The sequence below is a fragment of the Haliotis rubra genome, unplaced genomic scaffold, assembly GCF_003918875.1.
Source record: "Haliotis rubra isolate DU_JTF1 unplaced genomic scaffold, ASM391887v1 Scf266, whole genome shotgun sequence".
Taxonomy (NCBI): domain Eukaryota; kingdom Metazoa; phylum Mollusca; class Gastropoda; order Lepetellida; family Haliotidae; genus Haliotis; species Haliotis rubra.
In genome coordinates this window covers 698,896-819,106 of record NW_025766736.1, presented here as the reverse complement: position 1 = coordinate 819,106, position 120,211 = coordinate 698,896, and the positions used below count along the sequence as shown (strand labels likewise).

At 41.1% G+C, this 120,211-nt stretch overlaps 1 protein-coding gene across 1 annotated transcript; it reads left to right on the top strand.

The window, feature by feature from the left end:
* The first annotated feature begins 2,294 nt into the window (after window positions 1–2,294).
* On the top strand, window positions 2,295–88,309 carry LOC124280377 (transcription initiation factor TFIID subunit 1-like). The gene is given in 47 exon segments (XM_046716285.1): window positions 2,295–2,382; window positions 3,955–4,032; window positions 5,078–5,217; window positions 6,670–6,799; window positions 8,754–8,879; window positions 10,685–10,890; window positions 10,892–10,969; window positions 11,482–11,775; window positions 12,273–12,452; window positions 13,596–13,809; window positions 14,848–14,922; window positions 15,376–15,476; window positions 16,022–16,144; window positions 17,119–17,193; window positions 24,437–24,550; window positions 33,283–33,390; window positions 33,393–33,458; window positions 41,539–41,712; window positions 42,705–42,895; window positions 43,677–43,791; window positions 44,366–44,470; window positions 44,472–44,508; window positions 45,853–45,983; window positions 46,704–46,784; window positions 47,190–47,459; window positions 48,684–48,768; window positions 49,707–49,815; window positions 50,999–51,122; window positions 52,642–52,782; window positions 53,637–53,773; window positions 54,816–54,875; window positions 55,698–55,794; window positions 57,326–57,531; window positions 58,759–58,867; window positions 59,667–59,765; window positions 60,138–60,230; window positions 60,708–60,792; window positions 62,191–62,258; window positions 62,964–63,083; window positions 65,656–65,748; window positions 74,129–74,281; window positions 75,901–76,024; window positions 76,880–76,986; window positions 80,744–80,845; window positions 82,347–82,443; window positions 83,587–83,708; window positions 84,313–88,309. Coding segments are annotated over 45 exon segments (5,682 nt in total). The 5' UTR covers window positions 2,295–2,382; window positions 3,955–4,032; window positions 5,078–5,097; the 3' UTR covers window positions 84,550–88,309.
* Window positions 88,310–120,211: the final 31,902 nt, after the last annotated feature.

Below are 120,211 nucleotides of genomic sequence, written 5' to 3'. Positions count from 1 at the left end.
TCCCTGAACTCGTTCCTTTCATGGCGGCTCATGGCCCAGGTCTACAGTTCCAGCATGATAATGCTCGGCCGCATACCGCGATGTTGACACGAAATTTCCTTCAAAACGCTGGAATCAACGTCATGGACTGGCCATCGAGGTCCCCTGACCTTAATCCAATAGAGCACGTTTGGGATGCACTTGGGAGAAGGCTTCGTGGTCTTAGGAACCAACCTCAGAATTTGCAGGAACTTGGCGCTGCCTTGCAAGAGCAATGGCGCAGAATCCCCAACTAACCACGTGTTCACAAGCATCAGGCAGTCGATGAGGAGACGGTGTTTGGCAGTGGTGAATGCGCGGGGCGGCTATACACGATATTGAACTGAGAAATTTCGCATTTTTATTCTTGTGACTTGACATTCTGTATACCCATGTTTTGGAACGGCGGTGTAGCCTAATGGAACTGATTATGGCACTGTCAGTGTATCGAGTACATCACACAGATCCCAGCAATGAAATAATAACAATTTAACCATCTTACCATCTCTTGTTCTTTTATAGGGCCCTGAAGAAAGAATGTGAAGTTTCTTTTTTGACTCAGTATATTACTAGTATGTAAATACTACGGAGAGGGTGTTCTAAGTTGTATAACTTGTACCCAATCCTTTTCTCGTAAATAAAATATGTTTAAAACAAAAAACATGCATCAACCAGGTCAGCGCGCGAGCCTGATCACCCGATCATGTCAGTCGCCTCTTATGACAAGCATGGGTTACTGAAGATAAGTTCTAACCCTTATTTCCACGGGTTGGGAGCCCAGAGACTTTCTTCATTTTCAGAAACTGTGGTAATCTAGACTTGTCATATATTCGACACTATCATACACTATCATGACCTGTATTGGGTATTTTTGTTTCAGGGTCTGGAGGACAAATTACAGATGTTCTTCAACTTCTTCAAGTCCTGTTCGATCTGGACGGGGGATTATGTTGTTATACCGTATTACTTTGGCCACCTATATTCTGGCATCGTAACGTGACTAAGATAAGATTGCCAGTAAGGTAACTTTAGATGATGTTGTTATACCGTATTACTTTGGCCACCTATATTCTGGCATCGTAACGTGACTAAGATAAGATTGCCAGTAAGGTAACTTTAGATGACCAGCAGTCTATCACTGGACAGTACAATGCCAATGGGCAGTCCACGGGCAATGGGCATCACGTCAGCAAAATCAGTTTCAGACTGCGACGTTGAGTCAGAATTGCAGTATCCCTGGCTTGCGTCCGATCAGAGCACGGACCGTGGGGAATCGATTACGCGACCACAGCGTCCAGTTGTACATGTATGTCCACTTATGCTGCCACGTCATCGATTGGACGCCTGGTAAGGCAAAGACGACGCGGCGTTGACGTTACGATTCGCTAACACATGCAACCCGTTAAGGTCCATGTCAGAATTGATCTTCAGTAACCAATGCCTGTCGTAAGAGGCGACTAACGGGATCGGTTGGTCAGGCTTGCTGACCTGGTTGACACATGTCATCGGTTTCCAGTTGCGCAGATCGATGCTCATGCTGTTGATCACTGGATTGTCTGGTCCAGACTCGATTATTTACAGACCGCCGCCATATAGCTGGAATATTGCTGAGTGCGGCGTAAAACTAAACTCACTCACTCACTCGCTAACACATGCAAAGATGCTAAGTCAGTTTGAACAATGGTTGTCCGATTACAATATTTTGCCGATAGCCCCCAACAAATCTATGACCAATAAATATATTTCTTTCTTTTGTTGTTGTGACAATCCCCACCCCTATATATTATATTAAGAGACAAAATTAATACTTATATGCTATCTGAAAATATTTTAGCATAGTGCCCACTCGCCAAAAGCTGTGGTTCAATTTTGGCAACCCTATATTTTACTTTGTCATTCTTCCATGACCTCCCAAATCCTTAACCTCGCGTAAATGGGAAAGGCCTTTGGTTAAATATGTTCACCACACCTGCCTTCTCGAATGAAGTTACAAATGGCCCAATTTGAGTGGACTCTGTGAAATTCACGCAAACCTCAGAGCTTCCTACTCAAGAGGTGAAAAAAGCGCAGGGGCGCAGGGGACGCAGGGGTCCATTATCATTTTGTCGTGGGAGCGTAGACATAAGTAATAAATGCGTGAATCTCAAGCCAAACGAGTGACTGTTGGCAGGTATGCAACCAAGCCGCTGGCTGTCTTCTTTCGCGATGAGCGTAAGGGGAGATAACTAACCATTGGCTATCACCGCTAGGTGGCACTGAAGCAAGTCCCGCTAATATGGCGGAACACTAAGAAGTGCAGGAGTATGGCTCCGTCGAAATAGTGTTGTTGTTCAAAATCAGAAGAGCTATTTTGGAGACTTTTATGTATGCATTGACCTACATATATCAACAATTCACCGCTTTGTTTTAATTTTTTCATATGACATTGGGAAAACTGATTTTGAGACAGTTTTGCTGTCCCACTGTAACTGGACGCAAATATGATGAGCCAAGCAGCTTGAGCTCTGACCGGCGGCGGATTTCAAAACACAGATACTTGTCAAGTTGTGTTCAGAGTAACTATAAAGTAACAGCAACATGTTATCGGTGTCTAGATGACAATATCACAATACTGTTAGAATAAGTATATAGACACAAGACTTTTAGACAGTAAAGTTCTATTTTGTTGTTTATAAGTTCTCATGTTGATGAGTTAATTTTTCCAGAATCTCTTCTCTAAGCTGTCTTATTTCAAAAACATCATTTTGTGGTGCATCTGGGAAGCATAGGCCGGTAAAACCTTACACGCACTTCATCAATGTACATCATATAACATATTATTTCAAGGAAAATATTCTTGACTTGTGTCGATGTTAAGTCAAGCTCACAAACGTTAGTAAATCATCCCTCCAGCATTTAGTGACTTCGTTGGTTATTAAGAATCTGCTGCATTATATACAGTATATTTACTACTCTACTTTATTTACCACGCCACAGAAATCTTTCATGTCAAGTGTATGTTTAGATATAATGACATATTTGATGTTTAATTTGTTCCAAAGTTTAGTATAATTCATGAGAATTGAAAAATATAGCCCTTTCATGAATGCTTCGAATGATGAAAGGAATGGGAGTTATTAAGATCCCCAAATACCAATTGGGTCATTTATGTAATACAAATCAAATGTGATCTGAAATCACAGCACCCTACCCATGTTCAACACACTCACACACTTTTTGACATGTGTGCAGAGGCCCAGATAAGTTGTGTATCCGGGTAAAATATGCATAGAAAATTTCCAATTACGCATTGAAAAAATAATTGTGTACCAATTACGCATTTAAAATGTTAGATACGCAAAAAGTTTAAAACAAATGCGTACGGAATATATTTATACAAATCGCTTGCGTAATGAAAAAGGCATCGATTGCTATCAAGTTGTACTGTTAGTATAGGACAAATGTTGTATTGTCAGTATAGGATGAGTGATTTTTTATGAAATCATTTCCATTATATTTAAGTTGGTTTTGATTAGGTATGACATAAGGCAGAACATACCTGCTTAGTAAACTTACTCAATGACATATACTTAAGTGAGTAAATTGACTGAAATACGCACATATTTGAAAGCAGTGGGTAACGGAAAATGAAATACCCACTCAACATTCATAATACCCACTCCCCAAAATACAGTGGGTACAGTACCCACATGAGCTAAATCTTATCTGGAGCTCTGTGTGTGTGTACCACATCTATAGCAAGTTTTACTTTTAACTTATCAGTCAAGTTTAATCTGTTACTTAAATGAAAAGGAAGGTAGCACATGATATAGCAAAGATAGCATCTGGTTAAGTTCTTATAAAATATTGTCTTTACAAGATATTGTTTCTGCAATCCTAATGATGCAGGAAGAACACGTCTTTGGTTTTCCATAATTTTTCTAAACTCTCTTTCAGGACAGTTGTGCAGAATAATGTGATGGTCACTCGATTGTGAATTATGTGGGTCTTCTCACAGCAGTGAGGCAAGTAAAGGTATGTTTTGCTAAATACACTGCAAGAGGATTAAAGTCTTTGATTTTAATCAGATGTTGGCCCTGTCACCTTAGTAACCACCAGAGTGATCAGATAATCTTTGGTGTCTCCATTCCTAGTTTTTGTAACCTTTCGTTTACAGCTGAAGACGGGTGGTGGGGTAGCCTAGTGGTTATAGCGTTCACTCGTCACACCAAGACCTGGGTTTGATTTCTCACATGGGTACAACAGAGATGCCACCCACTCCGATTTTGGAGGAGTTACTCCGATTTTCAAATACAAAATCCACTCTCAGATTTGTCTATAAAAACTCCGCTTATTTTAGAAAATACAAATATGTTTATAAATTTAGAATGTTTGAAAGAAATTTAGTAAATAGCCATTTGAATATGTTTATTTGAGTTCAGTATCATCTGGTTAAGTATGCCCATAAATTGCATATTTCCAGGATAAATCTAAAGATTTTCATAGGGGACGCCCCTCAGACCCCCACCGTCAAAAGGGGCCCGAGCCCCCTCTCACACTCACTCCCAACTCGCACCTTCAGGGCTCGGGAATTGCTTTTAGCAAGGCTTGACTCCGCCTTCATTTGATTCAGTGTTTACATCTCTGGTACAATGTGTGAAGACCATTCCTGGTGTCCCCAACCATGACATAGTTGGAATATTGCTAAAAGCGGCATAAAACTTAACTCACTCACTCCCTACAGCTGAAGATAAAGCGTTGCTTGTAAGATAATGGGGTCCTCTGTTGATTTGCAATCAACTCTTGATGTTAATGGAAGTGTAAATGCTGATACTGAATGATCCAACTTCCAGGTTAGAATTGGTCTTCAGCAATGAGATAAGACATTGAGGATCTCTGCCTTTGGATGCATGTCATTGTGTTCAAATTGTGCAGTTGGATGCTCACAATGTCCATTGTAAATCAATGTTTTGTATTGTGAGTTTCATATAAAAATATATATATATTGTTACACCACTATTTGGCGTTAAATGTAAAACAAATTTTTCCTTTCAAAGTTGAAATGTGATATATATTTCAGGATCAGCAAGGGAGATAACTATGGACAGCGAGGAAGAACATGATGGGGACCAGCACAATGCTGCTGTCACCTCCCTAACTGGCTTCCTGTTCGGCAACATTGATGAGAAGGGGGAGCTGGAAGAGGACTTCCTTGATGAGGTACACCTTCTTGATATTCATTATCCTTGTGGGGCGGTTTGGTCGCGAAGTGGTTAAAATGGTTGCTTGTCACGCTGAAGACCTGGGTTCGATTCCCCACATGGGTACAATGTGTGAAGCCCAGTTCTGGTGTCCCCCGACATGATATTGCTGGAATTTTGCTTAAGGTGGCGTAAAACTAAACTCAATCATTGTTTTTGTCATGTACTCAAACAGGGCAACAGATAAGGGGCGTACAGGCGTAATGTAGTACGACATAATATAACATTTCAAGCGTATCATGTTAGCACATAAATACCTTTGTAAGTCTTACATATATAAAGTTTCATAGCTGAAAAGTTGTTTAATATTAAAAATAACAAACCACATCACCAACTCGCTCCCACAAAAACAGGTCAGTACTCCTTCAAAATTCTCAGTACACCTCCACTTGCAATATGAGGTGTAAGTACACCCGCACCCCCAAAAGTTATCTGTAGCCCTGCTCAAAGCTTGTGGACTGATGCTTGTTAGAATTGGTCTTTGCAACCCATACTTGTAAGAAGTTACCTGTGAAAATCTGGGTTACAATTGTTCTTCAGCAACCCATGCTAGTCGTAAAAGGCGACTAACGGGATCGGGTGGTCAGGCTCATTGACTTGGTTGACACATGTCATCGTATCCCAATTGTGTAGATTGATGCTCATACTGTTGATCACCGTATTGTCTGGTCCAGACTGGATTATTTACAGACCGTCGCCATATAGCTGGAATATTGCTGAGTGTGGCGTAAAACTAAACTCACTCACTGTGTAAGAAGTGACTGATGAGACAAGGTGGTCAGGTTCGATGATTGATGTAAATCATAGCCCAGTTGTATAGATTGATACTCATGATATAAATCTCTGGTTTGTAAGGTCCAGACTTGATAATTGACTGTGCTGTCATATATCTGGACTATTAGTGCTTGTTTCCTTAAACAGCAAACAAACTAAGTCCTAGAAGAGGACATGTGCTGTGTAAAGTTATCAGTAAGTGCACCAAGCTGAATAATGTCGCTGTAGCAACTGTTTTCATGTAGAGAGCTCATGGTAGTATGAAGGCTAGGATTCTTGCATGTTTTAAGAAAAAAGTTCCTTGAGAAATTGTTATGAAAGTTAAAGCTATTAGTCAATGATTTGGGTCACTAGTCGAAAGCCTGTATCTAGCAAAGTTTGGTTGATCTGGTAAGATCAGCTATTAAGATGCCACATGATAACATTCAAATCTACTAAAGAAGGTGCTAGTAACCAGCATCCCATTTCACCCGATGAAGTAGCAGGTAGTAGCTCTGAAATGTCATGGTACTGAATAAAAGAAATTGTTTTCCATAAAAATGTGTCATTTGTTCATGTTCTTCCAACTTCTAAATACCTTTGCAGAGTTTCAGTGCTGTATGTACAGTGTGTCTGTATATATTTTCTTGCTTCTCAGGAATCCAAGAGACACATTGGATCCCTCAGTACCCTGGGAGGAATTGGGTCAATGGTGAAGGAGCTGACTCAGGATGCTAGTGTTGCCATGGACACTGCTGCAGGCGGCAGCAGCGACGACAGTGGATCAGGTGGGTCTCCCTTCTACAGAACAGAGTGCATCCAATCTTTTGTTCTGACATGGCTGACGATGTTTTTCTGCAAGTTCAATTGAGTTGTTCTTGTTTCTGATGGAAATTATGGAGAAATCGATCCCCATTGCTTAGATCCTGTCTTCAGAGTTAATAATGTTGGCATAAAGGGGATACCTGCTGTGACATGCTGCAATCTGAATCCTTCTAGTGGTGTCATCCTCCCATTTTGTACAACAACCTCTGTGGAGGTACATCCTCTTGAATATCCATCTGCCCATGGGATATTCTTGGAAAGTCTACCTGATTTAATTTTCACCATGTTTTTCCCTTCGATCAGACTGTTAGCTCTAAGTCCTTGTGACCATTTCTCAGCCATTTTGTTTCAAATGTAATGAAATTTGTACAGTCAGTTTTGATGATCACCTCATATGTTTTGTTTTTGTGATATTTTGACTTTTTCTTCAATCCCCACAGGGCACAATGTGTTAAACCACTGATGTTGCTGGAATATCTCTCCAAAACCAGTCAGTCAGTCTATGATATGTAAACATCAAATCTCATGCCTTGATATGTAAACATCATCTCATCAGAAAAACATGACCTATGAAGCTGGACCTCAACAAGCTTGTTCCCATCAGTAATGACACACCAAGATTGAATCTGATTTAAAAATGGCTACCACAGCAGCCATATTGATAGAACTGTGATGACACCTGTGATCTGAATTTTTTGTATGAAATGTATATTGACCATTATGATCACGCTAAAATAGCCATCCTTACTCACATTAGTAAAGGCAGTATTTTTCCAGAAAATATTTGAATATCAGTACTGAGCATGTCTTGTTATGTGTCTAGCACTGTTGACCCTTTGACATTTTGCACTGTAGACTGTCTCACCAGAAATTACGACACTGACATTACAAGATTTTGGTTTGACTTTAGAAAACTGCACGAATTAGAACCTATACACAAATTAGCTTCCTTTTGTGAACTGGGTAATTTCAGCAATTTAAAACCTTGAAATTGATACGTATCTGTAGGGAAGTAACCCTCAACTGTTCATTTCTTATTTCTTTCACTTGACACTTTTTAGAAATGTCTATACCTAATGACCATTTTATCCCTAATATTTTGAAGATATTTTTTTTAAACGAATAAATTCCATATATGAGACTACATGTGTCTTGACTAGTGTTGGGAATTGGTTAAAATCTCATAATTGATGATTGGTCCATTACAACCGATCAATCATCGAAAAAACATGTAGTTCTTTGGGTATTTTTTCGCAAATTCCACAAAATACATTTGCACATTTCACATATTTAAGGGGGCGGTGGGGTAGCCTAGTGGTTAAAGAGCTGGCTCGTCACGTCGAAGACCCGAGTTTGAATCCCCACATGGGTACAATGTGTGAAGCCCATTTCTGGTGTCCCCTGCCGTGATGTTGCTGGAATATTGCTAAAAACGGCGTAAAACCAAACTCAGTCAGTCAGTCAGTCACATATTTAAAGTATAACTAGTATGTAAGGACCATAAATTTCCTGGAGTCCTTAAGATAGCTTCAATCTTGACTTGGAACAAGCTCGTAGTGCTTATGAAATGTAAATTTAATAACACAGACAAAACCAACCTTGTGAAAAATAGTGTTGATGCAAACAAGTGTTCAAAATTGTTTGTGTTCGATTATGAGAAAACGTGTTCGATTGTTTGGTCATTTAGTCACTGCGATCAATTATTCCAATTAATCAGAACACCACTAGTCTTGACCTAAGAATCAGATGGTCATTACAGATTGGTAAGAGACTATTTCAAGACTATTCACTAGATAAATGTCGAATGAATGTGATCAGATAACAGGGTTTGATTTGATCGCACATGTCAAAAGTTCCTTTGTGTTATGTTGATATTTGAGCCATCTTTGCCATCATGTTACCATGTTTTGTTGACAGAGGACTATTTTCAAAAGGCTCCAAATGCTGTTGACTTCTCCGACATCAATGAGACTGCTGAAGACTCATATGAAGATAGTGGGGCCCGGATGCGAGAGGCGATGGGGTCTTTCCACATGAGACATGGTAATATGTTACTGTTGCTTCCTTGTTGAACTAGACCGCCTCCGTGGTGTAGTGGTTAGAGCGTCCGCGCGGAGTGCGGAAGGTCGCGGGTTCGTTCCCCGACCGCGTCATACCAAAAGACGTTAAAATATGGTACTTGTTGGTCCCTGCCTGGCGCTCGGCATTAATGGGTACAACAAGGACTGGTCGGCTCGGAGTCAGTATAATGAGTCTGAGTGGGGTATTCATGCTTCACTGCGGCATGGTATCTCAGTGGGCTAGCACTATAAAACCAGCTTCAGTCTGGGCTAGTACAAGCAGCCGCACATACACATACACACGCATGCACGTCGTCATATGAGCAAAATATTCTCAAGCACGACGTTAAACCCAATTTCACCTCACCTCCTTGTTGAGCTAAAGGGGTGGTGGGGTAGCCTAGTGGTTAAAGCATTCCAGGGTTCGAAATACCCCCTATTTTAGCATGCAATGGCACGGTAAATATTGAAATGGCACGGATAAAAAATGTCCTCGGTGCCCTTATGGTATGCCTAATTTTTTAGAGACATAACTTACCTTTAGTCATTTAATCCCCAAAACAAAACACTTACGCAAATAACAAACAAGCAAAAACATTTATTGACTTTATCGCCCAGGATATCACTGGAATTATGATGGATGATGTAAAGAAATCTGGTTGCTTTTCCATTTAGAGTGATGAGTACTGATAGTTCAGTTATTGAACAGGACATTAAGTTTGTTAGATATATTGAACAAGTAAACCTGTAACTTAGCTATTAAAGATGTTGGGAAAGCAGAACAAATGAAGCTTAAGAAAGCCATCTTAAACAGAAGACAGGTTACATTTGTTGTTTACTAACAATAAATTTCAAATGATCATCATCATTGCTACTGTCATTTATTCTAAAACAGGTTGGCACACTTGATTTCTGAAAGGCACATTTAAAATATTTGCCTGGTGCCCTAAGGCATACCTCAGAAAAAAAGTATTTCTATCCCTGCATTCATGGTGGTGCAATTTGCTGTTCAGAGGTGCATCTTTTGAGCATGCCAGTAACCTGTGATTGTGGGTTTGAATCCCAGTTCGCTCAGATGATGATTGGGGTGGTGGTGTAGCCTTGTGGTTAAAGCGTTTGTTCATCATGCCGAAGACCCGGGTTCGATTCCCCACAGGGGTACAATGTGTGATGCCCATTTCTGGTGTTTCCCACCGTGATATTGCTGGAATATTGTTACATGCGGTGTAAAACCAACCTCACTCACGCACTTGTTGAACTAAAGCTGATTTTTTGTTTGAAACTCTGCAGGTATTCACCTGTGTCAAATAGTGAGTGAGTGAGTTTAGTTTTACGCTGCATTCAGCAATATTCCAGCGATATTGTGGCGGTCTGTAAATAATCGAGTCTGGACCAGACAATCTAGTGATCAACATCATGAGCATTGATCTGCGCAATTGGGAACCGATGACATGTGTCAACCAAGCCAGCGAGCCTGACCACCTGATCCCGTTAGTCGTGTCAAATACTAATATAAGTGTCGTCAGATTCATTATTGCAGGTTCTCAAATGTTATTGCCGGTTCCAAGGAATGGAATTTGGACATTATTTCCTTGAAAGTAAATTACTGCCTTTTATTACCTATTTCATGGCTGATCCTGTGAAGAATATTATGTGGGGAAGATTATTATTATCCTAACTGCAGTATAAAAGAAATGTCTCAACATTCTCGACCCTGGTAACATTCTTACATTGATTTACAGTAGAAATCTCTCACATATCATCTCCTGTTGTTATTTGTGTTGACAGACAGTAAAGATGAAGATTATGATGACACCGAGTGTGACAGGAAGCTGATGCCACCACCGTCATGGCTGCCAGGCCATGGTATGTCCGGCCAACCAGATGGACTGCATCATGACCCAACTCATCTGTCGCCAGTCAAGTCCACTCACAGTCCGGACAAGAGTTCTCCCAAGTCCGACTCTCTGTCACCAGGCTCCAAGCTGAAGACCCCCCCTGGCAGACATGTTGCCTCCACAACTGTCTGAGGTGGATGTGACCACTATCTTCCCTGAGTTTAGGCCTGGCAAGGTACTACACTTACAGTTGTTACTTCATATGCTTTTGGGACGGAGGGGTAGCCTCATGGTTAAAGTGTTTGGTCGTCACGCCGAAGATCCAGGTTCGATTCCCTACATGGGTACAATATGTGAAGCCTATTTCTGGTGTCCTCCACCATGATATTGCTGGAATATTGCTAAAATCCTAAACTCACGCACGCAGGCAGGCACGCAGGCAGGCACCCACCCACCCTAAACAGGAGGTTAGCTCCACAATAACTGGTAGTAACCAATTTTCTTGGACTGTTGTTCATGCTATTGACCAAAGGTTTGCTTGGCGAAGATATTTCAAACAAATGCATTAAGTGAGAAATGCCATAATAAGGACAAAATCTCAGCCACTTGTTCAGGGTGCTATTTTGGTCAGGTTTTAAAGGTTGTATTCAAGTTTCAGATAATCCTGCAGTGATAAGTTCCTTGTATGTACAGTAACATTTTGATAATGTATATACAAATCAAGACAAAACTTGTGCTTGTGTGCAGGTGTTGCGGTTCTCTAGGCTGTTCAAGCCCGTGCACACACCCCATGTCTGGAAAAGGAAGAGGAAGAAACGGGAGGAAGACTCTAAAGAGTCTAAGGATGACCAGAAAGGGGATGAGGATCAGAAGGATGAGAGAGAGGAAGATCCCTACCACCAGCCAGATGGAGGACACGCTGATGGACATATGGACAGACCAGTGTTCAGGGACAGGGTGTTTGAGGATGATGAGGATGTCGTAATCACACCCAACTTTGGTCGCGAAGCCAAGTCTGAGGAGGTTGAGTCTGATGATGAGGTATGTAGGAGATGCACACTGCTTTGTGTTTGAATAATGTGGCTTTTGTATCTGATTTGTTTGTTTCTAGAACCTTGAATACGCAATGCCATTTAGAAAGTGCTCAATGTAACACATGCTATATTTTGGACTACGCTTTCTCACTAAAGTAAAGGGGGCGGTGGTGTAGTCTAGTGTTTAAAGCGTTCGCTTGTGACACCGAAGACCCAGGTTCGATTTCCCACATGGGTACAATGTGTGAAACCCATTTCTGGTGTCCCCGCCATGATGTTGCTTGAATATTGCTAAAAGCGGCCTAAAACTAAATTCACTCACTCACTAAAGTACAGATTCTAGTACTTTTAGTTGGGTTGAGTCCTATCCGGGATTTGAAACTGGAAAAGTTTGCAGTGTTTTCTTTTCAAAACTATATTCTTAGTAATTTTCTTGAAGATTTGTGCATTTTAGAAATGAAAATATGTTTTTGCCAAAAGACCATATGGCATGTGTTTCTGCAGGAGAAGATGCTTAAGCCCATGGAACAGATCATATCTAAGTCTACCCAGGATGGAACCACAGACTTTGAGCAGAAGATGGAGGTGGCGCCATGGCGGTATGGCCCCGCCCAGCTGTGGTATGATCGTCTCGAAGTAGATGAAACAGGAGACGGATTTGACTATGGATTTAAGATGAAACAGGTGACTTTTCTTCAGGACGTTGTTGGTTGTCCTTGTCTGTCATCTGGTGTATGTTTTGTCAACTGTTGTGTATCTTCTGATTAGCAATCATATGGGTTACATATTTACAGTTGTAATCTCCAATCTTAAGGCTTCTTTTAAAACTTACTGCATAAAATTATTGGAGTTTCTTTTTTGTTTGTTTTCTTCTGTAGTTTTTCAACCTAGCAATCCTCAAATCATTAAAAGGGGAGGTGGTGTAGCCTAGTGGGTAAAGCATTTGCATTTCCGCACGTAATAATTTTTACCTTATCAGCTGGCACACAGGCTTGACCTGTTTGATCATGTGGTCATGGCTTCCTACCTCAGATAAGGGACTGTTCATAATATATGGCTAGGTGGGGTGATGATGATTTTTATGGAGAAGCATGTGACCCTCTCCCCTTCCCATAATTTCTAAGTATAATTATGTACAAAAATTTCCGGCCCCCCCTAGTACGTGTGTACAAAATTGCTGACCCCCAGATTCCAAAACCAAAGTTGGTGACCCCCCTTAAAATCATCATCCCCCACCCCCTACCCCACCATAAATTATGAACGGTCCCTAAGTATAAAGACCGCCTCCGTGGTGTAGTGGTTAGAGCGTCCGCCCGGAGTGCGGAAGGTCGCGGGTTTGATCCCCGACCGCGTCATACCAAAAGACGTTAAAATATGGTACTTGTTGGTCCCTGCCTGGCGCTCGGCATTAGTGGGTACAACAGGACTGGTCGGCTCGGAGTCAGTATAATGTGTCTGAGTGGGGTATTCATGCTTCACTGCGGCATGGTATCTCAGTGGGCTAGCACTATAAAACCAGCTTCAGTCTGGGCTAGTACAAGCAGCCGCACATACACATACACACGCATGCACGTCGTCATATGAGCAAAATATTCTCAAGCACGACGTTAAACCCAATTCCACCACCACCACCACCACCCTAAGTATAAGGTTTCGAATCCAATCACGTGCCTCAGACATTTTATGTGTGCTTCAATGAGAATCTTTGATATTTATTCTGAATATGGACGGATACACAGATCAGAGAAGAAATGGGATAGGCTTAACTTCTATGAAATCCTGTTTCATCAGCTGATTGTGTGACTTATGCTACTGTGAAATTTGCAGCCTGACGAAGAGCCAGAGAAAGAGATGGATCCGCTAGAAATCTTCTCCCAGGAGACATTCCTGATGGTGACGCAGGTCCACTGGGAGGATGACATCATCTGGAACGGCGATGACTGCCGCCAGAAAGTGTTACAGTCTCACAAGGCTAGGGCTGCAGCTGCTGGCTGGATACCCAGCACCAACAACAGAACTGCTGGACAGTTCATCCAACAAGGTATGTGTTGCCGTGTTAGAAGTAACTGTCATTCATGAGTATGCAAATATGGTCTGCTGAAGAGCTCCTATCTTCCGAAAGAGAAATGTCACCAGTCTTACTGATTATTAAGGCTGTAACGATTCACTCACATATTCGGTGAATCGAACCGAAGCCCTTCATGAATTCAATTCGTTATTCGTGGTCACCAGAACCGAAGATTAACGAATATTTCCGATTTTTTTAAGGGAGCATGTTTTACTTGAACCCTTGTGTACTTTTGGAAAGTGAGATATGCAAGGATTGAATATGTACTAGCAATGCAGTAGCGCAAGTCATGTTAGTGTGCCAAGGCCGCACATTGTACTGTCGACTATAACTATTACATACCAAATTTGAGTGTCAATAGATCACTGGTTATTGCTGTGACAAATCAAAACTGTCAATATGGGCGTTCCATATTGTGCATCAATCACTTAACTACAATATTGTATTCGTGAATAATTATTTGTATTCGTGAATAATTATTCGTATTCGTTACCCAATATTCATGATACGTATCATATTCACCACATAGTGTATTCGTTGCAGCCTTACTGATTATGACTGATTTTTAAGTTTGTGTTTATTGCCATGTCAGCAATTTCTCAGATACGCTTACGTAAAGCCTATAATGAAACAGGTGACAGACTTTTAACACTTTAGTGAAGCCCATGAGCCCCTGCATGTTGGTGTCAGATCAAGGATCATGATAATGATGAATTTGGATTTCAAACAACTAATGGATCCTAGTTCAGCGAAGGGACATAACTCTGAGTGGCAGAACTTTAGACCAATAGAACACCTGTACCCCATATTGAACAGAATGGTGGTCTGTCCTCTAGTATTCTGAAAGTCATATTATTATGATTATCCTTGCAAGAAGCATGATTACTGCTAATGATTGTGATAGAAAGTACTTCATTATGCTTGATTTCTTTAATCAGATAATGTAGGTACATAAAAGTTTAAGTATATAAAAAACACAGTAAACTTGGATTTGCTCATCTTGATTTTCAGCTCGGGGTTTAAATACTTCTTTAATTCAGAAGCCAGGTGCAAGTGTTTCAACCAAATTGTTCCCAGGACAGAAAGGTAACATTGTTTTCATTTTGAGTTGTACCTGATCCCAGATATTTTGGCTTTTACTTGAATCCATATGTGCTGTTGTACACAACAGATTTGATTACCTACAGCGTCATCACTTAGGTGGAAAACAACAAAAAAAAAATCAGTTGATGATGTACTTTTGGATCCTTCATCCAAAGTATTTCATATAATTGTCTTGTTGATATTAACCTTTTCCTGTACATGTAGGGGGTGGTGGGGTAGCCTAGTGGTTAAAGTGTTCGCCTGTGAAGCTGAAGACCCAGGTTTGATTCCCCACATGGGTACAATGTGTGAAGCCCATTTCTGGTGTCCCCTGCCATGATGTTGCTGGAATATTGCTAAAAGCAGTGTAAAACCAAACTCACTCACTCAATCGCTGTACATAAAGCATGTTAATTATAAGTGGAATTGCCTCCTCAATACTCTCCATGTTTACAGAAGGTGAAAATGGAGACAACACCTGGTATTCCATCTTCCCTATTGAGAATGAGAGTCTAGTCTACTCTAACTGGGAGGATGATATCATCTGGGACGCTGAGGTGAGATCTGACAGAGTAGATGTGGAAATACCTCCCTACTTACATTTGTCTTGATTGAGATGTTTAGGAGGAATGGGTTTCAGTACCTTAGGGGTAACTTGAGAAGCAATGTAATTAGAGGATCTAATGGTCATTATGGCTGCTGTGGATGGATGGATGATAAGTGATATTGTGGATAAGTGTCATTCTTTCAGTCACTGGATTACCTGATCCAGCCTTATCTGTGCAAATGATTTGATGTAGTTGTTGACTCATGCTGTCATCAATATTATTCATTCACTGTGGTGACAAAGCATCATTTCTCAACATGGACAAACTGGGCAGTTTACTCGACCAGTTGTTACATCACAATGTACAACAGTCCACAGTAGTTTTGATCTACATAATCTGCAACAATTTGTTATGCCATTTATAAGAATATATATTCCTTCATGTTATATGCGTATCTTCATGTTATATGCGTATCTTCATGTTATATGCGTATCTTCATGTTATTTGCGTATCTTCATGTTATATGCGTATCTTCAAGTACATGTTCATTTCAGTGCATGGACAAAATCCCAACTCCTCCAGTGCTGACCCTTGACCCCAATGATGAGAACATAATTCTGGAGATCCCAGCAGACAGAGACTCAACGACTGAAAGCGAGCCTGCTAAGAAAGAGAAGGTTTGGAGCTATCTCTTTCAGCCTGGTGTGGGACGGTGGGGTAGCCTAGTGGTTAAAGTGTTCGCTCATCATGGCGAAGACCCAGGTTCGATTCCTCACATGGGTACAATGTGTGAAACCGATTTCTGGTGTTCCCCGCCGTGATATTGCTGGAATATTGCTAAAAGCGGCGTAATACGAAACTCACTCACTCAGCCTGGTGTTTATATATTTGTGACGCATGGGGCTTCTTGGTTAGAACTTGTCCCCAGCAAACTTGCTCTGGTTCGATCCCTGGATGTTAAAATAGGGTACTTGTTGTTGCGCCTGATACTTGGCAATATAGGGACAAAACAAGGACAACTCAGAGTCAGGATTCTGGGTATCCATGTTAATTTGCAGCTTGGTTCTCAGTTGGATTTCATAGTCAAACTGTCATTAGTACAGCTTTTACAAGCAACCACATACACTTGTATTAACTGCACCATAGGCAATGCTCAGTATAAGGCCAAAGTTATGAATGCAGTGTTCACCTCACTGTAAGAGATGCCTGAATGGATTGGGTTGTCATCGCTGATCCATCAGATATAAATTACTCGAAATTAAGACATGAATATTCACTGTTACAAGGCTAAATGAAAACTACCATATTGATGCAGCTTTCTGACAGACTGTTAAGCTATTCCCTTTGTGTGCTAAGTGGATGGGGCTGTCAGTCTTTGTGACATTCTCCATTGTTTGTCATAGTAACCTGGTGCTTTTGAACATTGCTGATAATATCAACCACTTTTTGGTCAGATTTAGAATACTGCTTAGTTTGACTGTAAACAACAAAAGACGTTAAAATATGGTACTTGTTGGTCCTGCCTGGCATGGCGCCGCATTAATGGGTACAACAAGGACTGGTCGGCTCGGAGTCAGTATAATGTGCATGTTCGCTTTTTTTTATAATAATATAACTGTTATTTATGTGATACATTGTGTGGCATTTCCAGGCAGAGACGAAGAAGTCCAAGATTTTGTTGGGTAAAGCTGGCATCATTAAAGAGGAACCAGAGGAGAAGGAGGAGGTGAGGAGATTTGGCATCCGCATGATAATGTTTATAGGTAACTTATAGGATTAACTCTGCGAAAACAGAGGTCAGTGTAATTGTGGAAATTACCATTGTTTTACATATGTACTGTTAGCCTCAAAGGAGCCACTAATTTAGTTTGTTATAACTGTATTTCTTTATTCACATTTCAACTGAAATTCGCTATATCTAAGAGTTTATTATTAACATAGAATTCAGTTACCTGTGGCGTGGGTGGATGGATTGCAGTGAAGTGTTTGCTCATCACTTAGAAGCCCGTGATGAATTCCAAACACTGTGTGAAGCCTTTAATATCGCTAGAACTCCCAACACATATGGACCGCCATAAAACCAGCTTAAGTCTGGGCTAGTACAAGCAGCCACACATACACATACAAACGCATGCACATCGTCATATGAGCGACATATTCTCAAGCACGACGTTTAACCCAATTTCACCTCACCTCCAACACATACGCTCACTCATTCATGCACACTCTCACACGATTATCCCTCGATCACTCACTTGGTTAGCTATGAGACACAAATGATGTCATCAAATGATTGAGCAGGTCAACAGTATTCGAGATGTGTTTTAAGATTAGAGGTCATCTCACAGTAGAATCAATTCCTATTCCTTTTATTTTTCCTTATCCTGACTCATGCTAAATGCTTATCTCCATCTCCTTGCGAATGATAGTTGAACACTTGAAATCCCTTCTAAAAAGCGGACATAAAATCACCACTCATCCATGAGTTATCTCCCTTGCCCCTTTGGCGCCCTTTTGGTCACCTGACCGGCCATGTTTTGTCACTCTCTCCTTCTTCGCCCTTGAGGATGGTTGTGAGAGCACCTGGGTCCCTATACGGCACATATCCATTTCTATTTTGGACCTTACATCAAAATTATTGCTGTATACAGCTTTTAAGATTGTATTCTACTATATGGTTTAAAATTTGATCTAAATTATACGTTGTTTGACATGTTTTTTCATCGTCTTTACATTTGATGAAAACTTCGTTGTAGGTACCGACTGTCCCACATTTATTATGTCCTGATTGCACTACCTCATGTTCTTCCAGCTCTCAGCTGTAAACATTGTCTGGATTTAACCACTTTTGAATTTAATGACTACCTTTTTTCCATTCAGAGATGTGCAAAGAACTGGGTAAGAAGGTATTCACAATTCATGTCTAAATCTAGTGATTGCGTTGATAATCGTGTGTTAACTACTGCTGTCGATGTTCATAATTCCAGTGAATTGCCGAGCGTTTTACTGGGCAGGTCGCTGTGCCAGTGATGAACCCTGGAGCTAATAAGAGATCATCGTCAACGGAACTGACCTCTTCGCAGATGAAGAAGACTAGATCTTCAATGAAGAAGAAGAAAGCTTCGCTGAAGTCTCTACACACCCTAAGACTTTTTTGCCGGATTGTACCTCCGGAAGAAGGCTCTACACAGCTCTCATACCTGAAGTCACAGTCGCTAAAGACGAAGATCCTTTTCTGCCAAGATTGGACAGCGCAGATTGACAGAAGACCTTCTATCACAGAATGCATCGGTTACAGACAAGATGTCCAACGATGATTTCGACACAATCACATCCCTGCAGCAGTCATCGACCGGATCTCCCAAGTCAACCTTCAGATAGAGAAAGATCTCAGCTCAGCCGCATTTGATAAGGCTATTAAATTCCAGAACCCAGCATATCCCGCATCGCTCAATGCCAGGAAATGTCCAACGATGATTTTACATCACATGGAACCCTTCCTGAAGGCACCTTTGAGAGATTGATGAGGACTACAAGATCATCAACGAAACTCCGCTATAGGAATTACAAGATATGAGACAACAAGATTAGCACAACTAGATGACAATAAGTTACTAGACGCACTACTTCTTTCAGACTAGCCAGATCTAGGGCTATCAACGACACTCATCTCAAGTTCAAGAACTCCACCGGATTTAAGATGACCAGAGGATATATTCTGCGCTACTGACTCAGAAAAAGGACAACCAATTTATGTAGGAGCATCTAGCATCCACATCAGTGGGCCTGACTCCTGAGGAGACCAGGATTATTGTCAGAGTGCACCTGGAGTGAGCGGTTCACCAAGTCCTTATACAGAGCCCCATGGTCAGCATCATCCATCTTCGGAGGAGGGATTGAAGAAGTCGCCAAAGAGGTTCAGGGTTTTACATGACGCGTGATTCCTGCGTATTTGACGCTAACAATTTTGTAAAAGACTCTCAAAATATTATCATACAAGTCAAGCTTGACGCAAGTTTTATGAGTTACCCTCACAATTCAGTTCAGAGTCAATAAAATCGATCTGATAAGCAAACAATGATAGTTTTCGTGAGGTCTTCATTAATTTAGATATTTCTTTCAATTCATGTTAATAACTGTATGTTAAAGTGAATAAATCACAAGCCTGATAATTTGTTCAGTATACTCGAGTTTGTTATGACTGAACTGAACTGAACTGTGAAAAATATACTGTTTATTAACTAACATATGAATGAGAATACAACACAAAACAATAAAATCTTTGCCTTCTGATATACACACATAAATATTACGCTAAAATTGTAATGACCCAAATATTGAAAATGACTCCCAAAAGTAAATACTGTGGGTCCCCATGACTCTCTTTTTTCAAAGTCTGTGTAAAACCCTGGAGGTTACACACGAATCAAAAAGAGGTCATGATGATAAAGTCCATAGATACCTTGGCAAATGTGATTCGCTAGACGTCCCAGCGTTACTCCAACAAATCCAAGTTTGCAGGAGTCCAGAGAGCCAGAGAAAAGAAGTATTCCAGCTCAAGAGCAGGAAGAGGTTCTTTTTCGTCGCCCAACCGGAGTCCCCAGAAGTAACCCCGGAAGAGGCCGAGCACCCAGGGGTGCCAGGGGAACCAAGCGCTGAAGGACAGGTTTGGAACGACTGGAGTCTTCCACCCCCAGCCGTTCCTGTACAACCTTCGACAGTGGGTGGACGTCTTCAACGGTACTGGGGGAATACTACAGGACGACTACGTATTCCAGATGCTACGCAGAGGGTACAAGATACAGTTGGAAACCACCCGCCGCTTACAAGCAACCCGATTGCCTTCAGATACACAGCCGATCGGACAGAGAGACTGGACGACGCAATCGAGACTCTACTTGACAAAGATGCAGTAGAAGAGATAAATCAAGATCTCATCACGCCCGGTTTTTACTCCCCAATTTTCCAGGTACCGAAGAAGAATTCCAAGGAGAAGTTTCAGCTCATCTACAACATGAGGAAGTTCAACCAGGAGTACCTTCGCAGACCAGCAAAATTCAAGATGATACATCTTCCTCAGCTCCGACATCTCGTTCGTCCATCAGACTACCTTGCCAGCATAGATCTACAAGATGCTTACTTCTACACATCCTGATACATCCAGACTCAAGGAAATACCTAAGATTCCTTTTCAACGGACATCACTTCCAGTGGAAGGTTCTACCGTTTGGAATATCGTCGGCCCCCTGGTTGTTTACTTGAGTGACCAAGCCCATCTACATCGTCGAGGTCTACGCAGTGCTTTTTACCTGGATGAAGGAATTCAAGCTCATCAAGATCCCAGTCAACTCAGACTGCAACTAGACTTCACCATCAGGCTTCCCACTCAGTTAGGATGGCTGGTAAATCTCCTCAAGTCGGAACTGGAGCCGAAACAGGATCTTCAATTTCTAGGAATACCACTCATCACGCTTGTGAATCCCATAGTCGCCCCAGAGGATCGTTGGGTCAAGATACAACATATGATATCCCAAGCAATGCTCTCTCCGTTGACACTACATGCTTGGCATGCTCGGTCTACTCACCTCAGCTCAAGACATGACTCGCAGAAGGAGACTACAACTGCGTCCACTACAAATATTTGTGAACGCCCATCTCGACAGTCTGGATCTGCTGATTCTACCGGAGAGCCTGAAACCATACCTCCTATGGTGGACTCGGAAGTCGAATGTTTGCGGAGGAACCTTTTTGTCAAAGCCGGTTTGCAACACTCATCTGTACGTAGATGCATCGATACAAGGATGGGGTCCCCACCTCGACAACGGCGGCAGCAGGGAAGTGGTCAAGTCAGGATCAGAGTCTGCACATCAACCTGTTGGATATAAAAGCAGTGATCAACACTTTACAACACTGGTGCAGCTGCACTAAAGAACGAAGGCTCATGGTCCACACGGACAACTCCACAGTAGCGCTCTTCTACATCAACAAACAAGATCAACAAGTCTGCTACAACTCAGCTTTCTCCTGTTCAGCATCGCCGATTTTACCTGAACATCTACAGGAAGGCATGTCACATTCCAGGAGCAAAGAATGTCATAGCAGACGCTCTATCTCGCCCACTACAACCATCCCCGACGGAATGGTGTTACACCCAGAAGCCGCTCTGGTTCGGCCATACAGACAATAGGATCTCCCCTGATAGACCTGTTTGCAACAAAGTTCAACAAACAACTACCAACATTCACTCACCGATTCCGATCCTCAGGCATGGGCAACAGATGCTTTAAGCATCTCATGGAAGGACTAAACGCGCGCTTCCACCTCCAGCACTACTACCACAAGTAATACAGAAAATCAAGCTGATGACAACACTGCAACTGATTTTGGTCGCGCCCTATTGACCAGCGAGGGTATGGTTTCCCGTCCTCATACAAGAACTCGGCAGTCCAACCCTGAAACTACCAGAGTGGTCGAACCTGCTCGGCCCATCCACACACCAAGCAAGCTCACGGGAATCCGGCATTGTTCCAGCTACACGCGTGGAGCGTATCAAAGCTTGCCTGAAGACTAGAGGGTACTCCGCCAGAGCAGCGAAAGCAGTAACACTAGCTCGACGCAGATCAACTCACAACTTGTACGACGTTGCATTTGAACAGTATGCAACGAGGAAAGGCTTTACAGCGGTTAAAGCAACCCATCCTCAAGTGGCGGAATACCTGTGTCATCTGCGAAAGGTTCAACACTCTCAATGTACCTGGCTGCTCTCAGCACAGTTATCACCATGAAGACGGGTGTCCAGCTGACCAAAGTACCAGAGATACTGGCACTACTACGCTCGTTCAAGTTGGAAGACCAACAAAAGAAATTCAAGGCTCCTGCCTGGGATCTCAACATAGTTCTACAACATCTCACTAGTGATTCCTACGAGCTTCTAGAATGGACATCCAAAGAAGTACTGACTCAGAAAACGCTGTTCCTGATCGCCCTAGCAACAGCAGCACGGATGTCAGAAATACATGCTCTGGACTTTGAACGAACACGATTTGAATCAAGACATCGTGACTTCGTACATCTAGGACTGAGATGGGATTTTATTGCCAAGAACCAACTGCCCGGCCAGCCTGACAAACAGTTCCACATCCCAGCACTCTCTACAGTCCTTCAGCCACAGGATACACAGGATCTATCGTTATGCCCTGTCAGAGCACTAAAAGTCTACCTACAAAGGACAAAAACAAGGAGACGAAAATTCAAGTGCCTATTCATCCCCTTATCCACTGAGACTTCAAGGAAGTCTCAAGGACAACAATATCGATATGGATGAGAGCCGTTATACTAAGGGCCTACAAAGCAGCAGGACTTGACCCTCCATGAGCCTCCAATCCCCACGAAGTCAGAGCCCTGGCGTCTACACTTGCTCTGCATGGAAACTGCTCTATTACAACAATAATGGAGGGCTGCTTTTGGAAATCGGACACAGTGTTTGCCAACCACTACCTCAGAGACATTGCCACCAAAGGCGTCTCAGGCATTCACCAGTTTGGGCCACTTGTTGTAGCACAACAACTAACGGTTCCATAAAGGCGTTGAGGAAAATCTCACCCTTTTATCACGTGACTTGTGAAAACCAACGCTCTGGAGAGCAAATGGTTCAAGTCCATGCACACGTCTAGGACAGGCTAGCATGAGTGATAGACCCTGTACTTGTATAGGACATATGGAGTTGCAATAGTTAACTAATGGAACATTAGTATATCTAAAAATCCATACGAAAATGTCAGGAGAAGTTTCGGGAAGAAATCTGACAAGTTGTGGTTCCCCCCAGACTCCTCAGTTAAAGTTGAAAATACAGAATCATCAGCAGTGCCGTCATAAGTTCCCATGGGGGGTAATACAGGACGTAAATCAACAGCCAGAGAATCCAGAAGGGGCCTGACCCACCACCGATTCCGACGGATTCTGCAAGCATTTAGCATGAGTCAGGATAAGGAAAAATATGTAAAAACTTTCCGATTGAAGTTGATATTTTATACTTATCCTGACTCATGAGGTCAGCCCTTCCAACCTCCCCGCTTATGGCACTCTGGCTTTCCCTGTAAATCCGGGTGTCGGGCATACATACAGAGAGATGGACAAAACATGGCCAGTCAGGTGACCAAAAGGGCGCCAAAGGGCCAAGGGAGATAACTCATGGGTGAGTGGTGATTTTACATCCGCTCTTTAGAAGGGAACTTCAAGCCGATTTCAAGTGTTCCACTATCATTCGCAAGGAGAAGGAGACAAGTATTTAGCATGAGTCAGGATAAGTATAACATATCAATTTTAGTCAGAAAATTACATTATCTGGAACTGAGTACCTCAAATGAAACAACTTCAAATCTTACAACCCAGTAAAATTATTTCCATTCCATCATGACAGAAAGAATGCTTTAAAGAGGTAGTATTTACATGTTGCCATAAAATAAACTTTGATATTTCAAATATAAAAACAAGTACCCTTGACACAACGTTAACCAGTATTTGAATTAATTTTGAAAAGTCACTGGCCAGGAGGGCTAAGTAAAAATGTTGCTAGCCCACATCACACTTCACTGGCCCTGGAAAATATCAATATCAAAATACACATTGGTCAGAAACTCTGCTAACTTGCTACCCACCAAAAAGATATCTTACACAAAATGCACATGAACAGGAATGACCTCAGTCAAGTGTTGCATGATGGCTGGATATGCTTTGCATCAATATGATGAAACCTTTGCGGACTGACTTTTAACACCTTAATAATTGACTTCATCATGTTCATGTGCATTAAATAAAGAACAAATTATCTGAGATTTTCAGCTAGCCAGTCGGAATAGGTTAACAATGTATTCACAATCAGGTAGCATTTGGCTATCTGGCAAATAGCTATTTCGAACGCTGAACACAAGCCAGTGTTGCCGCTTCAAGTGTGTTTCCTTGTGAATCAGGAGGAGCAGACAATCCAACGCAAGGATCCATTCAACTTGTCTAATGATGAGTACTACAACCCGAAGGTGATGGACAACTCTCTCCGATCTACCCTGGGCAGCAGTCTCATACAGGTCAGTGGACAAAGTTGTAGCATTCACGTTTGTATTCTGTAGATCTGTGTGCAATGGTTCATTTGGAAAAGGTCAATGTACATGTTCTTCTATGGGTCAGTGAGTGCATTGATTTCATTCAGGTCAGTGTAATCCTTGATTTAACCAGTAAAGGGTCAGGTGCAGAGTTGTCTCGTTGTAAAGTAATATATGTTATATGAAATTGAGTGGTTTTGTCCACTGGTAATTGTCTCTTATGAACTCTTATAGTAGGTCAAGTAGTAATAAAATTTTACCCCATTGTTCGAAAATATTCAATGTTATGTTAAGTGCTGTCTGACCAGTGGTCTGGTTTTAGAAATTCTGCCTTTCACAGGGGCACTGGGGTAGCCCAGTGGTTAAAGCGTTCACTTTTCACGCTAAAGACCTGTGTTCGATTCTCCACATCGGTACAATGTGTGAAGCCCATTTCTAGTTTCCCCTGATGTGATATTGCTGGAATATTGCTAAAAGTGGTGTAAAACCATACTCACTCACTGGTTTCTACATAACATGGTGTATTGTTGGGGAGCAATTTTGAATCAAACAGCATGATATTCACACAGCAACAACCAAACATTCAAAGTTGTTGTTGTTGTAAAGACGTTTTACTGTTTGACTAACCCATATTGTGATGGTTTCAGCACTCCACACCTGGGGTAGAGCTGCGGCAACCCTTCTTCCCCACCTATCTGAATGCCAACAAGATGCGCTGCTTCCACCGAACGCGCAGCTGAAGCGGTATTCTCATGGCGCCCTCAGCGAGGCAGGTTTCCATCCTGTACATCCTCTACTAAAGCAGATCAGGAGAAAGGCCAAGGTATGGCTCTGAACTTGTTATCATAGAATATTACTTCCTTCGTTCAGGAGATGATATATTTTCTATCGGTGGTGGAATTAGAATGAGTGAGGGAAATATTTGAGTCTGGCCGTTTCTGCTGATGGTTCTTGATACCAACAATTCATGCTGAAGCAAGTCATCAAGCTTGATTATACAAACTATTTGTCGCTTCTAACAACTAATAATGGTTGCTCTTAACCTCTAATTCCAGACCCGTGAAGCTCCGGTTAGATATTGATCTTCAGTAACCCATACTTGTCGTAAGAGGCTTAATTAACGGGATCGGGTGGTCAGGCTCGCTGACATTGGTTGACACATGTCATTGGTTCCCATTTACAGCGCAGATCAGTGCTCAAGCTGAACTTGTTGATCACTGGACTGTCTGGTCCAGACTCGACATTTACAGACCTCCGTTAATATATAGCAGTGGAATATTGTTGAGTGCAGTGTAAAACTGAACTCACTCACTCTTTTAAAGGAACACACAACAGTTCATATGATTAAAGTATATACATTAGATGGAATATACAGCAAGGACTGGTCGGCTCGAGTCAGTATAATGTGTCTGAATGGGTATTTCTGCTTCACTGTGGCATGGTATCTGAGTGGGCTAGCACTATAAAACCAGCTTAAGTCTGGGCTAGTACAAGCAGCTGCACATACACATACACGCCATCATATGAGCTAAATATTCTCAAGCACGACGTTAAACCCAATTTCACCTCACCTTGTTTATCCTCCTCCGCCATGTGAGGATGGTTGTGAGAGCACCTGAGTCCCTATAAAGGCACATATCCTTTTCTATTTTGGACCTTACATAAAATTATTGCTGTATGCAGCTTTTAAGATTGTATTCTACTATATGGTTTAAAGGTGATCCTAAATTATCGTTGTTTGACATGTTTTTCATCGTCTTTACATTTGATGGAAACTTGTGTTACGTTAGCAAATTACCCAGGCTATGCGGCTGACCCACATTATTATGTCCTGATTGCGCTCTACCCTCCTATGAAACGCTTCCAGCTCTGCGCTGTAAACATTGCTTCTAGTTTAACCACTTTTGGATTTGGTAACTACCTTTCTTCCCATTTCAGAGACGTGCAAAGAACTGCCCAGGTAAGAATGCTTATTCACAAGTCATGCCTATTCATCCGATTGATTGCTGTGAAATGGCCATGTGTTGTTAGCTACTGCCGATATGTAGCTGTGCCAGTGATGAACCCTGGGCTAATAAGAGATCATGCGTCAGCGGGGCTAACCTCTTAAGCGGGCAGAAGGGACTAGATCTTCAGCGCTTGAAGAGAACTACTACCCTAAGACTTAGATTTGAAGTCTCTACCTCTCATGAAGGCGAGATCCTTTTCTGCGAGAGTTGTACCTCGGAAGAAGCAGGCGTGTGCCAGTGATCCCACCACATCCTCATACCTGAAGTCACGATGCCGTCAGCAAGAGAGCGAAGCCTGCTTCTACAGCTACATGAGCTTGACTTATCAGGCGCAGCCATTGACAGAAGACCTTCTATCAGCGATGAATGACGCCGGGTACCAGAGATAGTAGCAGCGTCAACTCTTAACAAGTGCAGTGTTAATGTTAGAAGAGCGCCTCATCGTTGTCAGAAGCATCATCATCCCTGCAGCAGTCTCTTCAGACGCCAGGCACTCCACATCTTACAGAGGGGAGACTACGTCTAAGAATCAACCTTCATGAAGGCCTGAAGAAGATCTCAAGACTCCAGTCAGGATACCACGATCATTGGGATGCTCGTTCACCTGAAGCGCAGTTGGTCATACAGATCTTCACGCACTCCGCGTCGTCGTGGGAGGCCGGGAGATGTCTAAATCCGATCATGGAAGTTAACCTCATGGATTGCTAATGGCCTGGACCTAGCATCACCTTCAAGGACACGGACGACTGAAGCGTTTACATACAAGATGTCCAGCGATGATTTGAGCACCTCACATTTCCGCCCTATAGAGCCGATCTCCCAAGTACCAGGGACAGCCTCAGCTCAGCCTTTGATAAAGGCTATTAAGTTCCCAGAACCAGCATATCCCGGCGTTCCAGCCAGGAAATTCCCCTTACATCACATGGAACCCTTCCTGGAAGGCACCAGAGATTGATGAGGACTACAAGATCATCAGCGACTTCGCTATAGGAATTACAAGATAGGGACAAGAAGTTAGCACAACTGGATCACGACTACTAGGCGTACCTTCTTAGGACTAGCCAGATCTAGGGCTATCAATGAAGCACTCATCTCGAAGTTCAAGAACTCCACCGGCCGAAGATGACCAGATGATACAGGGTTTTACATGACGCATGATTCCTGCGTATTTGACGTAACAATTTTGTAAAGACTCTCAAAATATTATCATACAAGTCAAGCTTGACGCAAGTTTTATGAGTTACCCTCACAATTCAGTTCAGAGTCAATAAAATCGATCTGATAAGCAAACAATGATAGTTTTCGTGAGGTCTTCATTAATTTAGATATTTCTTTCAATTCATGTTAATAACTGTATGTTAAAGTGAATAAATCACAAGCCTGATAATTTGTTCAGTATACTCGAGTTTGTTATGACTGAACTGAACTGTGAAAAATATACTGTTTATTAACTAACATATGAATGAGAATACAACACAAAACAATAAAATCTTTGCCTTTTGATATACACACATAAATATTACGCTAAAATTTTAATGACTCCCAAATATTGAAAATGACTCCCAAAAGTAAATACTGTGGGTCCCCATGACTCTCTAGATCTGTTTTCAAAGTCTGTGTAAAACCCTGCCTGTACAACCTTCGACAGTGGGTGGGCGTCTTCAACGGTACTGGGGAATACTACAGGGCGACTCACATTATTCCAGATACCCTACGCAGAGGTACAAGATACAGTTGGAAACCACCCGCCCGGCTTACAAGCAACCCGCTGGCCTTCAGATACGCAGCCGACCAGACAGAGAAACTGGATGACGCAATCAAGACTCTACTCGACAAAGATGCAGTAGAAGAGATAAGTCAAGATCTCATCACGCCCGGTGTTTACTCCCTAATTTTCCTGGTACCGAAGAAGAATTCCAAGGAGAAGTTTCGGCTCATCTACAACATAAGGAAGTTCAACCAGGAGTACCTTCGCAGACTAGCAAAATTCAAGATGATACATCTTCCTCAGCTCCAACATCTCGTTCGTCCATCAGACTACTGCGCCAGCATAGATCTGCAAGATGCTTACCTACACATCCTGATACATCCAGACTCAAGGAAATACCTAAGATTCCTTTTCAACGGACATCACTTCCAGTGGAAGGTTCTACCGTTTGGAATATCGTCGGCCCCCTGGTTGTTTACTTGAGTGACCAAGCCCATCTACATCGTCGAGGTCTACGCAGTGCTTTTTACCTGGATGAAGGAATTCAAGCTCATCAAGATCCCAGTCAACTCAGACTGCAACTAGACTTCACCATCAGGCTTCTCACTCAGTTAGGATGGCTGGTAAATCTCAAGTCGGAACTGGAGCCGAAACAGGATCTTCAATTTCTAGGAATACGACTCATCACGCCGGTGAATCGCATAGTCGCCCCAGAGGATCGTTGGGTCAAGATACAACATATGATATCTCAAGCAATGCTCTCTCCGTTGACACTACATGCTTGGCATGCTCGGTCTACTCACCTCAGCTCAAGACATGACTTGCAGAAGGAGACTACAACTGCGCCCACTACAAATATTTGTGAACGCCCATCTCGACAGTCTGGATCTGCTGATTCTACCGGAGAGCCTGAAACCATACCTCCTATGGTGGACTCGGAAGTCGAATGTTTGCGGAGGAACCTTTTTGTCAAAGCCGGTTTGCAACACTCATCTGTACGTAGATGCATCGATACAAGGATGGGGTCCCCACCTCGACAACGAAGTGGCAGCAGGGAAGTTGTCGAGTCAGGATCAGAGTCTGCACATCAACCTGTTGGATATAAAAGCAGTGATCAACACTTTACAACACTGGTGCAGCGTACTAAAGAACGCGCAAGGCTCATGGTCCACACGGACAACTCCACAGTAGCGTTCTACATCAACAAACAAGATCAACAAGTCTGCTACAACTCAGCTTTCTCCTGTTCAGCATCGTCGACGACCTGAACATCTACAGGAAGGCATGTCACATTCCAGGAGCAAAGAATGTCATAGCAGACGTCCTATCTCGTCCACTACAACCATCCGCGACGGAATGGGTGTTACACCCAGAAGCGTTCTGGTTCGTCATACAGACAATAGGATCTCCCCTGATAGACCTGTTTGCAACAAAGTTCAACAAACAACTACCAACATTCGACTCACCGATTCCGGATCCTCAGGCATGGGCAACAGATGCTTTAAGCATCTCATGGGAAGGACTAAACGCTTATGCGTTTCCACCTCCAGCACTACTACCACAAGTAATACAGAAAATCAAGCAGATGACAACGCTGCAACTGATTTTGGTCCGCCCTATTGACCAGCGGTATGGTTTCCCGTCCTCATACAAGAACTCGGAAGTCCAACCCTGAAACTACCAGAGTGGTCGAACCTGCTCGTCCATCCACACACCAAGCAAGCTCACGGGAATCCGGCATTGTTCCAGCTACACGCGTGGAGCGTATCAAAGCTTGCCTGAAGACTAGAGGGTACTCCGCCAGAGCAGCGAAAGCAGTAACACTAGCTTCGGCCTTGATCAACTCACAACTTATGCGGCGTTGCAGAGATTTGAACGGTATGCAGCGAGGAAGGCTTTACAGCGGTAAAGCAACCCATCCTCAAGTGGCGGAATACCTGTGTCATCTGCGACAGACGAGACCTTAAAAGGTTCAACACTCTCAATGTACCTGGCTGCTCTCAGCACAGTTATCACCATGAAGGCGGGTGTCAAGCTGACCAAAGTACCAGAGATACTGGCACTACTACGGCATTTCGTTCAAGTTGGAAGAAGACCAACAAAGAAATTCAAGGCTCCTGCCTGGGATCTCAACATAGTTCTACAACATCTCACCAGTGATTCCCTCACGAGCCTTCTAGAATGGACATCCTTTGAACTACTGACTCAGAAAGCGCTGTTCCTGATAAGCCCTAGCAACAGCAGCACGGATGTCAGAAATACATGCTCTGGACTTTGAACGAACACGATTTGAATCAAGACATCGTGACTTCGTACATCTAGGACTGAGATGGGATTTTATTGCCAAGAACCAACTGCCCGGCCAGCCTGACAAACAGTTCCACATCCCAGCACTCTCTACAGTCCTTCAGCCACAGGATACACAGGATCTATCGTTATGCCCTGTCAGAGCACTAAAAGTCTACCTACAAAGGACAAAAACAAGGAGACGAAAATTCAAGTGCCTATTCATCCCCTTATCCACTGAGACGCCCAAGGAAGTCTCAAGGACAACAATATCGATATGGATGAGAGCCGTTATACTAAGGGCCTACAAAGCAGCAGGACTTGAGCCTCCATGAGCCTCCAATCCCCACGAAGTCAGAGCCCTGGCGTCTACACTTGCTCTGCATGGAAACTGCTCGATTACAACAATAATGGAGGGCTGCTTTTGGAAATCGGACACAGTGTTTGCCAACCACTACCTCAGAGACATTGCCACCGAAGGCGTCTCAGGCATTCACCAGTTTGGGCCACTTGTTGTAGCACAACAACTAACGGTTCCATAAAGGCGCTGAGGAAAATCTCACCCTTTTATCACGTGACTTGTGAAAACCAACGCTCTGGAGAGCAAATGGTTCAAGTCCATGCACACGTCTAGGACAGGCTAGCATGAGTGATAGACCCTGTACTCTGTATAGGACATATGGAGTTGCAATAGTTAACTAATGGAACATTAGTATATCTAAAATCCATACGAAAATGTATAGGAGAAGTTTGAGGAAGAAATCCTGACAAGTTGTGGTTCCCCAGACTCCTCAGTTAAAGTTGAAAATACAGAATCATCAGCAGTGCGTCATAAGTTCCCATGGGGGGTAATACAGGGCGTAAATCAACAGCCAGAGAATCCAGAAGGGGCCTGACCCACCACCGATTCCGGCCCAGTTCTGCAAGCATTTAGCATGAGTCAGGATAAGGAAAATATGTAAAACTTTCGATTGAAGTTGATATTTTATACTTATCCTGACTCATGAGGTCAGCCCTCCCAACCTCCCCTCTTATGGCACTCTGGCTTTCCCTGTAAATCCGAGATTGTCGGGCATACATACAGAGAGATGGACAAAACATGGCCAGTCAGGTGACCAAAAGAGCCAAAGGGCCAAAGGAGATAACTCATGGGTGAGTGGTGATTTTACATCCGCTCTTTAGAAGGGAACTTCAAGCGATTTCAAGTGTTCCACTATCATTCGCAAGGAGAAGGAGACAAGTATTTAGCATGAGTCAGGATAAGTATAACATATCAATTTTAGTCAGAAAATTACATTATCTGGAACTGAGTACCTCAAATGAAACAACTTCAAATCTTACAACCCAGTAAAATTATTTCCATTCCATCATGACAGAAAGAATGCTTTAAAGAGGTAGTATTTACATGTTGCCATAAAATAAACTTTGATTATTTCAAATATAAAACAAGTACCCTTGACACAAGCGTTAACCAGTATTTGAATTAATTTTGAAAAGTCACTGGCCAGGAGGGCTAAGTAAAAATGTTGCTAGCCCACATCACACTTCACTGGCCCTGGAAAATATCAATATCAAAATACACATTGGTCAGAAACTCTGCTAACTTGCTACCCACCAAAAAGATATCTTACACAAAATGCACATGAACAGGAATGACCTCAGTCAAGTGTTGCATGATGGCTGGATATGCTTTGCATCAATATGATGAAACCTTTGCGGACTGACTTTTAACACCTTAATAATTGACTTCATCATGTTCATGTGCATTAAATAAAGAACAAATTATCTCAGATGTGCATTTCAGCTAAATTATATGAGTCAGCTAGCGGAATAGGTTAACAATGTATTCACAATCAGGTAGCATTTGGCTATCTGGCAAATAGCTATTTCGAACGCTGAACACAAGCCAGTGTTGCCGCTTTAAGTGTGTTTCCTTGTGAATCAGGAGGAGCAGACAATCCAGCGCAAGGATCCATTCAACTTGTCAAATGATGAGTACTACAACCCGAAGGTGATGGACAACTCTCTCCGATCTACCCTGGGCAGCAGTCTCATACAGGTCAGTGGACAAAGTTGTAGCATTCACGTCTGTATTCTGTAGATCTGTGTGCAATGGTTCATTTGGAAAAGGTCAATGTACATGTTCTTCTATGGGTCAGTGAGTGCATTGATTTCATTCAGGTCAGTGTAATCCTTGATTTAACCAGTAAAGGGTCAGGTGCAGAGTTGTCTCGTTGTAAAGTAATATATGTTATATGAAATTGAGTGGTTTTGTCCACTGGTAATTGTCTCTTATGAACTCTTATAGTAGGTCAAGTAGTAATAAAATTTTACCCCATTGTTCGAAAATATTCAATGTTATGTTAAGTGCTGTCTGACCAGTGGTCTGGTTTTAGAAATTCTGCCTTTCACACAGGGGCAGCCCAGTGGTTAAAGCGTTCACTTTTCACGCTAAAGACCTGTGTTCGATTCTCCACATCGGTACAATGTGTGAAGCCCATTTCTGGTTTCCCCTGATGTGATATTGCTGGAATATTGCTAAAAGTGGTGTAAAACCATACTCACTCACTGGTTTCTACATACATGGTGTATTGTTGGGGAGCAATTTTGAATCAAACAGCATGATATTCACACAGCAACAACCAAACATTCAAAGTTGTTGTTGTTGTAAAGAAGTTTTACTGCTTGACTAACCTATATTGTGATTGTTTCAGCACTCCACACCTGGAGTAGAGCTGCGGCAACCCTTCTTCCCCACCTATCTGAATGCCAACAAGATGCGCTGCTTCCACCGACCGCAGCTGAAGCGGTATTCTCATGGCGCCCTCAGCGAGAGGCAGGTTTCCATCCTGTACATCCTCTACTAAAGCAGATCAGGAGAAAGGCCAAGGTATGGCTCTGAACTTGTTATCATAGAATATTACTTCCTTTGTGCAGGAGATGATATATTTTCTATCGGTGGTGGAATGAGAATGAGTGACTGAAATATTTGAGTCTGGACGTTTCTGCTGATTGTTCTTGATACCAACAATTCATGCTGAAGCAAGTCATCAAGCTTGATTATACAAACTATTTGTCGCCTCTAACAACTAATAATGGTTGCTCTTAACCTCTAATTCCAGACCCGTGAAGCTCCGGGTTAGGATATTGATCTTCAGTAACCCATACTTGTCGTAAGAGGCGACTAACGGGATCGGGTGGTCAGGCTCACTGACTTGGTTGACACATGTCATTGGTTCCCATTTGCGCAGATCACTGCTCATGCTGTTGCTAACTGGATTGTCTGGTCCAGACTCGATTATTTACAGACCGCCGTTATATAGCTGGAATATTGCTGAGTGCGGCGTAAAACTGAACTCACTCTTTTTAAAGGAACACACAACAGTTCATATGATTAAAGTATATACATTAGATGGAATATACAGACCAACTACATTGAAAGCACAAATTAATAGTATACTGTGCTCAATCACTGAAGATGTTAATATCACCACATGTGGAATTTACAGTCAGTTCTGATCTTTTGGGATATTTTAGGAGTCCTGCTTTTAGATATGAAAACACTTTGACACTTTATCCTGTGTACTTTACACAGTAGGCGGCCTGTCAGTATGATATCTGTGGACTGCCGGGACAGCCTAACAGGAAGGGCATGTCACTATCCCCAGATACTCAGATGTCAAGAGTCCAAATTCACGGGCAGCATGTCAGGGTCGATTTCTGTCGATCAGCGGGACAGCCTTACAGGGGGTATCACCTACCCCAGAATCTGGATATTAAAAGCACACCATGTACTTGGTGACTTTACACATACACTATACGCTTAACATACACATATATTTCACATACACAAGATATGTCTACAGGGCTGTACTGACACTTGATACACAGCACTGGCACATGACTGATTAATATCGTCATTACACCAGTACATTACCTTTGTAACATTATTTACCGCCTCCGTGGTGTAGTGGTTAGAGCGTCTGCCCGGAGAGCGGAAGGTCGCGGGTTCGATCCCCGACTCGCCATACCAAAAGACGTTAAAATATTGTACTTGTTGGTCCCTGCTTGGCACTCGGCATTAATGGGTACAACAAGGACTGGTCGGCTCGGAGTCAGTATAATGTGTCTGAATGGGGTATTTCTGCTTCACTGTGGCATGGTATCTGAGTGGGCTAGCACTATAAAACCAGCTTAAGTCTGGGCTAGTACAAGCAGCTGCACATACACATACACGTCATCATATGAGCGAAATATTCTCAAGCACGACGTTAAACCCAATTTCACCTCACCTTTGTTACATTATAAAATTATATCAATTTGATAACAATTCCATCATTACCAACCTCACCAATAATAAGAAATATATTTAACCTGAGATAAGATTACATATTTTAAGGTGAAATGCCATTTAATCCCAATGTATATATAAACAATTCATTGACATATTCTAACTAAACATAACATAGAATTATAATACTCAGACCAGCCTGACATGCACATACACTTTCCAACTGGTTGCAAACTCACAAATTTCAAATCAGTCCTTATATACCCCCAAGCTATAATACCCGACTTGATTGATCCTAAGCTTACTTCCCAGATACAAACATACAACAGTCTCTCATACTGCACACCTCCAACACACACAATCACTCCCTGCTTACATCACTGCTCTGGTTTGCACGTCCTCACTCCAAACCTATCACACCTCAAATATAAAATATAACATACATTATATTAATTGTGATCTTGACAATAAACAATCCTATTGCTGTTAATGACAGCCGATTAGTCTTTATCAGCAGGACCTGTGAAGGTCCGGGTTAGAATATTGATTTTCAGTAACCCATGCTTTTCGTAACAGGCGACTAACGGGATTGGGTGGACTTGGTGGACACATGTCCTCGGTTCCCAATTGCGCAGATTGCTGCTCATGCTGTTGATCACTGGATTGTCTGGTCCAGACTTGAATATTTACAGACAGCCGCCATATAGCTAGAATATTGCTGCGTGCAGTGTAAAACTAAACTCACTCACTCGCTCACTCTCTCACACTATCAGCAGACTGAGAGGGATATTCATGATCACTTTCACTACTTCCAGAAAGGTTCACATTATTCGAAATTCACAAATTTCATTTCTTTTCTACTTCGTACCGTGAAAAGTTGATACTATTACAAGTGACCCCTGAACTTTGATGAAATGTTGAAAGATAATTGTACTCATTGTGTTGCCCAGGTAACTGATTAATGAGTTTGAAAACAGAGCTGTGTACATTTTTGCTTCCGGTAATTGATTCTTTTGATACACATGATAGAAGACTTATTCATTACCAAAAAATTGTACCACTTTTGGTGGTAAATGTTACATGCACTAGGTGCAACCTGACAATAATGGTTGCCACATGAATACGTGCAAACACCTAGTTGCGGGTACAGCAACGTGCAGTGAACTTGGACAAAGTATTGTGACTATGTGTCCCAGTCCACCCAGCTGTGAATGGGTACCTCGTAAGGATGGGAAAGCCACATTAACTCGGTGCGCCTAGTGGCTGCAAGAGTTGTATACTCCCCAGGGAGTTGAGATTGATAACTCGATGTGCTGTTGAGACTGACATCCAATGATAGAGGGAACAAAATACCAGCGCCTTTAGCATGCACTATTCTTTTTCAGAAGAAGTCCTCCTTGGGGTACATATAAGCATTAAAATGTCCATTTTAAATCCTATGACAGTTGTAACTATATGTTTCAATAAAATATTTACAAAACAGAAACCTTGTTTTATCTTGTGAGACCACCCCTACAGGGCCTCACCGGAACCCCTACAGCCGATAGCAGGTAACTGTTGCCGTCTACCTCGTACGTCACTTTTCATGCTGTCGTTCTGTTGAATAGACGTGTGTGGTGTTCGTTTCGAGTTTGCTCTCCTACCGATACGATGAGTGTAAAAGAGTCTCAATCTGTATGTATGGTTCCTTTCTTTACGCACGGGCGTTAGATGGACGTCATATGTTGATATTCTCATTCATCTTTGCCATTGGGTTCTCTGTTTTCCAGCCTTGTGGCAGGCAAAATGGCGGACCGCGCAATTGTGGTTTCCTTGCTACATGTTCTTGTTCATATATTATGTTTGCATATTATATGGTAGGCTTGCCTAAATTCTCTCTCTTTTCAGCGAATTTGTGGTAAGTCGTTGTTGAGTAATTTTGATAGTGTTCGTTTCGTATCACTCCACTTTACTCACTAGTATGTACACGCAGGTGTGGCTAGACTTCTTTTCTGCTTTGCATTGTATGTTTAGTATTTAAATGGCTGTAGCTTGTAGCATTTAAATATCGCCCATGCGTTTTATTAATTGTTATTTATGTTTGCTGCATCACAGTTCCTGCTAGTAACACTGGCATGGCTCTGTTTGTTGCAGTTTAAGCCCTGTGCGTTGTGCCGTGCACACTACCGCCACAGGATGTACATAAGGTGTGCCTCCGGTGTTTACCCGAGGACGCTCACGACGATCAAGGATGTTCATAATAAGCGCCCTTGCGTCAATATTCCTGTTACGTATGTTGTGTTATGTTACGCATACACATTTCATACGCTTATACACGACGTGGCTCATAGTGGCTGAGGTTGTGTTTGTTTTGTTTTGTTTTTTTGCCTGGGTTTCTGCGCCTCACGTGCATTCTTTCAGGCACACAGATTTTATGGTTTCCAGACTCCGAGAGGAGATTGGTACCCGGTCTACGGGTAGAGATTACAACGGCACATCTTTTAGGGGAGGTCCTGACCCGAGCTCCGGCTCCGGGAAGGGTCCAACCTCCTGGGATGATCGGACCCGAGCATCGGCTCCGAGGACGCTCTGAACCTGGGGACTAGCACCGACCCGGGCTTCGGCCCCTGTAGTGCGCAGATCCCTGGCGCCAGTAGCTCAGGTCTCGGCCTGATGTCTATCAACGCCCAGGGCAGGAGGCTGTTGAGTGTGACGGAGCTACCGAGCTGCCGATCACCTCGACGCTCCGAGGTCTGCCCGTGTACACCAGGGGAACCCAGCATTCCCAGGCTACTCCCATGTGTCTCGGGACCAGGGTTCGGACTAGCACCAACCTGGGCTTCGGCCCCGGTACGGAGCAGATCCCCGGCGCTGTTAGCTCAGGTCTCAGCCTGATGTCTATCGACGCCTTGACCAAGAAGCTATCAAGTGTCCCGGTCACCTCGACGCTCCGAGGTCTGTCTGAGTGCTTTGGATACCCTGATTTATCAGGCTACTGCCATGTGCCTCGGAACCGGGGTTCAGGCTCGTACAGTGGACAAGTCGATTTCGGCTTCGGCTCTTTTTGCTACTTTGAACTTAACACTGAGTAGGTTAGTTCCTGAGGCAAGTGCGAGATAGAATCGCGGCTGTGTTGCCTCAGGTGTTGTCCGTGTCGAATACCCGAACTGTTAGAGTTCGCCTCCCGGAGGGAAGCCTGCTTCCAGCAAGGCATCCGGGACAAGGCCTCACACTCTACCGTCAGTCTGCCGTTGTTTCCCCTTAACAGCTTGACGAGCTGTATGCTCCACTCGGCGCATACATGGAAAGGGGAAAGGGGAAAGAGTGCCGGTGATTTTTCATCGACGACTCTGGGCGGCATCTAACAGAGGTCACAATCATCTGGCTAAGGACTGCATTGTAGCTGTGCCAGCCAAATGATGAGTGCGGTTATGGGCCTATGGCGCCTGGGACTATTTCGAGGAATACAGATGTCTGTTGAGCTTCTCGTTAATCCCTTAGGTGCCCAGGCACCGGCAAACATTATGTTGCCGACTGCAGGGGTTTACTGTCTTCTGCTACAAACCCCGGTAGAAATGTTACACGCCAGTGTCGGCTTCACGATTGACGGCGAAAATACTCAGTGCCGAGATCCAGTCTCTGCTGGGCAAGGCAACCATCGAGGTGGTTTCCAATGGTCAGAAAATGTCGGGTTTGACTCCATTTATTTCCTTGTTGCCATTAAGAACGGAATGTTCAGACCCATTCTCATCTGAGAGCTGAACGAGTTAATAGAGGTACTGTCCTTCAAGATGGAGACACCGCGCTCGGTGATCTCATCTGTCGAGACAGGGGATTGAGGCGCATGTCAATCGACCTCGAGGTCACGTACCTCCTTGTCTATTGCACCCTGATTTCAAGATTTACCTTCGGTTCTTCTTTGACGGGACGTGCTACCAGTTTCGTGTGCTCCCCTTAGGCTACATTATGGCGCTAAGGGTGTTCACCAAATGGACGTTTATCACAGCCCAGATAGCCAGATCGCAGCTAGTGCCGGTGTTGCCACCCGTAACTAGGTGACTGGCTCATCAGGGTTTTAGAATAACAGTTCAGTCTGGGCACCTCACGATCAGTGTTGGTCACTCTTACGAAACGCCGGGATTCGAATTACCTTTTCGGCCAGACATTCTCTCTCACGGGGCAACACACCTGAATCCTCGGATTCTCTGGGTGGCGTGGCCTCTGTCAGGTCTAACCCCCAGACACGCAGAATTCCTACAGCCGTTGCAGACACAATTCTGGCTTCGAGGCAGGATTCGACACCCGTTCAGTGTGTTGATCGGTGGGGCGCGCTGGTGTGCAGATAGGGGGATTTCAGAATCCCTATGCTGCGGATTTAGTTCGGATATTGGAGTTACTATAACCTCGTTTTTGTTGAGAGCCTTATGACTTGCACCATTCCCGGGGACTCCATGGCTATTTCCACGTTTCACACCTCGTTTGATGGTTCTCTGCCTAGGCAGCACCCTCTCGTACAGCGCTCCGTAGCATGAACAGGGTTCGACCGCCTTGGCGGCGACCGAGCCCACCTTGAAATTGCCAATTATTCTCAATTGGCTATCTGGCCCTGACTTTTCAAGTATATCGTCTCTTTCACTTCACTTATTGACGTGGAAGACGGCTTTATTTGTGGTGGTGAGCTCTGGTAGAAGGGTCAGGTACATCCATGCGATACCCACTGACCCGACACTGACAGTATTTATACTGATCATGTCCGTATTCGCCTCCAGGATACCTACCACTCTCAGTTCGATATAGCTTTCCACGTGACTGCTCATATCAAACTTCCACCCCTTACCCAGCCTTCCACACCGGGGACCAATCTTTCAATTGCTCAACCCTTGGAGTGACTATAACGAACGAACAAAAGGGATCCGTATAGGTACCCATGTGTTCTGTTTGGTGGCGGGAAGACTGGGGAGTCTGCTAGCAAGCGGACTTTATCTCGTTGGCTTGTTTCAGTAATTGTTCGGTTACAATGCTAAGGTTTACCTTCCCCCGAGGGGTTGAAGGCAGACTGGGTAGGGCAGATGCCGCTTTGTTGACAATACACAGCGGCACTGCTCAATGAAGAGATCGGTTCTGTTGCTCTTTGGAGCTGGCAGAACGCCTTCATTCGCCATTACTGACTTGACACGCATTCTAAGGATTGTGCATGGTTTCGTCTTTCGGTTCTCTCCAGTGGAGAGTGTCCTGCCACCCTGACCAAGTTAGTAACTGGTCATTGGTATCGGTTCTGTGTTCAATGTCGATATGGTTCATATCACTACATCATATAAGCCTTACCACCCTTTCGGGTTGGGTCGGGTTTGGGGGTACATATGTCCCTTATGTCCTCTTCACTTAAAGGCAAGAGAGGGCGGGGCCGGTTTTGAACGCTATAACCAGTTATATGCTATTAACCCGTCATGCGACGGAATTGGGTACAAACCCCCTACGGGTCACTGTTTGGTATGCCTCTCTTCGAGCCGCATGTCATGTGACCAGGTTAGTGTAATAGTGAACCAACACATGTTCAGCTACGCTTTTCATTATTCAGGGGATTTTTATACGCTAACAGTTTTTCCCTCTTCCCGAGACTTCGGTATTTGGGAGTCTGTGTTAATCAGCACTTTGGGTGATGGTGATTTACACTTACCCTCCTCACGACGAGAACGTTTGGTGGGGGTGTTTTATCCTGCTTTTCACTCGTACAATGCATGGCGTTTGTACTCGTTCGATTTCCTCAGAATGTTTTTAGCGAGGCTTATAATTTCTCTTGGTTTTATCGAGGTCCCGGCAAGCCCTGTTCCAAACAGGAGGGGTGCATTCGAGCATTAGTTTGCAGTACTTATTAGCTTGACTCCTGGGTTATTGGCTTTTGAGCGTTTTTTACGCTTTCCCTTCCCTCATACCTCTTGGCACGCTTCTCTGGTTCGGGCTATTAAGGTTGGGAGTTGTTTCGGCATGTCCCCATTCATTCCTTTCCATTGTAATGGTTGGGGGTGGGGTTTTATGTCATAATTGATTTGAGCCAATGACGTATTAGCTTGGACTCTCTCTTTCCCGTCCTAGCCACGCCCCCGCCTGATTGACATCAGCGGTCAGGTGGCTCGGTAAGTGTGTTTTTTCTATTTCCGTATCGGTTGTAGATTTCACTCCACCACGGGTTTAGTTGTTGCCAGACAGAATGCCACTCCCGTCTCAAATATCTTTGGGAGTCTGTCTTATGCTTATATGTACCCCAAGGAGGACTTCTTCTGAAAAAGAATTATACAAACCTGTAGAGGTTATGAATTCTTTGAAGAAAGTCCTCCTTGGGGTACAGCCACCCGCCTCCCCTCATTCTGTCTGATACGTTCAGCATGAAAAGTGAGGTACGAGGTAGACGGCGAGAGTTACCTGCTCTTGGCTGTCTCACAAGACAAAACGAGTTGTTTTTTTTGTAAATATTTTCAAAGAATTCATAACCTCTACAGGTTTGTATAAGTTGCGTGGATATGTGCGCTATATAAATATCCTATAATAAAATATCCTGTAATAATAATAAAAGTTCCCTGAATTACCAATATTTTACTTGCACTATTACATCCTGCATAGAGTGAAATGTTTCCCAGGCTGTTTCAAAGTTTGGGGTTGTTTGTTGCCGCTTATGCACATGCATTGATTCGTTTGTCCTCAGATTCGAGAACAAGAGCGTGCAGCATTTGGGGGTGGAGAGATGTTTTTCATGAGAACCAATGCTGACCTGACTGGCATGGATGGAGACTTGATTCTGGCAGAGTATGCTGAGGAATACACTCCCCTGATGATGCAAGTTGGCATGGCAACCAAAATAAAGAATTACTACAAAAGGGTGAGATCTATGTTTTGGGAATAAAAAGAATAAAGATGGTTATCCAGTCCTGTTCTCTCCATCAAAGTGATAAATACAGGACTGGTGAGTAGTATGTGTCAGAGTGGGGTATCCACAAAGTCTGGACTGGTTCAAACAGCCACATTCATATGTGCATGCACACCATTTTAGAGGACAGTAATCTCAGAGCTACAGATAACGTTTTGGGTCATTGAGTTATGTACTCGCTTGTGTTTATTTCAATTGGGTATCCTAATTTTCCTTAGAGTAACCAAATAAATTATACCTCCTCACTCAAACTCAGTTGGGTATTTTGCCATTTTCCATTAATTGTAAAAATATAATAAAGTTTAAATGTTGGTTTACATGTTTGTAATTTGTTTTGATCTGTAATATAAGAACTGATAATAAAGACTGCAAACTGCCAAATTCATGTGTTGAAATAGAACCTCTCAATATACGTCAGTTATTTCATCTATCCACCAGTATGCAAGCTAACATATGACATTTTTGTGGGTATGCTTGTAAAATCAAAGTTATTGAGTATTTACAAAAATTCAAGTGTACTTGTACATAATAGATGTAATAGGAATTGGGTTTTCACATAAATATTTGCGTAATTTACTCAGATACGCAGCTTATCTGTACCACTGAATCTTGTACACCACATCAAATCCAATTTCACCTCACCTCACCTCAGCTCAGCTCACCTCACCTCACCTCACCTCAAAACCACCCCATCCCAACCAACCCGCCCCGCCTCGTCCTGCCCCATCTCACCTTGCCTCACCTCAAAACTACCACATCCCACCACACTTCGCCCAACCCAACCCCGCCTCGCCTCGCCACGCCCAGCCTCACCTCAACTCAAGTTGTTGGATGTGTACAAGGACTGTGACTATGGTTTAGAGATTGTGCTTGTTATGTTTTATCCAACATTGAGTAAATAAGAGTAGACATTTGCCACAACAGTATATGTATTTATCCTTCAGAAACCAGGGAAGGATTCGAACCCTCCTCAGTTCCCATTCGGAGAACTGGCTTATGCCCATACGTCCCCGTTCCTGGGGAACATCCAGCCTGGCTCTTGTCTCCAGGCATTTGAGAACAACATGTTCCGCGCTCCTATCTACCAACACAAGACTCCAGAAACAGACTTCCTCATCATCCGAACACGCCAGAAGTAAGTCAAGGATACAGCTTAGTTCTAGCATAATGATGAACCAGTGAAGATCCGTGTTAGAATAGAATAGAATAGAATAATACTATAATGCCTTTTGAGGAATTTGTGTTACATCAGCAGAGCTAAACATATTTACATAAATTCTTTGATTTAGGTATCTTCATATTTGTTTAAGAGAGATATGGTACTTGGAATAAAGGATGTACGGGCTCTCTTAGTTTTAAAAATTTGGAACTTTGTAGCGGCGGACGGAAGGGAGGAGGTTGTATTCCGAATTTATGTAGTGAGTATGGTCAGATATGATTTTGACAGCATGATTCACGATTTGCCGTTAGAATTGGTCTTCAGCAACCCATGCTTGTCGTATGAGGTGACTAACGTGTTTGGGTGGTCAGGCTCGCTCATTTGGTTCACACATGTGTCATCGTATCCTTATTGCATAGGTGGATGCTGATGCTGTTGATCACTGGATTGTCTCCTCCAGACTCAATTATTTACACCATTTTGCTGAGTATGGCATGAAACAACAAACTATCATTAGGTTCAGTTTGTTCAGCACCCAACTGTTAAGTCAATTGTTATCAGCCTTGACACATGAGGCTGAACTGGATTTTGATTGATTTACTTACATTATGTCCTAAAAACACAGTCATTTACACCAGTTTGAATGGTACAGTGATAACTAAATCAAATATGTAGATGTCCGGGAACTATTTAAAAGTGTTTTCCAGTTCCTCATCTATCATGCTTTATTTCATGTGCGATTCTATCTATTCTACAGCTACCATATCCGAGAGGTGGACACCATCTACTGTGTAGGGCAAGAGGGGCCTCTCTATGAGGTACCAGGACCAAATTCCAAACGGGCCAACAACTTTGTCAGAGATTTCCTTCAGGTAACTCACCTATGTTGTCATTGCCATGGTAACTAAATTCCAGGAAGGATATGTCCCCAGACAGCTTTGCTGGTCATGAAAAGCCTCTTCTTCAGTTAAGTGGATAGGTTTCGTTAACAGCACATTGTACCCTGACTAAGTTGGTGCTCATTATAAACCACTGCTTTGCCTGGTCCACATTCAATTATTTACTGGTTGCTGTCCTATTTAGGTGAAATTGTAATCTGCAAGTGATTTCCCCAAAATTAATGTAAACAATGTTGAATGAAGTTTAAAAAAAATGTTCATAAAAGATTACAAATGTAATTCAGATGGGGGGAGGGGAGTCATCAAAACTCATCTTGGTGTGAATCCACCCTCTACAGAGCAGATTTTTCAGGTTTCATAAAAAGTAGTCTGTACTCAAGAAAATAATATCTGCTGGACTATTGCTGAGTGCAGCGTTAAGCTACAAACCTGATTACGAAGGTATAAGAATTTATGATTATTGTGAATACCAGTGATCATAGTTGTGTTTGAAGGGTGGCTGAAGTCTTTTCAAGACTGGTAACAGCACTGCTTTTCTTATTTCTAGGTTTTTATCTACCGTCTGTTCTGGAAGAGTCGAGATGAGCCACGTAGGATCAAGATGGAGGACATCAAGAAAGCATTCCCTTCACACTCAGAGAGCAGCATCCATAAAGCGTCTCAAATTATGTGCTGACTTCAAGAGAACTGGTAACTTGACAGCCCACATAATCTGAATAATGAAACTTTTTATCCTCCCAATGTGCAATAGAGGGGGATATAGTTATTGACTTAGTAGTAGTCATTTTTTTCATCAAGGTCATTTCTTTAAAACTAATGGGTATTCTTTCATGAAACTTTGCACAAGCAAAGGCCAGGTGGACAACTTGTGATGGTTGCAGAAGGAAGTTTTAGGATGTGTGTTACTCTGTTTCCATGGCAACAAGTTTGAATTTTCTTAGTGGTTTGTTTGTCTGGACCATATCTCTAAAACTAGTTGGTATTCTTTCATGAAACTATGCACAGGGAGAGATCAGGTTGTGAAATTGTTTTTTAGGGTGTTTTAGAACGTTTAAGAATTGGTCTTCAGCAACCCATGCTTGTCGTAAGAGGCGACTAACAGGATCGAATGGTTGGGCTTGCTGACATGGTTGACACATGCTACGCATCACAAAATCATTATGGGATTCCTGGGCAGAATGGTTCCCTATTCTTTTTATACATGATCTCTCGGCAGTTTCACTGAAGGTCAAGGTGATTAAACAAAACTATGTTATCATGGTAGCTAGAGACAGTGGACTTTCTGTTTCAAAGACGTAATCTATTGGGCATGCATTTTCCCAAAGTGGAAGTAAAGTTTGAAAACTGGAAGTGCTCATAACATTTTTTATCAAAAAACATTTTGTGTCAAACTTGTGATGCATATATGAAGTCAAAGGTCCTTGGATGTTGTAAAGACAAAAACCTCATGTCAGGTTCAGCTAATGGTGGGGAGGAGGCTGCTTCTGTTTTGAACGTAATGCAAACACCCTTCTCATAACATGTATAAATGTTACTTCACAACCTGACCGCCTCCGTGGTGTAGTATTAGAGCGTCCGCCCGGAGAGCGGAAGGTCGCGGGTTCGATCCCCGAGCGCGTCATACCAAAAGACGTTAAGATATGGTACTTGTTGGTACCTGCCTGGCGTTCAACATTATTGGGTACAAGAAGGACTGGTCGGCTCGGAGTCAGTATAATGTGTCTGAGTGGGGTATTCATGCTTCACTGCGGCATGGTATCTCAGTGAGCTAGCACTATAAAACCAGCTTAAGTCTGGGCTAGTACAAGCAGCTGCACATACACATTCACACGCATGCATGTCGTCATATGAGCGAAATATTCTCAAGCATGACATAAAACCCAATTTCACCTAACCTCACTTCACAACCTCAAGTTAACTTAGTTCCAAGATGTCAATGAGGTTTTTTTTCTGGGTATATACTGATTGTTATACACTTTAGAACTGATGTCAGTATATGTTTGTGAGTAATAACATGACCATGTCTTGTCCCAGGTCTGGACTCCAACTGGTGGGTGTTGAAGCCTGACTTCCGCCTACCTACAGAAGAGGAGATTCGGGCCATGGTGTCTGCAGAACAGTGCTGTGCCTTCTATAGCATGGTCACAGCAGAACAGAGGCTCAAGGTACACCTGCCACACCTTGTTTGTTTGTTTGTTTGTTTAATGCCGCACTCAGCAATATTCTGGCTATATGGCGTTAGTCTATAAATAATCGGATCTGGACCAAATAATCCAGTGATCAACAGCATGAGCATCAATCTCAGCAATTGGGATACGATGACATGTGTCAACGAAAATTTGTAACACTAACTACACTGTTAAAGGAAGAAGAAACAGTTGTTAACAGATATATCTTTATACAAGTTTTGATGTGTTGCTTTAGAGGCATTTTAGGAATTCACAGATACGGTCCTGCTGGACAAGTTTGATGACTTATATTCAAACAATGGTATATTAAAGAGGTCATTATTCATAATTCGTCGCTAGATTGGCTTTAGTGTGTTTTCAATTTGTTCTCTGTAAATGCGTTACGTGAGAAAAATCTCCTTTGCTTGTCATGAATACATACAATAATGAATTATCAAGATACATCCAGCCTCTCATGGAAAGAATGAAATAGTTCATAATTAGAGTCTTTCAACAGCTTTAGAAGTAATAAATATATGGTGAAAATAATTGGATGTCAATGTCTTTTGTTTGACTAACATGACGTCATGTTTGATACGTCATGTTCCTCAAAATAAAGAAGTTGACATCCATAAATTCTTGCCTTTAGTACAGAAATAGTTTTGTGTCATATTTTCATGTATAGTAGACCAAATATTTGTGATCCCTGTTTGCCAGGACGCTGGGTACGGAGAGAAGTCTCTGTTTGCTCCGGATGATGAGAATGAGGAGGAGACTCAGATGAAGATTGATGATGAAGTGAGTCGAGTCCGATGAAGAAAGAGGTCTTATTATACCTGTTACTGTCTGTCAGTCACCATATTAACAGAAATATTTGTCAACAAATGATCCTATGGAAGCAAATTCCAAGCCACATTTTTGGGAAGATGCTGCAGATGGTGGTAGTGATGAGGGCATGTGCTATTTTCTGATTCATAGAAAGTGGGGCAATTGTGAACTTGGCATCTCTTTAATGCAGTGTACTGAATGTGAAATATTTTTCAGCACCACCAACTATTCACCAACCCATTATTCTGTTACCATTTTAAATCAACAATTTCAAAGTCCTAACATGTACAGGTTTCCAAACGTGCTTTGTAATTCTGGTAAAGAAAACATGCATGTTTAGTTCAGATAGTGACAACGTTCTCACAACATTTGTAGGTTCGGACGGCCCCATGGAATACAACACGGGCCTACATCTCTGCCATGAAAGGCAAATGTCTTCTGAAGCTGAACGGAGTGGCAGACCCCACAGGGTGTGGGGAGGGTTTCAGTTATGTTAAAGTCCCCAACAAACCTCAGGCCAAACAGGAGGAACAGAAGGACACTCCGGTCAAACGGACAGTCACAGGCACTGATGCTGATCTCAGGAGGCTCAACTTGAAGGATGCTAAACAGCTGCTGAGGAAGTTTGGTGTGCAGGAGTCAGAGGTAGGTTGGCTGTTTGATGATGGACATTGGAGATTTAGATATTGTCTTGCCACCATTGTCTAATGCTTCTCCATGTCTTTATGATTACTTCCACACAGGAATGTCGTGTCCGAAATGTGCTGAATGTGCTTGGAAACAAGGTGGCGTCTGAGAATAACGTTTCATGGACAGGGGGTTACTGTAATCAGAGGCCCAGATAAGCTGCGTATCCGGGTAAAATACGCATATAAAATTTCCAATTACGCATTGAAAAATAATTGTTGCGTACCAATTACGCATTTAAAATGTTAGATATGCAAAAAGTTTAAAACAAATGCGTACGGAATATATTTATAAAAATCGCTTGCGTAATGAAAAAGACATCGATTGCTATCAAGTTGTATTGTTAGTATAGGACAAGTGCTGTACTGTCCATTTAGGATGAGGGATTTTTTATGAACTCATTTCCATTATATTTAAGTTGGTTTTGATTAGGTATGACATAGTCATAAGGCAGAACATACCTGCTTAGTAAACTTACTCAGTCACATAATGCTTAGGTGAGTAAAATGACTGAAATACGCACGTTTGAAAGCAGTGGGTAACGGAAAATGAAATACCCACTCAACATTCATAATACGCACTCCAAAAAAATACAGTGGGTGCAGTACCCACATGAGCTAAATCTTATCTGGAGCTCTGTGTAATGAAACTGAAGATAGTCTAACTTATATTGAATTTCAGTTAACGAAACTGAATCATGACTCTTGACAGGTCAATATGCCTAAACACAGAGCTTCGGACCAGACCTCTTGATCTGGTCAGGTCACCTTGTTATCTAGGGTTTTTGTCAACGTATGATGGTCATGTCACGAGCACACATTTTTGTTGACTTTAATTTGCAGAAAACATGGTACTGAGACAACTAAATATGGCACTCAAAGACAAAGTTGATAAATCCATTGTTAGTTCGAATTCAGGGAGCATAATTTTTGAAAATATGTTACTAAGCAAATGTTCCTTTGCCATGGGTTTTGTTTGCATCCATTACCCCTGTTACCCTCATGTTTAGCTGGAATCCAGTTGAGGGGAGATAATCCTGTAATCGATGTTGATACACGGGAAAGCTTTGGTTTCAGGGTTGGATTTAAAGAATTTTGTTTTCATTTGCTGTTATATATCTGTGATATTGGTTTGAATTTAAACAAATGAAAGAACACATATTTATGATGGATATAATTGCAGATTAAGAAATTGTCAAGATGGGAAGTCATTGATGTTGTGAGGACAATGTCAACAGAGCAAGCCAAGACAGGGCAGGAGACTGAAAGTAAGTAATAATTTAGTACTGCTAACATCTATATGGAACTTACTTACAAACAAAGGATTTATCCTCTGATTTGTTAATGTTTATTGAATAGCAGCAAAAGTGATTGCACCCAACAAGTGTATTATGCGACCATCGCTGTAACTTTTGTCAAAGCGTGAACTTATAGTTCATAATCAATCAAGTTTATTTCGTAACAAGGCCTTAGGCCCACGTACAATACAAATAAGCATGTGTAATTATAAGATAGTGGCATTTGACAATCAGGTTTATGTGTATAAAGAATGCAATGACAATGCTTCCTTAATGTAAGAAGAACAATTTGTTAGTGTTGAAAACTTTGTACAGGATAATGTGTTTAGAAAGTATTGCTGATCTATGTAATTTGGTAATGCTTTATAATCATGATAAATTTTGCATTCAAATAGGAAATGAAATTCATTTTCTTACAAAATTATCATTACAAATATTACATAGCCTTTGGTGCCTCGAACTCCATCAAATCTACCGGTATTTTTATATAATTGAAGTGCACCGATTCGTAACATTGTTATTGACGCCTCGCATCTTTAGATTTCAATAAAGTTAAATATGGCTCAATGCAAAATACACTTTTGATACTGGAATAGACATCAAGCGATGAACATTTGTGCATTTCTGAAAATATGAATTGCTTCTGACAATCACCAACTCTTACATGAAAATCTTTCAAAAAATTGTTCCTCGTTGCCAACTCCTTGAGCTTCCCACACAAAACCAAAACCATAATTGAACAAAGTATTTCAGACAAAATATACCCACGTTTTCCTACCAACTTTGTCATAGAAACTATGTAATGTACTTGAATTTCTACCAAAATAAGAAGATATAAGTTATGGGATATACTATGCTAGAGTTTTTTCACTGTTGTATCTGAAACTGCATTGTCATGCTCTCTACAGATAAAGGGGGAGGATGGAGCAAGTTTGCCCGTGGCAACCGCTTCTCCGTGGCAGAACACATGGAAAGATACAAGGAGGAGTGCCAGAGGATCTTTGATCTCCAGAACAAGTAAGCTCTGGGGTTTTTCTTAGTTTGAATAACATCCCCAGAAATCGTGAATGTGGAAACAGAAAAGTAAAATAGACAAAGGTTTCGGTGCTCTAGTGTCCATAGTCACTGTATACTCATTATCCCCCGCAACGCGTTTTGCGGGGGGTATTAAAATGGACTCCGGCCGTGCGTGCGTCTGTCCGTCTGTCCGTGCACATTTGTCTTCACCAAACTTGGCACATAGATAGATCTGGTGATGTACTTGTGCCTTTTGGTAGTTTTGGAATTCTGAATAAAATATTTTTGGCGTTTCCATGGCAACAAGTTTGACTTAGCCTAAAATTGGTGGTTGTGCTCCTTTCTGGAGCAGAACTCTAAAACCGTTCAATGTTTCTTCACCAAACTTGGCACATAGATAGATCTGGTGGTGTACTGGTGCCTTTTGGTAGTTTTGGAATTCTGAATAAAATATGTTTGGCATTTCCATGGCAACAAGTTTGACTTAGCCTGAAATTGATGATAGTGCTGCTTTCTGGAGCAGAGCTTTAAAAACCTTTCAATACTCTCCTTCCACTTTTCTATATACACACCTAAATATTTGACATAATCATAACTCGTAGACATAATCATGAAGAGTATGTTGCCATTGAGGGGGATATTGATGACTTTGTCTTCTTGTTTTAAAAATTTTGCCCTTGATAGCAATTGTGAAGTGTCACATGTTCTCCTTTATGTTAAGAAACATTTCAAGACTTTTTAAATTTGAAAATTGCTTCTTATTGAATGTGTTAGTGACTACAAAGTAGATTGTGTTTTGATTCAGTACTTGATGTTGGCTTAGCAACACTTAGCTAATGTTATGAAGCCATATCTGTCACTTGTGTTACCAGCCCCAGGATAGTTAATTCAAATATGAAGATTTGGTAGAAGGACAAGTGCCTACAGTTGGAGTTCCTACTTGTACATTTTGGGCTGTATGACATGATTGACTGGCGCTACATGGATTAACCTGACTCAGGCTCATTTTTTAAGTACAGCTCCATGTCTGCCAAGAAATGTTTGTAAAACTTCCCAAGTTGAATTAAAAATTTCTAAATTCATATTAATACTCTCTCTGACTGGAATATAATGAAAAGCATAGTAAAATTTGCACTCTCTCCCTCACTCACTCTGATACTGACAAAGATGTTGTCCTTGACAGGGTGTTGTCCTCTACGGAGGTACTGTCCACAGATGAGGAGTCAACGTCAGGAGAAGATTCCGACTTTGAGGAGATGGGCAAGAACATAGAGAGTATGCTGTCCAACAAAAAGACCAGCTCACAGGTGGGTAATATGACAGTCATGGTTTCAGTGTAAGAACTGGTGCTGTAGTTGTGTTTGAGCATCGATTTAGAGGTCACTGATGTTCTTGACAGAGATGCTGCTTAGGTAAGTGATTTTATGTTTGTAGTATATTATATGATCACTTGAGATGTTGCTGATGTTGAGCATTGGCTCATTTTACTGATGTAGTTGAGCGTTGACTGAAAGGTAGCTGATGCTGTAGCTGAGCATTGTCAGATGTTGTTGATGTAGCTGAGCATTGACTGATGCTGTTGATGTAAGTGAACATCAACAGATGTTGCTGATATTGTAGCTGAGCATCAACAGATGTTGCTGATATTGTAGCTGAGCATCAACAGATGTTGCTGATGTTGTAGCTGAGCATCAACAGATGTTGCTGATGTTGTAGCTGAGCATCAACAGATGTTGCTGATATTGTAGCTGAGCATCAACAGATGTTGCTGATATTGTAGCTGAGCATCAACAGATGTTGCTGATATTGTAGCTGAGCATTGACAGATGTTGCTGATGTTGTAGCTGAGCATCAACAGATGTTGCTGATGTTGTAGCTGAGCATCAACAGATGTTGCTGATGTAGCTGAGCATCAACAGATGTTGCTGATATTGTAGCTGAGCATCAACAGATGTTGCTGATATTGTAGCTGAGCATCAACAGATGTTGCTGATGTTGTAGCTGAGCATCAACAGATGTTGCTGATGTTGTAGCTGAGCATCAACAGATGTTGCTGATGTTGTAGCTGAGCATCAACAGATGTTGCTGATGTTGTAGCTGAGCATCAACAGATGTTGCTGATATTGTAGCTGAGCATCAACAGATGTTGCTGATGTTGTAGCTGAGCATCAACAGATGTTGCTGATGTTGTAGCTGAGCATCAACAGATGTTGCTGATATTGTAGCTGAGCATCAACAGATGTTGCTGATGTTGTAGCTGAGCATCAACAGATGTTGCTGATGTTGTAGCTGAGCATCAACAGATGTTGCTGATATTGTAGCTGAGCATCAACAGATGTTGCTGATATTGTAGCTGAGCATCAACAGATGTTGCTGATATTGTAGCTGAGCATCAACAGATGTTGCTGATGTTGTAGCTGAGCATCAACAGATGTTGCTGATATTGTAGCTGAGCATCAACAGATGTTGCTGATATTGTAGCTGAGCATCAACAGATGTTGCTGATATTGTAGCTGAGCATCAACAGATGTTGCTGATGTTGTAGCTGAGCATTGACAGATGTTGCTGATGTTGTAGCTGAGCATCAACAGATGTTGCTGATATTGTAGCTGAGCATTGACAGATGTTGCTGATGTTGTAGCTGAGCATTGACAGATGTTGCTGACATTGAAGCTGAGCATTGACAGATGTTGCTGATGTTGTAGCTGAGCATTGACAGATGTTGCTGACGTTGAAGCTGAGCATTGACAGATGTTCCTGATATTGTAGCTGAGCATTGACAGATGTTGCTGATGTTGTAACTGAGCATTGACTGATATTTTGTAGCTGAGCATGGAGAAGGAGGAGGCTGAGAGGCAGGAACTACAGCGTATGCTGATGGGCGAGAACAGCATAGACAGCAAGGAGAAGAAGAAAGGAGATTCATTTGGAATGGGGAAGGATGAGGATGGTCTTCTCTCAACACCAGTAAGTGACACTTTTCCTTCAATTTTCTTTTGTTCACCAATGCTCTCAGATTCTCATAAGAAGTGACTGAATGGACGGTGAGGCTCTTTGATATGCCTGATATTGTGCCCTAATGGTATGACAGGATCATATTTTCAAGACTGAAGACCCTGATTTGCTTGCCTGTTGATGTAATATATTTAATTCCTTCACTCACCTTTTTACAACTACCCAACATTTCATAACAATTATATATGTGTTTTAACAGTGTAGACCCGTGAAGGTCCAGGTTAGAATTGATCTTCAGTAACCCATGCTTGTCGTAAGAAGAGGCGACTTACGGGATCGGGTGGTAAGGCTCGCTGACTGGGTTGACACGTCATCGTATCCCAGTTGCGTAGATAGATGTTCATGCTGTTGATCCCTGGATTGTCTGGTCCGGACTCGATTATTTACATACTTCCCCATATAGCTGGAATATTGCTGAGTGCGGCGTAAAACTAAACTCACTCACTCACTCATTTTAACATTGTATTACCTTTATGATATGTGTTATATAATGGGAATCAGGATAAAGATTCAACCTGGAACAAGTGACATAACATTGTGTAGTTGAGTTTGGATTTCAGAGTATTTTAGGTTCATTCTTCTTTTGACTGCTTTTGTTGTGTGGTAAGGAGTTAGTAAGATCCCCAGAGGTGTCATGGAAGGAGATTTGTTTCTTGTATGTACCCTGATTTGTGGATATTAGTAAGAGGATATAGCAAGGACTGATTGGCTTGGAGTCATGGGTTGACAGCATGGGCTATCCATGCTAAACTTCTCGAATGTGTCATAAAGCCCATTTGTACTTACCTCGCCTCATTGTTTTGCAGGGTGGCAGGAAATTGAAGATAACGCGGACATTCCGGGACGAGATGGGAAAGACGTACACAAGGACAGAGATTGTGAGGAAATCACAGGTCATAGACACGTACGTCCGGATCAGACAGACGAAGGATCCAACGTTCATGTGAGTCCCTGTATCAGTATGTGTTGTGTAAGCAAAGGAGACCAGCATCTGTTGTTTTAGGGAAGGTGACCAGCATCATTTGTGTAGGGGACAGTGATCAGGGTCTGTTGTGTTGTGGACAGTGATCGATCAGAGTCTGTTGTGTTGAGCAAGGTGACCAGCATCTGTTGTGTTGGGTAAGGAGACCAGCATCTGTTGTGTTGGGGACAGTGATCGATCAGAGTCTGTTGTGTTGGAGCAAGGTGACCAGCATCTGTTGTGTTGGGGAAGGAGACCAGTATTTGTTGTGTTGGGGACAGTGATCGATCAGAGTCTGTTGTGTTCAGCAAGGTGACCAGCATCTGTTGTTTGTTGGGGAAGGAGACCAGTATTTGTTGTGTTGGGGACAGTGATCGATCAGAGTCTGTTGTGTTGAGCAAGGTGACCAGCATCTGTTGTGTTGGGGAATGAGACCAGTATTTGTTGTGTAGGGGACAGTGATCGATCAGAGTCTGTTGTGTTGAGCAAGGTGACCAGCATCTGTTGTGTTGGGGAATGAGACCAGTATTTGTTGTGTAGAGGAATAAAGTGGCCGGTATCATGTCAAGTTGTGATACATTGTGAGGCATACATGAGGTGTGTTGAGGTGAAATTGGTTTAACCAGTATTGAGAATATGTGTTCTGGACAGTGTATGTGATCAGAGGCTGCTTGTACTAGCCCAGACTTAAGCTGGTGACAGTGCTAGCTGTTGAGTACCATGGGAATGAGAAGCAGAATCTGTTGTGTTGTGGACAGTGATTGACTCAGAGTCAGCCCTTATCAGAGTTTACCCAAGGTAACCGAAGCATCTGTTGTGTTGGTGAAGGAGACCAGTAGTTTAACGTCTTTTGGAATAAGCGTGGCGGGATCGATGCTCTAATGTCAAGTTCTGATACATTGTGAGGCATATGATAAGACCTATTTATTCCATTATCCACATACATATGCTTATCTTTAGAAAATTGAAAATGTCAAGGTCTACCCTACAGTGATGATTTCTGAACCTGATTTTTGTATTGCAGCAAGCAGTTTGCAGCCATGGATGACCAGATGAAGGAGGAAATGAGAAAAGAAAGACGAAGGTAGAGGGCATCAGGGGAGATCACTCTCATAGACAACACAAGTGTCAAAACAAAATTGATTTATCTCAACTCATTCTTATCGTGCTATGTCAAATATAACTTATGGTAAATTTTAATGGATGTTGAAGATTTTGTTCTAGGTTTTTCTTCAGAAAAGGTATTTTTGTATTCATGTTAATGATTTGTGTTTGAACATGTTTCTTGGTAAAGGGAGTTAATTTGTTGGCCAGTATCAGTTTGGAAAAGTTATTTTATGATGCATTGTTTGCTGCTGTTCTTGTTTTATTGATTTAAGTTAACTAACAAACCCTAGTATGAAGCACTTTCTCTGAAATAGTAGGGAGCCTGTATTTACTGTTCTTAAGGAACAAAACTGAACAGTTTTCAGGAAAGATGATAACCTGACCCTAACAAGTAGTCTCTGTCTGATTGGTTAAATCCGTTCGGCCGTCTCATGTTTGATTGGATGGTCATAGGTCGCTCAAAGGTTAGCTGACACGACCTTCTACTCAGTATAGCAGTATAACGAATAATACTGAGCCTAAGTTTACTTAGACAGGTTAAATTCATAGCCCAGATCACTTCATGAGTAGAGTGTCACCACAACAGCAAAATAAGGGAACTTGTGTCTGTTTACTTATGACATATAGTTACTTATCAGCATAATACTTCTGTTTGGTATTCTCTATCAGATTACAATATGCTGAGTAAGAGCAGGTGCTTCATAATCATTCACACTCGACTAACTTTTTATCACATGGCAAGTTGTGGGTAGTTGAGTTTTTGCTGTTTGTTTGAGAAAGCGCTCTTTGATTCGCACAGAATCCAAGAGCAACTGCGTCGTATTAAGCGTAATCAGGAGAAACCTCCTCCGCCTCCTCCGAAGAAGAAGAAAAAAAGGGAGATGCCCTTGTTGAAGGTAAAGGCAAGATTGTCGTTCTCTTGCGCCGCGGTTATCAATATCACCCTGTACAATTGTACAACAGGGTGGTGACACGGGTAATGGAATTCTTTCTTTTCATGTTTTTTGACGGGTTGAGGATGTTCACAATATTTTACTTTCTTCAAGGCACCAGTAACTATTTATTGTAACTATCTAGCTGAAGAAGCGTTACTGTTGGTTTGATTATTCTGGGCACATATATGAACTGCTGTGCTGTGGTCATACATTACTGTAGAGGAATAAGGGGAAACCACTCAAGGTCTTGCTGTATTGGTGTATTATGAAATAGTATTATATTTTGACAATGTTTAAGACACATTCATAGTAATCAGTCAGAAAATGCCATGTTTCCTGTGTGCTGTTTCAGCATAATTAAAAATATTATAAATAATTGTGTTAATACTCTATTACAACAGTTTGACTCTAGTCCTTTTCTTTGTCAATTATCCACAAATATTGTAAAGTACAAAAATGTTTTTAAGTTTCCACAAAGCAATGATTTTATCAAATGTTCTTTGAAATATGAACAATAGCTATGAACTATTATATTACTGCCACTTGGTGACATGCAGTGACTTTCCATTAATTGTCATACAGAGAGGTAACAATGCAGTGAGGTCATAGTTTATAAAGCATTGCCAAGTTGCTCTTGTTCACAAATGCCATAAGAAATGTCTGCAACTTGTAATACAATAAGGGGTGGTGAGATAGCCTAGTGGTTAAAGCGTTGGCTCATCACGCCTAAGACCCGGGTTCGAATCCCCACATGGGTACAATGTGTGAAGCCAATTTCTGGTGTCCCCTGTCGTGATGTTTCTGGAATATTGCTAAAAGCGGCGTAAAACCAAACTCAGTCAGTCAGTCAGTGTAATACAATAAAAATGAATTCTCTTCGGTAACATACACTCAAGAAAAAAGTAGTGATCATGAAAATTTTGGATATATGTTTTCATTAGTAAAGGAGTTTCATAACAATATCCCTAACTACATTTTGTATTCATGATACGTAACTTTTTTTTGTTCAGTATATCTTTGATTCAATATGTGTAAGTCCAGTTGGAGCACCACTGTGCAGTCAGCATGTAGGGGCTTCAAATATTTTGTCAAAAAAATCCTTATGTAAGACAGTTGGATGTGCACAGTGAACATAGAAGTAGCAGCAGATATCCTTAAAGCACTTCTCTGGGTCATATTCATACATTTTTGGGGTGTTCTGTGTACATATTCCTGAATTCAACACAAACAATACAATTTCTGTTTGTGAATTGTAAATACAGTTTTAATTTATCCATGTCATGTGTGTTGTTTCTGTATAACAAAAATCCAATTGAGGACAAAGCTATAGACTTATCAGTTCTATAGTTTGGGAATGTTTTCAATGTAACTTATGTAAGGTAACTGTTGTTAACTGAGTTACAGATGCTCTGATACTGCATGCAGTGAGATTCAGTAAGACAGTTATGTTCACTGTACTGCCTGGTATTAGACCTTTGACTATCCACTACAGATGAAGTGTGGTGCCTGCGGCCAGATCGGACACATGCGAACCAACAAGGAATGTCCCATGTACAACAAGGGAGGCAACTCTGCACCAGTACAGGTGGCTATGACAGAGGAACAGGAGGAAGAAGAGGAGAAGAACATTCCTCTGGACAGCAACCTAATCAACCTGGAGGGAACCAAACTGAAGCTGTCAAAGACTATCCTTGCTCAGTGAGTATATAGGTGATGTGATGCTGCAAAGATCAGTTTGCCTTTTGTCCGGTGTCCAGTTTTACTTGGTGTAGACCCAGATTCCCTACATTTCACACTTGACAAGAGCCAGTTGAACTGACGACTGATCTGTTACAATGGTTGACCTGGTAGACCAGGTGTCATCATGCCCTGATGATTAAGATCATTGCGATATGACAATGATTACCTGGCCTAGGTTCAAATTCACCAATCGATGGAGACCCGAGTTAATTTGGTCTTCAGCAGCTCATGTGCATCATAAGAGGTGACTGAAGGGATCAGTTGGCCATGCTCACTGACTTGATTGATTGTTGTCATAATATCCCATATTGTAGGACCGCCTCCGTGGTGTAGTGGTTAGAGCGTCCGCCAGGAGAGCGGAAGGTCGCGGGTTCGATCCCGGACCGCGTCATACCAAAAGACGTTAAAATATGGTACTTGTTGGTCCCTGCCTGGCGCTCGGCATTAATGGGTACAACAAGGACTGGTCGGCTCAGAGTCAGTATAATGTGTCTGAGTGGGGTATTCATGCTTCACTGCGGCATGGTATCTCAGTGGGCTAGCACTATAAAACCAGCTTCAGTCTGGGCTAGTACAAGCAGCCGCACATACACATACACACGCATGCAGGTCGCGTCATTTGAGTGAAATATTCTCAAGCATGACGTTAAACCCAATTTCACCTCACCTCACCCCAGTATTGTAGATTGATGTTCATAATGTCAATCACTGGAATGTCTGGTCCACACTTTAACAACTGCTGTCATACAGCTGGAATATTGCTGAGTGCAGCTTAAACAACAAATAAACAAAAACAAAAAATCAAATATTAAACTGGTTCACAACTGCCAAGTTTTAATGCAGCTCAGTTTTTTGGTGAGTGTTGCTTTCCAAAGTGTTCCTGAAAACAATGCCTTCAACTTTGAATCCCAAATTCAACCACATAATGATTTGAGAATACTATTTGAAACAACATATTCTAACTCCAATATTTATTGAGTCTGTGGTATATTCTACTCAAAAGAAGTCAGAAAACACCTAATTTCTTCATGGCTATAGTTAATCTGTCATGCCACCATGATTTTATGTCTGTCTCAGTAATGTTGCGCACGCTGATGCTAAACTGTGTTCATTGGCAACATGTTCAAATTGGTAAGAGGGAAAGTGTCTGGTGTACTGAATGTGTATAAACATTTTGATTTTTAGTGCGGAGAGCATTAAAAGGAAGTCTTTGTTGCTGAAGTTCCCTAAACAAGCTGTTGAGACAAAGAAGAAGCGACGCATAGGGACGGTGGTCCACTGTGACTACTTGAAGGTACTCATAACCACATGATATTTTGTACCAGTTGTTCTGTCATTAGCTGTCACTGGCAAACACTACAAATAAATTCACAAGTTTTTACTCATATGCACACATGTCATTATGGGTGTTATTATAGCTGTTGTCATTGAGATGTACCTTATAATGGAGTTGATTTACACTCAACTGATTGTCCAGGTCTTCTCTTGGAGGGTCGTAAGTAATTTTATTACCCACGTGGTCAACGTATGGGTAGTTGCATACTAATCTCGTACGTCACACGATTGTCGTATCGCGTTGACCTGTGTCGTAACGACTTGACCTGAGATTCTAACGATTTGATTGGATAACCGATGACCTCTCAATTAGGTCACGTTCTGACGTAACTATTTTTTCATTCATAACATACACGTGAATTCATTCATTCTACAACTTATATGCATTGTGAATGTAAACATTGCAAATGTTGCCGTGTCGCTGTTTAATTGTGAGTCGAACTGAGACTTTATATCTGTCGAAAAACATAAACGCATTGTTTCGGTTTGAAAACATAAAAATAACAGAAAATACGCTATTTTGTCAATTTAATGCATGTAAGACGTGGGTAATAAATAAAATACCACACTCGGTCTCATTACATACGAATTATACGAAAACGAGTGTCCTTCCTATGGTATCTGACCGAGCGAAAGCATAGGTCAGATACCATAGGAACGAGTTTCATATAATTCGTATGTAATGAGACCGAGTGTAGTATTCTCTCTCTCCCATACTCCAAGGCACAGTGGAATATCCATTATGGTCAATATTTCAGAAGCCCAAGCAGTCTTCTAACCGGCGCCGCACTGATCCATTGGTTACTCTGGCAACCCTGTTTGAGAGCATCCTGAATGAGATGAGAACTCTGCCCAATGTGAGTGCAGTTTGTGCAGGAGTTTGCTATTGTTCATAGGATAGATATATGTGGTGTTATGCCATTACATATTACCAAATATATGAAAATAAAGGTGATGAGTTATATTTTACATTTATTTCTTTTAAACAAACATATCAAGGCATTTGTGTACTTGACATGTTAGGTATGTGATTCACATAATATTTAGAATGAGTAAGTCTGTGGTGTATCATAGTTTTCTATAAAGGAACACACTGTGAGAATCTCATCTGTTGTTGAAAATGGCAGAGTTTAGTAGTGAGATCAACAATATAAATTTGTTATATTGTGTACTTCTGCCTTAAACTTATTTTTATGCGTAAAATTATTCTCCTTTTCATACTGTCACAGACCCAGCCATTCCTGTTCCCTGTCAACCCTAAGGAGGTACCTGACTATCACAAGATTGTCAAGAGACCAATGGATCTTCAAACAATACGAGAAGTAAGTGAAGCAACAAGCTTGATCCGTAGTAGAGGATGAGTGAGATGTTAAAGTGATTTCAGCAATACGGAGAAATCTTTTTAACTTAGATGGGTTTAAGATTATTGCACTTTTACGCAAGTCGGTGCATGGGTGTACGTGGCTGTTGCTGTCTGTGCCTCTGCCTCTGTGACTCTGTGTCTTGAGATTTGTACTGGTCCAGATTAATGCCAGTTTACTAATGCAGACCCACTGAGATACTATGCAGGCAAAGTTTATATTAATTGATTGTTTTCTGTTAGGATGCCTGGCCACTATACCACTTTGACACTCAGTTGTTTGAGATAATCAGAATTGGGATAATTGGCCACAGCCAAAAAGGTTTGTGACTGGGCAATAGGTCATGGATAATTTGTCAGAGATGTTGGTAATAAACACATGATATTTGGTCCCATGTTTGTCTGCCTTTGAAATATTCGTTGTTGTTTGTCTTTACAGAATATACGTAATAAGAAGTATCATTCGCGAGAGGAGTTCTTGGTGGACATCATCCAGATTGTGGACAACAGCAAGATGTATAACGGTGAGATGTCTCTCGTGGAGCTCCAGCACACAAACCTCACATACCTTTCTGCGGGCATTGTTTGCTGTATTCGATCTAGTTTACTCCAAATGAACCCTCTAGGGATTGTGGCTTGGAATATATCCCCAGTTCAAAATCAGAGGAGTCATGGTGTCCTTGAGATGTTCTTGTATTGTACTAGAATGTATTAAGGATGTGACAAGGACCACTGTTATGCCAAATTTTGGTGACTGCTAGTACCACATGCTTGTTGTGAGAGTCCACTGTCCTAAGGGTTTGAAGGTCAGACTCTGTTTGTCTGTTGTTTAGCGCTGCATCCAGCAATATTCCAGCTATTTGGCGGTCTGTTCATGGGTCAGGTCTGGCTCTGTGTCCTGCCTGATTGTATGTCTATGTTTGTTGATGAAATCGACCTGTGAAGGTCTGGGTTAGAATTGATCTTCAGCAACCCATGCTTGTTGTAAGAGGCGACTAACGGGATCGGGTGGTCAGGCTCGCTGACTTGGTTGACACATGTCATCGGTTCCCAATTGCGTAGACCAATGCTCATGCTGTTGATCCCTGGATTGTCTGGTCCAGACTCGATTATTTACAGACCATCGCCATATAGCTGGAATATTGCTGAGTGCGGTGTAAAACTTCACTCACTCACTGTTGAGGAAATCAATCATTCCATTTGTTTTGATATAATTAGCGACAGGGCTCATGTTATAGTAAGATATCACTGTGTAAGCAATAATACTTATAAAAGGTTATGATTTGTTTTTGATGAGGAAGACATGTTGACTTTGAAATTCTCAAGAAGGTTTTTGCTTTAGTTTTCATTTTAAATCAGTGTGTTACAAGCGTGTTCGTTTCAGACATAGTTGACTGTAGGTGACTGTTGACTGCGAACAGTGATCATACCACACATGCTTGATGCCAATGCCTGATTATTAGGGATGACTATTGAGGGGGAAACAACTATTGAGATAGCTTAGTCTATTGCAACATACCATTGCAACCAACTATTGCAATAGGTTTTTTCTCTCCTTGAATTGTCTCATTTGAAGTCATTTCCCAAATGAATGTATAGTTTATATGAAATAAAAACAAGCTGAAGTAGTTTCAGTCTCTTTTAATAACTGACAATAACCCAGATCAAATTTGTTTAAAAGGTAACAAGGGCAGATAACTCTAAATCAAAGTGAACGAAGATCTGGTACTTCCTGTATTTTGCTCTGCGTATTTATCAACGGAAGTCAATTACTAAAGTATTGATAGTCACACATACTATCGATGCATCGATAGTTTTTCGTTTCTACCATCGATTAATTGGTATCGGAGACTCAACAGTTGCAATCCATCGATAGTTCGATGTATCGTTACAGCCGTACTGAGTATCGTGTTCTTCTGCAGGTGCCCGACATCTGCTGACCGAGACTTCACAGAACATGATGAGCCACTGTCTCAAGAGGTTTGCTGAGGTACGTACACATGATGAGTTGACATACTCGCTTGTCCTTCAGACAAATGAAAATTTAAAGGGATTAGTACAACCAAGGGTGTTTCATTCAGAATATAGTTATGTTAAATAACCACAGATAAAGGTCAGCTGTGGACTGGTGTAATTAAGTTTCATTTCCAAAGGTGTCTGTCTACTGTACATGATGCAGAGGCTGTCAGGACTTTTCATTTTGAAAATGCCAAAACTGAAGCATTATTTATAAATTTATCTTTTGCCAAATATTGTTCACATTTATAGGTACAACAAGGTTATTATCTAAGTTTGAACTGGGAGCAATTAAGTTTCATTTCCTAAAATCGAGCCTTTTTTATATTGATACAGTGGTAAAATAGTGGTCGCAATTTATCGCCAATATGAAAATTCTCTGCAATACCCACCCTTAATGACAACCACTATATTTCAAAGCTAGGCAGAAACTGCTAATTCTCCTTTGGATGATTGGATGTGCAGAGTTGTGTCCCTTGTCATTGCAAGGATCAGCTTATCATGCATTAGAATCAGGACTATGCCCAGACCATGATTCTAGGTTTTTCAGCACCATTCCTGTGCTCATGGATCTCTGTTATTGCCTAGAGTGATGTACAGGATTGATGAAGTAAGAGAAAGGTATTTGGCTATTTGCCACTGCATCCAGATCTACAGTTGTTGTTGTTGTGTGTTGCAGAAAGAGCAGAAGCTGATGCGACTGGAGAAGGCCATCAACCCTCTCCTAGATGACAATGACCAGGTCGCATTCTCCTACATCCTCATCAATGTTGTCGAGAAGATGAAGTCAGTTGAAAATGTAAGTCTCAACTGACATTCTTTCTGACAGTCAGCTTGAGAAAACTTTAAGACTAAACAGATTTTCTTTTGATCAAATCACTCCTCACAAAATCTTTGGTTTTTATTCAGCACACGAAATAGTAATGATACGATGTTTTTATGGACATTCTTAAGTACCCAAGTACTTTTTGTTTCTGTGTAGCCTGATGTTACTGACAATTTGAGAGGATTAGGACAAGTTGAAATGGGTTTTAACTTAGAAGCTCTAAATTAGAATAAGTCACCAGCAACATAATCTTTCTCCATGTGGGCATTTTGGGTTAAACAGGGCCCCAGCAACATAATCTTTCTCCATGTGGGGATTTTGGGTTAAACAGGACCCCAGCAACATAATCTTTCTCCATGTGGGATTTTGGGTTAAACAGGACCCCAGTAACATAATCTTTCTCCAAGTGGGGATTTTGGGTTAAACAGGACCCCAGTAACATAATCTTTCTCCATGTGGGGATTTGGGGTTAAACAGGTCCCCAGGAACATAATCTTCTCTAGGTGGGGATTTGGGGTTAAACAGGACCCGAGCAACATAATCTTTCTCTAGGTGGGATTTTGGGTTAAACAGGACCCCAGCAACATAATCTTTCTCCATGTGGGGATTTTGGGTTAAACAGGACCCCAGTAACATAATCTTTCTCCATGTGAGGATTTTGTGTTAAACAGGACCCCAGCAACATAATCTTTCTCCATGTGAGGGATTTTGTGTTAAACAGGACCCCAGTAACATAATCTTTCTCCATGTGGGGATTTTGGGTTAAACAGGACCCCAGTAACATAATCTTTCTCCATGTGGGGATTTTGGGTTAAACAGAACCCCAGTAACATAATCTTTCTCCATGTGGGGATTTTGGGTTAAACAGGACCCCAGTAACATAATCTTTCTCCATGTGGGGATTTTGGGTTAAACAGGACCCCAGTAACATAATCTTTCTCCATGTGAACAGGGATTTTAGAGGATTTTGTGTTAAACAGGACCCCAGTAACATAATCTTTCTCCATGTAGAGGATTTTGGGTTAAACAGGACCCCAGTAACATAATCTTTCTCCATGTGGGGATTTGGGTTAAACAGGACCCCAGTAACATAATCTTTCTCCATGTGGGGATTTTGGGTTAAACAGGACCCCAGTAACATAATCTTTCTCCATGTGGGGATTTTGGGTTAAACAGGACCCCAGTAACATAATCTTTCTCCATGTGGGGATTTTGGGTTAAACAGGACCCCAGTAACATAATCTTTCTCCATGTGAGGATTTTTGGGTTAAACAGAACCCCAGTAACATAATCTTTCTCCATGTGGGATTTTTGGGTTTTGTGTTAAACAGGACCCCAGTAACATAATCTTTCTCCATGTGAGGATTTTGTGTTAAACAGGACCCCAGTAACATAATCTTTCTCCATGTGGGATTTTGGGTTAAACAGGACCCCAGTAACATAATCTTTCTCCATGTGAAGATTTTGGGTTAAACAGGACCCCAGAAACATAATCTTTCTCCATGTGAAGATTTTGGGTTAAACAGGACCCCAGTAACATAATCTTTCTCCATGTGAGGATTTTTGTGTTAAACAGGACCCCAGTAACATAATCTTTCTCCAAGTGAGGGATTTTGTGTTAAACAGGACCCCAGTAACATAATCTTTCTCCATGTGGGGATTTGGGTTAAACAGGACCCCAGTAACATAATCTTTCTCCAAGTGGGGATTTTTGGGTTAAACAGGACCCCAGTAACATAATCTTTCTCCATGTGAGGGATTTTGTGTTAAACAGGACCCCAGTAACATAATCTTTCTGCATGTGAATCTTTCTGCATGTGAAGAATTTGGGTTAAACAGGACCCCCAGAAACATAATTTCCAAGTGAGGATTTTGTGTTAAACAGGACCCCAGTAACATAATCTTTCTCCATGTGGGGATTTGGGGTTAAACAGGACCCCAGTAACATAATCTTTCTCCAAGTGGGGATTTTGTGTTAAACAGAACCCCAGGTTCAAAGTGGTGTCCAGCAACATAATGTCGTCAACATAATATTGTTGTGCATTGCAAGCAAGAGAAGGTCCCCAGCGAAAATGGACTTGGGGTGGTCAGCCATAGGTGATTGTGTGTCATTATCTTCCAGTGGAAATGAGGCGGTGGGGTAGCCTAGTGGTTAAAGCATTTGCTCATTACGCCGAAGACCAGGGTTCGATTCCCCACATGGGTACAATGTGTGAAGCCCATTTCTGGTGTCTCCTGCCGTGATATTGCTGGAATATTGCTAAAAGCGGCGTAAACTCATACTCACTCACTCACTCCAGTGGAAATGATCAATAACTGGCCATTAGTAAAGACCGTTCACTTTTTATATTGTCCTTTCTGATTGTCGCTGGACTAAAGAATGCTTATCATTTACTCTTGCACATGCTTTATTCCATTCAAGATTAAAGGAAAATTTCCATCGTTGTGTTGATGATTTTTTAAATTTATTTTTATTTTTCATACTTCAGCCATTTATCATATTTTCTGAAAACATCTTTCATAAGATATCATAATTTGTCCCTAGTCATGGCCCTTCCACCAGCCTGTCAACAAGAAACTGATCAAAGACTACTATGAGATCATCAAGAAACCCATGGACCTCAAGAGTCTGCTTCATGTAAGTTTTTGTGTTGTCGCTGTTTGAGATAGCTTGTATCAAATATGTGGACTCTAATTCCAAGTCTGTGATTGGCTCCTCCATGGTGATGACCTCAGGTCAAATTATGACAGACTGCTTTCCTGATAGTTAGTTATTGATAAGTTTCTTGTGTTTCAGTTGAATGAAAAAGTCTGTGTCAGAACTTTATGGTTCTAGAGAGTTTATTTTATGTTTTTGGTCTTCTTTAGTGTGCATTATTATCATCGATGATAATCCGCAGATATTCATCAATTTTTTTTGTGGTGACTCACACAAAATATAAGTTGTAAGCAAGATTGCATCACTTGTAACCATTATTATGTATTAATGCATCATTGCAATCTTGGGAATAGACAAAATATGCATCAATTTGAAGAAAATTGAAGTTCAGATTGTGTAAGAAAATGCATCTGTGCGTGTCATACACCATGTGTTTTACAACTCACACTATAATTGTTATCTTGACTGGCACCCATGTACAGTCGTGCCCGCTTATCCGAACCTCAGATATCCGAAAACTCGCCTTCACGAGCTAAAAATTCATTAAAACGAATTTCACAACGTTGTAAAACTACTCACTTAACCGAAATCCGGTTTCGTGAACGATGGTCATTTTCACATACCAAATGCTAAATCATATGCATTTTTTCTCGTATATCCGGATGGCTGAGCACCTGTCAGTATGTTTACACGCCGCGATTTTACCGAAGTGGCCTTGCGGCCCTAACATGAAACAAGGGTTACAAGCGGCATTCTTTGAAGGGTGAGAGGATTAACTGCCCTTAATTAGCAAGGTGACACTGAGTTAATCTTGAGGCCTGTCAATTGTTATTGGCAAGGCTAAGAGCGCCCCCGTTGTTTTGGCAGTGATTTCATCCGAGGAACAACGGAAGAGATGAAAAACATCAGTCTTATGAGAGGGAACTTAATTAGCAAACGGAAGAGATGAAAAACACATCAGTCTTATGTTCAATTCTGACGATCTGGCCGAATTAACTTCTACTGTATATGAAGCTCTTGGTGATTTCAAACAAGCGGGTTGTTGTGAATGAGATGATTGAGTGTTAAGTGACTATTAAGCTTCATGCCCGTACTGGTAAATAAAATCTTAATGAATAAATAAAATACTGCTGTATTATTTCTTTCGAAGTCGTTTCATGGTAATCTGTTTTGTATCAAACCATCTGTCATGTGACCAATTTCCATGGCGGCCACAACACACATTGCTGTTTTAAGCTAATTGGCGATGGGATTTGGCTCATTATTTAATTATGTTTTGGGAAATCCATTACAGCTTACAGTTAAGTATGATAAAACCTGCGCGTAAAATATAATACGCTTACAGTATTTGTTATTTGTTGATCAATCAATCAATAAAAGAATACGTCTGAGGCTTATTATGTTCGTTTGTTTGTCTGTCTTTTCCATATGTAGTAATCTCTTGTATGAGAGTGTTTTGGAAATATATTTGACTGGTGGTATGGAATATCTTCACATTTGTCACTCCAAGACGAGTGGACAACAGCTGTAGAACATCATAATTACTGTCAGAATTTGAAAAGAGACAGAAATTATCTATTCAGAGTAGTAAGTAGTTTAAACAAGTTTACTGAAGAGATGAGTACATGCAAGTTACATGCAACTATTCACATATTTCAGCAGAGCAGTTAAGCTAGTTAGTCATATGATTCTCACTGAAAGGATTGAGCAGTAGAATAGGCCCATTATCCCATGCCTGATTCTCACTGAAAGGATTGGTTTCAAGAAGAGGTGAGAAGTGATATGGGGTTTTACATCGTGCTTGAGAATATTTGGCTCATATATGACGCGTGCATGCGTGTGTATGTGTATGTGTGGCTGCTTGTACTAGCCCAGACTGAAGCTGGTTTTATAGTGCTAGCCCACTGAGATACCATGCCGCAGTGAAGCATGAATACCCCACTCAGACACATTATACTGACTCCGAGCCGACCAGTCCTTGATGTACCCATTAATGCCGAGCGTCAGGCAGGGACCAACAAGTACCATATTTTAACGTCTTTTGGTATGACGCGGTTGGGGATCGAACCCTCGACCTTCTGCTCTCCGGGCGGATGCTCTAACCACTACACCACGGAGGCAGTTTCAATAAGAAGACTGATTGGGTGATATCATACAGTGATGGTGTGGATTGTTACTCATTACAGGTGTGACGATACGGAAATATCACGATACGATATGTATCGCGATATCTTGGAATGATACGATTCGATTCGATGCATATCACGATATGCTATCTTTAGTTATTTTCTTTAAAAAAGTATATTTTGATAGCAAGTAACAGTGTAAATTTTTTCATAATTGTCAATTTCTAGTGAACATTAACAATTTTAATGTCAATGATACATATCACGATATGAACAAAAGTATCAATATATTTATCGTCAGATAAAGTATCACGATTATTGATACTACGATATATCGTCACAGCTCTATTACTCATACTATACTCATGGCCCTGGTTCAGTCATACTGGCAGAGGTGGTGACAGCTATATGAGAAACCAATGCCAGAAACCTTTGAACATAGAGTTGAATCCCAAATCCCAAATTGGTCATCTTACCCTGTTAGTGTCACCAATCAGTTATTTCATCAACCCTTGCAGATCCGGGTTAGAATTTGTCTTCAGCAGCCCATGCTTGTCGTAAGAGGTCACTAACGGGATCACGTGGCCAGGCTCGCTGACTTGGTTGACACATGTCATCGTATCTCAATTGCGTTGATCGATGCTCATGTTTTTGATCACTTGATTGTCGGGTCCAGACTCGATTTTTCGCAGCCTGCTGAAATATACTAGAATATTGATGAGCGCGGCATTAAACAACAAATAAACAATCAGTTATGGATCCATTTTGAGTATGTTTGCAGACTGCCATCTGATAGTATGAATATTGCTGACTGCTGCATTTACCAAAAGCACACACTAAGATTAAATGCAGTCTAAGTAAACTTAGGCTCAGTATTATTTGTTACACCTCTTTACTGAGTCTAACAAACCCTAGTAGAAGGTCGCATCCACTAACCTTTGAGCGACCTATGACCGTCCAATCAAACGCGAGATAGCCAAACATATTTAACCAATCAGACAACGATTACTTGTTAGGGTTTGGTGGGACTTACAAAATGGTTTGGAGATTTTCTCTTCCCCGGTCACTGGCACTGATCTATCAACAAACGAAAATCCGCATAAAAAACATTTGACCTGCAGTATATACGCTTAGGGGTTTCTAATGGCATGGTTACTATTAGCTTATATTTCTGCAAGATGACATCCTTGAATATGACAAAAAACGCTATTTTCAGCGACTGTTCACTCATTGAGTCCTCCATGTGTATCACTCGGAAGCGATCGTGCGGTAAATAGCATTCTGAATCGTTCAAGTTTTTGAGGTAAAGGTTCAAACGGTATGTGCGAATGTTATCTTTCGCGATTTAGTAAGCTGTGTTCTGACTGGTCAGTCCAAAAGGTTAGCTGACGCGACCTTCTACTAGGGTTTGTTAGACTCAGTATAGCAGTGTAACGAGTGAGTGAGTTTAGTTTTACGCCGCACTCAGCAATGTTCCAGCTATATGGCGGCGGTCTGTAAATAATCGAGTCTGGACCAGACAATCCAGTGATCAACACAGCATGAGCATCGATCTGTGCAATTGGGAACCAATGACATGTGTCAACCAAGTCAGCGAGCCTGAACACCCAATCCCGTTAGTCGCCTCTTACGACAAGCATGGGTTACTGAAGATCAAGCAGTGTAACGGATAATACTGAGTCTTTACTTAGACTGAGATTAAATGGTCAGACTCGGTTGATGGCATGTCATCTTGACCTGACTGTGGATCTTTGTTCATATAATGGATCATTTGTCTGGTCCAGGCTCGATTATTGACAGGCCACTGTTATCTAGCTGGGATATCACTGAAGCATGAACAAAAAACACACACACATGCAGATACACTGATGTAGTTTATAAACTGGCTGACCACAAGTTTTACGATTTCTCTTTGTTTTTTCACCTATCTGAAATTTCACAATATGGTACATTTCACAAAAACTGTGGAGCAATCATTTAAAATGTTAGATATACATGTTGTTCTTTTGTACAGTAATTTTATTTATGATGGTAAGAAATAAGATCTGCCACAAAAGCAAGGATCATGATTGATTTAATGAGGAAAAGAAAATCATTTTTTTAGAACTTGCAGGTAAAATGTCAGTAATTTGGTTAGGTACACATTGTTTTTGGTAGAAAGAGAGATGTTTCACATATCTCTTGTCAGTTAAGGAAATGTCAACAAAACTTACGTAAACTTTATATCCTAAAAACTGGGAATACCAGTGTAGGTTTTTATATCTGACCTTATACACGTGCAGATGGTGAGTGATAATTGGTGTAAAAGTGTTGACAGACCTTCACTGCTGAGAGTATTCACCCTCTCATTATAAGTTATTTTCTTCTGTCTGAACACAGAACTTGAGACTAGATTAGATTCTGGCATCGACTGAAATAGAGAACGAGAGGACACAGGCAAACATACTTACACTCAACTGTTGATTGCTCCTCTGTGGATGTTGTCGCTTCTTTCAGAAGTTTTAGGAGATGGTTCGCCTCTTTTGCAAGTTTTATGAGATGGTATTCGCTTCTTTCATGAATTTAAGAGATGTGTCGCTTCTTTCATTGGTTTTATGAGATGGTATTCGCTTTTTTCATAAGTTTATGACATGTGTCGCTTCTTTCATGAGTTTTATGAGATTGTATTCGCTTCTTTCATGAGTTTTATGAGATACAATTTTTATTTCATTGCGCTGATTTGGTATGTACGGTACGAGTCACTATATTGGACAAAAAGTGAAGGCATAAATCATGCTTTCTCAGATGTCTTGAGGTTCTATCAAAAACACAGACTCAGAAGTTAGATAAGCAGAATTGTTTGGGATTTAGTTGGAAGATGTTTAAAGGTACTCAGTAACGTTTAGTTTTTGTGTCAGAGTACTTGATAAATCAGCTGAAAGCAGGTTAATTCCAGAAATATCCCAGCCTGCACTTAGTGAAGGTTGTGGGTGTTTACAAAAAGGTATCCCCATTGTTTCAGCAAACAAAGGAGTGTCTGCAACTCGTAAACATGGCACAGAAGGTGATGCACCAGAATGATGTAATCAGTGTGAAAGAAAATATAGCATGCAGCACACTTCTGTGAAGTATTTGGTCGGCAAGAGAATGTTGGTGTACAGCATTTTGGATAGAAGCTGAGTACTACACACAAGATAGAGACGATAGGAATGTCAGCTAATTAAATTTGACAGAAAGTTTTGTGTCCAAACCCTGATAACTTGAATGGGACTGTTTTGAAGGGAGGTAACTCTTTCTGACTTACGGACCCCCATCTCTTCTGCAAGACCTTTTTCTCAAAACAGCTGATCTACAATGAAAAGATCTCTTCAGAGCCTCCTTCAAAGCCTATAAGTTGATGTGATGGGTTGCGGTGTCTAATCAGGTGGATTTGTTAATGAAATTGATGGTTTATGTGTTAACAGCTCATTCATTCACAGGCTGATGCAACAAATCCTATAAATAAATATAGCATGTTTACTGGCAGTAAAAAGGGTATTATCAAAGGAAATAGACCAAAATCCTTTGACCAGACAGCTAATGGTACCACTGACTGATTCCTCCACCATAAAGTGAACTTCAAAGCTGACAGTACAATCTGACAATTATCCTCTGGGATACAAATGGAAATTTATGTCATTTTTTTTCAAATGAATTTCAGTGATCAATCATGATCACACTGAGGTGACAAAGGGAGAAATGTCGTACACGTCTCAAGTAGTCGTGATTAGTTGTAATTCAAGAAAAGGAGATGTGTGTTGTAAAAAATTGGTCCTGTTCGCATTGAATGGCTTATGAGGGTGGTTCTGTCTGATGTAACTTTGATGTTTGAAGATTTAGGCTGGATTATTGTTTAGACAGGTTGTTGATCAATACCGTGAAGGACAGGGTTTATTTCGTATTTCTGTCATTTTCTTTGGTAAGCTGGCCTACCATAGGTGGTAACAAACAAGATCTTTGATAGTTAGCTCTGACGAATATATTTTTTAAACCTACAGAAACTTGGTAGTGATGCAAGAAGGCAAAGTCCAGAAATGAAATGATATTTCTTTTCAAACTGTTTTGAAATATTTTAACAGAAAGAATCGAAGAAACATGTTTGATAAGGCACATGTTCAGTCCAACACACTTTCACTTTGACCTCTTTTGGCTCTCCCCACTGAAAGTGAACTGAGCTGATGTCATGTCTGCGGTGTGTCTGGTTGTGAGTCTGGTTGTGTGTCTGGTTGTGAGTCTGGTTATGTGTTTAGTTGTGAGTCTGGTTGTGTGTCTGGTTGTGAGTCTGGTTGTGAGTCTGGTTGTGTGTCTGGTTGTGAGTCTGGTTGTGAGTCTGGTTGTGTGTCTGGTTGCGAGTCTGGTTGTGTGTCTGGTTGTGTGTCTGTGTTTATTTCATGTTTCCTCATAAACTACTACACCTCTGGAGCTGAAACTTGTATAAACCATAACACTTCATGTATAATCAGTGTCACTCACTGTCAAACACTTAAGCTCTCAACATATCACAATACACATTTCAATATGGGAAGCATCCTCGATAATCTCCAGGGTATACGTTCTGATACATCTCCACTATACCCTGGATGCATCTACGGCTCGAGCCGATGATTTTTTTACCTCCTTTTGCTGGCTACGCATTCTCACAGCAGCAAATCAGATAAGCCGCCATTACAACCAAGCTTGCCAGTGTCAACAAAGATAGTGGTTGAAGCCGTGAAAGTTTGCTCGCAGTGCGACTCAGATTTAGGGGGAAATCGTACAGACAAATTGACAGGTCTGAAATCTTAAAAAAAATATATGCAAGAACTCCTTCTACCTCTTTCAGAGTACCTCTGCAACAATATATCGTTGTGTTGCCAAGTTTAATTGGTTAGATAATTTAAAAAATGAAAGTGAGTTGTGATTGGTACGCTTAACTTCCCAGCGTAGACACCTGATTGGATAAAAAGCCAACCAGATGCATCTAGGGTATAGTGGAGATTTATTGGAAGCAGATTCACAATATATCTGCCAATACACAACCCTATAAATCATGATCCTAGTTGTGGTGGTTTTAAATTCAATATGAAGCGCCGATCAACTCAACTGTTATTTCTGTTCTTTTTTTGTTTTGTTTGAGCTGTGGATCTTCCCTATTAATTGTTTTTCGAGCCTTGCTGAAACTTTCATCACAATTCATCAAGCTACAAAGAATATTTACAATGTGTAAAACCCATTTCTGGTCTCCCCCACTGTGGTATTAGTGGAATATTGCTAAACACGGCGTAAAAGTAAACTCACTCACTCATAGAGGCAACTAACAGGATAGTGTGGTCAGGATCGCTGACTTTGTCGTGTCATCTTTTCCCGATTTCGCAGATCGATGATCATGACGTCGATCAGTCACTGGATTGTCTGGCATTAGACAATACACAAGCAAACCAGTTATGTAAACTGTTGTTGATTTTAGTGTAGGGATGCCCGAAGTTTTAAGGAGAATTGAAAAGTTTCAGTTTGTATGAAATCACTCATTTTCATAAAGTTTGATGTCTCTCATGGATAGAGACTTTGGCTGCAAAGTTTACTTCAGTTCTGTTGGCCTTTGTGGTAATTTTCTTGAAGATATGGTACTGTGGACAATAAGCTTGGCAATGCATTTTTTTATGTTGCTTTTTTTTATCTATACTGTGTTTTTATCTATATTGTGACTTTGCGAATGCATGTATTGGAAGAACAATTGAATGACCATCATTTATCCAACTTCTTATGATTTTTCTGAAGGATCACATGTAATGCAAAATTCAACTTTGCAGATTCTGATACCTTTCGGAATGGACTTACAGTAACAAATGATCAAAAATGCCAATTCAACTTATAAAGTTGAAAAATAACGCGATGAAAACACACACACACACACACACACACACACACACAAACGATTCACTAATTTCACCCCAGCGCTGGGTGAAAAGTGGTTTCAACAGCTGTGCTGCGCTTAAATGCTTATAATTTTGTTTATTTGTTTTTTCACAATCAGCACTGTATATTATATGTCATGAATAAGTGATAATTGTGTTTTAATCATGTTTTTCTTTTTTGTTGCCTGTGACCTTTAACATTTTTCACTTTACGACAGCAATTTGACTTCATTTCAAGAAATTCTTGATCTTTCTTACCACAAATTACCTCAAAAATGGGAAATGAATGGGAAAATATTGTTATTGTTTATTTCTGCGCAGAATGCCCAGACCCATAAGTACCACACCCGAGAAGCTTTCATGGAGGACGTAGAGTTGATCTACACCAACAGCATGGCATACAATGGTGCCGACAGCCCGTTCACTGGCACTGCCAGGAAACTGATGACCATATGTAAGGAGGCTCTAGATGAGGTGGGTTCTTCATGGTACTCGGAAGTGTTTTGGTGTGGATGTGAGGACAAAGGATGGGGTAGGGGCAGATACTAGAATGAGGTGGGAATAGGGAAACTGAAGGATGAGGATGCTTATTGGGATTTAGGTGTTGAATGTGAAAGATGGTTCTGAAGTTGGTAATGAATAGGTAGGGGAGAGTGGAGGGGTTGGGAATGTTGGTATTGAATGGGGTGTGGGGAGGGGTGTGTAGAGGGGCTGGGATGATGGTAGTGCATGGGGTGGGGTGTGTAGAGGGATTGGGAATGTAGTGGAATGGTAGTGAGTGGGGTGGGGGTGTGTAGAGGGGCTGGGAATGTTGGTATTGAATGGGGTGTGTGTGTAGGGGTGTGTAGAGGGGCTGGGAATGTTGGTATTGAATGGGATGGGGTGTGGAGGGTGTGTAGAGGGGTGGGAATGTTGGTATTGAATGGGGTGTGGTGTGTGTGGAGGGTGTGTAGAGGGGCTGGGGATGATAGTAGTGAATGGGGTGTGGTGTGTGGAGGGTGTGTAGAGGGGCTGGGAATGTTGGTAGTGCATGGGGTGGGGTGTGTAGAGGGGCTGGGGGATGATGGTAGTGAATGGGGTGGGGGGGTGTGTAGAGGGGCTGGGAATGTTGGTATTGAATGGGGTGTGGTGTGTGTAGAGGGGTGGGAATGTTGGTATTGAATGGGGTGGGGTGTGGTGAGGGGTGTGTAGAGGGGCTGGGGATGATAGTAGTGAATGGAGTGTGGAGGTGTGTGTGGAGGGTGTGTAGGTGTGTAGAGGGGCTGGGAATGTTGGTAGTGCATGGGGTGGGGGTGTGTAGAGGGCTGGGGATGATGGTAGTGAATGGGGGGAATGGGGTGGGTGTGTAGAGGGCTGGGAATGTTGGTATTGCATGGGGTGTAGAGGGGGGTGTGTAGAGGGGCTGGGGGATGATGAGTAGTGAATGGGGTGGGGTGTGTAGAGAGGGGCTGGGAATGTTGGTGAATGGGGTGGGTGTGTGGAGGGTGTGTAGAGGGGGCTGGGGATGATGGTAGTGAATGGGGTGTAGAGGGGCTGGGGAATGTTGGTATTGAATGGGGTGGGGATGATGGTAGAGGGGCTGGGGATGATAGTAGTGAATGGGGAGGTGAATGTGTGGAGGGGTGGGGGTGTTGGTAGTGAATGGGGTGGGATGTGTAGAGGTGGGAATGTTGGTGAATAGGGAGGAATGGGGGTGGGGATGTTGGTAAAAGCATGGGTGGGGATTTGGATATTGCTTTGGGTGGTAGAAAGGAGGAGTGGGGATGTTAACTGTAAATGGGGTGGGGAGTGGGGTGGGGATGTTGCTGCTCAATGGGGTGGGGAGAATGGAGGGGGTGGGGATGTAGACAGTGAAGAGTGATGGAGAGTGGGGATGTTGGTAGTGATGGGGGATGGGGAGAAATAAGGTGATGTGGTTTCAAAATTATTAAGGCAGGGATGGGAAAATAGATGAGAAAATTGTTAAGTTGCTAATGTAATTATCTTACAATGCTGATGATTTCTGTGAAATTTGGATTACTAATATGGTGGGATTTGTAGTATGATTTGTGAGTAATGGCTTATGTTTAAGTGTAATATTTTTCTGTGAAAAGGAGGAGCACCTGCCGCAGCTTGAAAATGATATCGCAGCATCAAAGGAAGCCGCACTGGATGCAGCCGAGACTGACAGCGTGATGACAGGCACGTCGCTCAAGACAGATGAAAACAGTATGCTGGGTAATTTGGAAATGACATTTTCATGAAATATTACAAAAGTGTCATTTCCATCTGTCACCGATTGGCTTCACTCCAGCTGAAATACTTCATATTCTGAGTGATTTACAATCCACAGATATCATGTTGATCATTGAATAGGTCAATAATGAAACATCAGGAGTAAATGATTTCTGTTTGTATGTTTCTGTATTATGCTGGTAGTTAAAGCTATCCTATTGGACACACCCGTGAAGATGTGGGTTAGAATTGGTCCTCAGTAACCATATTGGTCGTAAGAGGCGGTCAGGCTCGCTGACTTGGTTGACACATGTCATCAGTGTTGATCACTGGATTATCTGGTCCAGACTAGATTTTGTACAGACTGCTGCTATATAGCTGGAATACTGCTGAGTGCGGCGTAAAACAACAAATCAACCAACCTACCAGACTTGTATCCACAGAATGTATCCACAGTTCTACAAACCTCTAACATCCAGCAAAGATGTTGATGGGTAGTTACAATGTGTGGGGGCGGTGGGGTAGCCTAGTGGTTAAAGTGTTGGCTTGTCACGCCGAAGACCCGGGTTCGATTCCCCACATGGGTACAATGTGTGAAGCCCATTTCTGGTGTCCTCCGCCGTAATATTGCTGGAATATTGCTAACAGCAGCGTAAAACCATACTCACTCACTACAATGTGCAAGTTTTTGGAGTTCATGTCATTGTTGCTCATTCTATCAACCACTAGTTTACCTGGCCTATTCATGAGTATTTTATCTATTTTATACTTATTATTTAGCTGTGTAAATGAGTAGCTGTGTAGAATGAAAGTAACATATTTTGTTTCCTCTGAGTGACGTTTATGTTATTGTTGCAGGTGGAGACGAGAGCTTTGATGACATGTTCTTAGGGGTAGACGAAGAAGGCTTACCCATCACTAAAGGGGGCAGGTCACTGGATGGAACCCCCAGCAAGAGGAAGAAGGTGGGTCCCATCACCTCTTTCAGGTCGTTGTGGCACAGTAGCTGTATGGATAGCTGCTGGAGGTTAGAGAGTTTGTCTTTGTGTAGATATTTGGATTGGTGGGACCTCATGGCAGGGAATGGAGGTTGCTGGAGGTTTGAAGATGGGTAGGTGAAAGCTTGGGGGATCTGGTGAGTGATCACATGTTGCTGAAGGGTAAAGGTTTGTCCTTCAACTTGTGTCGGTATTTGGAACCTTGTGACATGATGACAGGGGATGGGAGCTTGCTGGAGGTTAGAGGGTGGCTCTCTGATAGCTTGGGGGATCTGGTGAGTGATCACATGTTGCTGAAGGGTAGTATGACTGTGCAGATCATTGTGACATGATGACAGGGGATGGGAAGTTGCTGGAGGTTAGAGGGTGGCTCTCTGATAGCTTGGGGGATCTGGTGAGTGATCACATGTTGCTGAAGGGTAGTATGACTGTGCAGATCATTGTGACATGATGACAGGGGATGGAAGTTGCTGGAGGTTAGAGGGTGGCTCTCTGATAGCTTGGGGATCTGGGTGAGTGATCACATATTGCTGAAGGGTAGTATGACTGTGCAGATCATTGTGACATGATGACAGGGGATGGGAAGTTGCTGGAGGTTAGAGGGTGCCTCTCTGATAGCTTGGGGGATCTGGTGAGTGATCACATGTTGCTGAAGGGTAGTATGACTGTGCAGATCATTGTGACATGATGACAGGGGATGGGAAGTTGCTGGAGGTTAGAGGGTGCCTCTCTGATAGCTTAGGGGATCTGGTGTGTGATCACATATTGCTGAAGGGTAGTATGACTGTGCAGATCATTGTGACATGATGACAGGGGATGGGAAGTTGCTGGAGGTTAGAGGGTGGCTCTCTGATAGCTTGGGGGATCTGGTGAGTGATCACATGTTGCTGAAGGGTAGAGGTTTGTCCTTCAACTTGTGTCGGTATTTGGAAGCTTGTGACATGATGACAGGGGATGGGAGGTTGCTGGAGGTTAGTGGGTGGCTCTCTGATAGCTTAGGGGATCTGATTTGTGATCACATGTTGCTGAAGGGTAGTGTGACTGTGTGCAGATCATTGTGACATGATGACAGGGGATGGGAGGTTGCTGGAGGTTAGAGGGTGGCTCTCTGATAGCTTGGGGGATCTGGTGAGTGATCACATGTTGCTGAAGGGTAGTGTGACTGTGTGCAGATCATTGTGACCAATGGGCTGGATGGCAGATTGCTGGTCCTCTGTCACCTTGCATAGGTTCCTGGAAACAGACATGTGTTATTTGAAAATGCATGCTCAATAATTCTAAGAATTTCAAGCCCTAAATTAATGTTTGTATCTTGCACATAGATGTTGACATAAAGTCGAACCTCTTTGTGTCAAATTGTGGGGACCTGGAAAATAGTTTGAGTTAACCATTTATGCTTACATGGGACACCCAAATGAGTTTAAAACCAAGCTTATATTCATTAGAGGCATTATAGAAATGAAGTGGTTCCTATTGCAAAATTTCAATTTACCGTATATTACCGTAGATAAGCCGACCCCATAGATAAGCCGACCCCCAAACTTGACCCTTAAAATCCGTGTCAAAATGGTATGTTTTGTACATAAGCCGATCCCCGTGATGGGGTCCTAATCACGACAAACACAGACCACAGACAACCGGCAGTTACCGATCATTATTTGTGTAGGCTTTTTGTATTTTTCATTTTACTTTTTTGAGCCATGTATTTGTGGCAGAGGAATACAATAAAGCAGTGTTGGGTAGTATACTACGAAAGAAGTTAAGCTCACCCATGATTTTCCATATGGTTATAGTTAATGACTTTTTGAGAAATATATGTTGACATATGTTCAGTAACGTCCATTGAAAAATGCCCATGGTTAGCATCACAGGTTACATTGTGTGTGTAACCAGAACTGTATGACTTTTTTTGCCCTTAGTTTTTTGTATATGTCTGTGTTCATGTTTGTTAGCATTCTTTGTCTTATACGTTGAGGGGACATCATCCGATTCTCTGCATGGCTTTCTGTTGCTATTGCATGGCCATCTGTTCTGTACCATTGTTGATATTCCAAGCAACACATAAGGGCTCGATTTAGTGCTTTGTTACTTCCACTGGTGCAACCCAAAATTACAGAGTGCAACCTAGTTATTAGTCTAACTTGCACCAGGTGCAAGTCAATTTTTGAGTGGGTAAAATTCTGAATAAAACATCTAAATAATTCAGTAGCATATTTCTGATGTTACATATTGCAATAAAAACAGTGCAACTGGAATTTGACTGGTGCAACTAGGTTTTTATCTTAGGTTGCACCTTGTGCAAGTGGGTAAACATCTCTTAAATCGAACCCTGCGTGACATTTACCCGTCAACTTCATCTCACTTCAAACAGTTTTCTGATATTACATATTGCAATAAAATCAGTGCAACTGGAATTTGACTGGTGCAACAAGGTTTTTATCTTAGGTTGCACCTTGTGCAAGTGGGTTAACATCTCTTAAATCGAGCCCTGCGTGACATTTACCCGTCAACTTCATCTCACTTCAAACATCGATGCCTCATATTGCAGGGGCGGATGTTTAACTCAGCACTGTGATCACGTCTCATCTGTATTACTAATGTACCGGTACACTGAATGCTTCTTGTGTTATCCTTGTACTACTGGCTTAAAGACCTGGGAGAAAGTCCATATTAGTCTGTGTATTAATTTGGGTATCAGCTGTTTGTTTTTTATTTGATCAGACATCACGGGCAGACCATGGAATGTGACTTGTTCAGTTCTCAAATATCCTTTTTCTTCTTGAGAAACTATTGGTTTGGCATTTAGAACTGAACACTACCTTGGCCCAGTTTTACAAAAATGATCGTTGATCTGTAACTGTCGCAATGTTCAAAATGGTTGTGCTGACTGAGTTTAGTTTTATGCTGCTTTTAGGTATATTCCAGCAATATCACGGTGGGGGACACCAGAAATGTGATAGTCATTGTGGGGGGGTGGGTAGCCTAGTGGTTAAAGTGTTGGCTTGTCACGACGAATAGCGATTCCCCACATGGGTACAATGTGTGAAGCCCATTACTGGTGTCGCCTGCCATGATATTGCTGGAATATTGCTAAAAGCGACATAAAACTAAACTTACTCACTCATTGCTCATAGATCCTTTGTGGAATGGGCCAAGGAACAAAGAAGCTGCTTGTAACATTGTCATCAGGAATCAAATATTAGCTTGAGTTTGAGCTGAGTTTTGACCTATTCTGGACATATATGATTAAGCAAGGATTATGATTGGCCTGTATCAAAAAGAAATGTTAGCATAATCTCTCAGGGTAATATGGTCTAAAAAAATTCAGGATAGAAATTTGGGGTCCATACATGTTGCTGAAACACTGCTCATTCTAATGTTATAAATATTGGATTATAGTCTTATCTTGGTGACCTTGCATGGAAAGAGTGTTGAAAAGTAATCAATTATTTTTGTGCTGTTTTGAAATGGGATCAGATGTTCCTTGATTCAGGTTAAAATCTTGGAAATGGAATCCTAACTTATGTAATAATAACTAGATGTATATGAATGTTGATTGGTCTCAACTCAGTGCAAATGTGTAGAGAACATCCTGATGACAATAGTGGATGAGGACATCCAGTAGGTGATGTACTATCTCAGTTGTCCAGGTGGTCCGTGATGTGTTAGTCTGTGTGTTGTGGGAGTGTCACGCTGGGCAGTCGGTGTTGTTGTTATGTTGTAGGGGGCCGCGCATGACGACTCTGACTTGGACTTTGTTGACATTGAGGGTGACGATGATAATGCTGTTGATATGAGATATGATCACCCCAGCACTAGTCAGTTGGTAAGTTCTAGATGCTGATGACAGAAAGAAGCTTCTTCGTCAACACACATGGTGGCCGGAGAACAGGCATTGTTGAGTAGAGTTGAAGATAAAAACAACCACAGTGTGGCTGAAATCAATGCAATATTTTGAACCTATACCTGTCGAATATAACAAAGTTAAACATCAACTGAAATTTCAACTGAATATTAACAGTTATTTTTGGAAACACACTCAAGAAATATTCTGTTGATAATTACTTGTTTTGGCCGATGGAAGATTTGCATATTTCAGGAATTTGTTTTCTGAGATATAATCCAAAAATATCTCACAATCAGACATACCAGAACTAATCAATATTTCATTTGAATAACTAATTTAAGAAGCCAGTTGTCCCAGATATTCCTTATTGTCCCAATATGTGTTTGAATCTGTGGAGAAATAGCATAAGGACCTTTGTATAAGAAGGATTAATTTTGAACAGACATATTTTCTCTACATCGGGGAGATGCCTCTTGTTTGTGCAGTACCCCATGTGCGTGTGCTTGTTTCATTTGAGAACTGAAATGGGAATCACAAACTGGCTGCTCAGTACAAGTTAAAAGCTGTTGATCATTGTTTCTGGTTCTTGACTCAATGATATTGATGAACTATTATAAGTTTGGGCAGTATCTTATTCCAATTCTGTTTTTGCAGATGTTGGGCTTTACCCATTTTCAATTTTTCTCTCTTTGCCAAAATGTGGCACTCAAATTGAACTCAAATATTCCGTGTGGACAGTGAAAAGAGATGTATAATGTGTTTTGTGTGATTTGTCGTAAATTGTCAAAATGTGTTAACGGTTTGCTGTCGATATGCTTCTCTTTGCAGTATTATAATTTTTTCAAGCTATTTCGTTCATGCTAAGGTCTGGTTAGCTTTGCATATGTCCTTAGTTTTCCAGTGTGTTATGTCTCATTCATGATGAACATCTTTAACCATCCACTCCATATTGTACACCGTTTTGTCCTGTTCCAATGGCACAATGCTAAAATGTGCCATCCTGTCAGGTTACCTGGCAACTGGACAAGAATTTGTGTTGAAACTTTGCCTACACAAAGTACACCAAGTTGTTGTCCGCACAAAAATGTCATTATCAGCCCGGTTACCCTGTTCTTTCTTGATTAAACCATGGCCAAATTTCTTTAATGCAGCAGTGGTTTTGATTTGTTGTTGAATTAAAGATCATTAGCGAGAGATTTTTACCACTCTTCCAGAATGAAGCTTTAGAGGTAATGGTTCTTGGGTGTTCATGAAATAGAATGGAGATATCATTGTGCTGGATAATTAAGGGTGCTTTGCATAACACACACTGTGTACATGCTTTGCTTTACTTGTACATTTGATCCTAATTTTGAAGGCTGTCCTCAAGCCTCTCAATGAGAACTTGTCTATGTTGTGCTGTGTATATCTTGTGGGTGTAGGATTTGTATTTCCAAGGTTAAAGTTTCTAACAATATCCCATACTTTGTTTCTGTAACAGAGTCAACTGGACAGTTCTAACGCAGAGAATGACGAGTACCTGGCCCGGGAACTGCAAGGTGCAGACTTTGATGAGGACCAGGAAGAGGACATTCTGGGTGAGTGGGAACACGTTTGTCTGCTTTGGGAGACCGCTAAAAGCATCAGGGCTTAATTAACAGCTTACTCACTTGAGGTGACTTTTAGCCTACCAGGAACATTGATGCAGGCAGGCAACACCTTAGTCTCTACTTAGGTAAGCAATGAAGATCCTGATTAGAATTGATCTTCAGTAACCCTTGCTTGTTGTAAGAGGCAAGTAATGGGATCGGGTGGTCAGGGTTGCTGACTTGGTTGACACATGTCATCATATCCCAATTGCGTAGATTGATGCTCCTGCTGTTGATCACTGGATTGTCTGGTCCAGACTCGACTATTTACAGACTGCCGTCATATAGCTGGAACATTGCTGAGTCCGGTGTTAAACAACTAACAAACCAAACTTAAGGTAACTAAGTCACCCAGGAATGTTGTTGTCAAGAACCACACAGGGCACCTCCAGGACTGTCAGGATGGCCTTAGCAGAGATGCCAACCCATACCATTTTATCGTATTTGTTAAGAAAAACAACACAAAATATGCGACTACAATTGCAGTAAAAATATACGTTTTTTTCTAAAAGTACATTAAATTAAATTATCAAGTAGCATACGTACCTTACACAATAAATTTCAACCACATTTTATTCAGTATGAAGCTATATGTGGATACTTACTACTGATTTAGGTGAGTACAGTGTTAATAAGATCTTAGAATATCTAAAACATTTTTATTAAATCTGAAAATTCTTTGGAAAAGTTAATACTATTTTTGGCCAAAAAATACTAATTTCTGCATCAGGTTTTGGCCAAAATACTAATTGGGCTAAATTAGGGTTGGCATCTCTGCCTTAGTCCTCTTCAAGAGTCGACAGGACAGTCCTGAGCTACATGGTCTGTGAACATGATACATGTCCAAGACAGAAGAGATTCCCTTTACCCATGTTGTCAGCGATGAATATAATGTGCTTTATCTCTAAAATTTGAAGGCATGTGACAGTTTTGACTTCATAGATCCAGATTGTCCTCTTTTCCACAAGGACTATTCCCTGTAGTACATGGCTGTCATTATCTGTATACATGCTGTAGATATCCTGGACATCCTTGTGTATTTGGGAAGGTCATGATGATGAGTGTGGGACTGATGCCCGTGTTCTGTTCCAGGCAAGCTGAGTGAGAGTGATGGTGATGATGAGCCAGGGGAGAACTCCATGGAGGTGTCACAGTACTTTGCCCAGAGTGAGGAGGCCCAGGACTATGATGCAATGCAGCCAGGCTACTACCAGGTCTGTAGAGGCAGAAAAATTCAGTTCCGCTAGATGTTTCTCTGGCATCCAGTAACTGTGTATCCTTAGCCTGTCAAGTAATCAAATCCAGTTTCTATCCCACCTATCCAGTAATCAATCCATTTTTCTAACCCACCTGTCCAGTAATCAATCCAGTCTTCTAACCCCACCTGTCCAGTAATCAATCCAGTCTTCTACCCCACCTGTCCAGTAATCAAACCAGCCTTCTACCCCACCTGTCCAGTAATCAAGCCAGTCTTCTACCCCACCTGTCAAGTAATCAATCCAGTCTTCTATCCCAACCTGTCCAGTAATCAATCCAATTTTCTATCCCACCTTTCCAGTAATCAATCCAGTCTTCTATCCCACCATCCAGTAATCAATCCAGTCTTCTATCCCACCTTCCAGTAATCAATCCAGTCGTCTATCCCACCTGACCAGTAATAAATTCAGTCTTATATCCATCCTGTCCATATCAACTCTTATCATTCATCTTGAGTTTTCCTTTTCTGAAATCTGAACTCCCAGATTGTGGAGACAGAATATGCTTTTAATGTAAATAGCTTTGATGCATTCTATTCAATGTTGTCTCTTCCTTTGTCAGGCTGGGAACAGTACAATGGAGGGCCAGCCAATGGACATGGGTTATGATGATGAAAACAGTTTTGACCCGACTGAGTTCTTTATGAGTAGTTCCCTGGCTCAGGCCCAGGTGCAGGTACAACAAGGGATGCCTACAGACATCAACCGCGACCTTCAAGTGTCAGAGTCTGATGATGATGAAGCACCACACATACCTGCTGGCAACCAAGATGAAGGATTCGATCTGGATTTCTTCTGAAGGCAAAATCTGTGGTTTCATAAGGACACTAAACAGCTTACCTTCACAAGACACAGAAATCAGTTACCTTCTCAAGATATGTGTTTTGTTCTTTTGAAGATTCTGGGTGTAGTGTTTTCGCAAATGTAATAGTGGGTTTTCTTCTCAACATGCAAAGAGGGTTGCCATCTTGAGATACAAAGAGGGTTATCTTAGTAAGTTTGATTCTTATGAAATCACAAATCTAAAGTTTGGTGTCGTATCGTAAGATAAAAAGCGGGTTATTTAATGAAGACACAAGGTGGATTGGCTTCAAAGTTGGTGTTCTTCTTTAGACACAAATTGAGTTGTTTATCTGAAGACAAAGTGGGTTATCTTCTGAAGAGCCAAATTGGACTCGCTGGTTTTGCTGGGCATTTCTGTCGCAACAAATGAAGTGAATTGAAGCAGAAGAATCACTCCAAGGGCAACTGATGTGGTCAAGCGGTCCAACAATGTCTTATGTGCCACCATTCGACTCTTGTGTGGAAGTAAATTGGGGCAATTAAGACAAAACTGAATTTTGACAGCATCTGAAGGGAGACAACTGCTGAGACAGTTGGACTCAACAGTATGCAAATCGCATACATAATTTAATGACAGTGTGAGCAAAGTGAGTTATGTGCGTGTATACCCGTACTGGACAAGGATCTGACGTTGAGGATCCAGTATACCATACAGACGGGAGCAGTGAACATGTGTGAACTTCTTTAAGTTTTACTGCTAGTTCATTGTACCATCAACCAAAGGCGGTAGAAGTTATTGTGTTGTGGAGATATACAATATTCTTATGATGTTACAACTGATGCACAAAGCAAGCTGTACTTGACCTGCTAGTAGAAATGGCTGTAGATTCTGGTTTCAAGTGCTAAAAGGGTTTCAATCATGAAAAGACGTATGGCCAATGTATGGCATGGAATGATATGTTTTGTATCACCATATGCTTCATGATAAATTGTGAGTGACTTGATCCAATTGTGACTGGCTGTTAGACAAAGGATGTACGACAGGATGTGTGACTGAGTATGGACGATGGATGTATGACTGAGTATGGATTGTATGATGGATTCTGTATGACTGAGTATGGATTGTATGATGGATTCTGTATGACTGAGTATGGATTGTATGACTGTTTCTTTATGACTTGCTGTATGATTAATGGTGTACGGCAGTCTGTATGACTATTGATTATTTGACTGATTCTGTATGACAGGTGCTATGTGTATGGATTATATGACTGATTCTGCATGACTGGCTGTATGACTGATGGTGTATGACTGTATGACAGGCTGCATGACAAACCATGAGTATTGGTTAATGTATTTCCAAAGGTGCAGCTTGAGGATGTTGACAAGACTCCTGAAGCTTGGGTCTCCTGCTGGTCGGTGAGAACTCTCATTGTATATAGTTCAACAGATCATTTCTTGTATTGTATCTAGTTAGTGGGTCAGCTCTCATTGTCCATTGTTTACCAGATCAGCTCTCCCGTTGTACATATAAGCTGTTTGACTGACATGGTTTAACAGATCAGTTCTGACACAGTGCTCACATTAGACATAGTTTATCAGAAAGCTGTCACACTGTATATAAACTGCTGATATGTTGCACTATTAAAAGGAAACTTCAAAACGTGTATATCATCAGATTTGTCATACGCTGTACAAATTATTCGTTCTCATGTTTTGCACTCTCCACAGGTATCCCATTCTATGACTGTTATAGAGGGTAAATGGTTTTTTCACAGGTAAACCTCTGTGTTACAGTTAAAATGCATGTATTACTAATATTTTTTGTTCATTCTTGGTTACCAGCATGAATACACTGGTTCATGTGCGACACTGAAAGACCTTCATTTATGACTTTCTCTCCTTTAGAAGTGGAGGTGGTGGGGTAGCCTAATGGTTAAAGTGTTCGCTCAGGCCAAAGACCCAAGTTCAATTCCCCATATGGGTACAGTGTATGACGCCCATATCTGGTGTTACTGTCCATGATAATGCTGGAATATTGCTAAAAGTTGTGTATAACCTTATTCACTTGCCTTTGGAAGTGCAAGGGTGACCCAGTCATCTAAAGTATGAGATGTGGAGTTGTGTCCCTTAATCCTGCCAGGATCTGCTAAGCATGGTTGGAAAACCAGATTTTGTTTGTCAGCATTATACCTGTAATTAGGGATATTGAGTCATAAACTTATATTACCTGCATCTCTGTGGTTTTACAATTTCACTGAAATTCTATTCATATCAGTGTAAAACCAAAATTTCACTCATTTTATATTGTGAGATTCATCCTCATGCAGTTCACAACTGCACATGCATCTAATTTCTTTTGTTCCCACACAGTTGCTCAACTCAAAATTTAATTCACATTGTAATACACTGAAATTGATGATTAAACTTATGTCATATTTGAAGAGTTCATCCTCAACTGCAATCATGTTTTCTAATGTGCATAGCTTATATAGGAATGCATTGGCAAACAATCACTGGTTGTGTACATACTGGTTGGTAATCATGATACTGATCTGGGATCACATACCACCCCCAGTTTGGTGATTAGGTCTCACTTTGTCTTTGTATTGTCATAGGAGTCATTCATATGCTGACATGGTTCTGTACCGTATAATTTCTATTATAACCAAATGAATCTTTAGCTTTAGTTTTGAATGACTAACACATGTTAGACAACTTTTATTTTATGTTTGAAATGGTTTGAGTTCAAATTAAAAATAAATTCATATATGTCTGCATGAAGAATGGGTTATTGAATCACAAGCAAAGAGGTCAATACATTGAAAGATGTTCCAGATTAGCCAGCTCCAAGTGTGATTCAATGTCATGACAAGCCTTCTTTGCTGAAGAAACGTTTCGTCATCATGATCAAATTGTGGTGAAACTTGGATGTCACATCTAATGTATATTGGCTTACCGATTCCCAAAATGCCCTTTCAGGCTGATACTGTAGAGAAGTCATCCTGTCACCCAAGAGGGGGATTAAGCAGCTGATTAGTTTGCTGGAATATGTTCACTGGAACATGGTTTCTCATGTCCCAAGATTCATGTTGAGAAGATTCTTCAAATGTTCTGTACATTCATATCAGACATTGTTCTATGATTATTGTCAGTGATGGGTTGTATGTTGAGATATCATGTTGGATCCTTTGATCACCCAGACAGTAAGGTTTGTATTATGATCCTCTGTTACATGGTGTGTTGATTTAATTGTTTTATTTCTATTTCAATCCTCATTATTCTAAATATCACTTGTGCTTTCGTGGGTCCATTGCCTGTTGCAAAACTTGTACACATTTGTTGGTCTTGGTTCACATATTTTGGTCAGGGCAGGCATGAGAAAAAATTGTGATATATTTCATTGCTGAAATGGGAATTTCAGACTTGGATGTAATACAGAGACAGCTCTTGGGTATCATATTGTTTCTACTTCCATGATTTTATGGGTCAAGGGGTCCATACAGTGATTAATGATAGTAAAAATACCTTTTCCTCAATGTGATTTTATTTCATAGCATTCAGTTTTGATAATTCAGTATTGAAAATAGCATCAAATCATGATTTATTTACCTGCTTTTGCATCTCACTACCAGAGGTAGTTTGTGTAAGAGAGTAATCTATACCGAAACATGGCTGAAATTCATGCTTATGATTTGTCACAATCACACTGTATCGTGTTGTGCAGATGGAATATGTTTGTCTAAAAGTAATCTAATAAATTATTTATAAGTACATCACAGATGTCTGTTTTATATATCCACAAAATGCCAGCTGAACTTGTTCTCCTATCCTTGATTTCTTTCAGTATAAAAACTGCCACAATGGATGAAGCAGAGTTTTATCCCTGTTCTGCTGCTATCTGCTGGAAGAAACGTTTGATAGCCAATTCCAAGAAGTTGATGAACGCAAATTACGGATAACAACTTTTTTTGGTGACTATTAATGTGACTTTTCCATATAGATCCTTTTACCATTGTCAAGTAAGACCTGCTTAAAATCTGTTTTGAAATGATATGAGGATCTATACAGGCACGGGGTGTTAGGGTAGCCTAGTGGTTAATGTGTTTGCTGGTCACGCTGAAGACCCAGGTTCGATTCCCCACATGGGTACAATGTGTGAAGCCCATTTCTGGTGTCCACCGGCGTCATATTGCATAAAGCTGCATCAAACTAAACTCACTCACTATACTGACTCATGGTTTGTCATCCATAAAAGTTATTTGCTGGATAAAGAACATCTTCTCTTATAATTATAATCAGTCAGCACTAACCCTTTGTCTGAAGGTTTCGATGTGTTGAAGGTGGATGGCACAAAATATCACACTTATGTTGATTATTGAAGTTATGGTATCCCTGATAATAGACACATGAAAGCAGTAGCACCATAGTCACCATTGTATGCACAACATTGATAATGTATGCATATATCCTGAAGTATAAAGATTCTGTAAAGATAAAGTAACCTTGAGTGTTCAGTTCCAAGGAGAATAACAATCGTTCACTTCCAAGTCCAATTTATGTTGTGTTGACTGTCATCGAAGTAAAGGTACCGTCCTCAGTGGTGCCACCAGAACTTATACACACCAGAAATGGCTAGCGTTACCAAGTATTCCCATTATGTGTATATGTAGTTGGATTTACCTCGACATCCTGGGATTCCAGCACCTTCACACCCTTTGAACCCTTTGGTTCATTCGTTGTCCCCTACCGTGCTATTGCTGGAATATTGCAGAAGGCGGCGTAAACACACTCAGTCCTTGCCTCGGATGCCAGCTCCTTCGGTTCATTCTGGTGTCCTCCGCCGTGATACTGCTGGAATATTGCGTAAAATACTGCTGGAAGATTGCGTAAAACAAAACTCGCTAACTCATTCTTTAGGTTGACCTAGCCAGCTTCAGATGGCGGCTCCTTCGGTTCACAAAGCCAACCACCGAGGACAGACACTTCGGTTCATCTTGACAGTCCAAAGTTGCAATACCCGTTCCCCTCAAGAAGTCGAGGGCGGTGGGGTAGCCTAGTGGTTAAAGCGTTAGCTCGTCACGCCGAACACCCGGGTTCGAATCCCCACATGGGTACAATGTGTGAAGCCCATTTCTGGTGTCCCCCGCCGTGATGTTGCTGGAATATTGCTAAAAGTGGCGTAAAACCAAACTCAGTCAGTCAAGAAGTCGATGTATCCAAAGGACAGTAAAACGAAAGTTCAGGATGGCTACTGAGATGTGGTATTACTGTCTATAAATTTGTTCCGTGTGTGAGTATCGTATGCCATATCGTTTTACTCGTTTAGACAACCCAAACTGTATAAGCTAAGTAGACGTGTAAATCTGATATTAAGAGTATATCGTGCGACTAATCTATTTGGCTGAGCGCTGATGATGAGGAGCCAAACGTCTCACCTGATTAGCAGGCAATCGGATCAGCCGGGAAACCTCTCCTGCAGTTAACAACGGAATCAAGATGCAAATTGCTACAGCTTCACATAAATCCTTGCGGAAGGTCTGCAGGGATGAACTTCTGATAAGCCCAATTTGCCGGACCACAGTCATGAACAATACCTATGTCGCCCGCTCAGAGACACGTGGGAGAGAGTCAGGCCAGACTAATTCACGTCCCTGTTGGTCCAATAGTGTTAATTTTGTCCAATTTCATTATCATTGATCCCTCATTGGAACTACGTCTGCAATACCCCTTGCCCCGCTCTGTCAATGGTTCTGAAGGAGAAGGCTGAGGTAGTCATGTATCGGGTAACAAATTAGTTTAGACCCAAATCAGTATTGCCATGGACACTCTCAAGCACACATTGCTGATGGATTTGTACTTTCTTGTCGAGTGAAATGTACCGGAAAACCCGACGCTATTGCATTTATTGTCAGTCAATCATAGTTAACGAATATCAAATCAGTGTTAAATGCACCAACAGAAATCTGAGGCCGCATTTATGATTCATCTATAGGCTTATGAGTAGTATTTATTGATGTCTTTGTGTTGGACTGGTTCGGCCGCAGCATGAAATGTAATGTATACTGTTCAAGATTAGATACGTACGTAAGCAATAAAGTGACGATCACTTGATAGCTTGGAATAGACCGTCGGTTCTATAACGTCCCTATCGTTTAATCGACTTTACACTGAAAGATTGAAGTCAATAAATATAGCCAGCGTTCTCCAGGAACTCGTAGGAGGTATTGGTGATCTGCAGTCATCGTTGTGCGAGGGAGAACAGACCATCTTTACAATTGCTGTCGTTCACAATGTACTAGCCGTGCAGGTTCATTTTATCTACATATACGAATTCCCCACATGGGTACACTATGTGAAGCCCATTCTGGTGTGCCCTGCCGTGATATTGCTGGAATATTGCTTAAAGCGGTGTAAAACTAAACCCACTCACTCAGTGCACATGCACGTCAATACACGATGCTTTACTGTTGTGATTCATAATGCTTGGGGGGCGGTGGGGTAGTCTAGTAGTTAAAACGTTGGCTCGTCACGCCGAAGACCCGGTTCGAATCCCCACATGGGTACAATGAGTGAAGCCCATTTCTGGTGTCCCCTGCCGTGATATTGCTGGAATATTGCTAAAAGCGGCGTAAAACCAAACTCAGTCAGTCAGTCATAATGCTTGGTGTCTGACTGGAATGGCAATGGCAGTGACAGAAAGTAAACGAAGGATGACATATTCAATCAGTTCATCATACGTGAAACGTTTTCGTGATTTTCTTGATTTGATTTTGGCCAGACTGTTTGACTGACAGTATACATATATTTTGTGATGAGACTTTGGTGTCTATATTTCACTACTTTTGAAGCATAGTCTTCAAGGATTTCAAAGAGCTTCACAAGACTCTTGCTCATACGTGATCAGAGTCAGGATATTCAAGGCGCCAGGTAAGCTTCAAGGTAAGCTACTTTACCCCAGGGGGGCGGTGGGGTAGCCTAGTGGTTAAAGCGTTGGCTCGTCACGCCGAAGACCCGGGTTCGAATCCCCACATGGGTACAATGTGTGAAGCCCATTTCTGGTGTCCCCCCGCCGTGATGTTGCTTCAATATTGCTAAAAGCGGCGTAAAACCAAACTCAGTCAGTCAGTACTTTACCCCAGAAACTTTGTGTTCCTCATGAAGACGAAGTTGTCATCCACAAACTATCACCCAATAAAACCCGTGAAGATACGGAGTAGAATAGGTCTTCAGCAACCCCATCCTCGATCATCTCCAGGGTATACGTTACGATCACTCTCCACTATACCCTGTATACATCCATGGCTTGGCCCGATAATTATATTACTTCCCTTTGCTGGCTCCGCATTCTCACAGTAGCCAATCAGCTAAGCCACCGTTACATCCGAGCTTATCAGTGTCAACAATGATAGCGGTCGCAGTCGCGAAGGTTTGCTCGCAGTGCCACTCATATTTTTGGGGAACTCGTACAGACAAATTTCAGATCTGAAACTTTAAAAAAAGTATATGCAAGAACTCCTCTACCTCTTTCAGAGTACCTCTGCATCAATTGTGTTGCCAAGGGTAAACGGTTAGATAATTTAAGAAGCGAAAGTGAGTTGTGATTGGTTCTCTCAACTTCCCAGCGTAGACACCTGATTGGACAAAAAGCCAGCAAAGGGAGGTAATAAAATCATCGGGCCAAGCCGTGGATGCATCCAGGGTATAGTGGAGAGTGATCGTAACGTATACCCTGGAGATTATCGAGGATGCAGCATCCCATGCTTGCCATAAAACACGACTATGCTTGTCGTAAGAGGCGACTAACGGGATCGGGTGGTCAGGCTCAATATCCCAATTGCGCAGATCGACGCTCATGCTGTTGATCACTGGATTGTCTGGTCCAGACACGATTATTTACAGACCGCCGCCATATAGCTGTAATATAGCTGAGTGCGGCGTAAAACTAAACTCACTCACTCACCCAATAATATCCCGTTACCCAGACTTGTTTGTTTCAGACGGAGAAAACTAATCAATTAAGGGGTGAGAGATGCAATCGGTTCCATGGTCTCCGTTATAAAAACCCACGTTGATTGAAAAAGCATTGATTCCATTATCCACACATTCGATTACTACGAACAGTTAAGTGACACTGCGGTGGGGATTTAAAAAAAATCAATTTCAATTGACAGAAATCTTTGCTGTGAAATGCCAATAAATACAACTTAAGTTTTCAAAGTCTGCAATCTCTGTCTACCGAATTGAAACTTAGTTATGTCAACGTGTTTTATAGGACATGTGATGGTTATTAGCCTACAGACGGTAGACTTCTGCAGAATGTATGTTGAATTTTTTACACATGCACTAGGGGGGTCATCAATTTTGTACATAAAAATATTTTAAAATTATACGTAAAAAATATGGGAAGGGGGAGGGGGGTCATTGATTTTGTACATGACATGCAGGGGGTCACTTACTTTGTACATACATTTTAGGGGGTCGGTCACATTGTACATGCTTCTCCATGAAAATCATCATCCCCACCTCCCCCCACCCACCCCCAGCCATAAATAATGAACGGTCCCTAAGTAGAATTTAAGTGGCTTTAAGTAATAAAATTCACACAACACATTCTGTACCTATATTGTTCCAGATCCATCCAAACTGACATGTTTGATTTATGTATTTGTTTGTTTGCTGTTTAACTCCGCACTCAGCAATATCCCAGCTATATCGCATCGGTCAGTAAATAATCGAGTATGAACCAGACAATCCAGTGATCAACTTCATGAACATCTGGGATACGATGACATGTGTCAACCAAGTAAGTGAGCCTGACCATTCAATTCCGTTAGTCGCCTCTTACGACAAGCATGGATGCTTAAGACCAATTCTGTACTTTAGATGATTTCGTAGTAATGAGGTGAGGTGAAATTGGGTTTAACGTCGTGCTTGAGAATATTTCGCTCATATGACGACGTGCATGCGTGTGTATGGGTATGTGCGGCTGCTTGTACTAGCCCAGACTTAAGCTGGTTTTATAGTGCTAGCCACTGAGATACCATGCCGCAGTGAAGCATGAATACCCCACTCAGACACATTATACTGACTCCGAGCCGACCAGTCCTTGTTGTACCCATTGATGCCGAACGCCAGGCAGGGACCAACAAGTACCATATTTTAACGTCTTTTGGTATGACGCGGTCGGGGATCGAACCCGCGACCTTCCGCTCTCCGGGCGGACGCTCTAACCACTACACCACGGAGGCGGTCTCGTAGTAATGAAAGTCTTACCTTAAGTTATCAAACCGATACTATATTTCAGCTCATGTGAACACAATGTTTCTTTTAAGAATTACGATACTTTGGAGTCGCCGAAGATTGGTTGCCTTGGTTTCGTTTTTGTAATTATAAATCAAACTAGATTATATGATGACATACTGAGTGTAGGTTGATGCTGTCTTGGTGCAAGGGTCTGAAGCAATGTTGTGCATCAGTGCTGGTGCCGATCGTAATGTAATCTCTCTGTGATCAATTCCCCTGTGTGAGAGGGGGCAGTCACCAAGCGCCCCCACTGCCCTCAACAACCTCATCTCCATCTCCCGCCTCCTCGTCTCACACTTCAGCTATCAAATCATCGGCCTGCTATGACAGATAGCTCAACACAATTCCTAAAGTTATCATTTCAACACTCATATTTTTTTTATTTCGGTGTCCAAAGTTCAAGTTTCCACATCAATCATATTCTCAGCGTCCAGAATATAATCCATTGTGAAAATTAATCGGAAATGTTCCTACCACGCGAAATGCTGTAAAAATGATGTTATTTGGAATATACATCCTTGTGAAGCGTGTGAAATACGGATGAACATATTTGACAAGCCATATAATTTAAATCTTACGCTGAATTCGTCGTTTGTACTTCTTGCCCCCTCCTTTTTGAAGATCGGATTCAGATACAGCATCCCCTGCCACAGCAAGGGCACATAACCAGTATCGATTCAGACGAAGGGCAGGTAACGTTCTGTACTCACATGAACACCACAGAGTCCTCTGACATGACCACTGTTAAGAGGATAAATTGTGAGGTTGGCGTGATCTGGGATATTTGCCTTGTTCTGGGCAATACAACCTTACCGCTTAATAGGTTATAAATAGTATTTTAGTCTAGCTATTTGTGAGTTTACTAGTCACGAATACTTCAGACCTCGTTTGACTCCCTGTTTCCGCGGCAACATGTGGATGGAATATTGCTTTAAGGGACCGTTCACAATTTATGGCTAGGGGTGGGTGGGGGGTGGTGATTTTAGAGAGGGGGCACCCATTTTGTTCTGGGGAGGTAGGGGTCATCAATTTTGTACACATGCACTAGGGGTCATCAATTTTGTACATAAAACTATTTTAAAATTATACGTAAAAAAAATATGGGAAGGGGAGGGGGTCATTGATTTTGTACATGACATGCAGGGGGTCACTTACTTACTTACATACATAAATTTTAGGGGGGGGGGCAGTCACATTGTACATGCTTCTCCATAAAAATCATCATCACCCCCTTAGCCATAAATTAGAGTTTAAGTGGTTTTAAGTAATAAAATTCACACAACACATTCTGTACCTATATTGATCCAGATCTATCCAAACTGACATGTCACGGAAAACGTCTCTTGTGTGTTGTTTCACTATTCAGTGACCAGCATCATAAGCATCGTCCTACGCAATTAGGATACCATAACCAGTGTGTGAAATAAGCCAAACCTCCGGCCAGACATCAGGGCTGGTAACTGCAAAATGTTACCAGCAACAAAATGGATTTAACCAGACCAAATATGGTGAATTTACTCAGATGTATGGAACATCTAAAACTTTTACCAGACCATCGGTCTGGCTAGCTGTAAATTTAGACCATCCGTCAGAAATTTAGACCCCCTCGGACGGTCGGACGGGCCTTATTTCATACACTGCCATAACAGGTGTCAACCAAGGTAGTGAGTCTGACCATGGTTGCTGAAGACCACTTCTAACCCGGATGTTCACGGGTAAAACCAAGTTACGGTGTGAGCACAACAAAATATTCAGTACCCCTTCTTCAGCATGGCAAAATACTTACAAATCAGTTTCTGTAAGTTATGGAACATTTAAATTTGGTTTCCGTTTCAGCCAATCAAGTCTGCCATGAAACAGACAAATAAAGAATATGATAATCCCAACATCTATGTCGTGACATACAGCATGTAGAAATCGACGCTGGGAGGATAATGACGGTTAGTACAGTATTAGCGAAGGTAATTGGAAACTCGGTCTGTGATCCCTTGCTGAATGGTGAGTGATGATAGCCTATAGCCACTACGGGTTTCAAAACATCATTGCTTATATGTGTTGTATTTTGTGTATAGTGAGTGAGTGAGTGAATTTAGTTTTACGCCGCACTCAGCAATATTACATCTATATGGTGGTGGTCTGTAAATAAAAGAGTCTGAACCAGACAATCCCGTGATCAACAGCATGAGCATCGATCTATGCAATTGGAATACGATGACATGTGTCAACCAAGTCAGCGAGCCTGACCTCGATCCCGTTAGTCGCCTCTTACGACAGGCATGGGTTACTGAAGGCCAATTCTAAACCACATCTTCACGGGTCTATTTTGTGTATAACGTTGGCTGAATGACAGTGCCGTGTGCCTGAATTACGGCCACTTGTCCATACAGGCTGTCTAGTCATCATCAAAACACAATGTACTCATGTGGGGAATCGAACCCGGGTGTTCGGCGTCACGAGCTAACGCTATAAAGACCATGCTACACCATCGCCACTAAATGTGCCTAAAAGTGACCGTGAGAAAAATGATGTGTTATAACTTGATTTGTTAGTATATACACGCCCCCTCCTCCTTCCCTTATTCCGCCACAATTCTAATGAAGGATCAGTGATACAATGCACACTATTGGGCCAGCAGAAGCTGGAATTGATCTGGCCAGGTTTCCAGAGCCATCAGCATTGATCAGGCGTCAAATGGTTTCTTCATGGATGTAATCCGGCAAATTGGGCCGATTGGAAGTCAATTGCTATGGTGCTTCCGCTCAGATTTATGTACAGCTGTCTCATTTTCTTTCTTGATTCCTTTGTTAGCAGCACGAAAGTTTTTCCCGACTGATCCGATTACCTGGCTAATTGTAAAGAACTACTAGATTAACTTTAGAGGATATGATGCATAGAAAACGTTCAATAAACATTTTAAACACTGACCGTGTATCCAATAATAATGTAGTTTTTACTACATTTTTAACACACATTTTTAATGTAGTTTTGTTATCCACTTACAGTACCAAAAAAACCCTCAAACCAAACAAAACAACAAACACATAAATCGTTAATAGAGAGTAATTGTTTGTCAAACCAAGATAAGAAGTTTAGGGCAACTTGGCTTCATCACCAGGTCATTTAATACTGGTCCAGTCTCACAACGTGAAGGGGAGGGCAACCGCTGTTTCAGTTGCAACTGAAACACACCATTCCATCACTGATGAGGACAACCATGTCGTCCAAGATCGCCTCCGTTCATGACGTCCACGTGTAATAACGCCTTCACAAAACTGGTGGATATGTATATCAGATTCCCGCAACACGTATCATCCGTCTTAAATTCGTCTCACCACAGTCCACCCGCACGGACCTAGACCATGACGTCAAGCCACAAGACCTTTTTTCATGCCTCGATCTCGCTAACTTTATGCGGGAATTTTTTGCCTGTTGTTGCGATTCGATGATCTGTTCAATAAATCGCTCTCACGATTTCTCCTTTTTACCGCATGTCTCCATCTCTTGTAAGTTACTTCTAACTTTTGTGGCTAATGTATCACATACTATATTTAGAATTTTCACAAACGTTCTTGTCAGTATACGGTGTCATAATAAACTTTCTGGAAATCAACAACCCCTTTTCCTTTCCATTCTGATCATATCCTTTCCATTCAGATCATATCCTTTCAATTCTGATCATATCCTTTCCATTCAGACCATATCCTTTCCATTCTGACCATATCCTTTCCATTCTAATCATATCCTTTCCATTCTGACCATATCCTTTCCATTCAGACCATATCCTTTCCATTCTAATCATATCCTTTCCATTCTGACCATATCCTTTCCATTCTAATCATATCCTTTCCATTCTGACCATATCCTTTCCATTCTGACCATATCCTTTCCATAAAAAAGGTGAGCGTATCCTGTTCAACCAGCCAATTCACTTGTGGAAGAAGGACAAAAAGCACAACCATCAAACATTACCGACAGGAACATACCACGTGAAATGTGTTAACTTATTAGTATGTTGCTTTTGTATGCTTCAAATGCAGATTTCCGATATAAAACATTGAATGTATAAATGCTGATGTAAAACGGATTTTCTTTATAATATAGAATCATCTTCTCTTTTCTTAGACTTTAGACTAACAAGGTTGACAGCTGTCTACTTTCATCCAGGAAAATGCAATAAACTACAGCTACAAAGACGAACTGAAAGGACCACTAAAACGCATTTGTACCACAATATACATCAAAAGTACGTTGAAGTCAGTTTCTTATAAGTATAGTTTACGTTATACTGGCACTACAGCACTTATAACATGAGTGAGTGTGTTCAGTGTTACGCCGCTTTTAGGAATATTGCAGCAATGTCACGGCGGATGACACCAGAAATGGGCTTCACATATTGTACACATGTAGGGAATCGAACCCGGGCCTTCGGCGTGACGAGCGAACGTTTTAACCACTAGGCTACTCCACCGCCCCTAAGTGAGTTTAAGAAGGTGGGTGTACTCAATCAAGTGGAACCAGTGAAAATCCGGGATAGAATTGGTCTTCAGCAACACATGCTTGACTAAGGCGACTAATGGGATGACAACAGGCTCTCCGACTTGATTAATACATGTCATTTTACAAGATAAAGCTACTCGGTTTTCAATTTTGAAATCCGAGTTGCTTTATGTTCATTCTAGCACGACTGATAAGCGTTTTAAAACCGAACTGTTTGGCGCGCAAGAACACAAGGCGCAAAGGGACCTTCTTCCTGGAAATCGCTTGAAATCGTCCCGTTGAGGGACAGGTTGTGTAATGAACAAAATAAGACATTTTCTACAACATAAATGCTATATTTCAGGAAACAGTATGCTAGTATTTGTAACAAGTAGCATACATAAATAAAAAATACAGTTTATACTGTGAGCAAGTACAATTGTTTGATTTTTCTCAAGCGAATTATTGATCTCCCCTACTGTCTGACAATCGACTCGCCCAAATTCATGCCGTGAACTCGCTAAGTTTAGTCGCCGCTAACTTTATTCACGGAAATAATTGTTGATTACCACCCTACTATTCCCAATTTGAAAAGACCTGACATGCCACGTTTTATGTGGGATACATGGACAGTGGAAGTGGAAGGACTGGGCATTACGGCCGGGACGGAAGCGGTCAGGTTAGAACGTGTGGGCCGACGTGTATTGTCGACGTCAACACACGTAGATCTAGACCCGCTTTGAATATACTGCCGCTTTTGCGCTGCTGACGGATTTTCCAGCTTCGTAGTTTCCTCACTGGGATAAGGGTCAAGAAATTCTTCTTCAAACCATTCGCTTTTACTCAAAAACACCAAAGATGCTGCCGAGATAGAAATTGCCGATGGCCGACATGTTTATTTCAGGCAATAGGGTCAACGAGTTCCTTGTATTCATACGCGGTGAATCGGTCACTTTAATTAGCGGTCTTAAACCGCCATTTAAGTACGGTTTTGATGAGCTCTCAACTAACGCGTTCGGTTTTTAAGTTACATTTAGCGGTCTTAAATCAAATTGAAAACAGAGTAGCTTTATCTTCTAATTTAAGTACGGTTTTTGAGCTCTCAGCCAATCAGAATCGAGTATCACACAATGTCGTGCTAGAATGTATCCTAATGGCGTGGATCGATGGTCATGCTGTTGATCACTGGATTGTCTGGTACAGACTCCATTATTTACAGACCGTCGCCATGTAGCCGGAATATAGTGCGGCGTTAAGCAACAAACAAACTGATACAATAAAGTGAAGCGCGATTAGTTTCACATCATATCGGAAAATATTTTAAATAGACCCACTCCCAGCTTTGATCGTATTCTAGTATGTCATTACAGCAAGTAAGAATGATTAAAAGCCGTCGCTGCAGTAGGGATTTGAAAAAAAGATCTATTGAAAATAGCCTTACACTGTAGGCAGTCGAATCTAAACAACTAAACATTTCAAATCCGGCAATGTCCTTCAACTGAATGGAAATAGAATTATTATTGTTAGACATCAATGTTATTACATTAAGTTGGAAGTACATTGGACAAGGATGTTCTAATTGAGTAAACTGACGCATTTCTGATAACTGCGTGGGTTGTCAGTTTGGAATAGGTTATCCTTCTATTGGCATCTCTCTGTGGACTGCAAGGATCACTTTACGCTGTCATGGGAACACTTTCTACATGTGACAACTGATGAAACAGATTAGGTGCCAAAAGTTCAAATAAAAAGTCAACATTGGATGACAGATCGCCCAATGCGTTGTAGTAGTTATTTGCTGTGGAAGAGATTGTATATTGATTACAGTAACACGTTGTCATTTCTAGCACCATGATGCTGACGTGATTGTCTGCATGGAAGCAGTCTTAGGCTGAAAAACTGGTATTTTCGCTCAACATTACTTTGAGCAGCCAAAGCGAAGACTATTATGAATAAGTTTCAGGTGTAAGTATTTTCATGAATATTTTTGATGATTTATTTAGAACGTCAGTGAAAAATAATACCTAGCAGAGCTCCAGATAAGATTTAGCTCATGTGGGTACTGTACCCACTGTATTTTTTTGGAGTGGGTATTATGAATGTTGAGTGGGTATTTCATTTTCCCTTACCCACTGCTTTCAAATATGTGCGTATTTCAGTCATTTTACACACGTAAGTATTATGTGACTGAGTAAGTTTACTAAGCAGGTATGTTCTTCCTTATGTCACACCTAATCAAAACCAACTTAAATATAATGGGAATGATTTCATAAAAAATTACTCATCCTATACTGACAATACAACACTTGTCCTATACTAACAGTACAACTTGATAGCAATCGATGCCTTTTTCATTACGCAAGCGATTTTTCTAAAAAAAAAGTTTTGCGTATCTAACATTTTAAATGAGTAATTGGTACGCAACAATTATTTTTCAATGCGTAATTGGAACTTTTACATGCGTATTTTACCCGGATACGCAGCTTATCTGGGCCTCTGTCAGCCTAGTCTTGACTATCCTCAGAACCCAATTCCGCTTGGTTTAAATAAAAATACAGCCATGAAAATCATATGAATAGATCCCTGAAAATCAGTGAAGAGGTGTTCGCTAAAAGGGTAGGTATGTCCTGTTCTTACCAGTAGCACCGCCATTGAACATCAATGTGCGTAGATTTTATATAGGGATATATTATGCTGCTTGTCAATGATAAAATGTACAGAGAATATTCGCTTCACGGTGAAGGCTAAGTGTAGATAGTTTGTCACTGAAGAACACACCAAGTTATGTCTAAAGGACAATATACCCTATTCAAAATACAGTCAAACATTATTGTGCCATTTTGAGGTTGTACACTTTAATGCTTCAAATAATCAGAATTTCAAAAATAAGACATGGTGTCATAATAAACTTTCTGGAAATCAACAATCCCTTTTCCTTTGTACATTCTGTCTGTATCATAAACATGTGTTTATGACTCACCATCAAGCAGGGCTGATACAAGGTGTTCACCAAAAAGGTAAGCGTATCCTGTTCAACCAACGAAATTTGTCAAAAACACAAGCAAAGGCAATTCACTTGTGGAAGAAGGACAGAAAGCACAACCATCAAACATTACCGACAGGAACATACCACGTGAAATGTGTTAACTTATTAGTATGTTGCTTTTGTATGCTTCCATAATCGAATGAATAAATGCGGATGTCCGATATAAAACATTGAATGTATAAATGCTGATGTAAAACGGATTTTCTTTATAATATAGAATCATCTTCTCTTTTCTTAGACTTCAGACTAACAAGCTTGACAGCTGTCTACTTTCATCTATGAAAATATAATAAACCACAGCTACAAAGACGACTGACTGACTGAGTTTAGTTTTACGCCGCTTTTAGCAATATTCCAGCAATATCACGGCGGGGGGACACCAGAAATGGGCTTAACACATTGTGCCCATGTGGGGAATCGAACCCGGGCCTTCGGCGTGACGAGCCAACGCTTTAACCACTAGGCTACCCCACCGCCCTGCTACAAAGACGAACTGAAAGGACCATTAATACGCATTTGTACCACAATATACATCAAAAGTTCGTTGAAGTCAGTTTGTTATAAGTATAGTTTACGTTATGCTGGCATTACAGCACTTATAACATGAATGAGTGTGTTCAGTGTTCCGCCGCTTTTAGCAATATTCCAGCAATATCACGGCGGAGGACACCAGAAATGGGCTTCACACATTGTACTCATGTGGGGAATCGAACCCAAGTCTTCGGCGTGACGAGCGAACGCTTTAACCACTAGGCTACCCCACCGTCCCGAAGTGTGTTTAAGAAGGTGGGTGTACTCAATCAAGTGGAACCAGTGAAGATCCGGGATAGAATTTGTCCTCAGCAACACATGTATGACTAAGGCGACTAATGGGATGACAACAGGCTCTCCGACTTGGTTGAGACCGCCTCCGTAGTGTAGTGGTTAGAGCGTCCGCCCGGAGAGCGGAAGGTCGCGGGTTCGATCCCCGACCGCGTCATACCAAAAGACGTTAAAATATGGTACTTGTTGGTCCCTGCCTGGCGCTCGGCATTAATGGGTTCAACAAGGACTGGTCGGCTCGGAGTCAGTATAATGTGTCTGAGTGGGGTATTCATGCTTCACTGCGGCATGGTATCTCAGTGGCTAGCACTATAAAAACCAGCTTCAGTCTGGGCTAGTACAAGCAGCCGCACATACCCATACACATGCATGTACGTCGTCATATGAGCGAAATATTCTTAAGCACGACGTTAAACCCAATTCCACCACCACCACCACCGACTTTGTTGATATATACATGTCAGTGTATCCTAATGGCGTGGATCGATGGTCATGCTGTTGATCACTGGATTGTCTGGTACAGACTCAATTATTTACAGACCGTCGCCATGTAGCCGGAATATAGTGCGGCGTTAAGCAACAAACAAACTGATACAATAAAGTGAAGAGCGATTAGTTTCACATCATATCGGAAAATATTTGAAATAGACCCACTCCCAGCTTTGATCATATTCTGATATGTCATTACAGTAAGTGAGAATGATTAAAAGCCGTCGCTGCAGTAGGGATTTGAAAAAAGATCTATTGAAAATAGCCTTACACTGTAGGCAGTCGAATCTAAACAACTAAACATTTCAAATCCGGCAATGTCCTTCAACTGAATGGAAATAGAATTACTATTGTTAGACATCAATGTTATTACATTAAGTTGGAAATACATTGGACAAGGATGTTCTAATTGAGAAAACTGACGCATTTCTGATAACTGCGTGGGTTGTCAGTTTGGAATAGGTTACCCTTCTATTGGCATCTCTCTGTGGACTGCAAGGATCACTTTACGCTGTCATGGGAACACTTTCTACATGTGACAACTGATGAAACAGATTAGGTGCCCAAAGTTCAAATATAAAGTCAACATTGGATGACAGATCGCCCAATGCGTTGTAGTAGCTATTTGCAGTGGAAGAGATTGTATATTGATTACAGTAACAAGTTGTCATTTCTAGCACCATGATGCTGACGTGATTATCTGCATGGAGGCAGTCTTAGGCTGAAAAACTGGTATTCTCGCTCAACATTACTTTGAGCAGCCAAAGCGAAGACTATTATGATTAAGTTTCAGGTGTAAGTATTTTCATGAATATTTTTGATGATTTATTTAGAACGTCAGTGGAAAATAATACCTAGCAGAGCTCCAGATAAGATTTAGCTCAAGTGGGTACTGTACCCACTGTATTTTTTTAGAGTGGGTATTATGAATGTTGAGTGGGTATTTCATTTTCCGTTACCCACTGCTTTCAAATATGTGCGTATTTCAGTCATTTTACACACCTAAGTATTATGTGACTGAATAAGTTTACTAAGCAGGTATGTTCTGCCTTATGTCATACCTAATCAAAACCAACTTAAATATAATGGAAATGATTTCATAAAAAATCATACTGACAGTACAACACTTGTCCTATACTAACAGTACAATTTGATAGCAATTGATGCCTTTCTCATTACGCAAGCGATTTTTATAAATATACTCCGTACGCATTTGTTTTAAACTTTTTGCGTATCTAACATTTTAAATGCGTAATTGGTACGCAACAATTATTTTTCAATGCGTAATTGGAACTTTTACATGCGTATTTTACCCGGATACGCAGCTTATCTGGGCCTCTGCAGTCTAGTCTTGACTATCCTCAGAACCCGATTCCGCTTGGTTTAAATAAAAAGACAGCCATGAAAATTATATGAATGGATCCCTGAAAATCAGTGAAGAGGTGTTCGCTAAAAGGGTAGGTATGTCCTGTTCTTACCAGTAGCACCGCCATTGAACATCAATGTACGTAGATTTTATATAGGGATATATTATGCTGCATGTCAATGATAAAATGTACAGAGAATATTCACTTCACGGTGAAGGCTCAGTGTAGATAGTTTGTCACTGAAGAACACACCAAGTTATGTCTAAAGGACAATATACCCTATTCAAAATACAGTCAAACATTATTGTGCCATTTTGAGGTTTTACACTTTAATGCTTCGAATAATCAGAATTTCAAAAATAAGACAAAGAAGCCCAAACAAAAGAAAACAACAAAAACCAAAAACAAAACACAAAATCACATCAAAATCTACCCCAAAACCCACACTATAAAGGTAACAAGTTAAAAAGCAAAACCCAGGGGTTACCTCAACACGTAACGGTTAACATTCACCTCATAATGTCATGGTATCAAAGTCTGAATCAATGTTGTACATCATCACCTTTTGGGCCAAACTGTGGTGTAACCTCTAGCTGATCAATTCGAATGTGTGAGAAGGGTTAGTCAACAAGCGCCCTACCGTCATCAACAACACTCATACCTTCCTCAACTTATTTACCCTTGAAGGTCCGGGTTAGAATGAACCTTCAGTAACCCATGCTTGTCGTAAGAGGCGACTAACGAGATCGGGTGGTCAGGCTTGCTGACTTGGTTGACACATGTCATCGGTTACCAATTGCGCAGATCGATGCTCATGCTGTTTATCACTGGATGCTCTGGTCCAGACTCGATTATGTACAGACCGCCACCATATATTGCTGAGTGCGGCTTAAAACTAAACTCATAAACTCACTCACTCACTCCTCAACTTATTATTTCCGTGCTCATATTTTTTCATTTCCGTGTTCCAGGATCATGTATTCAAATGAATCAGAATCTTGACGTGCAGAATCTAATCCATTGTGAAAACTATCATTAATGATACAGATCTCACCAAATGAACAACTCCGAAGATGCCAAGGTATAGACTTATAAATCCGAAAAGAAACTATGAGAAATACAGACTGACATACATTTTCCAGAAACGTTTTGATACAATTCACACATTGAGTTCATCATGTCAAGTTCATCTTCCCTCTTCGTTCGAGGTCGGATCAGAACAACAGTTTTGGTAACAGCACAGAATCATCCATTATGCCTGTAACCTTGAACACGACATCTATGGTTGAATGACGAACACCACGGGGCACGCCACCTGGCCGACACTTGACGTCACTGAGTGACAGAAAAACATGGCGACTCTGACACATAGTTAACAGGAACAAACCTCCAGAGACGGCGATTCTGACAGACCTTAGTATTTAACTGTGAAACACTTGATCGGGGCAATACATCGATCATTACAGGCGATTCTGACAGACCTTAGTATTTAACTGTGAAACACTTGATCTGGGCAATACATCGTTCATTACAGGCGATTCTGACAGACCTTAGTATTTAACTGTGAAACACTTGATCTGGGCAATACATCGTTCATTACAGGCGATTCTGACAGACCTTAGTATTTAACTGTGAAACACTTGATCTGGGCAATACATCGTTCATTACAGGCGATTCTGACATAGTATTTAACTGTGAAACACTTGATCTGGGCAATACATCGTTCATTACAGGCGATTCTGACAGACCTTAGTATTTAACTGTGAAACACTTGATCTGGGCAATACATCGTTCATTACAGGCGATTCTGACAGACGATTCTGAGTAGTATTTAACTGTGAAACGTTCATTACAGGCGATTCTGGGCAGTATTTAATCGTGAAACACTTGATCTGGGCAATACATCGTTCATTACAGGCGATTCTGACAGACCTTAGTATTTAACTGTGAAACACTTGATCTGGGCAATACATCGTTCATTACAGGCGATTCTGACAGACCTTAGTATTTAACTGTGAAACACTTCATCTGGGCAATACATCGTTCATTACAGGCGATTCTGACAGACCTTAGTATTTAACTGTGAAATACATCTGGGCAATACATCGTTCATTACAGGCGATTCTGACAGACCTTAGTATTTAACTGTGAAACACTTCATCTGGGCAATACATCGTTCATTACATCCTGATAGCTCACATATGTCGTATGTTAGCCTAAGCTTGTTTTTTTTGTTTTGTTGTTGCATACAATTAAGGCATTGTCTGATTATCTTTTAAGGTATAATATCTACAACCAAATGCATGTTATATATCGTTATCTTGCTGAAAAAGGGAAAGATATATTTAATGAACAACAGTAATCGCATTATGTAGCGACATGAGTTTGAAGAGCGAATGTCGTTTTATGTTTATATTCAATATTCAAATAATGCCAAGGCGTTGGACAAAAATGGAGTTTACATATTGTACAGACCTCAGGAAATAAACCCAATGTGTTCCAGCGAACGCTTTAACTAATGAGCCGTCCCCAACGCCCCCTATTCACATGAGAGATGAAGTCAAAAAGAATCTGGGCAGATAATGAAAGTCATTGCAGAGTTAATTAATGTTGTAGACCTGGATCCGTCACTGAACTAAGAGTGGACATCTCTGCCAATAGTTCCTACATGTAGAGTGTTTCGAAGACGGACTTAACGTCTTTATTGACTCACATCTTCCAGAATAACGTGTGTAGGACGACATGTGATATGACCATAGCTAGCAGTCTATCTCAGGGTATTAAGCGATCATCACTTTATTGCTTACATTGATGTTCTGAAACAGGACACACCACCATTCATGCTGAAGCGCGACAATCCGAAATTAAATGGAATCTAACTTTGTTCTAATTAGGAACATACATCAATCATAATCTAATGAATAACTTTTCTAGTGGCGTGTACCAGTGTACTTCTAACATGTACTGTATCTATAAACCATTCTCAGTTGACACGAAATGCAATAAGCCCGAGATTTCCGATACGTTTACAGACCCTCCATCAATACAAATGAATCAGTATGGCTCCATTAGCTACAGGTGCTTAAAAGTGGTAATTGATTTTGTAACCAGATGCACGAGGCCTCTTACTCACACTCTCATCCCAATCGGTAGCACCGAGAAAACAGAGGAGGGGGTGTTGCAGCCAATGGGAAATGATAAAAATGCCAGACAAAATTAAAATTATTTAGCGAACATGACGTGCAATTGGTCGGCGTGGCTTCGAAGCACTGTTCTGACACGGGCGATATAGGTACTGTGTTCGAGGGTATTACGTCAAACTGGGCTTATTGGAAATTTATTGCTGTTGCTTTCTTCCAGACGTTTCTGTCATGTACAGATTCCAGAAACACATTCAAACATCCTCACGAAACGAAATTCCCATTTATTTTCCCATGTACATTTAATTTAAAAGACACCTTTTTTTGGAAAGTGACATTATTGACCTTCCATGATCTCTAGCAGAAATTTCTCTCTGTACATGATACTCAGAGAATGAGTCATTTGTTCCTGTAATTTGAGCTGATTGTTTTTGGGCTGTACATCAGAAACTGAGAGACGAGCAGGAAGTTCATTACTGGATGACGAAATCAGGCCCCGTCTCACACATACAGTAACAATAACACCTCATGGAGTCATTTATCAGGTGTTACCTCACCTGGGCCCTTATTCTCTATACGTTCGTAGCCCTAAGAATTCTTACATTTGATCTTAGCCAATGTGATAAGAATTGGGCTTAAGAAGTTCGTAGCGCTACGAACGTTTCGAGAATAGCTAGCCAGAACCACAGTGGTGAACAACCAGGACGCCTTTGAAGGCCGCAATTTACAGCTCTGGATCTGACAGACACACATTACACCAAGTCACTGAGAAAGGTATCCCTTTCATATTGACTTATTCAATATCACTGTAATTATGTAGAGTCATGTATAAGCCTACGTTGGATAAAAAATATGGTAAGAGTAGTTTCATTTATAAATCTGGGGATCTACGATCAGAGATTAGTCAGATGATGTTTGTATTGGACACACAAGTCGAGTCAATCGTGAAGCTGACTACTCTGGATAAGGTAACACAGTTGTCACAAACGCCCATATTAATACCCCATACACTGATAACTAATAGGTAAGTCAGCGAGTTTTGTTTTACGTCGTATTCAGCAATATTACGGCGGGGGACTCAAGAAATGGGCTTTAACTATCGTGTCCATGTGGTTAATCAAGCCCTGGTCTTCGGCGTGACGAGCGAACGCTTAAACCACCGCAACGCAGCCGCCTTGCATATCTTACAGTGTATTTACTGAATTGTATTGTCGGTATATATTATTTGATTGTAGGTTATATAAGTAATGGAAATTGAAATTGAAATTGAAAAGAAATTGAAAAATCTATATAATTCCGAAGCAAGTAAAATTTGGGAACGATCGAGTTTCATTTAATGAACACTCCCTTCAAGAGATTCTCTCAAATTATAATGCATAAGGCTATGTCTATTCAAGTTGATTGATGCATGTGAGTTGAGAGTGCGAGAGAGTTGAACAGTTGAGTTTCATGTCACACTGGAAACGGCTTAAGACAAACAAAAAACTCCAAAAGTCGACTTAGCATTGATTTCATTCTCGTCATCACAGATGATCGCGTGGAGAGTTACGAGATGCCACTCTAGCTATTTGGGAAATTAAATTTAATTGAAAATACCCTTTAAAGTATTTATCAGACCAATCAAAAGAACTAATCTTTCCAAATCCCGAAAAGTTTGTTAGTCGAATTAGAAATTGAATTACGATCAATGTTATTGTATTGTTGGAAACAACGTTGCAGTTGAGTAAAATCAAGTATCTGTTAGAATTTGGGGAATGCCAATTTCGGATATATTTCTTTTTAAGTTCTCGTTGACCAGTTTCCAATTTGTGCACTGACAGAAAACACGTGATGATATATCACGAAATATTTCGTTTTGTGGAAGAAACGACTGCACCAATTTAGTCCAAACACCAGCTGTTTATACTGATTAGTGTAACACAACCAGTTAAACGGAAGAGAAAATGTTTGGGATAGGATGTGAGTAGGATGAACGTGTATGTTATTGTAGTGGAATACATGAGAACACGAATGTTCATCTTCCAGAACAACAAATATCGAGGTATCCCTTTGTTTGGACTATATTTTCGGTTCATGGATGTTTGGCCATATGATTGAGGTCGGTAGGTAAAAAATAAAAAAAGTCTAATATTTTTCTGTCTGTGTCCGTTCGTCGGTCCATCTGTAAGAATTAACCTCAGCAACATAGTGTTTTACTCCAGACGTCATTCAGTTTGATTATACCTATCGGCATCCTTCGTCTGATCAATTTCCCTGCGTGAAAGGTGGTTGTCTGCAATCGCCCCAACCGCCCTCAACAACCCCAGCTTCATTTCCCGCATCGTAGTCTCACACTTCAACTGTCACACCATCGCCGTGCTATCTAAACTTATTATTTCCGAAAAGATATTTTTTCATTTCCGTGTTCCTAGTTCAAGTAATCAAATCAATCACATTTTTTTGCTTCCAGAATCTAACTCGATGTGAAACTATTGTATATCGAAAATTCTCGTAGCAAACGAGAATCACATCACGTAATGATAGAGCGTAAAACCTACCAGATAACATTCAGCATACATGGTTTCTTTAGACCTATTTTCCCCATTGAATCAGATGTGACATATTTAGAAAGCTGTGTATTTCAAATCCTACATTGAATTCACTAGCTCGATTCTATATTCAGTCTTCATTGATTTTTTGATCTGAGTTAAGCATAGTTCACATTACTGAAGACACGAACTCGAAATCGACTAAACTCGTGAAATAAAATCCTGAAAAAGGATACGTACATACCTTCCAATCACATAAAACACATGCGAAATATAGACAGACATATTTGAGCCAACCTTGTAATACACTTCATACATTGTGGATATGATGAAAACTGCATTTCAACTCCATCCACGATGGTATCGTTGGCCACATCGAAGGCGCAGGGTAGACTTCTATTCTGACAAAGGGCAGAAAACCTCTAGCTATTTTCAGTTCAATTATGAAAACTACATCTCGATAAGAGGTGACATCAAAGTTTTTTTAATTCGTGTCCATTGTCCATCCACACCTTGAAGGAAAGCAGATACTGGATATAATTATATGCATGAATATTTAATTACTCCTTCATGATATTTGACAATATTTGATGGGAATTTCCTTTTTCTTCTTCAGCACTATTGACATTCTTAGGGTGCGAACTATCGTGTCCCGGACCGTAATTTAAGACAAGGCACTCTCCAGGTACGAACTGTGGGTTACATGGCAACATATCAGTAAATCATTATTCCACTGTTTTAAAGCTACATGATTGAATTACCTCAACAGTTACCTCAGCATATATAGAGAATATACATATCTCAGATGTTATGGAAGTTCACAGTTAGACAGTGAGAACAGGCAGTTAGTCTCGCCTGCAGCAGAGCAAGAAACCCACAAACAGGTTTCACATTAGATGCACTGATTGAATATGTCGTTCTACTTTAGTTTCTACTCTCGTCATTCGTGTCTGGCACGAAACAGACAACTAAGCTTTACGAGAATCACAACAGTAATTGTATCAGGTATTGACACACGGGATGCAGACAAAATGAGTCTGGGAGGACAATTGTGGCTAGTGCAGTGTTTATGAATCTGGATGGATGTAAATGAAGGTAATTGTAAAGCCACTCTGTGATCCCTTACTGCATGATGAGTGCAGATCGCCAGTAGTTACCTGGCTCTATAGAAGATTTGCCAGGAAGACCTAAGGGTTTTATTGGCCAGCGTCTTCTAGAATATCTTTGGTTGAACGATAGGGTTGCAAGTTGTCTTTGCCAGAACATCAAGTGTTCCTTGATTTATTGCTTTCTTTATTAATCTTGATCGGCGCACATCACCATTTCCTGCTTACGTTGACGAAGAATGGTTTCCGAAAGTCTGCGATTAACGCATACATATCAATCATAAATCAGGAATAATGTTTCAAGTGGCGTCTGGTACTTGCTGTCTAACATGCATGGAATCTATAAATTATTCCTTCCCCATTGTCAGGAAATGTAATCTTGTCGCGATTTCCGGTGCATTCACTGACCATCATCTGGGAAGAATCCTCCAGAATGGCCATGGCAATAAGGATTTGGTTCTAAATTGATTTCATACCAGATGCACACATCCTTCCTAATCTCCACCACCCCCAGGATCATCGAGAACCGAGAAGGTTTACGCTGATGGCAAACGTTTAATTATAATGAAATAGAACAAAATTAACACCATTGGTCAAAGAAGGAATTGAATTAGTCAGGTGTGGTTTCAATACATCTACATCTGGCCAGGGGACACAATGTATTGTTCATGAGCGTAAACCGGTCAATTAAGCTTACTAGAAGTTCACTGGCTTCCACCAAGATTTATGTGATGCTGTGTCATTTTGCATCTCGAATGCTTTGTTAGCGGTAGGAAGGTTTTCCGGCTGATCTGGTTGCCTGCTTGTTTGGCTGAGAAGCCTGTCTCCTGATCATTAGCTCTCGGCTTAATAAACTGGATCACAATAAAGTGTCTCTATAATGTCTAAAGGCTGACTGACCATATGCAGTATAGGCGGTATCAACGAGGTGAGAATCAAACCTGATGACATTGAGTGTCCGAAACTCATAAGTTTACACAAGGTAGTTTTAGGCAGATGAAAGAAGTATAAAGGTGTGTAACAATATCGTAATATGTATCAATATCTACATGGGAGGTTAAGAAGGGCGGAAGAGGACACCTTATATTCCCTTTATTGTGCGTGTGAGATGGATGTAAGGTTTTGGATATGAATTCCGGTCTCAGTATGTACACATTTGAGAGAATGGTTGTCTGAACTGGGTAGTTAGTGGAAGGGAAAAGAAAGTCGTCTTATGATGTAAATCTGTTAACCATGGATTTGACTTCTGCTGGACCCAGCAATATATCTCTCATTGAAGGGATTTTTGTGTACAAACGAGAAATTGACTTGTCTTCAGGTTTACGATATGTTGCTCTTCCAAGTCCTATGATTAAACAGTTACTGTGAGATTTCATTTAATGGTTACGTTACTTTAGGCCTTGTCAGTGGGAACAACAACACATTTTCCAGGCACTAAGTCGGACTTTGGAGGACTTGGATTAACTCGCATTTACCATTGACAACATTATGGGCAGAGGTAACCCATTCTGAAAAGAACATTCGTCTATAACATCTGCAATACTACATTGTCAGTGGGAACAACCTAAACCTTTGGACGATATAAGCCAGACATTGGATGAATGGGACTTTGCGCCAGTTTGCGCATTTTACCAATGACAACATCATGGACTAGCGTTACCAATTCTTAAAAATCAACATTTAACAGATGTCTTCTTAGTGGCATATTATTCTATAACATGTGCAACAATTTGTGATCCCGAAATGACATAAAATGGAAAGGACATGACAGCATAATACCAGAGTAAAGAGTGAGGGAAGTCTTTACATACTGCTTCCATCATGAATCAAGTCAGGGGAATCCTGTATTAGGTTCTATCTATTGTACTGATACTAGTTATTAAACCCACATTGGAACCCAATGACCTATTTAATGCAAGCAGATGTTTCGGAACATGGTCCTTGCTACATCAAATACGTGCTTATTTAATGGACTTAATTCTATCAGGCCCTAAATCAGTATCTGAGAAAGGTATATACTTTTTCCTCGACAATAAACTTGTTCTTATCTGATTCACTCTTTTACATCATCCTCAGGATGTCAGAGAGCAGCAAATCAGCCGAATAAATCACTGATCTGATAAATACCAATAAGAAGCCTAACGAAGGCCACGGTGTATTTAGGAAAACATCCATACAAATACACTTGGTCACTGACAAAACTGTTCTTTATACATCGGCTAATAAAATATGGCTTAATATAATTATTTCGGTCGTACTGTACGAACATGGTAGATAAAAAATAATAGTAAGATTAGCCTCAATTATACCTCAAGTGCATTTATGATGACAAATTATCGTGTTTATAGGGTATGTTGGTTGATTGGTTTGTTGTTTAACGCCGCACTGAGCAATATTCCTGCTATATGGCTGCGATCTGTAAATAACCGTGTATGGACCAGACAATCCAGTGATCAACATCATGAGCTTCGTTCTACGCAATTGGGATACGATGATATGTGTCAGCCAAGTCAGCAAGTCTGACCACCCGATCCCGTTACTCGCCTCTTACGACAAGCACGGGTTACTGAAAAGCAATTATAACACTGACAAAGTGTCCATGAAGTGAAGTGAAATAAATAAATTGATTTTGAAAAATGAAGCTTTTGCCCTTTGACAAACATCATCTTCAACAGACAAACCAGGGGCGGATACAGCTTTTTGAGAAAGGAGGGGTGCACACTATTGAGAAAAGGAATGGTGCACACTTTATTTTCACCCGAGTTTCAATGGTCATTTAACAAACTTCAGCACAAAAGGGGTGGGTTGGGTGCACATTTGAAAATGTCAGCCTTTTTAGCAGTAGCAAATAATCTTTTGTTTTTGGTACGAGTGGTTTATGGACAAAACAAGTTTGGCAAAGTCAGATTGCGATTTCCGTTTTTTAAGTATCCACAACTGGGAAAAATGTAATTGAGAAACACAGATCCTCTGATCTTACATTTAGTGAACACATGGCAGTCAATAACAGCAAGGATGAATAGTAAACCGAAAACTATAATTTGGTTTCTCACAAACGTTGACCTTTAAATGGCTCTCAATTGATATTTTAGGGAGCTTTGTTAATACAACAGTGAAACAATCTGTGCACTTAAGAGTATCAACGATAATCAGTGAAGGGGCGTCTCGTGAAGATTTGTGCGATTTAGTTTTACACACCACTTTGGAAACGGATTTAGACAAAACACTCTAGCATTGAATTCATTCTCGTCATAACAAAAAATACTATGGACAGTTACGAGTCTCCGTAGTAGGTATTTGGAAAATTAAATTGGTTGCGAATACCTTTGAATATTTGACAAAAACAAATAATCTTTTCAAAGCCTAAAATGTTCGTGAGCTATATAAGAAATTAAATAACGATCGTTGTTCACGCCTTTCACGACAGATACTGAAAATAAGATACTTCTATACTGTTTTCATGATATTTGATAAAGGTCAGGCAGAAATGTCTTATATACATTAATGTCCGCAATTTGAGGTAAACAACCTCAATTCAATAATTGGAGGTGTGAACTATTTTTATGGTGTAAAATAATGAACCAGAGTATATATAGTACATAGTGGACTTTTTACATAGGCAACTATTTATCGAACTGTGGCCCGGTTCTTTAAAAATCTCAAATATTAAACTTCCAGATATACGTACTAATTGAACACGTCGTTTCTACTTTAAGTTTCTACTTTGGCCAATCCAGTCTGACACGACAGAGACAGCTCAACATTACGAGAATCACAACAGTAGCTGAATGAGGTATTGACACACGAGATGTAGATAAATGAGTAATTACGGCCATTACAGTGTACGGAAGTAATTACAAGCAAGTCTGTGGTCCCTCGATTAATGATTAGTGCAGATCGCCAAGGGGTCCGCAGCTGCGTAGTAGGTTTTCTTGTCTTTATTGACTACAGTCTTCACGAATAACCATTCGTGACCGGTAGCACCGTTAGACAACCAGTCTACAATACCATGGTATCAAGGGATCATTATTGCATAGATTTTCTTACTAATCTAGAACATCATACATCATCATTCATGTTGCGGATGACAAATAATGGCTTCTTCAATTCTGCGATTAAACCGGATATATCAACCATGACTAAAGAAAATGTTTTCCAGTGGTGTCGAGTAGTTTCTGTCTTTAAGTGAAACGCTGACAGGAAATGTAATAACGTCATGTGTTCCGGTGTATTAATTGATCCTTCATCATTTAGAAAGAATACTCCATTAGCCACACGTGATTAGGAGTGGGCATTGCAATAATGATGTCTTTTGAAACTGATTTGTGGCCAAATGTACGAGTCCTACTTCTCGCCCACCTTGGAAACACCAATAGAACTTGGGGAGGGATACTGCAGGCAAACGTCCGATGATGCATCTGTGAAAATGACTAAACTAACGCTATTTGGTCACCTGGAACTTGAACAGGTATGGTCTGGCTTCCAAGCACCTAATTCTGACCACGCGAAATTGGTATTGTTCATGAGCGTTATCCGTCAGATTAGGCGCAAAAGTAGTGTATTGTCGTAGTGCTTCCGCCAGGATCTTGTTAAAGCTGTGGCAGCTTGTATCTTGAATCTTTTGCTACCAGTTTCTGAGGTTTCCCAGCTGAGCCAGTTGAGGGGTTAATTTGCAAGAACTATTCGGGTCAGATGCTGGTCTCCCATGGGTAGCGCTTATCTAAATAGATTAGATCACAATAAACTTTAGTGATACCATTTAAATCCTGAACGGATCTATACAATACAGGTTGTATCCAAAAGCTTCAATCAAGAATAAAAAATGACAATGCGTATCACTTTACAAAAAAAAAAAAAAAGCTGTCATCAAGTTACAATCGCAATGTTAATATTGGACAATTACACTTCACCATGTCACTGTGTGGAAGTGATAGTAATGTTTTTGTATGGAGCTTAATTTATGTCAAAGCAACTTTTAAAGGTGTTTCAATTACATCACCATGTGGAGGTCTTCCCCTTTTTATGAAAACCAATCGAAAAGGATTTTACAAAACTGGTTTTCATTATGACAGAACGACACAATCGATATTCATACCTGAACACTATGAAATAATTTCGTACTTTGAAGTTTACACAGATTCCCGAACGTTGGTTGGTTGAGAGAGCGGTCATGTGATCTAAATTTCAAGGTTCATTTCCCTCGAACCCTTCAAATCGTTCATACGTGTGTAAACATCGTTCATACGTGTGTGAACGTTTTCGAGCCGATCTGGGTCATGTGAACTTTGCCGGAACTACTTTCCGTGTTTTCCCTAGGATACTCGCTGTCCAGCTTGACGTAAACAAAATAAATCATTTGCATTCATACTCCTTTTAATTTATACATATCACTTACTATGTAACAAAAAGCACTTTAGTTTTGCAAAAATCTGACCGACAACATGTCCCAGCCAGTGTGACCTAATTTTCAAATTTCCGCTAAATGAGCATTTGGTGATGACAATTTAGCGAGTGATCCTGAGCACTTCACGACCAAACGGATTTCCAATTGCCGAGCATTGTTCCTTATCTTCCTTTAATCTCTCGCGGTTTGCGGGTTCTGCCTCGTGATCTGTTTAAAAACTGCTCATTACATTTCACAATAAACAACCACAAATAAACAGAATACACCAACAACATCTGCTTCCTATTCGCCACGCCGCACAACTTCGAAGTCGGTCAGTGTATTATTACGCGGTCAAACGAATCCGTCATACTTTTACAGGTACAATGACAGTTTGTTAAAATGATATTGTTATTGATATTTGTTTCTGTTTGATAAATTTTATTGATGTTATGCTTATAAATGCAGTTTGAAACCTATTGACGAATTTGTTGTAATATTTTAAGGAATACTTTGAGAACTATTTCTTCAAGGGTTTGGGATACATGTGTAAAAAAATCGCCAAGTATCTACAAACATCGCTACAATACGGTCTTTAATCTGTCTCACAGTCCCTTAACCACATTTGGTTCCCTACAGCCTAGCCTTCCCTGCAGTGCTAAAGCCCCAAATGAAGCAAGTCTAGATTTCCCAAGGTTCTCAATCTCTGGTCTCCCTAGGGCTCCTTTTCAGTTTAAATGGGCTTGTTTGTTACTATCAAAATTTTATATATTCAGAGACTAAGCCTTAGTCTATACGGTCTTGAACAGAATGACATTACAACATTTTACAGGTATTAAAGCACATCACTGTAAACAATGATCATGTAGAAGTGGGTGAAAAACGTATGTGTAAACTGCAAAGTACGAAATTATAAGAATTGAATGTCACTTTGTGTGTTTGCACTGAAAAATGAACGATGTCAAAGCGTTGTTCAAACTCTCTTGTGAACTCGCTCGTTCACACGCTTTGCCATCGTTCATTTTCAGTGCAAACACACAAAGTGACATTCAATTCATAAGTAAAGAAATATGAAGACGAAATTCTGATATATTTGACAGCGATGTCCTGTAACGATATAGTTACAATGCATAATACTTCACGGCAACATGTGTGTATCTTTGTCATACTCCTGGTTCAGAAGATAATTACACGGCCTGGACCTCTCATGCAGAATTTCAGCAGTTAACAGGTTTGTGAAATTACTTTTGTTTCCAAACATGAAAGTAGCCTGAACATTGAACGTACAAATTCACTGAAAAGTGTCAACATATGTGAACCAAATGTCAAGTTGTGAGAAAAACTAGGTTGTAATGCTGTCCTTGAAAGTATCCGCTTTGGCAATAATTCACATAAAAGTGAAAAAACGTTAATGGAGATAAACGTGACGCTCAGGTTACACATTAAGGGCAGATGCTGCAGCAATGTTAAAGGATCCGTAAAAACGATAACCTGGTTATCTCACTTATGCAGATGACATTCAAACTGGCTCTGAAGAGGACCTTGGAGACAAGATATTACATCCAACAGAAATTGAAATATCTTTTGGTAAACAATTTCCGTTTTTGCTCAAGTTTATTTTCTAAAATGTATTTGTTATTTGGTAATGATACAGGAGGGTTCTAGATTTAATGTAAATAAAATTAAGGTGATTCTTGCCACTCTGTTTGCCGTCATTGATTACCGAGCACGTGTTTCATACACACTGCAATCCTAATCATGAAAGTACAATATTTGTGAACAATCGTTGTCACTTGAAGCTGTTACGTCTTGTACCTAATATAAAGGCTACTGAAAGAAACAATTATGTGTAATTTTCTTGCAAGCGCATGTCGTTGGGACCAGCTTCAGGGAGAAGCCATTATCAATATGATTAAGACCCCGTAAATGCACTGTGCAATATTTGTACCTTTAAATTGTTAGAAAGTTGGAAACTTTTGAACTGTGGGCCAAATCCCTTATGGTTCTAGGTTTATCAGAACATATACCTTCTTATGTGTTTCTACAATATTACAGCTATTTGACGGTGATCTGAGTGAGTGAGTTTAGTTTTACGCAGTGACGGTGATCTGTGAAGAACTGACTCTGGGCCAGACGATCAAGTGATTGGCATCATGGGTATCATCTGTGATCAATCAAGTGACTAAGTGAGCATGGCCACCCAATCAAGTTGGTCTCCTCTCCCGACAAAGACGGTTGCTGAAGACCAATCCAAACTAGGATCGTCACGGGACAACTATTAAACTGTGTAACCAGGGTTACATACCTTTGCAGATGGAGACGTGAGACAATGAAACAAAGTACATCGAGGAGTGAGTGAGCGATTGAGTGAGTTAACATTTATCGTCACATCGGCAATATTTCACCCACACCTTGACCAGAACAATGTATACATTAAACTAAAATATACCCATACCATAAAAACCTGTCATCGAAGTACAGTAGAAATACCAGAATATCACAGATTTGGTTTAAAACTAGAATGTTGTAATATAATGTATTACTACAGATACAATACAAAATAAAGACAGACTACAGATCGCCAGCAACCGAAGGTAGATCACCATACCAAGGACCTTCGGGACAGGTGTTGGCGATTATTTAGAAATTTAGCAGATCAATAAAAATAAACAAATATTCTACTATAAAAATGATGGTAGATATAAAAATATTTGCAATGAAATGGGACTTATGTACCCTCTCGAGAGGACAATAACTGTTGATTGCAGATGGTTGAAGGCTGACAGATTAGGAACGGGTAGAAAGCATATGAACGCACATAGTGCACTGAATGTTGATGTATACATCTCGAGAGATATCGAGGACTTTTTATTACCTATTATCTACCCATAACGTTTGAAACTATTCAGTTTAAGTGGCATGTCCTGTTTCGAACATTTAGAATGACCTTTGTTTCCGGTATATCATAATCTATTTTTTCAATTTTCAAATGTAACGTCTCAACTGAAGAGAAGGCCTGTCTAGTATCTTGTTGATCTCGGCGCTTTTCACTTCTATGCCAATTTCATACTTAAGCGTATTACTGACATATAGAGATATCATGCATAAAACTATTTAAATAGGTGTGGTTTCGGTATGAAACAGCGGAGTCATATGAATTAGATCACTTACTGTTGCCGTAAGCAAGGTGCAAGTTGTCGTAAAATTGAAATTATTTACCTTTTTGTTTGGTATATTAAACCATATATTAATATATAGTTGTTAAAGGACCCAATGCATTAGGTTTGCACAGTGAACTAAAATTCTTTGCAGGAGACATCGTCAAATCAAAACTTAAGAAGCAGATATGTGATACATGCAATAGTATATTTGTTGTATTGCGGGCTTAGAAAATCAAAACTATCATTTAAACACATTACCAGCATTGGCATTTTATATAATTGTTTATCTCTGTCCTTTAGAGTGAGTAAATGAGGGAATAAGAATGGTTTTACGGCGCTTTAAACAGTGTTCAGCAATATCAATAAAAATTGGACTTCGCACATTGTACCCATGTGGAAAAGTTAGCCTTTGTCTTCGTCGTGACCAGCGAACTGGGCTATCTCAACGCTCCATTACTTATATCTTATCGGCATATATATCATATGGGCATTTGGGTGTATTCTTAGTCCGATATATCAATGTCATGCTAAACTATAGTAAAACAAACAAACAATCCACACCAAATAAATATTTTCGGAAGGAAATCATGATGAAGATTGATAGGAACACGCCAAATAAAATGGCATAATGCTAAGTTGGAATACGACGGCCATTTCAATCAAAAATCCATAGATTTGTGGGGTTTAGTATGACCTCGAAAAGTTTTATATAAAACCCCTTGCGCCAGCATTGATTTCCATTCCCTTGTGACATCACAGATGAGTTAGAGTAGGGACATGTAAACGTATTTTGATTGAGGAACACTTTGCAGTGTTTGGCAAACAAATATAGACAAATTCCGTCATCTGAATGG